Source organism: Myotis myotis, unplaced genomic scaffold, assembly GCF_014108235.1.
Source record: "Myotis myotis isolate mMyoMyo1 unplaced genomic scaffold, mMyoMyo1.p scaffold_m19_p_17, whole genome shotgun sequence".
NCBI lineage: Eukaryota > Metazoa > Chordata > Mammalia > Chiroptera > Vespertilionidae > Myotis > Myotis myotis.
Window position 1 is genome coordinate 10,674,194 of NW_023416321.1, and position 141,066 is coordinate 10,815,259.

Sequence of the window (141,066 nt, forward strand, 5' to 3'; positions counted from 1 at the left end):
GTGGAGAGCATGTTTTATTTATTTATTTTTAAATTGATTTTTAAATTAATTTTTTTTAATTCATTTCAGAGAGGAAGGGAGGAGAGAGAGAGAGAGAGAGAGAGAGAGAGAAATATCAGTGGTGAGAGAGAATCATTGATTGGCTGCCTCCTGCACACCCTCACTGGGGATTGAGCCCACAACCCAGGCATGGGTCCTGACGGGGAATCAAACCACGACCTCCTGGTTCATAGGTCGACACTCAACCACTGAGCCATGCTGGCCAGGCTTATTGATTTTGAGAGAGAGAGGAAGGGTTTTTAGAAAGAGGGGAAGGGAGAGGGAAAGAGAAAGATGGCTGTGAGAGCAGAACATCGAATCGGTAACTTCTCGGTGCATGGGACGACGTGCAACCATCACACCGGCCGGGGTGTTTTATTTATTAATGTCCTCCTAGTCCCTAGCATATAGACCCTGCACACAGTAGGTCTTGGATATTTGTTGAATAATAATAATAAAATAATCTGCTGCTGCTTTCCATTTCATCTTCACACTAATGAGTCACTCCCCGGACCCGTTTTACAACAGGGAAATGAGATTCAGATCAAATGACTTGCCCAGGGTCATCCTCCCCCCCCCCCCCCAACTAGATTCAAATGCTGAGGCTTGGATGCAATTAGCAGCCATTCATTTTCACCTTGTTTCTGATCGGGTGGGGAACGGGTGGGGCCGATGACTTTGTTGCCACCCATGGTGAGTGAGTTCTTACTGCTCAGCTCTGCCTCCAGCGATGGGAACACTGAAGTCCTCAGAAACTGTGGGGAAAGGCTTCTGTGGGAGTACCCCCAGTTCTTCCAGGACACAATCCTATCTGTGCCATGCCAGCACGGCCAAGGGTGAACCTGAGGAGGGGCGGTGAAGGATTAAAGAAGACAGACAAAGAGAATACAGCTGGGGCTCGGTGGATCTCCCATGCCTGGATGAGGACACAGAAGACCCAGCCTGCAAGCAGATGCTTTATTTTATTTTATTTTTTAAAAATATATTTTATTGATTTTTTACAGAGAGGAAGGGAGAGGGATAGAGTTAGAAACATCGATCAGCTTTCTCCTGCACCCCCCCTACTGGGGAGGTGCCTGCAACTAAGGTACATGCCCTTAACCGGAATCGAACCTGGGACCCTTCAGTCCCTAGGCTGACGCTCTATCCACTGAGCCAAACCAGTTAGGGCAGACGCTTTATTTTATAGTCTGATTAAAACAAGGGTAGATTAGCATGTATACAAAGGTTCTTGTTTTGGCAACACTTGCTGCACCTCCCACAGCCCATTAGCTACTTAGGAAGGAATTAGGGAGGGCTACAAGGTCAGGCTTAATTATGCAAGGAGGGCTCTGCCCTCCAGGCTGGGACTGGATTGTGGCCCTGCCACAGGTCAGCCAGGTCAGCCGCTTGACCCTAGCCACTCCCTACCCCTATCTATCTATCTTCACACATCCCCCTTTCACTGTGCCAGTGAGGAAGTTGAATGATCAACCACAAGCCTAAAGATGGAGACAGAAATGGGGTGGGGATCCCACCTACCACCCCATCCCAGCCCCCAGCAGGCGGAGGCCTTTGCCTAGTGCTCAGGCTGCCGATGTCTGCTCCTGTGGGGGTCACTTTAGGACTCAGGTCAGTCACTCTGGCAGGGAGCTGTGACAGGGACAGAAGTTCCTGCCGAACCCTGACTCGGGCAGCCAGGGATGGGGCTCTCCGGCTGGTCTTCACAGAAGGTGTGACTCTGGTTCAAGGTTTGGGTTAGAGCCAGGGAGGCCAGGAACCCAGGAATGTGGTGGCTCTTGCTCTCCAATCAGCTTGGTGGTGATGGGCAGGGCAAGGGTGAGAGGGAGGGGCAGGTCTGCACACATCTGTCCACTGGAGGAAGGACCAACCGGGTGCCCGGCACAGTCCCCACAACAACCCTAGTGGGTGGGTTTTGGTGTTTCTGTTTTTACAAGTGAGAAAGCAGAAGCTTGGGGACATTGAGAAAGCAGCTTGCCCAAGGGTGCTGTGTAGCAAGTGGCAGTCAGCCCAGATGTTGAAGTCTCCACTTCTGTCTGCAGAAGACAAAGGGCCTTCGGTGACCTGGTGGCTGGTGTGGGTAGGCCCAGTGGAGAAGGCCACGGGGTGGGGTGGGGTCCGCTTTTAGGGAGTTCTGCAAGGTCTGCTGTAGGGTGCTCTGGGTGTAAGGCATTGTGTGGAGGCCAAGGCTGAACAAATCCCTTTCCAGGTGTCTGTCTCCTTCCTAGACTGCAGTCACTAACACTGACGGAGCACCTCCTGAGTGCCAGGCAGTGTTCCAAAAGGCTCCGCTCTCTTCATTCTCAGTAATCCTGCGATGGATTAGTTCTCCCATTTTACAGGTGAGAATAATGAGGCACAAGGTGGCAATGTGATTGGTCCAAGATCCCAGAGCTAGGAAGTTGCAGAGCTCCTCCCCCCACCCCTTTTTTCAACATTGTTTTGTTTTTGTTTTTGTTTTTTTAATATATTTTATTGATTTTTTACAGAGAGAAAGGGAGAGAGATAGAGAGTTTAGAAACATCGATGAGAGAGAGAGCGATCAGCTGCCTCCTGCACACCTCCTACTGGGGATGTGCCCGCAACCCAGGTACATGCCCTTGACCGGAATCGAACCTGGGACCTTTCAGTCCGCAGTCCGATGCTCTATCCACTGAGCCAAACCGGTTTCGGCAACATTGTGTTTTTTTTTCACACACCTACAATTTTAATCAGATCATCACATGTCCTGCCTTTGAAATGTCCAGATTTTTTTTTTTAATCCAAAATATGTTTATAGGGATGGTTCCCCACTCATCTGGAGCCAGGGTGCTTTTAGTGCTGCTTTCCCCTGAAGGAGCATCCCCTGTAAGCCTTGCTTTCCCCTGTAGGGCTCACCCAGGACAGTGGGGACAACCTCACCTGCATCTGTCCCTCCCTGCTGTCCCCAGTCCCAGCCCTGTCCCATACAACAGACTTCCGCGGCCATAGCTGTTAAAGAGAAAACCACAGGCCCCAAAATGACCTCATACTGGACCTAATCGCAGTTCCATCCAACCTTTCCCAGAAATGTAATCGTCATCAGCCAGTCTGGAATTTCCTGGACAGGCGCCAGGAAGGTAATCTGTCACCTGAGTCCCCTCCACCCTCCACAGAAAGAAGAGGCAATCCGCAGGACGAAAACCCTTCCCTTTCTCTTCCCTACAAGAAAAAGAGGTTCCAACCAGAAGATAATCCTTTCTCTTCTTTTGCTAAAACAGCGGTTCTCAACCTGTGGGTCGTGACCCCTTTGGGGGTCGAACGACCCTTTCGCAGGAGTCGCCTAAGACCATCAGAAAACACACATATAATTACATATTGTTTTTGTGATTCATCACTATGCTTTAATTATGTTCAATTTGTAACAATGAAAATACATCCTGCATGTCAGATATTTACATGACGATTCATCACAGTAGCAACATGACAGTTACGAAGTAGCCATGAAAATAATTTTATGGTTGGGGGTCACCACCACATGAGGAACTGTATGAGAGGGTCTCGGCATTAGGAAGGTTGAGGACCACTGTGCTAAAAGCTCCCTTGCCCCACCCTTCTTCTTGTAAACCCTCCGTCTGTACAAGCCCTGGGAGTGCCCTTCTAGTTGCTAGGTGGGAAGCTGCCTGCTTCATGAATCAGCTAGAAAGCCAATTAGACGTTCAAAAATGTACGTGGTTGAATTTTGTGTTTGAACAGAGCTGTCCACTGTTCTCCCTCGCCAAGCGGCGGGGATGAGGAGTAACAGGGCAGAGGGGAGGGGACAGAGAAGAGAATGAGCAAACGAACAACCCCCTTTCTGCAGGCACAAGTGAAATGGAGAAGGCAAGCCCGCAGCCTCGCGTCTGGGCCAGCAAGTCCTTTCTCTCTGACTCCAACCCGCTTGCTGGGCTATTTGCTCTCGTTTGGCTCCCGAGTGTCCAAAGAATTAAATAAGAGCCTGGCCCGGCCTGCGTGGCTCGGGGCTTGGGCATCGGCCTGTGAACCAAGAGGTCACTGGTTCGGTTCCGGTCAGGGCACGTGCCTGGGCTGAGGGCTCCATCCCCAGTAGGGGACGTGCAGGGGCAGCCGATCAATGATTCTCTCTCATCATTGCTGTTTCTCTCTCTCCTTCTCCCTTCCTCTCTGAAATCAATAAAAATATATTAAAAACAAAACCAAAACAAAGCCTGGAGGCTTCGTTCCAAAGAAGACAAGAAGGCTGAGTTCTCACAGCAAAAAGCACGTTCTTTGAGGAGAATCAGACTTCACTCTCACCCTCTGGATGGCCAGCGATCTGGGTAACGGGTGCCAGGGGGTCTGGATACCTAAGCCTGCTTTCCCTCGTCCTTCATCGGGGTAACCAGAGGGTCACCTGGAGAGGTGATGCAAATCCAGGCACCGACAGGACTGAAAAGCTAAAAAATTAAAGTTTCCAGTTAAAACAAGAACAGAATCCGGCCCTCGTGCCCCAACGTGCTCGGTGTCAGTAACGCGGCAGCTTGACGGTAGCGACTGCATTTTGTGTCTTCGCCCTGTTCCTCACGAGGCCTCTCCTTCTGCCGAACAGCTGTTCAGAGGTTTGAAATCTGCCACTCCAGTTCCGCCGTCTTTGCAAATGTCACACGAGAGAGAACGGGGCGAGTTAGCCTCTGCCTGCCGCGTATCGTATCCCTGGTTACTTCTCCGACGGCATCTCACAGCCCGCTCCTTCTCACGCTGCTCTGTGCTGGGTCAGACACCGGGACATGCTCTGTCCACAGTGCTTCCCGCTCCACCCGTGGCCTCTCTGAGCTCAGGGTTACGCTCATACCTCACTTCTAAAGGGAATTTGTCCTGTGCTTCCCCTCACCCCCACCCCCACCCCCACCCCCACCCCTGCCCCCGCCCCATATCAGAACCTCCCATGACACATGTGCCTGCACAGTGCCCTATATTTCTTCTGGGTGGCTGACATCTGTTTTCCATCAGACTGTCAGCTCCGAGGGAATAGGGGCCACAGTGGGTTTACTCCCATGGTAACCCCAGCACCTAGCACAGGCCTTGACCTAGAATAGCTGCTCAATTTGCTGCCTGAATGATTGCAGGCTCCTCAGTCTAGTCCACTTGTGTAGGCTGTGGCCTTAGGCCTGGAATGAGCCCGGAGCCAGCCTTCCCAGCCTTGGCTGTATGGTAACTTGGCCAACTGACTGTGGACAGGCTAGCTAAGGAAAGCCCTGGCAGCTCAGCTTGCTCTTACCTTCCTCTGACCACACTGCCCCACCCGGAACCTCCCCGTCCGTCCGTCCGTCCGTCCGTCCGTCTGTAAGGCAGGTCTGTGCTGAGGGAGAGCCTGGGGGGCAGGTGGGTAGGAGGAGTCCATTACTTTTGCCAATCCAGATACTGCACGCACAGAATAAGAGGCCTTCGTGTTTGGAGCACTTCAGTAGGCTTTGTAGCTTGCAAAACACTCTCTGTAATTCACATTCATTTCCCGATGAGGCAAATGAGGCTGAGAGAGGCTGGGTGACAAGTGCAAGGTCATATAGTTAGTAAGGCGGCTAAGGCAAAACTTGAATGCAGTTCTTTTGAATCCAGCCAGTTTTTTGGGAGGCAATTATACAAGTGGAGAAGGTGTGCTGCTAACCAGCAAGAATTCCAGGATTCTGGCTTTTTTGGCAGTTATGTGATTCTTTCATCCTTTTTTAATTCATTCCTTCATGCGTGCATTTACTCATTTGTTCGGGACACATAAGCCCCAGTCATTGCCTTTCAGGAGCCACAGTCCAGTGCTAGCATTTGGAAGCGATGGTCCGTCATGGATGTCCTGAGCTTATTACATGTACTTCTTGTGTGTGTGTGTGTGTGTGTGTGTGTGTGTGTGTGTGTGTGTGTGTGTTTATGTACACATTTGGATTTTTCATGTAAACTTTCAAAAGGTTCCATGACTCCGGCTCCCCTCCCCTCCCAGCCCTGCAAAAAGTTTAAGAAACATTAGCGTAACACCTACTGTTCAGAGTAAAAGGACGCAGCCCCAGTGCCCATCAGTCTCTCCCGCCTGTCTGGGGACCGAGGCCTCAGCACGTGACCATCTCTGGCCCAAGTGATAAGCCGGGTGTCTGGACCACGTGACCGACCTTGGACAGCTCCTCTCAGCCTCGGCTCGTGGAAAATCACACAGAGAAACACGCATCCACACACATTTACACCAGCACCCACACGGCACTGCCCACAGGGACCGCTTTGGAGGGCTTGTGTGTCAACATTGTGACACGTAAACGCTCATCTCTCTCATCCCCACAGCAGGCCTGTGAGTTTGGGAACTTGCCCAAGTTCACACAGCTGGAAAGAGGCGGAGGTGGATTATAAGAGGGCGTCGTGGGGCACGACGGGGGCTGGGGAAAGCTGGCCGTGCTTCTGATCCTTCAGGGATGAGGCAGTGGTCAGGGCTACTAGTTCCTCGTGAGCACTGGAACCCACACCAGACATTCTGCTGAGAGCATTCCTTCTTTCCTCCCACAGCTATTTCGTGAGATCTTCTTTTTTTAAAAAAATGTTTTTATAGATTTTAGAGAGAGGAAGGAAGAGGGAGAGAGAGAGAAACATCGATGTGATAGAGAAATGTCCATCAGCTGCCTCCTTCATGCACCCCAACGGGTACCAAACCCAAAACCTGGGCATGTGCCCTGACTGGGAATCGAATCAGAGACCTTTTGGTGCACAGGAAGATGCTCAACCCATTGAGCCACACCAGCCAGGGCTGGAGCATCTTCTAGGTGTGTGTGGGGGTCGTGGTAGCCAGCCTCCAAGATGGCCTCAGTGTCTGTGCCTGGTGTCTACACCTCCGTGCAGTCCCTCCCCAGTGTGGGTCTGCGTGAGGGTGGCATTGTGCAGAAGCCAAGGTACATCTCCGATGTAGGTGCTAGGACGGCGGCTTCTGCCCTGGGTGCTCTCTCACTCTCCTGCTGCCTCCGTTTTAAATCACTTGCTCTAGTGCAGTGGTTCTCAACCTGCCTAATGCCGCGACCCTTTAATACAGTTCCTCATGTTGTGGTGACCCCCAACCAGAAAATTATTTTCGTTGCTACTTCATCACTGTAATGTTGCTACTGTTATGAATCATAATGTAAGTATCTGATATGCAGGATGGTCTTAGGTGACCTCTGTGAAAGGGTCGTTTGACCCCCAACGGGGTCGCGACCCACAGGTTGAGAACCGCTGCTCTAGGGGGAAGCAAGATGCCATGTTGGGGGCAGCCCTGTAGGGTGGCCCACAGGAAACGGAACTGAACCCCCAGCCAGCAGCCTGCAGACCTGAGGCCCACACCATACCAACAAGCGAGCTTTGATGCAGACCCTCCAGCCCCTGTCAGGCCTTAAGATGACTGCAACTCAGGAGGGTTCCTGGCCCGCAGGAACCCTGGAAGATAACAGGTGCTTGTTTTAAGAAACGTTGCAATACCACTGGCCAGTGTTTAGCTGTTGCTGGGAAGAAGCAAGCTGGAGAGCCCAGGAAGGCTAAGAAAAGGGACTTGAGGCTCCCCAAGGGGCAGCTGTACCCTGGCCTTGCTGCCACACCCCTTGTGCTTTGAAGAGAGGGCTTGGCTAGGTGTGCATCCAAGCCTCTCACATGCATTTCAGGGTCTGCAGAGGGTGCACCGGGAAGAAACAACGGGCCTTCTGCTCCCAGGAATGAGCATTTTCTGCAGCTCCTTGGCTGGCCTACCTCGGGAGGGCTCCAACCCCACCCAGGTACAGGGTGGGGCAAAAGTAGCTTTACAGTTGGTCGTAGGAAAGAGTCATACAATAATTACTACATAATAATACAAGCATGAACTCTGTGTTTCGCACACACCTTCAACTGCAGATCTATGCCATCTGCTTTATCGCGGCTCTTTATTTTTTGAAAGGAAACATCTTTGGTGACCAGCATTCCATGTCAAAATTAAGATTGTGTGACCAAGGGGGCCCGGGACTTGGGGAATTCTGGCCAACATCAGTCTCTGCCAGATTATTTTGCCAGGATCCCAGGTACTAATCCTGCCAGTCATCTTCTCATAAACTCTATGACTTCCAGCTACCAACCAAATAAAGTCCAATGCAGGCGTCTGCAGATCTGGCACTACGATTGGACCCCAATGCAGTGTGACACGAACGGGAATTAGTGCAGACTCCATACGGTCAGAGCACTGTCCCCAGCAAGACTGCCCTCACGTCAGACACCAGCCACAGTTTTTTAAAAATATTTTTTTACTGATTTCAGAGAAGAAGGGAGAGGGAGAGAGAAATAGAAACATCAATGATGCTACCCTAGGGCGCAAAGTCGTGGAGAGCCTAACAGCACAGGATCCTTCTGAGGTGTGGACCATGCTGACCAGTGAAACTGGCGTTGAGATCTGTCCTTCTGATACTACAGTGAAGATTCTCATTACCACAGTGCCACCCAATCTCCGAAAACTGGACCCAGAACTCCATGTGGACATCCAGGTGTTGCAGAGGGCCTTAGCAGCCATCCAACACGCTCACTGGTGTCAAGAAAATGCTTCTCAGTCCACAGTTAATTTCCAAGATTTCTAAAAGTTCCTACACCTGTCCTGTTTTACCCCCCAAATTCCTGTTTTAACAAGAAGGTGGCCATCTGCAAGCCAGGAAGAGAGATCCGCATTATTAACCGGTAAATATTTATTTAAAAATCCACATTAACCGGTAAATATTTATTTTAAATATTTATTTAAAAATCCGCACTATTAACCGGTAAATATTTATTTTAAGAAACCGCACTACTAACCGGTAAATATTTTTTAAAAAATCCGCTTTATTAGCCAGCACGACTATTAGCAGGTGCACCGGTTAATAATATGAATTTTTCCATAATATGTGCCGGTTAATAATGTGGATTTTTTCAGTGAAATATATACTGGTATATATAAAAAGATTCACGTTAATCCTTCCCTAACGTATCTCACATGAAGACGCAGCCCAGAGACTGATTTATTTCTACTCTATGTTGGAAACATCATGACACCAGCTCCTGGGAGCAGTGTGGAAGCCCCACTCTTTTCATCCTGGGAGAAGGCTGTCTCTCCCCCTTTCCACTCCGAGGCATCTTCTCCCTGGTTCCTCGTCTATTTCCAGCCACTGTTCAAAGCCGAGTGCAAAATCTTTCTTAAGCTGCTAAAATTTTAGGGTAATCTATTTTGTGTGTATATATATATATATATATATATATATATATATATTTTTTTTTTTTTTAATATATATATATATTTTAAAAATATATTTTATTGATTTTTTACAGAGAGGAAGGGAGAGGGATAGAGAGTTAGAAACATCGATGAGAGAGAAACATCGATCAGCTGCCTCCTGCACATCTCCTACTGGGGATGTGCCCGCAACCCAGGTACATGCCCTTGACCGGAATCGAACCTGGGACCTTTCAGTCCGCAGGCCGATGCTCTGTCCACTGAGCCAGACCGGTTTCGGCTTAAATATATATTTTATTGATTTTAGAGAGGAAGGGATAGGGAGAGATAGAAACATCAACGATGAGAGATCGACTGCCTCCTGCATGCCCCCTCCCGGGGATCGAGCCTGCAACCTGGGCATGTGCAGGAATCAAACCTGGGACCCTTCAGTCTGCAGGCAGATGCTCTATCCACTGAGCCACACCAGCTAGGGGTAGGCTAATCTATTAGAGAGTAAGAGAGAAGTAAGCCAGAGTTACGTCTGTAAACACAATTGCTGTGGTTCTTCCGGTACATTCTATGGAAAAGAGGCAGACAATGGAAGGAAAAAGTAAGGGAGGGAAGGATGGGGAGGAAGAACCCAGTGTGTCAGATGGCAGTAAGTGCTCTGGAGAAAAACCACACAGGGAAATGGGGTGGGAGTGAGGGAGGTCAATTTAAATGGGTGACCAGGGAAGGTCTGCCTGAGCGGGGGCCGATTACGTGAAGAGCTGAGGGAGTGAGCCTTATAGAAATCCGAGGGGAACAGCGTCCAGGCAGAGGAACAGCAAGTGCAAAGGCCTTGAGATGAGAGTATGTCTGGATCATGTGACCCGTCCAGAGAGTGCACTTTGTATATATTTGCCACTAGATTGGTTGTCCTCACCAGGGCTGGCTCTGGCCACCTCGTGATGGGGCCTCCAGGAGCATGGGGGCAGGGTGCTGAGCCCCCACTGCTCTCGTGTTCCCTCTCTAAAAGGCCTGGGCCTCAGACCCTGGCTTCATGGCTGTATTCCTAGGGGTGGGCCTCATGGTCTCAGGAGGTGGAAACAGACGTAGTGACCATATTCTCCCAGCCTCCAGGTGCTCTGGGATACATTTAAGTGAAACGACAGGGTGACAGAAATGACCTAGGAAGTGCACGCTAGATGCAGAAAGACAAAGTTGCAGAAGCCCTCCACTATTTACAGGGACGACGGGCGGAGGACTCGAACCCCAGCCTCGTTGCTGTGGTTGTAGGTTATTCTTTGCCGTCTCCCCTCTGGAGCCAGCAAAATACACAGCGGATCTCGGTGTCACAGCAGAAAGTGCCCAAACCACCTGCCTGGCCCACTGGGCATGCACACTGACCGCCCTGCCTCTCGGGAACAGATTGGTGGCCCATGAGTGACTCATGGCCTGAGGACTCCCTTTTCCTGTGCTCTCCTCCCTCTCAACGCAGAGATGCCCTGCTGTTTGCAGTTCATCCTCAGAGCTCTTGGGGGGCTCCCGCCAGCAGGCTCAGGGCCATAACGACCCCATTTTCCAGATCAGATGGACGGACAGTGCGACAGACCTGATGTTAGAGGACAAAGGGACAGAACACTGAAGCCAAGGCTTTTTGGGGGAAATGAAGGGCACAGAGTAGCAAACACCCTCCCCCCGCAAGAGACCCACTCATCCCGGAGGGGCAGAGCAGTCATTCATTTATTCCTTCCCGAGTGCTTTCAACAAATCTCTCTTGAACACCTACCATATGTCAGGCCTGGGCTGGGCTGCGTGCTGGAGAAACGACGTGAGCAGAGTTCCTGTCCTGGAACGTTCATAGTCAGCTAGAGAGACGGACAGGTGCACAGGCGAGGGCCTGGTGCCCCCGGTGACCCTGGGAGGGACACTCATCCCAGGCCAAGGGGAGGACCAGGGAGAGCGTGTCTGCGTGGCGATGTCAGGGGAAGGCTCCACGAGAAGTGACTTCTACGCCAGGACCTGCAGGATGAGTAGGAGTTAGACAAAGAGGAGAGCTGTGTCCGGGCACAGGGAAGGCTTGTGCAAAGGTCCTGAGGCAAGAGACGTGTCGGGAGGGCAGAGGAGGAGGGTCTGGTGAGCTTCATCCCTAAGGGCCATGGGGAACCACGGAAAGTTGGGAGCTAGAGAGAGACGCAGTCACATTTGCATCTTAGAAACATCACTTTTGTTGCTGCTGTTGATCCCCCCTCCATGCTTGTCATGGCCCTGTGGCTGAGCACGCCTCGCTGGGCTAGAGGCCTTTGGGGAGACTGTGACCCTGCCTGACCCAGTCCCCAGGGCGCTGCGGGGGTAATGACAGGCTCTCCTCTATCCTGCAGCCCAGCCCACCCCAGCAGGCTCAGGGTCAGGCTCTGAGGGCTGCTATACTGGGTCCGTGGGTGAGGGTTTCACCCCGCCGCTGCCCACATCTGGCCGGCTTTCCCCCCAGGATTGAAGAGTCATTTGTATCTCCAGGGTGGCAGGGCCTCCTCCCCAGAGCCACGGCGCCCAAGATAACAGGGCAGCCTGGGAGCTGTTGATGAAAAGGCCGCCAGGCAGCGGGTGGGCAGGGCCCTCGGACCATGAGTGCTGCCACAGATAGCAACGGGGGCGGGGAAGGCCGGCTAATTACAGCTCCCAGAATAGAGGGGCCAGAGGCGTGGCGGGGCACCCTACCAAGGAGCACTGGCCGCTGGCCAGGCACGTCCCGGCTCCGGTCCCTGCCACAGGCAGAGGCGGGTGACCGCACGCCAGCGGGGCCATGGGGATGCCATTCATCCTTGGCCAAGGCAGCTGGCAGCTGCGAGGTGGGGTCAGGTGGTGGCAGGGAGGCTCCTGGGGGTTGGGAGAGAGAACCAGCCCATTGTGACCTGGCAGGGGTGAGGGTGGTGAGGGGAGGGAAAGGCTGAGCTAAAGTGGGGGGGGGGGGGCATCTTGCCTGACCCCAGAGGAGAAGCTCCCTCCACATGGCTCTGGATATATCGCATGAGGTGTGTGAGATACCGTAAAAATAACAAGAACGAAAGGCAAATATTAGCAGCCATGTGCCAGGCACTGCTCAATGCAACAATATGCATCACTTCAGTGCACCCTCACAGCTCCCCATATTATGCCCACTTTATAGATGAGGAAACCGAGGCCCATAGAGGTCCAGTACATGCCAAGCAGAGCCCATGAGTGGTAAACCTAGCACGACTCCCAAACCTGGGTTCCCGAGTCCGGGAAGCTGTTAGAGGCCCTCGCGGCGCCTGTTTTCTCAGCCACAGCCCAGGCCAGGCTCTTGCTCTGCATCAACCTCCCGGAGCTGTTGCGGGGACCCCACGGGGACAGCGTGCTGTGCAGGGAAAAGCTTCAGATCCGAGGCCGGGCTGAGCTGCGCGCCTCACCCACCCCAGGCCTCTGCTTTCTCATCTGCAGGACGGGGTCATTATGGGCACTTCCTCGTGTCCTCTGAGAACGGGACGTGCCCCATGTCGTGATAATTATGTGGAAGCTGATATCCATCAAGGCTATGTTTGCAGTTGACGAGGGGCGCTCACGTATGCACAGCGCACCCCGGGAGCAGCCTTCTTTAAAACCGGGAATGGTTGCCCTGGCTGGCGTAGCTCCGTTGGTTGGCCATCGTCCTGTGCACCGAAAGGTTGCTGGTTCGACTCTCGGTCAGGGCACATGCCCGTGTTGTGGGCTCGAGCCCCAGGAGGAGGCAGCTGATCGATGCTTCCCGCTCACATTTATGTTTCTTCCTCTCTCTCTAAAAAAATATTTTTAAAATGAGAATGACTCCCCCCTTTTTATCCTCAGTAAATATTTGGTTTTCTTATAAGTAGTGACTTAAAGCAAGCCACACCTGAATCAATTTTCTGTGAGGATTTGCTGCCTTGAAACTGTTTTTTCTTCAGTTGCTTGTACTGAGGTGCTGATTTTCAGCTCAGGATGGGGACCCAGCGCCCCCCAAGTTCCCAGCACCAGCTGTTTCCCAGGCTGGGGCTCTCCACACAGAGCTGCAAGCTTGGATGGCTCTGTGCGACCCTTGCCCCAGGCTGTAGGCTTTTGGAGCCTCCTGCCCTCCTATGGGTGTTTCTTAATGCCGTGCAAGATCCTCTGTCGGACCCAGGGGAAGTGTTGCAATGAACCCCAGGGGCTGGAACTCGCTGACTCATCTGCAGAGCCAAGGGCAGGTTAAGGGCACTGAGGTTGGGGCACTGAGGTCTGACGCTCCCAACATGCATGACCGCCTCCTCCCTGCCTGGTCCCTGGTTCAGTGTCTGTGGTGACCGAGCACATGCAGGGAGCAGGGGACCGCACCTGCCACCTGCTCCGCCCAAACTCTATGTCAGTCCCTCTCCAAGGCCCGTCTTCCCTCTTCCCGTAGGAGCTGGCTCAACTGGGTGCCCGTACCTTCGGTGAGGTTTCTAATGACGCTTTGATGACTGCTCGTGGCACGGTGACATCGCACCACGTGCTGGCTCCCACTGTTGTCCACAATAGTGAAGCTGCTGGCCACCATGAGTACCCCTCTCCGTCCTAGGGAGGAATCGGAGGAGAGGGAGTCTACTAAGAGGGAGCCACTCACCCAGCTGGTGGGGCTCAGTGACTGAGTGTCAACCTATGAACCAGGAGATCATGGTTCGATTCCTGGTCAGGGCGCATGGCCAGGTTGCAGGCTCAGTCCCCAGTGGGAGGTGTGCAGGAAGCAGCCGATTAATGATTCTCTCTCATCATTGATGTTTCTCTCTCTCTCTCCTTCTCCCTTCCTCTCTGAAATCAATAAAAATATATTTAAACAAAAGAAGATTTATGGAGAGGGGATGGAGGTTTTTGCTGCGGAGATCTTCCTAAACTCTAACTCGAGTCCCTCAAGCCAGTCAGTCGAATTAAGCTGGGGGTAGGGTTCAGGTCCCACTTTGCCTGAACCACACCTCCAGGGGCAGTGGCCCAGCGTCCCTGGAAGGTATGTCTCCTGCAGCGTCTTTCTGCCTTCCCTGGCCCTCCACCCCCCGCCTTCTCCGCCCCAGGCATCCGGAGATAACCTACCTGCCTTTACCTGCCTTTACCTGCCTAATGTCCCATCTGTTCTTCTTCTTCTTCTTTTTTTTTTAATATATTGGTTGGAATCGAACCTGGGACCCTTCAGTCCACAGGCCGATGCTCTAGCCACGGAGCTAAACTGGCTAGGGCCTATCTGTTCTTTTTATATCTTCTCTCTCCAGCTATAATGAGCGCCATGGGAGGAAGGGACTACTTTAAAACTGCTTGGAGTTTATTGCGCTGGGCAGTGACTGCCCGAGGTCTCCATAACTGCTCGTGGATTGACAAGACATGGATGCTCAAAGGAGGCCACCTCTCTTCCTGGGGGCACAGGGCTCCAAGCAGCTTTCTCTGTACCACAGCCCTCCGTGGGATTCGAGGAGACCTGGCTTTACGAGGCACGGGGTGAGGTGGGGGTGGGGGTGTGGGTGAGGCAGGGGGTGAGGTGGAGGTGGGGGTGGTGACCCAGGGCTCACATCCAGAGAGCTGAGCAGGAACCTCTGGGTCCCTCCTCCCACCTTGGACTTGGCCATTTGAATACCAGGCTCCTGTTCCCTTAGGATGTCGCCTAAGATGAGACTCCAGTCTTTCCGCCCCAAGTTGGCTCCCTGAGTTCCTAGCCCCCACCCCCACCCCCCACCCCCCAGCACCGCCCTCCCTGCTTCTGCAGGAGGAGGGGCTCTGATTTTATTCCACGTGTGTTTACGGGGGCGATTTCATTTCAAAAATGGATTTGTTTCTAAGGACACACACAGTCTGCAAAATCCTGGTGCAGCGGAAAGTGTTGAAAAGTCTGTTTCTAGACCTGGCATTATTCGGCCGGGCCTGGCCTCAGTCTCCTCATCTAGAAATAGGAACGAATGGAAATAGCTTTCCAACCACAGGGCGAGAGCTGTCAATTCTTCAAAGCTGCGCTCGCCAGCCTTCAGGCAGCCCCTGAGGAGCAGACACTGGTGATCCTGACCCAGGCGGTCTGCAGACCACGACTGGACAAACATCACTTTTTAAAAGTTCCTACAAAAGAAGCTTTGATGTCCGAGAGGAGACACAAGCCGGTAGAGTGGTTACCTCTGGGAAGGTGGGAAGGGAAGCTGGAGGCCTGGGGGCACATGAGGGCAGAGACTTGCCTTTCTGTGTTCTCTTTTATACCTTTTGAATTTTGTACCCCATGCATGTGCATGTACATGTAGATGGATAACATGTATATGCATGTATGTACAAGTTAACCATCTACATAATAAATGTACATTTATTTGAGAAAATAAATTTTAAACGTTTAGAGCATTTTTCAGGTTCAAGGTCGAACACCAAACGCCCCACATAGGACCATTCCTGGTTTCTTTGGGGAGAATCGCAGAGGGTGACCCAGGGACCCCCAGGAGAAGGGGACGGAGAGTCACCCAATAAACCTCTCCCGTAGGCGTGTCACCCAAGCTGGGTGAAGGGTGGCAGGTCCTGAGCTGTGACTGTTTCCCTTAGGGGAGATGCCGGAGGATGCCAGAGATGTTAAAACCAAGCAGAGCAAGACAAATCAACACCCAGTGCACAGGGAGGGGAGGGAGCAGCAGGGCCGCATACCTGACGAAAACGGCCTGGAGGTGTGTGGCAATCCCAGGACTCGGTGTTCCCTGCCTCCAGTGTCAGTTCCTCCCGGCGAAGGCCGTATCTCATTCATCTTGTGTGTCTGGTGCCTATGCCCAGCCCTGTTTATGAGCCAGATGCAAATGCCCAAGGAAAGAACACTTCTCACAGCCCTGCGCCCGGCATCGGCGTCACTGCTGCCACCCCGTCAGGCCCCAGCTCCCAACCCGTCTTCCCTTCTCTTCCAGCGGAGCTTCCCACAGTCCCATGAAACAGGCATGACTATTCTTTTCTTTCTGAAAGATGTAAACTTTAAAAATATATATATATATTTTTATTGATTTCAGAGAGAGATAGGGAGAGGGAGAGAGAGAAACATCAATGATGAGAGAGAATCATTGATCGGCTGCCTCCTGCATGTCGGGGGATCGAGCCCACAACCCCGGCATGTGCCCTTGACCGGAATCGAACCTGGGACCCTTTGGTCTGCAGGCCAACGCTCTATCCACTGAGCAAAACCGGCCAGGGCTCTTATTTCCAATGAACCCATGAGGGAACGGTCTTGCGTGTAGCACCTCGTGTTTTGTGGTGAGCTCTTGGCCAAGTCAGTTCACTTCGTTGGTATTTGTCATCTGTAAAAAGGGAGCCGTTGTTGCTGATATATCCACAGGCCAGGGAACCAGAAGAATGACAAGGTTCAAAAAGGTGACTGGCCAGGGGCAGCACGGGAGGGGCAGAGATCAAATTCAAACGCAGCTTCCCAACAAAAATCTTTTTGCTCCCCCCAGCCTCGGAGGCGGAGGCGGCTCCTCATGGCGCCAGGTGGTGCAGAGCGCCTTGGGAAGGGTGGGTAAGCCCACTTGCTTTTCTCTTCTTGCTTTTGGTCATCATTAAGAATGTGCGAGGAGAAAGGGGTCAGGCAAAGGCATACCTTCATACTTACTTAATAACCTTTTTTGGTTGTTGTTTGCTTAATATATTTTTATTGATTTCAGAGAGGAAAGGGAGAAGGAGAGAGAGAGATGGAAGCATCAATGATGAGAGAGAATCACTGACTGGCTGCCTCCTGCACGCCCCCTAGGGGATTGAGCCCACAACTTGGGCATGTGCCCTTGATCAGAGTGGAACCGGGAACCTTCAGTCCCCAGGCTGAGGACACTCTCCAGGGGTGGGCAAACATTTTGACTGGAGGGCCACAATGGGTTCTTAAACTGGACCGGAGGGCCGGAACAAAAGCATGGATGGAGTGTGTGTGAACTAATATAAATTCAAAGCAAACATCATTACATAAAAGGGTATGATCTTTTTTTTTTTTTTTTTTTAGTTTTATTCATTTCAAGCGGGCGGTAGTTTGCCCACGGCTGCATCCACTGAGCCAAACCAGCAAGGGCTATTATTATTATTTTTTTATTTGTTAGTATATGTGCTACCAAAGCAAGCACAGATTTCTCTTATTGTTGTTAGTTATATCTCTCGATGTGCTTTTGGCCAACTGACTACACCCCTCCGTTTTGCCATCTGTAAAATGGGGCCATTGTCCCTGCCACCTCGCCCGCGCGGGCAGAATTAAAGGCTACAAGGACAGAGAGCAGGGGCTGCTAAGGAAAGAGGTTATTTGTGCCTGGCTTTTCCTACAAACAGACTTCTCCCTCCTCCCCCAGGATCTGTCCCAAAGAGGCATCTGGAAAGTCAACAGAGCCAGCCGGTCTGGGACTAAACAATCAGCAGCCGACGCGGCGTCCGCGGGGACAGAACAGCTATTCAGACGGCGGGGGCGGGAGCGGGGGCCCAGCCGCGAAATGTGGAGAAAGAAGCGCCTCGCACGCGTCCGCTCCGGGCCCACGCGGGTTGCCATGGCCGCCCCGCCCCGGGCCGCGCGCGGAATCCCGGCCTCTGGGGGCCTCGGCCGCCGGGCGTCCCCGGCTTCCTGGTCCGGTCACGTCCAGGAAGGACGAGGGGCACGTGGCGCGGACCGGCGTCCCGCGGGCAGCGGCCCCGCTCCGCGTCTGCCGGCGCCGCGTCCGGGACACGCGACACCCCGCGGGGCTGCGCCGGGCCGCGGCGGGGCGGGCCAGGGGAGCCCCGCGACCGGGACCGGCGCCCAGGTCCCTGCGGCGCCCGCCACACCCGCGTCCCGCCGCGCCCGGGACTCGGAGCTCCGCGTCCCTGCCACGCCCGTGACCCAGTGGCCGCGGGTCCGCCTCGTCCCTGACCCGAGGGTCCGCGTCTGGCTCGCAGTCGGGGTGCACGGCCTCCCACTGACCTCCTTTTCCAGCTCCGGACACTTGCTCAACTGAGAGTTCACCACCTGGGCCCGAAGCAGGGGAGGCGGCCCAAACCACCGGCCGGGGTCCGAGAGCGGTTCCCCTGCGCTCGGCTAGCGCTCCGACCCCAGCCCGGGGAGGAGCCAATGGAGGAGCCATGGGAGGGCAGCCTCTGGGGGAGGAGGGTGCAGAGCACCTAGGAGGCACCTGTGCGTTTTCCTGATGAAGGAACCTTGGCGCAGAGGGAGGGGGAGGGAGAGGGGGCTGACTGGTTCAAGGTCAAGGTCCCACTGTAAGTTACAGCACCGCCGGGCCTGGAGCGCACGTTTCTGTCCGCCCAGCCCAGTGCCCTTTGTCCACACTCCCATCCCCCGCCCGCCTGGAATGAAACCACATCCCCCTGGGGCTAAGGACAGCCAGGCTGTTTGCCAGCAGTGGTTTGGCTAGCGCAGGGACATGCCAGAGAAATGGAAGGTTTCTAATAAAAGCTGTCTCCACAGGCCCGGAGTGTTATAAGGCGCTCGCCCACCGGCTCCACAAACCACCTGCGCAGCCTTCCCCAACACTGGCAGCCTGGCAGCTCCAGGGGGACAGGCCTCCCCGCAGCGCTCCAACCCCACCCTGTGGTGTTTTCCCTTCTGGCACCTGGAAGGGGCAGACGTGTCCGGAGCCCGGTTTGACCTCTACAGCTGGGGGTTTTCCCTCCCTTCTCTACCTGGGTAGCGCTCGGGGCTGGGACAGCAGGATGGGTGGTGGATTTGATTTTCCTGCTATCTTATACCTCTAGGTGAGGTTCTTCCATGCGACCCACAGGCAGTTCTCAAACTGTGTCCCATGGTTATATTTAGACATCCCTTCATTCTCAGTCTTCATGGAGGGCTAATGTAGACGTTATCCAAACACACAATGACAGTGTTTGAAACCACACCGAGGAGGACCCTCTGCTTAAAAGTCCACATCACACGTAGCTTTGCCTAGATGCCGGCCCTGCCCCCCAACAGTCCAGCGAGAACGCGGCCAGCTGCGGCTCCTGTGGTAGATTGCAGACCTCCGCCTGGCCCAGGCTTTCTTCGGTCAGGAGAACCCAGAGGCGGAACCGAGGCCAGCTGAGAAGATGGATCACCGTCCACCTGTGTGTGCTGTAATCGGACTTATTGGTGAGGGAAAATAGGGGTGTTAGTCCTTGCCTCCTCAGCCACCCAGACCCCTCTAGAGATGCTTTGCCTCCGTCCCCAGTCCCTGGGAGAACCACCCCGTCTTCTTACCTGTTGGAGAAGCACCATCTCCAGGGACCACTAGGTTGGGACACGCGTGGTTTGAGGATTTAGAGATCCTGGGACTGTCACTTCTCTGTGCCTCTCAGGCAGTAGGGCCCGATGCTGCAAGTGAGATTGAGGTTATCACAGACTCTTAAGTAAGGAAGCCACCTTCAAGATCAGCCAGCCTGGCCCTCTCACTTTGGTGTGATTCCATAATTACTTATTTGTATACTAGAGGCCTGGTGCATGAAAATTTGTGCACTGGAGGTGGGGGGGGGGCGGGTCCCGGCCCCCTCTCACAGTCTGGGAGCCCTCAGGGGATGTCCTACTGACGGCTTAGGCCCGCTGCTGCCACTGCCGGCCGCCTGCCCTCCTTGGCCCTCGCAGCCGCTTTGGCTTTGTCCGGAAGGATGTCCAGAAGATGTCCGGTCTATGGGTCTAATTAGCATATTATCCTTTTATTAGTGTAGATGGAGTACCCGCCATGTGCTAGAGCTAGAAAGATGAAATGGTCAAGACCATTCTCTTCCCTCGAGGGCCAGAAATAGGACGAAGAGACAAGCAGGTCTGCCAGTAATTAGAAACAATGTGATAAGAACTGTGACTGTTCTGTACAGAGTGCAGGAGGGACCAGCCCTGTGCGGGGAAGAATCACATACACAGAGCAGGTGGTGGCTGAGCTGAGTTGTGAAGAAAGGTGGGTTAGGATAGAGGCTGAATGAGGACTAAAACCGCAATGTCTAGGCTGGTGCCTTTTCCCTACAGGGTCACTGTTTCTATCACCTGGAGATGACTTACTGAGGAGGCTGGAGACCTGAGTTCCCAGCTGCCTGCGGTGAGGCACCCAGAGCAGCATGCCTTGACTCAGCATCCATCAGCAAGACGGGATCTGCCTGGGCAGTAGGGGGAGGGACTGAGAGACAGCCCTCCAGGCAGACAGCAATGAAGATGCAAATCCTTCAAAACCTTAGGTTGACTGGGAGGGACAACAGGGCGCAGTGGTTCCATTTGTCCTAGGCACAATGCCTGGCCCCTGGGATGCTCAGAGGGTGCAAATGTCTTCGCACAACACAAACCCAACTCAGAATGACAACTTGCTGCATGAAGCATGCAGTTAATTACAGAGTGACTATCCAGTAAAGATGAAGTTGGAAAAAAATAAGTGAAGTTGAAACCTATTGCTCTTTTTCTTTATTAATCTCTATATTGGTAATCCCTCCTTTAAAATATGAATGAATCAGCATTTTTATACTCGTCCGGGTGACTGAAATAAGAGAAATAAGAGCATGCAGGCGAAAGGCTGAGAAAGGAGTGCTACAGGGAGGTCCTGGGATTGCTTGAGTTCCGCCGTGACCTTGCCATGGGGCCTTCCGTGGCCCCCTCTCTCCTGGAGTCAGTTTCCTCACCTGTACAATGAAGGCTGGGACACCAAGGCATGTGCACGTCGAGTTTTAACTTGGAGACTTTTGACTCCTGAACCTAACACCTCAGACCATGACTGTGTCCCTGCCGCAGGTGAGGTGGAAAACGGTATCTCCTGGTGATCATCTTGCACATCGCTTGAGGGAAGGAACATAGCCAGGGGTGGAGGAGAAGCATGTGCCCAGGGCTTAGGCCCGGGTGAGCATGCGGGGGGTGGGCTCAGGGGCCGGAGCGGGGTCGTATGGTGGTGAGAGGGCTGGTCTGGAGGAAAACAAGGGAAGCAGAAGGGGCTGTGGCTAGTTTTGCCAGTTACTGGTCAGGTGGCCTTGAGCGAGCCTGCTCTCCTGCTCTCCATTCCCCCAACCTGTGGTTTAATTTGGGGGGAGGGGGACAGCTCTCGGGATTCACTGGGGTGGTCCCTGAGCTGGATGGAGGTTACAGACACTCCACCATTGGTCTCCTAAGCTGAAGTCCCCAGCTGTCTCCTTCACCCCTTCCTAGGGTCTGGAAACTTGGATCATAAAGATGTGGAAAAAAACAAATCCTTTGAAAAGGGCCCTGTTCTTTCATTTGAGACAGCGGGTGTGAGTCTCAATAGGCCCAACCCAAACATGGCCTAATAGCTAATTCTATTTAGTCTCCTTGCGGTAGCAACCTGGGCAGAGAGATGTGGCTCCCCGAGGGCGAGGAAGGTAAATAAAAGAGTCTTAATTTGTAGCTAGCTCATGTTTGAAGTTCTAATTTTGTAGCTTTCCAGGGTGAGCCCTATTTTGTGGTCTAAGATGGTCTGGGGTATTATTTGCTAACCCAAGCCACCCTCATCCACCTCAGCCTGCCTACATTCCTCTTCTTTAAAACTGCTGCTGCTCCCGGCCTGCGCTGGGCTGGCACCTTCCCCTGAGGGGGCTGGGTTTTAACCCACCGAGCTGGCTCAGTAATGACTCTCCTCTCACCGGGGCCCAGCACGGGCCCAAATAAAAACCCAGCTGCGAAACCGACGCAGCAGTCACAGCAGCGCCGCCGTGGCTTCCTACGCTGATTTTTGCCAAGTCACCACCAGAAAGCAAGAAGAGTCATCTCCGCATGCTGAGTACTGACTGTTCTCATTTTCAGTTCAATATTCCTGACTCCAGGGAGGCATCCCTCCTGGCTCCGACTGGCCGGTCTATCCATCCTCTGCTTCTGACCCCTTTCGGGGCTTGGTCTGGCCACCTCACGCTTGAGGGACTGGTAGGGGACTGGGCTTCTGCATCCAACCTACAAGGACCCCCAAATCCCACCCCCCACACCAACATTTGTCCATTTCCTCAAGGGGGAGGCTTCTCAGCAAAAGTCTTCTTTGGATCAGTCTGTGCCCGCCCACGCAGGCTGGCCACACTCTGTAGCTACCATTCCTGTCACCCATTGACAACATTACACAGTGTGATTTACCACCATCTGTGGTTATTAACACGGCCGTGGGCAGCACAGAGGACCAGCCCCAAGAGCTGTGGTCCTGAATAGCTTTCTTACGTCCTGGGATTGTCTTTAACGTCAATTCCAGGTTAATGAATGCCACACACACCACAGGTGCCTAGGACAAGGCGTGGCCTTAAGTGGGGTTCCCTGGAAACTGGTGATTTGGGAGTGGGAGACTTTACTGCCTGTTCCCACTCCTCTTTTTTGAAAATAAGCCCTCAGATAGTGATGCTGGCACAGGCCCTATGTCAGTCAGCACTCCCCCAGAGAAACAGAATCAGTAGGTGATGTGTGTGAGTTTTATATATACTTTTTAATATACAGGTTAGTTTTAGATGTAGATAGACATTCTTTTTTTTTTTTTAAATATATATTTTATTGATTTATTACAGAGAGGAAGGGAGAGAGATAGAGAGCTAGAAACATCGATGAGAGAGAAACATCGATCAGCTGCCTCCTGCACATCTCCTACTGGGGATGTGCCCACAACCCAGGTACATGCCCTTGACCGGAATCGAACCCGGGACCTTTCAGTCCGCAGGCCGACGCTCTATCCACTGAGCCAAACCGGTTTCGGCGACATTCTTTTTTTAAAAAAATATATTTTATTGATATTTTACAGAGAGGAAGGGAGAGGGATAGAGTGTTAGAAACATCAGTGAGAGAGAAACATTGATCAGCTGCCTCCTGCACACTCCCTACTGGGGATATGCCCACAACCAAGGTACATGCCCTTGACCAGAATCGAACCTGGGACCCTTGAATCCATAGGCTGACCCTCTATCCACTGAGCCAAACCGGTTTGGGCTAGCTAGACATTCTTGAGTTATTACAAGGAACTACATAATTGTGGGGGGGCTGGCTAGATGAGTCCAAAATCTATTAGGCAGGTGGCAGGCTGGAACTCTCAGGTAGGAGCTGTGGCTGTGGTCCACCGTGGAACTTCTTCTTTCTCCGTGCTGACTCTGAGGATTTTCAACGGATTAGATGAGGCCCATCCAAATCATCCAGGACAATCTCCTTAAAGTCAAAGGACTATCGATCTTAAATACCATCACCGCAACACCTATATCTGTGTTTGACTGAATAGGGTACTATTGCCTGGCCAAGCTGACACAGAATGAATCATCATAGGCCTTGCAGCAGGAAAAGCGAACCCATCCCCCAAACATGTGTTGATTCCAGTCAAGAGGAATTGTTGCCAGAGTGGAAGGGTCCTAATGCAGTCAACTTTTCTTTAAATGGCTAGTTGTGGCCGGTGTGGTTCAGTGGTTGAGAGTCGACCCATGAACCAAGAGGTCACCAGTTTGATTCCCGGTCAGGACACAGGCCCAGGTTGTGTGGGCTTGATCCCTAGCAGGAGGCAGCCAATGTTTCTCTCTCATTGATGTTTCCATCTCTCGCTCCCTCTCCTTTCCTCACTCAAATCAATTAAATATATAGATTTTAATATATTTTCATTAATTTCAGAGAGAGAAACATCAATGATGAGAGAGAATCATTGATTGGCTGCCTCCTGCACGCCCCCTACTGGGGATCGAGCCTGCAACCCAGATATGTACCCTGACAAGGAATTGAGCTGTGACCTCAACCACTGAGCCACACTGGCTGGGCCCACCTTGGTCTTTATATCTCTGCACCAACCAGTCTGGATGTGGGCTGCCCCTGGGGAGGGCAGGAGGTGTGATTTGGGGAAGGGGCTCTCTCCACCTGAGAGCTGTTGGCACAAACACTCCGGCGTAGCTGGGAGAATGAGTACCTTCACTCTGAAGGGGGAGAATCTGGGGGGCACACCACAGCAGCCACTCGATGACTGTTTTCTGCATCTCCTGTGAGTGCCTATTGGTACTTTGTAGTACTTGTCTACTGCTGCAGGATAAATTACCCCCAAGCTTAGTAGCTTCAAATAACAAACATTTATTATCCCATAACTTCTGTTGGTCGTGAATCTGAGCTCAGCTGAGGCAGTGTCTCTGGCTCAGAGTCGCTCATGAGGTTGTCACAAGCTACTGGCTTGGACTACAGACACCTCAAGACTCTCCTGGGCCGGGAGAGCCCACTGCCAAGCTCATCCACGAGGCTGTTGGCCGGCCCCAGATCCACGTTCAAGTTTACTTACGTGGTTGTTGGCAGGCTTCCGTTCCTGGTCATGCTCGCTTTAGGCTGCCTAAGTGTTCCGGTGACCCGGCGGCTGGTTGATTGGAGAGTGAGAGACCAGGCCCAACTAATCTTGGAAGTGACATCGCATCACTTCTGTCATATTCTATTCCTTGGAAGCAAGTCACGGCATCCAGCCTAAAGAAAGGGGAGAGGATGCACAAGGGGGTGAATACCGGGGGGTGAAGGTCATGGGGCCATCTTGGAGCTGCCTGTCCCAAATACTGACAGACACCGAGCTGCGCATTTCACCGGCATTGCTGTATTTAACTCTCACCGTGACCTTCAGAGAGTTGCTATTAATACCCTCTTTTGCAGATGTAGAAACAGGCTCAGGGTGGTTAAATAACTTGCTCATAGCCTCACTAATTACTGTGTAGGAGAGAGAAGATTGAGCCCAGGTTTGTCTGAACAACCTGTGTGCTTCTAACTCCTTTATTGTGCTGTCTCCCTCAACAACATCTTGGGAAGGCTCAAAGTGGCTGCAGAATACTGAAGCTAACCAGGGCTCTGCCGTGCTTTGGGTGCAGGGACTGAGGGACCTGTCGGAGGCTCTCAAACCAGGCGTTTCCCAGCTCAGGAAGCTCAGGAATAAAGCTACACACAGAAGAGTGAGCAGGCCAGAAGACTGGGTGGAGAGGAATTCTGAAAAGGTTGTGTTATTGGTGAGATCACGAAATCCTCCTTCCTTTCCCGTTCATAGTTGCTAAGTCTGGATTGGAAATCTAGAAACAAATGATCTATAATTATGACTGAGGTATAGTCAAAAAGCTAAGCTTCGTGCATAAGGGACTGTGCAAAGGTATAAGCTCTTAGTAACGGTTAGACTGAAATTCGAGGGCTGTTCCAAGGTGTCTATTGCTGTGTAGCAAACCACCCAGATCTTAGTGGCTTAGAGCAGTAATTGATTTTTCGTGATTCTTTGGGTGGGCTGGGCAGTTGCTCTGCATTTAGCTGGAGGGTTAGCTGAGCTGCAGGGTCTGAGATGCCCTCACCCACATGTCTGGATCCCCGGCAGAACAGTTGGGAGCCCTCCATGCGGTCCCTCATCATTCAGTGGTCGCCTGCCCTTCTCCACTTGGCAGTCATGTGCCAGGAGAATGAAGGCAGACACTGCAAGACATCTTGAGGCACAGGCTCCAGAACTTGACATTATTTTTTGAAACTATTTTTTAAAAATGTTTTTATTGATTTTGAGAGAGAGAGGAAGGGAGAGGGAGAGATAGAAATATCAATAATGAGAGAATCATGGCTCGGCTGCCTCCCACACGCCCCCTACTGGGGATCAAGCCCGAAATCTGGGCATGTGCCCTGACCCGGAATGGAACCAGAGACCTCTTGGGTAATGAGTCAATGGACAACCACTGAGCCACACCAGCTGGGTGGAACTTAAACATTATTTCTGGCCCTAACCGGTTTGGCTCAGTGGATAGAGCGTCGGCCTGCGGACTGAAGGGCCCCAGGTTCGATTCTGGTCAAGGGCATGTACCTTGGTTTCGGGCACATTCCCAGTAGGGGGTGTGCAGGAGGCAGCTGATCGATGTTTCTCTCTCATGGATGTTTCTAACTCTCTGTCCCTCTCCCTTCCTCTCTGTAAAAAATCAATAAATATATTTAAAAAAACACATTATTTCTGCCACCTTCTCTGGTCAGAGAAATCACAAGACCAGCCCAGATTCTAGGGAACTGAGAATGGCCACACCTTTTATTGGGAACTTCATGGAGAAGAGTGGGTGTGGACACGTGGCGGTGTGACTCATTGGGGATCATTGTCATTATCATTTACCAGGGAAATTGTGAAAAGGGAGTTTATGCTTAAGTTGCAAGGAAGCAGCTCTTGTTACCTCGGCACCGGCCGTGGGCTGCAGGCCCATGAGGAAGGGCTGCCATGGGCCTGAGATTCGAAGCGTCGCCTCCGCAGGCCCTCGGCGCAGGCTGGTCTGTGCCGGGCTGGGCGCTGCGGAGCTCGGACCGTCAGCAGCAGAAACACAGGAGACGTCAGATGTTGGAAAGCGCACGTCACATCACCCGATTGGACACAGAACTGCGTTCAGGCCGCTGTTGGAACGCCACGCACCTCTGCCCTGCTTCAATGTTAAGTGTCAACGTGTAGCACAAAGGCATTTTCTTGAATTTTTAATTCACTTCCAGAAATAGGCTCATATATCGGCCTATCGGAGGAACGCCTATCTGACTACGGGTCTTGGTCCAAGTCTGAAAGCCGCTGACTGCGTACGTGCTGGGGTGGGCGGAGTGCCCCTGGATAGCCATGAAGAAGAATGTGTTAACATCAGTATCCAGTCAGAGCTGCACGATAATAAGAGAAGGAGAATGGTAATTCTGCGACTCGGGCAGTTTCCTTCCGTTCTAAGAGGTTCGAAACAAAGGGAACCTTGAACAATATGATTTCCTTTGAATGGCTCAGCGCCCTCGTTGGAATCCTTAGACGGAACCAAACAGGGCGGGTCCGGAGCGGGAAAGACTTGGGACAGAAAGCAGTGGGTCTTCCAGCTGGCTCCAGCAACAGCCCTGACCTCACCACCTGACGCTGGATCCCATCATTATTTGTTTACTGTCAGTTTCTGCCACTGGAACATATGCTCCCTGAGAGCAGGACTCTCTCTGGCTCACTGCCGAGTCCCCGTGGCTCCCTCGGTGCCCTGCACATAGTAGGTGTTCAATAAACATTTGTGGGACAAACGGGGAAGCGGAGGGACGCATGGGGAGGGGTAGGAAGAGGAAGCTCATCCTAACCGCGTGTTTTATAGTCCCTGCTTTTCATGGGGTGGACTTGAAACGCTGTCTCCATCTGTGCTTATTTTTCTTCAAACCGGTTCAGAGCCCAATTATGATCTTTTTTTCCAAGTACTGGTTTTTCCTTTCTTTCTTTTTTTTTTAAAGGTTTTTATAAACATTGATTTTTAGAGAGTGAGGAAGGGAGAGGGAGAGAAACATTGATGTGAGAGTGATACATGGATCGGCTGCCTCCTGCACGCCCCTTAATGGGGATGGAGCCCACAAGTCGGGCATGTGCCCTGACTGGGAATCAAATCGGCAACCTTTTGGTGCCTGGATCGACACCCAACCACCGGAGCCACACTAGCCAGGGCCCAAATACTGTCTTCTAGGATATGTTCGGATTGCTGCTCCGCTGGTCAGAGTAGTGTTACTGAAACCAATCAGCACGGAGCCAGACAGCACGGAGGGAAGAGAACTAATCACTCTAACTTTGGCTGGCAGCCTTGAGGACACATTATCTCTCAAAAGGAGGTCTGCAGGGTGTGTGGGCTGGGCAGCCTATTACCAGGACTAGCGACAACTGATAGTAGCAGATAAGGATTGTTCATTTTACCGAAAAACAAAAACAATTCATTGAGCAAGGAGACCTCAAAATGTTGTCAATGGAGGACGAGGAAGAATTAAGCAAAGACAGACACACAAAGGATATGGCTACTTTTTTTTTACTTTGAACATTAGCATTAGGTTGGTTCCCGTACACATCCAAAGGCCCAGCATCTCGGAGATGTGAAGTGGCACACCTTGTACCAGAGTCTCACAAGAATAAAATAGACAATGCTACATCAAGTGGTTAAAATACACAAAAAGTAGTTTTAACAGTCTATAAATTTTATATACTTAAAATCATGATTGAGTTGAAATAAAAAAGTGCATTTCAATTGCTAAAAAAAATAATATTGGTATAGTTAACACAAGGGGGGGGGGGGGATCAGTACATTGAGGGATCCGACAGGATGCTGGGAGAAGATGGCTCCGGGAAGCTAAGCTAGTTTGGAGACTCAGGAGGAGAGCTCTGTCCACCTCCCTGCGGCCCCCTGGGGCCCACCAGCGCTCCTCCCCCGTGTCTGTCCCGTCTTCAGAGATCCCGTCCTACCTACTGTCACATCCCCAACCGAAACTCTTCTAAACTCCTTTGCAGCATGAGAAGTGCCCGCCCTACACGAGTCACCTTGACCTTCAATGGCATCTTGGCAGAGGTAGGAGGGGACACTGCCCCCTTCTGGACTGGACACAGTACCCCGGCCACATGGCCTTCATCCTTACGACCTCACAGGCAGAACAGGGGCCGAGCAGCTTCTGTTTTGTCAAACTCCTTTGGACAAATGTTCAACATTCAACAACAAGCTTTGTAAACCCAACACTAAACAATTTCTGGCAAGCAAACTGGATTTTCTTTTCTCTAAGAAGTGAGGAAAAGTGCAAGTGATTTCAGTACTGTCAGGGAAAACACAAAACAAACAAGTTACACCTGGCCACCTGTTTTCTAAACCGATCACAGCTTCAGCTTCATTTTTTTTGTCCTCAAGTGTTGGAGTTACGAGTGGACGCCTCTACTGGCCGGGGGTGGGAGGTGGGGAGGGGCAGGGAAGGGGGAAGGAGACAGCTATGCCTGAGGAAGGCCATGCCAGGGGCAGATGCCTCCTGGCCCTCCAGGGAAAATGGCCAGGGTCTCGTGTTTCCCCTCCGCTGATGACCGACCTGCTTACAGTGCAGAGGCTGCTGCAAGGAGCACAATTGACACTCGTGGCCGGAGAGCTGATGAGGGTTCGGAGCCCTAAGACAAGTGGCAGAGAGGGAGCACGCACTGAATTCTAACCGGAGGAGTGGCTGCTGCAGGGGCCTCCCTGGCCCGGGGCGGCTCCTGGTGTGACAGACATCCGTTCGGAGCAGAACAGGTGGGAAGTACTTCCTCACTCACTCCAGAGTTCCCTCCGCCACTCTTGTCCCTCTCAGGGATGTGTTGGTCCTGCACTGGTGGTGGGATTTGGAAGAAGGAGGGTCGCCTTCCTTCTTTAGCCCCGAGCACGTCTCCCTGGCTTTCAATCTTGGGCACCGTTATTTTAAAAGGCTAATGAAGATGCCTGGCCCGCAAGGAACTCTGACCCACACCTCAACCTTTGTTTGCATCATGAAGGCTGAGCAACTACTGGACGCAGTAATAAGGGACAATGTCTTAAGAACCAAGATCTATAAATAAGCATTGAGTCAAGAGAGGATGTTCCCAGGAGAGCTGAAAGCAGGCCCTTTCTTTAGAAGGCTCAGAATAAATAAGCTGAAGTACTCTGCTGCCCCCTTGTGGACAAAGCCGGTACTGCTGATGAAAGAATCATAGTTCATGTCAAGAAATAACACACACATTTGAAGGACTCATCTGGCTTTCAGAGGCCATATATATATATCCTTGGGGGTGCAACTTCAGAAATAAACAGCAAAATTATGCCACATAGTTTTTGTTTTTTACTTTTGAAAAGCCTAACGAGTTGAATAATTAAGCACAGATATTTCTGGGAGGGTTAGAGATTCTAAGAGTATTTCCCACCAACTTGCAAATGCAATTAAACAGAGCCTTTGCCCTCTGCAGGTTATGAGTGGGAATCTCTGTCCTTCTGATCACATGGTCCCCTTCACCTGTAAAAGACAGGTAGGGGGGAAGCTGGGTTCCTTCAGAGAAGCTGGATATTAAGAAACAACTTGATTTTTGGCACATCCGGTACAGACATGGCTCTTTGATCAAAACCAACCATGCAAGTATCAGATTTCCTTCTGACTTGAAGCAAAACTCAGCTCCTGCCCCTTCCTGCCCCATCCCATTCCCCACATGTCCCCTCATCGTTTCTAAGGAACCTGCAGCATCCCCCGTCTCACCAGAGGAAGACCAACTTGTGTAAAGGGGCCTGGAACTGGGAGCGGCGGGGACATGTCTCAGGGCCCAGGGCCCCGTGCTGCCTGCACCAGACGTTTCCCATCACAGACGATGGGAAACGAGCCAACACGGTCTCTGGGATGTGGCCCCTGCACGTGCGAGCCCACCCTGGCTCTCCGCTGGTCCTGCCTGTGCCTCGGGAGGGAAAAGCCACACGTTTCAAAGTGGTTACTTTAGGTAGCCAGTTGTGACCAAAGAGAGGCCAACTTCTAGATCAATAATGGGCTGTCAAGGCAAATTAAAGCGAAAGGAATTTAAAACAACAAGGTACCCTTGCTACCTGTTTCTGTAGAAAGTGACCTCTTGCACTCTGTAAACTCGCCATCCCCTTCCAAACAGCCAGTGCAGACTTCCAATATCTTACCTGAACTCACTATCAAACACAAACCAATTCGCGCCATTGGGCACCGTCCCACCAAAACATACAGTCGCCGGACAAAAAGGACTCTGTTCACTCACAGCTGCCTCAAGTCCCGCTGCAGGTGGCCATCGGTCTGGGAAACCTGACTGAGCATGAGCATCATTAATTTGCAGAAAGGAGGCATGATGCTTTACGTCAAAAGGAAAGATCGTAACTAAGGCCCAACTGCTCAACTGCCTAGCTTTCATCCACTTAAAAAAAACCAACTCACTCCCATTTCCTCATTTGAAGGAGTTGTCAGTTTTGGGGAGAACTGAAAGGGAGCAAGGGCCCCGTGGGCTGCACAGACTCCAGTTCTGACGGACAGATTGGCCAGTTGCTCACATGTTTTATTAATAAGGTGCTCATATCACACGGAGAACACACTGCAACCCCCTTTTTATGACATCCTTCATATATTATCTATCAACCATATTTAAAAAATTAATTAGATGAGAACAAGTAGAACGTTATTGAGGAGGATGAGAGAGGGAGGGCAAAAGCCCATCAAGGACTTAGGATAAACCCACAGAGCACCTTTAAATGATGCGATTAAAATACAAGTATGGGTACAACCTTGCAAAGTATTTCTGGGAGAGAAAGGGCACACGGGAATAGGGCATCGCACAGCAGCATTCAGGATCCCTTAGCAACAGGAGGCCGTCAGGAGGACGAGGAAAAGATGTTCAAAAGAGATACTCAGTGACCTTTCCTCTTAAAAGAACATCTGGTTTCTGGTGAAAGGAAAGAAAGAATAAGAGAGACAAGGATAAAATGTTCCATCATTAGAGATGCGGTATGTGAAGAAATAAGATATAAATAAAAGTTAAAAATGCAATCTAACCATGACGTGGGGGAACAGAACAAATACGTTCAAAATTCTTGTCCACGGTGTTAGCTGTTTTGTAGAGCCAAACCCACTGGAACAGGGTGAATGTCAAATCTCCTGGAGAATGAAATAAGCAGAGGTAGGAGTTAAACCAGGAAAAGAATGTTCCAGGATGCTGGCTGTTTGAAGGCACTCAGGAACAGTGCGAGGATCAGATAATGGAGGGTCAGAGAGACGTGTATAGTCATGTATCTGCCGCATGGAAAGAAAAATTCCAGAAACGTTGCGACAATACATGTATCACCGAGTAATACACAGAGTAACAAGGTAGAAATCCACTTTGTAAGTAGCTCCTTATAATAGTACAGCGTCTACTTAGGGGAAAGAAAAGTTTGCTTTCTGAATAGGCAACTCTGCAAAGTAGTTTTGACTTAAATGAAGAATTTGATAAACGGTACATTATCTGGTTCTTTATTTAAATGTACTGAGCCTCAAGCTTCAAAGCTGGGACAACCAAGGAGTTTTTCTTTTGAATCTTGCAAAACCTATCCACTGAGACAAAAAGATCTCATCATAAAGTCTATACAAAGTCTAGAGTGTTTATATAAAAGCAGAGAAGTAGGAAAGTGGGGATGTTGATGGCGACTCTTATGGCTTCCATGGAAGGTGTAGAGAGGATCCCTGGTTTGCTTTAACGAGGTAGTGCCCAGGGCTGGAAGGTCATCGGTACCGGTTATAAACGCTACCGCTGACAGAAGCAGGTTAGGCAGGCGCTGGTATTGCATAATAATGCCACTATCTCTAATGGCCAATGACCTCTCATTCCTGAAAAAATGACCTTTTGGGAAATTTTTTATCTTGGTTTAGGCAAAGGAAAATGGAAACCCAATATTTACTTGCTCTCAGTAAATTTTACAGTCTGAAGGGTTTTACAGTCTGAAGAGTTCCAAGTGAGTTTATTTTTGTAATGGTGCATAGCTGATAAAATTCTTCAATGTAATCTAACCCCCTTTTCATTAAATACTTCCCACAGTCTAGAACAGCATCGAAATGTTCACCATGTGGATCAGCAATGTAATCAAAGCTGTCTCTTCTATACAGTAGCTCAACAGAAAGGTTTCTCTAACTTTAGTTTCCTCTCATTCTTCTTCTTCTTACAATAAAACCCCACCACCATCTGTGTTTCACTAATGGAAATCGGCAAGATGGGGTAAATATATATACACATCTGCAATGGATTTCTATTTCTGCTTGATCTTCAAAATTTAAAACTTCCAGTGAAATAAAAATTAAACTAACCACATATGTCCACTCACGAACATAAAAACTGAAAAATATTTAAGAAGTAGAAAATTCAAACTTCTCGAGCATCTCTTCAGAGTATTTTGCCTCCAGTTAGTACACTAAAGACAATCAGATTATAAGGAACGTCAGTCATTAATAGAGAACAGTTCATGTAAGTGGTAGACTGGAAAAGCATATGTAACCATAAAGTTTTATGTGGTGACCCCCCTGCTTGCTAAAAATGAGAATCAAATCGGAAATGAAGCCACATACCTTCCAACCGTCCATCTTATATCCTCCAAATTAAAAAATGTAGCTTGGTATGAGCAGACCTGACTTAATATGAGAAAGCAGCAAGCAGCCCTTCAATAGGCTACGAAAGAGTTTATATTTGAATGATAAATCTATGAGAAAAAAATGGAAAAAAAGCAGTATCAACTCAAGAAAGTCCTTGGGACTTTTCCTCAAGTCAGTCTTGACCCTAGCGATGGTACAAGGCTTTAAAGACAATAAAGTTAAGTAGTGAAAAACAGCCTCCATTTGGTATCTGTGTAATGCTGAGATGTGGCCACTGTTACCTTTAAAAAACAGATTTAAGTACAGATAATGGCTGAGAACTCAAACTCCTCCACAGTTCCCCTTTCCATAAACAGAGAGCAAGTAGGAATCAGTTTTTTAAAAATCCCGGGTGCTGTGCTGTATGTGGGAGAGAACACACCTATTGCAACTTTTATCTTCATTAAGGACCCAATCAAGTTTTCAACCCTGAGTCTGCGTCCCAAGCATGTTAAACCTGATGTGCACATATGTTTAAGGCTTAATCCTGCAGTTCTCATGTTCAGAAGCATTCAAGTTGTGACTATTCTTAATGCGTTTCATTACTCCTATGTAATATGCCACTGATGAAGAGTCGTTATATTTTGGGCAATTTTCCTGAAGACCACAAATCCTGCCGGGAAAGGAATACTTACACAGTGGGGGGGAACTGGAAGTTTTCAGATTGTTCCACAATACATCTCACTAAGAACTGTATTGCGTGACGTGCTGATTTAAAAAATCTGCTTCTGTTAAGGGTGGGGGTGATTATTTGCTTAATACCGGCTTTCCTGTGTAGCAGATACTTTCTTATGGCTATATTCACTCGAATAAAGAAATCAAAGATGACTACCTGAATTTTCCAGTGTATACTCGTAGTACACCTCATAAAACAGTTGCTTCAATGGTCTCAAGTATAGAATTCAGAATTGCTGCCCTTTACGTTTATTTAGAATAAAATAAGGTATAGCCAATGAACTAGGCTGCAATTTACATCTCTAGTAAAAAGTGATTTGAATATCGTAGGCTTGGCCATGAGATAATGATGTCTACATAAAGGCGCAGACCCAAAGCCTGCCATGGAATTCCCAGGAGACTGTGGGAGCAACATCAGGTGGCCACCAAAGGTGGAGCAAACAGGGAATTAACTGTCCTTTTTCGGTTGGGTACCTGGGTGTTCAAAGGATGTATACAAATATTTAAAGTAGCATTCTTTAGAAATTAGATCCAAAACCAGGAAGAAAAGTGTGTTTTGAGATACTTTTCTGCCTCGTTCCAAAATCTGCCTATGCTCATTATAGAAGACAAAGGCAACAATCACAATGGGGGGAAAATGGACATATTAAACCAAAAAGCGAATAGAGAATGCAGTATTTTTAAAATAGGACTTAACCTCAATGGAAAAAGTTCAACTTTCCCCTCATCAGAGCTAATCAGCCAGAAAGGTGCTTACAGTATGTCTGCTGATTTACTACTAAAAATAAATAAAAGCCGGGGTTCTGACTCAGGCAATGACTTACCAGCCGGAGGAAAGAAAAACGAAGACATTTCAGGATTAACAAAATCAAGAGTGCGCCCTTCGGCAGCACCTGGGCTGCCAGGACGGGTCCGAGAGGATTCGCTGCCTCCGCACAGGGCCGACACGCAAACTCAGGAAGCGTCTACATATTTTTAAATAAACAAATTTTCAAAAACCAAAAGAGGAGGAGAGAGAAAGTAAGGAGACTCCTGGCTTTGGAACTCAGTTCTCTGAGATGAAAAAGGACAAAAGTTTTAGTTGTACTGAATCTGGATAAATTTGATCCGTAAGTACATTGACAGTTAGCCCTTCCGTGCAGCCTTGCCTACAGTAAGCTGCTGGTTGATTGTGCTTTCAAAGTTCTCCAACTTAAAAAGGAACCTGCCGCAAGGTCTCAGAGAGGCCGCCCCCCGCATCACCCACGCGCGCTGCGACCCCAGGCCTGCAGAGCACAGGCGGGGCCGCAGTTCACGGTGGGCACGGGCTCCCGGCCGTGGATCTGTGCAGTGACACAGGGACGGCAAACTCCAGCTCTGTGTTCCCGCCCACACTGCTCAGCCCTCTGCACCGCCATGCTTGTGATCTGGTGTGCTGTTCTACCTTTTCCTGACGATTCCAGAAAAATAAAGCGACCTCAAAATGAGAAGTGTACTGAGACTTCACGTCACGGTTCCAAGGGAAGTGAGAAACAGACGTGACTGGGATGAGGCCATCCCCACTACTTCCTCCTCTGGACAGTGAGCAGCTTTCCTCGGATTTTCCAAACAGGCCACTTCGGGCGGCTTCCCTGGAAAAGGCCCCACACTCCGCAAACCGCCCACTTAATGCACGAGCTGAACCAAGCGAAGCCTGGAGGGCAGGAGCGTGTCAGGGAGCCCAGAGACACCGCGTATTCAGCAGAGATTAAATCTACCCAGGACTGACGCCAAGTCTGAAAGCAAGACCCCGCTTCTGCAGTGGCGCGGTCTGGAGACCCTCTCACACAACTGGCCTCTGAAGCACCTTGAGTTGTACGGATGTAAGAACAGTAACTTTGAACTATAGAAGTTATATGCATCTTTAAGAATCACATTTGGATGATTATAAATTTTTTTCTATTTTACACCATAGGTCCAGCGACACTGAAAAAATTACACCGCTTATTGAAATACATTTCATTTTAGAAACAGACTACTAGAGAAGTCCATACAAAAACTAAATTAATTTCTGTAGTAAAATAAAGAGTGTGTTAGGAGAGCTACACAAAGAAGAAAATTTCCATCTTTCTCTATAATGCTTGATATACTGTGAAAACGTGGCTAGCTCAACTGGGCAGCCAGCACCAAAAGCTGAAAAGAATTCATTACGATACACAGTGATACAATTAATGCTCTGGATTAACCTCACAGTCTTCCCGATTAGTACAAAGGAAACCAGGCCTGTCCCCTCTTGGAGGAGACGTCCGGGGTAAAAAAGCAAGCATACCTCATCAGCTGATATGAAATTATAAAATTCCACAGTCCGAGTGTCTGACATTTATAAAAGTCACCAGAAAATGCAAGCTCAGTGGGCTTCAGTGTGGTGGCTCCCCTGGTTCGGATGACGGGCCCCTCCAGGACTCCAGGTGCTCCTGTTTGTCCCCTCGATGTGCTGATTCACCAAGACAGTGACGAGCTCCTGGCGGGCTGAGCAGACAGGGCAGCCATGCCCCCCGCTCGCCAGCTGCCTGTGGGCGCCAGCGTGGAGCACGCCCTGGAGACGGTGTTAGTGGTGCTGCGCCGCGCTGTTCTTCTCGGCCAGGTGCCGCAGGAAGGAGTCCTCGCCCTGGCCCTGGCCGCGGTGGTTTAAAGGCTCGCTCTTGAAGAGAGCGGGAGGGGGGGGCAGGTGAGGGACGGGCGGGATGGGGAGGTGGTGCGGGTGGTGCGGGTGGGGGTGGATGTGCAGGTGTGAGAACGGGTGGGGGATGGGCCGCGGGGGGAGAGCGGTGACAGGGTTCATGTTGATGGGAGGGGCTGGGGTTGTGGGTGTGTTCACCACGGAAGGAACGGGGGCGGCGGGGGAAGTCGTCAGTGGGATCTGGACAGCAGGCGGCACGTTCACGGGGCTGGTCACCCGAAAGCACTTCTCCTTGTGGGCCTTCAGCATGTTGGAGAAGCGGAACCGCTGGCCGCACACATCGCACGGGTAGGGCTTCTCGCCTGTGTGAGTTCTGCGGTGCCTCTTCATGTTGGGGCGGCTGGTGAAGCTCTTGCCACAGATTTCACAGATAAAGGGTTTCTCTCCTGAGATGAACAGAGACACAAAAATGATCAGCTACTCGGGGGAATTATGTGCTCGCCATTCCTTAGATTAAGAAAGGAGATTGCCACTCCTCTCCCTTACGGCATATTACATTCTAATAGCAAAACACGAGTCTCCCAAAGCGGGGACTTTAGAACAGATACGAGTAAAACGAACAGACAACCTGCATCTGGGCTTGGCTCACAAACAGGGCACCTACAGTAGCGATCGTTCGCGGCCTACGGGAGAACTGCCCACACAATGCCCGGGGCCCCAGGAACCAACACCACCGACCAATCCCCGCCTCCAATCCGGGCACGCTGGTCTGCAGGCAGGACGGGCATTCCAGCCACAAGTGGGACTTTGCCGAAAAGGTCCCGTGGAGCGAGTCCCTTGGTGGCCACTCGGGCATCACCCTCAGCCTGGGGCTGGCTCACTGGTACTGGACGTGGAAAGGGCTGGACGCAGCCTTCCGTGTGAATTTCACGCTGCGGTGTTTCTGCATAAGAGCTACTGGCGCTTCTGCAGACGGCCCTTCATCACATGGGACTCCGCACGCCTGAAGGGCACGCGGCATTCCTGGTGCCAGCTTCCTAAATGCCCGAGATTTTTATAATAAAAAATGTCCCCACACCATTTCCGAATGTCCATGGGTATGTGGAGAGCTGAGAGGGTGGATGTCTTCCTGAGAAGCAGTGAGTTTTGGTAAAGCAAACCCAATCAAACTTGAAGAGTACTGAGGGTATTCTATTTAAAGCAGTCAGTGTCTTCCAGCTTTTAAAGGTCCAGAACCCTTTCCTTAGAAAAAATACACACCAAACAAGTTTCATACTATTTCAGGGGACCCCACGCCCTGAGTAAAGAATCCATTTTCTTGAAGGAACCTGAAGTTAAAGGGCACTAACAAGTAATCCTTTATAAAACAGAGCCATGAAAGCCTAATCATTCAGTGTTATAAGTCTGTATTTTTATTTAAAGTGAAATTTCCACTCGGCATGAAAATTGGTGTTTACATTTTGAAATAAACAGACTCACAGGTGATCAGCAAGTACTTGAGACCGAGCCGTGCCTTCCCCACGGAGCCCTTACCAGTGTGCGTCTTCATGTGCTCGTCGAAGTACTGCTTCATGTTGAAGTCCTTGCCGCACCACTGGCACATGAACTGCTTGTGCCCGATGTGGATGCTCATGTGGGAGCGCAGCTGGTACTTGTACTGGAACCGCTCGTCGCAGTTCTGCAGGGACACGGGAGACTCTGGACGCCGAGCACAACAGCCTTCCTGGCCCGAGCCCACCCCTACACCTGAGAGGCTTGCTTTTCCTACTCAACACAGAACCTGCTTTTGTCAACTCTTTGGCTCTGCTATAATTCTGCAGCCGAGTTATTCATAAAAGGGGAATTTCTCATATAATGATTACTGATTTACTAAAAGAAAAATAACTCATGTGTCAGTTCAAAATTTAACAATGTGTTAAAAAAAGACATTTCTCATCCTGGCCGGTGTGGCAAAGTGGTTAGAGCATCCGCAGTGCACCAAAGGGTCTTGTGTTTGATTCCAGGTCAAGGGCACGTACCTCGGCTGCAGGTTTGATCCCCAGCCTTGACTGGGGCGTGTGTGGGAGGCAACCAATCCATGTCTCTCTCTCACATTGATGTTTCTCTCTCTTTCTCTCACTCCCCCTCTATCCCTCCCTTCCACTCTCTCTAAAAAGCAATGGAAAAAATATCTTGGGTAAGGATTAACAAAAACAAAAACACACAAAAAGGGTATTTCTCTACTGAGCAGTGAGATAACACGATGCTCAGAGCACCTGTCTGCAGGCTCTGTGGCCTCGCGGCCTGACGCCCCGCACCTCGGAACCACCTCTCGCGGCTGCCCCACACGGACGAACGCTACTCCGGCCCCGAGACCTGCGCCTGGCGGTGGCACCTTCCTTACCTCACATCTGAAGGGCTTCTCTCCAGAATGCTGCAAGGAGTGCACCTTGAGTGACATACTGCGTTTGAACGATTTCCCACAGGTTTCACATGTAAAAGGCATGTCTTTCGTGTGCGCTGCAACACAGAATGCACTTTAATCAAAATAAGTTCTCCCAAAAGCTCCAATTGGAAAAGGTCGGTGTCCTACTGTAAGGCCATCACACCACCTTCATTCCCACACGCTGACACGGGAGGCTTTCATGGCAATGTTCTGAAGAGGAAATAAACAGCAACGGTGAAAAGAAGCCTGGGTGTGGGAGCCGAGCCGGGACCGTCCAATTTGGTGATGCTTCCTGACGACATGTTGCATTTAATTCCAACCAGTCCGAAGGGACTGAAGTGAGGCAGTGCCTCGTATCCTGCCCCATACAGAGCACGAAACACACCAAAGCACAAGGGAAAATTGTAGGTGAGAGAAGAGAAGCCGACAGAACTTACCGACCATGTGTTTCCTCACGTGAGCCATGGTGTAGAATTTCTTCTCACAGATCTCACAGGAGAATTTCTTTTCTGCATATCCATGGACGATCTTGATATGTTCATGAAGGGACCAGAGCTTCTTGAATGACTTGTTACAGGAAACACACTGGGCAGGACAAGCAGAAATCATCTTACTTACAGGGGCTGCAGAAAGCCAGACCTGCCTGCTGGCAGGTGACACGGTGTGCTAGGGTCCTGGCGCAAGGCCAGAATCCAAACACGTGCTATCCGGCCATGCAGTCCAGGTCCAACACCAATATCTGTGTGTCCTATTTTCCAAGATGCATCTTTTAGACACACTTTGGGAGTATGAAAACAATGGCAAAAAATAAGACAGGAAGAAATGGAAAGTCCCACTAATATCAAAGAAGTGACTGCTTTTATCAAATTTGTGTTGTACCTATAAAAAGAACCTGCCAGCTTTTAAAAAATATATGCATTACCAAAAGCGGCTGCCTCCTACATGTGGGTCACATAGGTGTTTACCAGAAAATACAAACTAATTTCAAATTAACATAAATAAAAGAAGAAAAAACAAAATACACATTAATGGTTATAGATCTGCAGAAGTATAACAATATTTCTGTACCTTAGAGAGTGTATTTGGAACCTTCGTTAACACAAATTACTGAGATTTTATTATATTTTTCCAAATCTAATTTGCTCTATTAAACATTTCCCTCTGGCAGAATTTAACATAAGCTCGAACCGGTTAGTATCTCTCTCCCTTTTCCCTTATAGACCAGCTCCAGATGCCTCATGTAAGTCCCCACGGCAGCGATTTTCAGTGGGTGTGTCAGAGTTTTTAAAACATGCAATATCTGACTATTCAGTTAGGGGCACTGACCCCTTAGATCAGTGGTTCTCAACCTTGTGGCCCTTTCAATACAGTTCCTCATGTTGTGACCCAACCATAAAATTATTTTCGTTGCTACTTCATAACTGTCATGTTGCTACTGTTATGAATCGTCATATAAATATCTGTTATGCAGGATGGTCTTACGCTACTCCTGTGAAATGATCGTTCGACCGCCAAAGGGGTTGCGACCCACAGGTTGAGAACCGCTGCCTTAGATTGTCAAATAAAATATTACAACAGCCAATATGATAGCCATCCAGTGTGAATGAACAAAAATTATGCCTATATTTTTGTCAGATAGGCAGGAAATGTATTTCTTGATGTGCCGCAGAATTTTATAATTAGTTTATGTGCCACGAGATGAAAAAGGTTGAACATCGCCGACCTATAGAATGCAACACTGCTTAGCTCCTTGTGTTATGAATCATTAATGGTCTAGACCAGCGGTTCTCAACTTGTGGGTTGTAACCCCTTCTGGGGTCGAACGACCCTTTCACAGGGGTCGCCTAAGACCATCGGAAAACACATATATAATTACATATTGTTTTGTGATTAATCACTATGCTTTAATTATGTTCAATTTGTAACGATGAAATTGGGGGTCACCACAACATGAGGAACTGTATTAAAGGGTCGCGGCATTAGGAAGGTTGAGAACCACTGGTCTAGACGATCAGGCATAAAGTGTATGAAAATAAAGTGCTTCTGGTTAAATCAAAACAATACTAGAAAGTTCTAGGTAACAATCAGACTCTGAGATACTTAAGGAAACACGATGGAATTCACTGTAAATAAAGATCTCTTAACATCACTGTCACTTCAGGAAACAAAGACTCTGGGAAGGGTTAAAAAGATAAGCTGCTGACGAATACGGCGTGAGAGAAGGACAGACAACGCCTATAAGCCATTTTGTGGGACAGGCTTTAATTTCTACTTGTTGCTAGGTCGTCATGATCACGAGGATCCATACTGAGGAACAAAGCAGTGTTCCTGAGGAATGCAAAGAGTTCATTCAGCAGCACCCAAGAACCTACACGCATGCTTACACGCGTGACGGTGAGAAACAGTGAGGAAAGGCATCAAATGCTTCCTTTTCTGTAACTTAATAAAGTAAATTTAAGTTTAAAAAAACCGTATAAAGGTCTTCAAGTTCAAGATACACCTTTTTAGCAACGAACGCACAGACCTAGTGAAACCCCTAGGGTGCAGCACCACTTCACTCCCTGTGGCCTGAACCCTGGCAACCAATTCATCCCCCAGCCACGACTCTGTTTTCTCTTATTTACCCAGCATTTGGGAGATCAAATCACAACTGATGAATCAAAAAGCAGCGAAATTTTAGCAAATATAATTTATATATATATATATATATATATATATATATATATAAAAAATTGATTTCAGAGAGAGGGATAGAAACATCAATGATGAGAGAGAATCATTGATTGGCTGCCTCCTACATGCCCCCCACTGGGGATAATGCCAGCAACCCCAGCAAGTGCCCTGACCAGGAATCAAACCCTGACCTCCTGGTTCATGGGTCGACACTCAACCACTGAGCCACACTGGCCGGGCTATACTCGATATATTTAAAACTCTCTTTAAAGTAAAGCAATGATCTCAGGTGTTGATTAAAAGCAAGAGGAAATGTGAAAAATAAGGAGCACTTCAGGAAACAAACTAAAACAAAACAATTGCATCTTTTAAAAGAAATTTAGCGTAAATATGGTACAAAATATGTCTATTTTACATATTTTATGTAGGCATTAATAGACTTACCTTCAAAGTATTCACTGATATGCATTCGCATGTGTTAACCAATATAGCTCAGCACAGTAATATTATTCACTTGACAAAACATAATTAGCACAACTTTTACCCTATGGCAACACAGTCCTCTCAAGGCACCAGCCTGGTTTGAGTACCATGTTTTGTTACCTTAACCATATGGTACAGGAGCATTACATAGCCCTACTGCCAGGCGGGCAACATTTGCAACCAGCTCAGCCTCTGTTTAAAGTTTGCATATTCCCATGGGCTCAGCCTCTTGACAAATTTAGTGTTGTCCTCTCTCCACTGGTGAACGCAAACTCACTCCTGGAGATCTTCCATTTCCACGGGTCTGAGTCATTACGGTTTTGTCCCCATCGGCTGCACTAGAACCTGGCACCCTTTCAAGCCTAGAAAGGGACCGCTCTCTATTCCCGCACTTTGCCCAGTATTTCCCACCTCGACAGAGAAGATGCCAGAATGAATGGTAACGACTCTGAATCTCAGTGCAAAGTCGGCGTTGACTTCACCTACGGGGCAATCCCCTACAACAGATCCCCCTTCCAAGTACCTGGGTTCCCGCTAGTCCAGCGTCAGTTAAATTTAATGCTTTTGAAATAAAACGTTAAGCCTGGGTTTGGCTGTTAAAGAGCTAAACTGGCGAAATCTGTCCCTTCAGCCTCTATTGTACTTATTCTCTTGGGCAGATACCAGGTGAGTCTGAACAGCCAGGCTCTATGCTGGGGAGCGTGCCCTCTCGGTGATGAGACAGACCTACCTGGATATTTTTCTCACAGTCTGTTTGCTGGTGAAGGGACAGCTCACTTTCCAGGACAAACTTCTTGCCACACTTATCACAAATCTGCATGCGCCTGTGAGTAACGTTCATGTGCTTCTCCAGGTACCAGCGCGTATTAAACACCCTGGGGCACTTCTCACAGGTCAGAGTCTCCTTCTCGTCACACTTAGCTTTCTGGGCCGAGGCTCTGGGCTCCTTGGCGGCCCGCTTCTTCCGCTTCGGCGGCTCTACACTCTTCCTGCGACCGCGGGTAGCTCTGGGAGCAGGGGAAGCGGGCGCTGCGGCCACAGAGGCAGCCCTCCTCGTCCTCCTCTGCGCGACGCCGACGTTCTCCGCGGCCTTCTCCTTTTTCTTCTGCCTCGCGTTCTCCCCATAGTCACTGCTGTTGTCCGTGGCCTCCTCCTCACTCTCGTCGTCGTCCTCCTCGCTGCTCGTCTTAACGACAGGAGTCTCTTTGGACTGAGAAGAGACACCCTTCTCCCCTTTAGACACATTTAACGTTTGATTATTAAGGTTTACCTCCACGATGATCTGCTCCCTTTTGTAGGAGACCTCCTCCTCCTCCTCCATGTCATCAGAATTCTCCCGGTCTTCTTTGACAGCATGCACGTCGGAGCCGGCTCTGGTCTCCCTGAAATACGGCTGTTCCTCTGTCTCGTGGAGATGCGGTTTGCTCGCCTTGGTGTCCACTAACACGGAGTAAGGACTTCCCGACTCCCTCTTGTACACTTTGGTGGACAGGTCCAGTTCTTGGTTGGCACCATGATAGAAGGTAGACGGCACCTGCGCACGACGGCCGTCTTCCTGCGCCATCCCTGCCACATGCGCAGCACAGTTTTCAACCAGCTCCTGACAGGAGCCGGCTGTGTGGCTCATTGGTAAGTGGCCCGATTTATGAAAGAGTTCAGACTATAAAGAAATAGCTTTAAAACAGCATAATTATCAAGACTCAAATCTTTTTCCATCCACAAAGAATCACTCAAATTTAAAAAAAAAAAAAAAAAAAGGTCTTCCTGGAACCCGTGAGCAATTCTCCCAGTGATGCAGCACCAAAGCGTAAGTCAAAGGTTTGGTGTTATGGCAAGAGCAGAGCTAGTGATTTTTCGTTTGAAGATCAGCTGCAAGTGACTTGGAGCATCTTATCTACAAAGAAAAGCAAAGAAGAAAAAAGTCAGATACCACTATTTCCTTTGTATAACATGCACGTACACCATACAGCAAACACAGCCTAAAACGATCAAACTCTATATATACAATTCTTTCTTCTGCTTTTAAATGGTTCAGTGTGGGCCATTATTTTACTGGGTTACATGAATTCAACAAACATTTTGTTAGAATTGGATTCTAAGTAAATTCTAAGGTAGCAGGAGTCACTGTCCCTTCACTGAGATATCTTAGAGCTTAGCACAATGCCTAGCACTTCGTAGGTGTTCAGTATACGTTTGAGGACTAAATGAATAGCTGCTACTGCATAGCACTCATTATCCTAGATGCTGTGAGGCACACTGATACGGCAAAATATATCTGTCTACAATTTAGCCTGGTTATATAAATGCGTCGGACATGGAACACACAAGAGCATTCTGCTTCTGGCTTTCGTTTCAATGTCAGACACCACTGTCCACCACCGTGAGGGCTCACGGACAAAGGTGGCAGTGGGCTAGGCACTGCAGGCCAGGAAATAAACCTGCTACTTGACATAACTACTGAAAAGAGAAAATGTCCCTGGCTTTAGACAATTTAAATCTAGATATAGATTATTACTTTAGGTACTATTGTTTTTAGGTTTATCAGAATAACTTCAAAATTGCCAAGTATTTTTAAATTTGTTCTATGCATAGCTCACTAGATCCACTCAGTAACTGGGTGATTCTTCACGTGTCAGTTGCAGAAATCTAAATTCTAAGAAACAGTAACCATCAGGTTGATATGGTTCCAAGAAAAATAAAACCATCACTTAAAAAAAAAAAAAAAAAAAGATCAGAGAGGCATGTAATTTGCTTTGTGACATACCTCACATTGCTGTTTAGCCAACCACCTAACCTCTGAGTCATATGAAATGACTGCAAACACATACTCTGTCTAGTTGACAAAAGAAGAAAACCAGTATTTACTGAATGCCTGCTATGTGCACAGGCACTGTGAGGGTGCTTATTATCTATTATTTCTATTTAATAACCACTGCAAAACTTTGGGGTTGATTTTTACATTATTCTTCTCTTCCATTTTCTTTCTCTGTATGGATTTGTTCTTTAAAAATTATTTTACTTTCATTTTAGTGGAATTTCAGAAAGGAGTGGTGATAAATGCTACTATATTTTACTTGACATCTGCATAGATATATTTACTTTTTTGTATTTATTAATGAGAAAAATTATGCCTCTGAGAGGCTAACTAATTTGTCTAAGATCACATATCTATTCAATGACAAAAGCAGTGTTTGATCCTAGGTCTGCCCGACTCCAAAGCTCATAGTCTATCTCTACTATGACAAGTGACACTCCAAAAAATAACTTAAAATTAATTATTCCTGTAATCACAGACCTTTTTGCAATAAACAGTTTCACACTTCATATTTTAAGTAGGAAAATCCCAGTAACTTTATTTCACATGTACCAAAACTTCTGACCCTAGAAATAATGTAAACTACTACAAGTACTGTTATATAAACTTACATTGATCTCAAATTAAGCAAGGGAAGAGAAACAATAAAATTCATCTAACCAGCAAACGCTAAGAGTTAAATAAAAGTCAGGAAGACAAAAAATAAGTAACGGAAGGAAGGAAGGAGGGAGGGAGGGAGGGAAGGAAGAAAAAGCCCCTGTAGTCGGCCATTAATACTTTCTTCGCAAATACTCTGGGCACAGGGTAGGACTGCACTTTCCAGCCCTGCCCCTGCCCTGCAGCACATCGGGAGTGGATGTGACACACAGAAGGCCAGGGCATCTTCTAACCAAGATAAGAGCCTCCAGACCTCATTCCCTCTGCCACAGGGGCCAGCGATCTTCACGGTGATGACGGCTATCTTTGCTATCGGCTGGGGTCCCTGAGGGACTAAAAGGACTTACAGGATATATGCACAGTGCAGTGGATTTTTTTAAATATACTTTTACACAGAGTGTGTTTTTCAAGCCACTGGGATTTTGTGTTGTTTATGCCTACAGCATAACCTGGCCTATCCCAGCATATACAAGTGGAATCTGGAAGTGGGGTGCTGCTTCATCAAAATACCCAAAATACATAAGAAAGGTTTAGGAAGCTGGTAGGAGGCAAGGAAACTGCTACTGGAGGCTAAAAGGATATGATGCAGTGCTGAAATGATTGGTGGAACTCACCTAATTACCTCATGAGATAGATAGCATGCCACAGAGCCGAAAGCTCTAGTGGGGAAATGGGACTACAGGACTATTAAGAGAGAGTGCTGGTTACTGTTGGTTGTATTTGAGATATTACTTCATGCAAAGGGTAAATTCACATTTCCATATCTAGAATAATAAGAGCACAATATGCTAATTAGACCGGACAGCCGAACGACCTTCCGGACATCATTCCAGATGTCTGTCCGGATGAAGCTGCGGTGGAAGGGAGGCAGAGGCGGTTAGGGGCGATCAGGCAGGCAGGTGAGCGGTTAGGGGCGATCAGGCAGGCAGGTAAGCAGTTAGGGGCAATCAGGCAGGCAGGCAGAGTGGTTAGGGGCAATCATGCAGGCAGGCAGAGTGGTTAGGGGAGATCAGGCAGGCAGGCAGGCAGGCGAGCGATTAAGGAGCAAGCAGTCCCGAATTTCGAGAGGGATGTCCAACTGCCAGTTTAGGCCATATCCCGCAGGGGTATGGCCTAAACTGGCAGTTGGATATCCCCCAGGGGTCCCGGATTAGGAGAGGGTGCAGGCCGGGCTGAGCCCCTCTCTCCTCCCATGCACGAATTTCATGCACTGGGCCTCTAGTAAGACAATAAAAACCAATGTGCATTATTCATTGCACAGTTGCTGAAGCTACCTTAACTTTCACCAATAACCCCTAGGGCCAAACAAGAAGTTAAATACTAAGGAGGCTACACTTCAGGACCCGATGATCACAATGCATATTTACAACATCTTTCCTGTTCAATTCCATTCACAAACACCATCGAAAGGAGAATATAATTTCACCAAAGAGTTTTGTGTTTGTTTTTTTTTTACTTTTTAAAAATATGTTTTTATTGATTTGAGAGAGAGGAAGGCAGAGGGAGAAACATCAATTGGCTGCCTCCTGCACTCCCATTCCTGGGGATTGAACCCACAACCCGGGCAGGTGTCCTGACAGGAATCGAACCACAGACCTCTGGTGCATGCGCTCAACCAACTAAGCAACACAGGTCAAGGAATTATTTTTAAAAGAAGGGTAAGAGTTTTATTTTTATTTTATTTATTTTTTAAATATTTTTATTGATTTCAGAGAGAACGGGAGAGGGAGGATGAGATAGAAACATCAATGATGAGAGGGAACCATTGATTGGCTGCCTCCTGCATGCCCCCCAATGGGGATCAAGTCCGCAACCCTAGCATGTGCTCTTGACTAGAATTGAACCCGGGACCCTTCAGTCCACAGGCCGTCGCTCTATCCATTGAGCCAAACCAGCTAGGGCAGGTAAGAATTTTATTTTACTGTTAGCTTTTCCATTAAAATCTGACCAAGTCCTGGCTACATGAACATGCAAATAAAATCCAGTGCCCTTGCCCTAAAAACAACCAGGAGAACATATCCACAATATACATAATCTCGGAAGGTCTCAGTTTAGCCTGACCAAATGTTGTTTTATGGAACACAATTATTTTAATGCACTAGTCCATTTTTAAAATGCTGTCAAGATATCTTGATAATTATTAACTGAAACCCCGCCTCTTAGCTTTCTTAAGGAAAGTAAGAGACTTAAAAGGCCTGTGAATCTTCCTTTTCTTAAACTCCTACAAGTAACGCCTCAGGTTAGACGGAGATATACTTAGCAGGATGTTCACACTATGGCTACCTACAATGTGAGCCATTATGAGAGGCCTATGTACGTGTCAATTTGACTAGATCATTGTGAACTTGAATTAAAAACTCATTAAGAAAATGAAAATAAGTGAAGTGCCTTTATTACATTACATTCCTATATTTTACAAAAATTTAAATCACAAACATTTTAGATGCTTAACAACATCAGGAAATTATGGAATTTAATGTATATACTTGACCTACCAAAAGGAATGTTATTGTTTTTTCATTAACAAAAATTAACACTTAGAAAAAAAGCTTAAATGAACTAATCTTTTTTTTTTTTTTCAATATATTTTATTGATTTTTTACAGAGAGGAGGGGAGAGGGATAGAGAGTTAGAAACATCGATCAGCTGCCTCCTGCACACCCCCTACTGGGGATGTGCCCGCAACCAAGGTACATGCCCTTGACTGGAATCGAACCCGGGACCCTTCAGTCCGCAGGCTGACGCTCTATCCACTGAGCCAAACCAGTTAGGGCAAAATGAACTAATCTTAAACCAAGGGGTATATACAAATAGTCTAAGGCAAAAATATTTGAAAGCAGATGGGAAGGTTTAACTCAAACCCTAACATACCCGGAACATGGCCAATGGAAAAAGACAAATGCTAATATATCACCTGCCTTGCCTTCCCATAAGTCTGTATGTTCCTCTCCTTAGCAGCAACTCTTAAACTTTGGAGAATCTTTAGAAAAGCACAAATCTTCTCTTTCATAAAAATGAACAGACAAAATTTTGCATGTAATATCAAGGAGTTTGCCCTTTTCTAGAACCCCATCCATGGATCTCCTAGGGACCCAAAACCCCCAATCTAAGAACTCCTGCTAAAGAGCAGATTTAACTTTTTCATATTTGAAATGTACATTTAGATTATGTTTGTAAATTAAATTCTTTGCCTCCTTCGCTCTTCTCCCTACCTTTTTCTTCTAATCTCGCCAGCATAACTATCATCATTAATGAATTAAATGAAAAAAATCTTAAAAAATAGAAATAAGAGATCTTAGTATGAACCCCAATATGCCACTTCACCAGGTATATCACCTTGGACAAGCCAACTAATCTTACTCAATCTCAATGTGTTCCTTGTAAAGCTAGAACAACAATACCCACACCTATTTAATCTGATGACACAGGCAAACTTCCCAGTACATGTGGATTTCAGTACTGGCTCCTTTCTCATTTCTATTTGAGAAGATCTTTCTTTCTTTTTTAAAATATATTTTTATTGATTTCAGAGAGGGGAAGGGAGAGAAAGAGAAACATCAATGATGAGAATCAGATGGAGCCCACAGCCCTGACCACTTGGTTCATGGGTGGATGCTCAACCTCTGAGCCCCACGGGCTGGGCGAGAAGACCTTTCTTAAAGAAGCTGTAGATTACAGATGGCAGAGCAGAGATTTATGTAATTTTAGAGTTGGGTACGTGCATTTTTCCATAGTGAACATGAGGTAGTGAAGATGAGAAAAAGGAAAAGATTGTGAAGAGAAATTAAGCTTAAAAAATGAAACAGGCTACAAGCAAAGAAAGAATAAAACTGAAGTTTATAAAATTAAAAACTTTTGTGTGTCAAAGGACACGATCAAGAAAGTAAAGAGATGGCCCAGCCAGTGTGTTCAGTGATTAGAGCATCAGTCTGCGCACTGAAGGGTCCTGGGTTCAGTTCCTGGTCAAGGGCACATGCCTGGGTTGCGGGTTTGCTTGTGGGAGGCAATCTATTGATGTGTCTCTCTCACATCAATGTTTCTCTCTCTCTCTCTCTCTCTCTCTCTCTCTCTCTCTCTCTCTCTCTCTCTCTCTCCTCTTCCTCCTCCTCCTCCTCCTCCCTACCTTCCTACCATTCCTTCTGAAAAGCAATGGAAAAAATATCCTCATGTGAGGATTAATAACAACAACAACAAAAAACAGTAGACAACCCAGAGAATGGGAAAAAATATTTGTAAAACTAGATCTGATAAGGGTCTAGTATCCAGAATATAGGGAAAAAACTCCTACAATTCAACAAGAAGAAGACAAATGCCCAGTTTTAAAATGGGCAAAGCATTTGAATAAACTTAAAAACATATACAAATGGCCAATATGTACAGGAAAATAATGCTCATAATCTTTTGTCATTAGAAAAATGCAAATCAAAACCACAATAAGATACTACTCTATACCTAGGAGGCTGGTTATCAGAAGCTGGGAAAGAGCTAGTGTTGGCTGGGACGTGGGAAACTGAAGCCTCACACGTTACTGATGGAATATCAACAGGTACAGCCACTTCTGAAAACAGTTTGGCAGTTCCTCAAACTGTTTAACAGAGAGTTACCATATGACCCAGCAATCCCACTCCCAGGCATATACTCAAGAGAACTGAAAACATACAGTCAAACAAAAACTTGTGTATAAATGTTCACAGCAGCATTGTTCATAACCACCAAAAAGTGGAAACAATCCAAATATACACCAACTGATGAATCCATAAATAAAATACATATCCACACAGTGGAATATTACTGGTCATAAAAAGGAATGAAGCACTGATAGATGAGTCCTGAAAACGTTGTGCTAAGTGAAAGAAGCCACACACAAAAGGCTATGCATTGTATGATCCCATTTACACGAAATAATCAGAGTAAGCCAATCTATGGGAAGTAAATTAGTGACTGTTAAGAGTTAGGGGTAGGAAGGTTCCAGGTTTCTTCTTGGGATGATGAAAATATGTTGGAAATAGATATTGGTAATGGTTGCACAGCCTTCTGAAAATACTAAAAACCAACGGATTGAACACTTACAAATGGTAAATTATATGGTAAATGAATTATACCTCAATTAAAAATAATTAAAAAATGAAATAGGCTATCTGGATGCTAACAGCCCAAAGGTGGTAGAACAATTAATTTCTGAAAACAATGATATTTTATCTAAAATGACTTTACTGACTTACAAACGGGGCTCAAACAGCCGTGATGCAATGAGACTGAGTGGACAACCAGAACTTCCGGGGGGATGCCTGGGCTAAGGGGCTGTATTATCTACCGTCTTGAAATAGGTATGACACTCAATGGGACTGAACCACAACCTAAACCTGGTGTAAGGAAGTTTCTCCAAAGGTGGAAAGAGACATCACCACATTCAACACTGTTCCCTGGGTGATTCCTTTCAATCCTCTGCCTTCATCAGGAAGCACTGAGGCCTGGCCGGTGTGACTCCGCTGGCTGGGTGCTGTCCCACGCATGGAAAGGTTGCCGGTTTGATTCCCGGTCAGGGTACATGCGTGGGTTGCAGGCTTGATCCCCAGTAGAGGGCGTGATTGATGTTGAGAGAGAGAGAGAGAGAGAGAGAAACATTGTTGTGAGAGAGACATCAATCGGTTGCCTCCTGCACTCACCCGGACCAGGGCTGGGGATCGAACCTGCAACCCTTCAGTGTGCAGGCCGACACTCTAACCACTTACCAACACTGGCCGGGGCAAGAAATAGTATTTTTTTTAAAGGTGCCATATAATTATTTAAAAGGACAAGAAAGATGTAGAATGGATAGGCTGTGGAAGGTCCTGTGCAGAGCATGAGATGTGACCTAGGTGCTGAGGGGTGGGGGGGATCTGAAAAGGCAGAGAGGAAATTAAAAGACAGGTTGAGGAGAAGGCTAGTGAGTAAAGCTTCACCATGAATAAGTGCAATATATCCAGGGGGTGATGAAGACACAGCCTCGCCCAAGGCATCTTACAGGCGATTCAGTTAGAATGTAAAGAGCAGGGACAGGAAACAGGGGGCTGAGGAATACAGGCATCACCGAAGGTGGCAGAGAGCCAAAAAGGGGGGAGGTCAACAACATCTGCTCATTAGATGCAAAGGATAAAGAAAGAAAACGATCAGAGATGATTTCGACAATTTAAATTCCCATTCCTACTTGATAAAGCCACAGGCTTAAGCTCCACATTTCAGAACATATCAACCACAAGAAAAAAGATCCCTAACGAAAGATAGCAATAGTAATGAAAAATGCCTAATTTTCTCTTCGTTATACTATAAAGATGATTCTAATATAAAAACACAAACTCAAAGTACTAAACCACAAAAGCCCAGATACTTTAAAAGACAAGGAAATCTATAACATAGCTACCTAAAACCATTTGGAATACCTTCCCAAAGCACTTTTCGTCACCCATATGTTCTCAAACCTGAAGTATTGTTTCCCTTTTGTCTTACTGAAGAAATAGGTTTTAAAGAGATAAGTAGGTTTTGGGAGATAAAGCTTTCTATAAACTCGTGTATAACCACCACATAAGAAAATATTAAAATATGTTCACGTTCACTTCAGGAAACTCTAAAATTTAAAACCACTCCAAAATATGACCACTTCAAAGAAAAGGGGATAATTTCAAAGTCAAGACCAAAACAGCTTCTGATACAAACGGCATGTTTCAGAAACCCAGTTTCATTTTGAGTCTTGTGTGTTTGTTGCCCTCAAGGGATCTGCAACTTTCGAGCAAGATTTTTTCATTAAATGGCAGGTAACAGGTAAAGCAAAGGGGGAAAATCAATACATTTTCACGCTACAACACACCTCAGCTCTCCAGTTTAATGAAAGAAAACCACAGTCCTTATGAACACACACACACACACACACACACACACACACACACAGATACATGTACCATATGGACAGCATCTGTTAGTTACTGTGACAGCACACTAAAATATTAGCTCAAAGCTAAACTAAAGGCATGCAGGAGGCAGCCAATCAATGTTTTTCTCTCATCGATGTTTCTATCGCTCTCCCTCTCCCTCTCTTTCTAAAATCAATAAGACCATTTTTTTAAAAGAAAAAAAGCGGAAGGACATGTGGTGGCCATGTAACACTCTGCTTGTGAGGAGAGAAAACCCCTCAGTGTCACAGAAAATCATTTTGGCTATTTGTTCTCGGGCATAACAACTGGTCAGTACTAACCTCAGCAGGCGAAGCTGATGTTCAAATATGCCATTTTTCCCCACATAGAATTCTTAATCACCCTTTTCCAAATCATGGTTCTCTATACTGAACTGTGAACGACAGTGCTTATTTCAGTAAGACAAAAATACCAAACCACCGTATTTCTGAATGAGCCTGAGGCAAAACACTACCTCCTCATAAACTCCAGAGAAGTTGCTTTTAGGGTAACAATACACACTTTAGACATTTTTTACCCGCACTGGAATGCCTAAAAAATGAGCCTATGAACAGCAAAGGCATCGAGCCCAAGGGAAGTGAACAGACTCCTGGCTTGCAGACAAATGAGTAGGTGGAGAAAACATTTACGTGGGGAGATAAATTTCATTTAATGCCCCCCCCCCTTTTTTTAGTGCTGGGAAAGGGACGGGGAAGAGGGAGAGGGGTGGGCAGCTGGGAGGGGGAGGCCAGGAAGGCAGGAGAGAGGGCGAGTGTGGGGGAGAAGGGAGCTGAGGCGGAAGTCCTATATAATTCTTTTAAAAAATTTTATTGAATTTATTGGGGTGACACTGGTTAATAAAATTATATAGATTTTAGATGTACAATTCTGTAACACATCGTCTCTATGGGCATCTGGGCTGCCTTAGAATCTTGGCTATTGTAAATAATGTTGCGATGAACATATATTCCTTCGAATCAATGTCTCAGGTTTCTTCAGATATATTTCCGGAAGTGGAATTGCTGGGTCATAAGGCAGTTCCATGCCGGGAGCCGATCCATCCTTGCTGTTTCAAGGGACCTGGCATATATGGCATACTGTTCTTAATATGTTTGCTCACCTTCTTGGCACTATGTGTTTCAACCAAGGTCACCTCTCTGAGAAAGGTTGTTTCCCCAGGTAGGGATTTTCCCCTGAAGTTAGGGAGGGAATAAAACCCCTTAACTAAGTGCCAGGCGGGTAGTTAATCACTTTAACTACGAACAATCATGCTTAAGCTACATAATCTTTACTCCCTGGAATGGAGATAAGAAACGTCCTAACCTTTGGAATAGAGATTGATAGGATTGGAATCAACTGGTATAAATACAGATGTAACAAGACAACAGGACACAGAACCTAGACACAGAACCTACACAGAACCTAGAGACAGAAGAACTTCGCTGGAGAGAACATGGCAAAAGATCCTGGACAGAAACTGGCCATAGAACCTAGAGACAGAACCTAGCGAGAGAACCTGGCTACAGAACCTGGATAGAACATGGCAAGAGAACCTGACTAGAACCTGGTGACTGAACCTGGCTGGAGAACCTGGACAGAACCTGGCTGGAGAACCTAGCGAGGGAACATGGCTACAGAACCTGGTTGGAGAACCTATAGAACCAGGCAAGAGAACCCAACCATGCTGATCAACTGAACACTGCCTCTGTGTCATTCCTTCTTCGCCGACTCCGTCCACACCTTTGGGGACCCCTGGACCTGCTGGTGTTGGACCCCGGCAATTCCATTTTTAATTTTTTGAGACACTCCATACTGTTTCCCAAAGTGGCTACACCAGTCTGTAGTCCCACTGACTGCACGAGGGTTCCCTTTCCTACGCATCCTTGGCAACACTTGTTTGCTGACTCATCGCTGATAGCCATTCTGGCAGGTATGAGGTGACATCTCATTGTGGCTGTAATTTGTATTTCTCTGATTGGTGAAGTAGAGCATCTTTTCATATGTCTATTGGCCATCTGCATGTCCTCTATGGAAAAGTGTCTTTTCAGGCCCTTTACCCATTTTTTAATTGGATTGTTTTTTACGTGTTGAGTTATACTAGTTCTTTATAAATTTTAGATATTAACCCCTTGTCAGATGTATCATTAGTGATTATGTTCTCCCATTCTGTGGGTTTTCATTTTGTTGTTTTTTTGTTGTGCAAAAACTTTTTAGTTTGATGTAGTCCCATTTGTGTTTCCCTTGCCTGAGAAGACATATCAGAAAAAAGATTGCTATAAGCAGTGTCTGAGATTTTACTGCTTATGTTTTTTCCTACGATTTTTATAGTTTTGAGTCTTACATTTAAGTCTGTACCCATTTTGAGTTTATTCTTGTGCGTGGGGTAAGAAAGTGGTCTGATTCCTTTTTTTTTGCACGTATCTGTCCCATTCTCCCAATGCCGCTTATCGAACAGACTGTGTTTACTCCACTGCATGCTCTTGCCTTTGTCAAATATTAACTGACCATAAAAATGTGAGCTTATTTCTGGCCTCTATTCTGGTTCCGTTGATTTGTATGTCTGTTTTTATGCCAGTACCATGCTGTTTTGATTACTATGGCCTTGTGGTATAGTTTGATATCAGGTAGCGTGATTCTCCAACTTTGTTCTTTTTCAAGATTGCTGTGGCTATCCAGTGTCTTTTGTGGTTCCATATAAATTTTTGGAACATTTGTTCTAGTTCTGTAAAATATGCCTTTGGTATCTTGAAAAAAATCGCATTCAATCTATATATTGCTTTGCGTAGTATGAACATTTTAATTATGTTAATTCTCCCTACCCATGAATACAGTATATGCTTCCATTTATTTGTATCTTCTTCAATGTCTTATGATTTTCTGAGTATAGGTCTTTTACACATTCTTGAGTAAATTTATTCCAAGGTATTTTTTAATGCAATTTTAAATGGGATTATTTTCTTAGTTTCCCTTTCTGATAGTTCATTATTGGTGTATAAAAATGTAACTGATTTCTAGAAATTTATTTTGTATCTTGCTACTTCATTGAATTCATTTATAAACAGTTCTAGTGTTTTGGGGGAATCTTTAGGGTACTCTATATACAGTATCATGTCATCTGCAAATAATGACAGTTTTACTTCTTTTCAATTTGGGTGCCTTTTACAATGCTTTTCTTAATCTAAAAAAACAACAACACAGCTCTTCACAACATATATGCTATAAACAGTAAAAAATCCCGAATAAATACTAGTTTGCTTGCTTGTTATTTGGTTTTGTAAATAATTTCTGTCATAGCCCAAATCCAATGAGTGGTCAAGATAACCAAGCCAACATGACCAAACAGATTTCCCAGACCAGTCAGTAGCCTGGGAATCTATGACTAAGTCTAATTTCCCTTCATCTATGTATGTCGAAGAAAAGATTTTAATTAGGAATGTGGGTTTTTATTGTAATATCTTTAAATGTACTTCCCTTACCAAAGTCAAAGAATTTTCACACTTTTTCTTTTCTTTTTTTTTAAAAAAAAATATATACTTTTTATTGATTTCAGAAAGGAAGGGAGAGGGAGAGAGAGATAGAAACATCAAGGATAAGAGAGAATCATCGATTGGCTGCCTACTGCACATCCCACACTGGGGTTCCAGCCCGCAACCTGGGCATGTGTCTGACCAGGAATCAAACCGTGACCTCCTGGTTCATAGGTTGACAATCAACCACTGAGCCATGCTGGCCGGGCTACACTTTTTCTATCAGCACTTTGGCAATGTCTTTAAGAAATGTGGATAGAAAAACCACAGATAGTTTTGACCACAGAAACATTGTTCAAGTAATCACTCCGCCCCTCCCAGCTCCTCCCCGACAAAAAAGACCAACAGAAACAAAATACTACATTTATCTAAGCATCACAAAGTTCCTATCAAATAAGTATTTGTCTCTTTCATAAAGGGAGGAAATTAGGGCCCACTGACTAAAAGGTGAGTCACAGGGACTCTCGAGAGCAAAAGCTAGATGAGAATATAATCACAATTCCCTTTTCTTCCTTAAAATGAAATCCAACCAGAGAACAGATGACGTTGAGGGGGGGAGGGAGAGGGTAAGGAAGACTATCTAGATTTTCTAATGTGCCTACAATGAACATCAATAATTTCTGTAATAAACAAAACCACTGATCCTAAACTTGAAAAAATGAATGAATTCATCAAACCCATTCAAATTCACATTTAAGATCATTTAGATGCAAGTGTGGATGAAAGAAAAATTTTTAAAAGTACAAACATAATGTAACCAAGCATGAAAACACTTAAAATGTACACTAAACCTCAAAATATCATTAGACTTTTATAAATGTCAACACATTTATTTATTTATTTATTTATTTATTTATTTATTTTGAGAGAGAGGTGTTGAGAAAGAGAGAGGCACCGACTGGTTGCTTCCTGATCGCACCCTGATTGGGGCTTGGGGATCAAACCTGAAAGCCAGGTATGTGCCCTTAACTGGGATTCGAACCCACAATCCCCTGGTTTGCGATTGAGGGCAGATGCTCTAACCACTGAGCCACTGGCCAGCGCTCAACACATTTATTGATCATCTATTACGTGTGAGATCTTCTAAACCAGCAGTGGCCAACCTTTCGGGCCTCGCGGACCACCGGTTGGCGACCGCTGTTAAACTGTATTTTCCTAAAGAATTTGGATCATGTAACTCCCTAGCTACAAACTCTTTATTGGTTTCTACAGCCTTGGAATAAAGTACAAACTGCTAGCAAAGCATTACAAACCCTGCACCATCTGAGCCCAACTGACTTTTCAGTCCTTGCTCCCAAAGTCCTCCTCTCCCACCAACATCCTCATGCTATTTCTCAAATGCACCTTGAACTTTCTCCACCACTGACCCTGTGATTATGCCATTCTTTCCTTCTGCCTAGAACACTCCACCACCCATGGTAAAATCCTAGCCATCTTTCAACATCTAACTCAAATGCAACTCCTTGAAGCTTTTCTTGACCACTATTTTTCTTTTCCTAGAATGCTTCAGAGAATTTTTTTCTAAGAAAAACGTGGTATGCCAATGGAAGAAACACTCAAGAGTTCCACTGAAGCTGGGAGGAAAGTGATTTTTAAAAATTCATATCTACTTGGTGTTGCCAATTTCGTTCTCCTCTCCCTAAACTGTTTCAAGGAATGGTTCAAATTAATACAGCGAGTTTGGACAGCAAGGTTTCAGAAGGAATTCTTTGCATTAGCAAATGTAGAGTAAAAGACACCCAAGTACTACCCTACCTATAATGGTATTTTGCTTCAAGGCCAGCACCTTTTTCTTCTTCAAGAATCACTTAATACTTACATTCTTTCAGAGCAAGACATTACAGACAGAGAAACCATCTGGCAAAGTACACTCCTGACGATTACTTTCAATTAACAGACAAGTTAATTTCCTAGTAAACGAAAGGTGGCTATTTCCTACATGCTCCTGGCGACAGGGACTTGTAACTGCATGGGCCAGAGCTACACTCATCCATGTCATAAATCATGTTTCTGCAAGTTTTCCACGCTGCCCTAAAATGGCCTTGGGCAGAACTGTCTGTAAACATCAAAAGATAACTTTCAAAGATATCAATGTCAAAGGTAACTGTTTAAATAAATACAGAGATCCAGATACATTATGTACATACATATGACTAAAAAAAAATCTATGAGCAGAGAGTCAAGCTTATTGAAGTAGAGTTTAAGTAGAGTTTATTGTAAACTATAATCCCAGAAAGCTAAGATATAGCTATATTATAAAACATCAACATTAGACTATAGATTGTTAACTACAATATTACCTATGTAATTTTAACTTATAGATATGATACAGACCATCACTGTATTATTATGTTTAGTTCCAAAGGACAAACTGTAGCTGTAAATCAAGTTATTTCATATGGATTCGATATATAATTATGAAACAGTTCTAGATCTGGAACTGTCCAAGCCTGCAACAGTTGGTGTTTGTGGACATGTCTTTCAGCACTCAGTGTACCACCTGGCCCAAAAGACATAAATCATCTTTAAAGAAAAGAAAAAACCTAACTTTCAATTTGAGGTGACGAAAAGGTTGAGGAAAGACTGGAAGGCAGAACAGACTATCTTTTGGATTTTGTGATAATACCAGACAAGTTAGAATAGATGCAGAAATGTATATATATTCTTTACCTGAACGAAACAGGAAGAAATTGCCATTTGAAATTAGATCTTTTTCTACTATGTATGTATTTTCCAAATTTAAGTTAAACATCTTCGCACTTAGCAATATTAAGTGTTTTTAAGGTTACCATATGATGTGAGCTTCAAAAATATTTTATGTCAAACAGCTATAAAAGTAAAAATGTATCTGCTTTTGAAAAAACCTATACCTCTAAAAGTTTTTGCTGTGTAGTATATATAAAGATTATTCTTTTTCTCTTTGTGAATAACCTTTTAGATAACAGCTATATTCTAAGATAATCTGGCTTTACCCACTAAGAAACTACAAATAGCCTATTAAGAAAAAGATGACTTGTCCACTAAAACTTATATTAAGATCAGTCTTCATATTTAAAACTCTATTATTATTTAGAAAATTATCTAGCTTATTTTCTTCTCTAGACTAGATAAACTAAATGTGAGTTTCATATGCTAAGTCTAACGAAGTGCTCAAATCCTACCTGCCTAATAGCATCAGTTTAATTAGCTGCTTCACAGAAGGGTCTCTCAACCCTCAACCTCAGCACAGTTGACATTTTAGACCAGAGAATTCTTTGCTAGAATATTTAACAACATCACTGGCCTCTACCCACTAGATGCCAATAGCACACGCCTGGTCCCACTCGTGACAAAGATGTGTCCAAACATTGTCAAATGTCCCCTGGAGGCAAAACTGGCTTTGGATGAGAACCACGGCTTTACATGTTTATACTTTAATTATTATTCCCATGTTTGGGCAAAAAGAAGGGGAAATGGCATTACTGCAATTAAAGCAAAAAATCTGATCAAATGCAGTCTTTAATAGAAATGATGAGGCCTCAGCCGTTATTAAAGTGCAGTGTACATATAATTATATGCCACCACCGAGTCATTGATAGGTCTACCTAATTTCTAAATATTCAAAACTAGGTTACCTATACTTAAGTTTTTCATGTTGCTATTTGTTTAAAACCCTGGGTTTCCAAAGAGTTTAAATATTTGGCAGTTATTAAAATTACATTAAGTAAAAATATTTTTAATAATTAGCAATTCACAAAGGATTGTGATTTCAATATTATGAAATGAGATAGTAAAATAAATATTTAGCAGTTACAAAAACAAATCCTGCAAGAGCTATAATTATTTTTAAGACATTTTTCCATCATACTTAACTCCTTTAAGGATAAAAGAATACAGAGTTTTCTCCCAAGTTTGGCTTGGGAACTCTCTTAATATTGTGAAAATACAAGCCAGGTCTTTGAGAATGTAAAAAGAAATGGCTTGAAATTACTTTGCCCCTCTAAGTATCTTAATATTTAATTTTAAATAGGACATTACAATTTTCCTATGGATCAATTAGGGGACACTTTTATTTTTTAAAAATCTTCATCTGAGGACATGTTAACTGATGTTTAGAGAGTGGGAGGGAGGGGAGAGAGAGAGAGAAACATAGATGTGAGAGAGAAACATTGATTGGCTGCCTCCCACATGTGCCTGGACAGAGATTGAACCACAACCTAGGTATGTGTCCTGACGAGGAATCGAACAGACAACTAACTTTTTGGTGTGGAGGAAGACGCTCCAACTGACTGAGCTACTTGGCTAGGGAGGGGGCACTTAAAAAAAAAATAGCCCTAGCTGGTTTGACTCAGTGGATAGAGCACTGGCCTGTGAGCTGAAGGGTCCTGGGTTTGAGTCCCGGTCAAGGACACGTACCAGCTGGGGGCATGTAGGAGGAAACCAATCGATGTATCTCTTTCACATCGATGTTTCTCTCTCTGTCTCTCCCCCTCACTTCCACTCTCAAAAAATCAATGGAAAAAATATCCTCAGGTGAGGATTAAAAATATATACATATATATTTAATAGGTATACATTCGCATGAATCAAAAGTCTTAAGAACAGAAGAACATGTAGTAAATTGAGCATCATTACTCATGCTAGCCAAAACCAGAAACAACCTGAATGTTCATCAATGGTAGTATGAACAAATAAATGATAATATACTAGAGGCCCGATGCATGAAATTCGTGCAAGGGGCTCAGCGCTTCCCTCCCTCCCCCCCTTCATCCAGAAGGATGTCTGGTCTAATTAGCATATTACCCTTTTATTATTATAGCTAGCATATAATGGAGTATTACATGAGAATAAACTATTGTTATATACAATATGGGTAGGCGATTCTCATTTCCTTCCTTCAGTACATAGTACAAATGAGTCCATATTGTATTCCACTTATAAGAAGCTCAAAAACAACAAAAACAAGCAAAACTAACCTATGATGATAGAACTCAGAATAGGGGCAACCTTTGGGAGAGCAGTCACTGGGAGGGATAGGAGAGGCTGCTTCTGGTTCTATAAATAACCTATGTAATCTGCTGACTATACAGAAGATTCTATGATTCTTCTGTGTATACCTATGAATTCCCTACTTTTCTATGTTACTGTCTACTTTAATTAAAATTTTACTTAAAAAAAAATACAGCGAAGCATCTCCCTCCAACCCAGTTGCCTCAGTCATCCAGTTCACTCTTCCAACTGACAACCAATACAAGTTTCTGATAAACAGATTATTTGTTTCTTAGAGTTATTCTGTAATATGTAGGGAAATCCCCACCCAACTTTTTTACAATCAGTAACACATTCTATGCACGTTATATGCCTTGTTATTTTCATTAACAATACAGCTTAAAGATTTCCACAGCAATATACAGTTTCTTCATTCTTTTTGCAGCTATATAAAACCTGTTCTATTTCATGACTATACCCTAATTTATTTAACCAATTCTACACTGATGGGCATTTAGTTTTTTCTAAACTTTTGCTGAGTTAATTTAACTGATTTTACATGCAAAGGAAGGAAGGAACAAAGGAAGGAAGAAAAGAAAAAAAAAGGAAGGAAGGAGGGAAGGAAGGAAAGAAGAAAGGAAGAGAAAATTGTAAGGCTCTCTAATAGTACATGAATACAGGAAAGTCCCTGGGCATCGGGGTTACAGTCTTAAGAGGAACTGAAAAGAATACAGATTTGTCCATATAATTGAGATCACCAACACTCTACTTGCCACCTCCTCAAACAAACACACTTTACTATGTGTTTCAATGTTCACAGGCCACTGATATTACTCTAGATATATTAAAATGACACATTCAAAAGGGTGAAAACAATTCATAAGGGTCTAGTTATAAATCTCATTTTATAAGTAACAGAGTGACTTAAGAAGTTATGTCCCATTGATTAATTAGAAGTTATGTCCCATTGAATCCCCCAAATTGAATAAAATATTTAAAGCTGAAAAGTATAAATATAATAAAGACTATATTCTTCCCTAGCATTAAAGACAAACGGAGCTACCCAATGCTGATACTCTGTGAAATCCAAGTAAGAGTCATAACCCTCTGATGCCACATGCATAGTAAAGAGCAAAAAATTCAGCTACAGTCATTCTTTGCATCATTCCTATTTGTTCTCTTCCAACAATCCCTTCTCACCACACACTGACTGGTTTATCTAGAAACTGACAGAAGCATCTTGTTATCTACTAGGCCATTTTACTCTAGGTAAACCAGAAAAAACAATAGTTAAAAAAATAGCACCCCTCCTTCCCAAGAAAAAGTTTACTTAAAAAATATAGTATAGCCCTGCCAAAACCGGTTTGGCTCAGTGGATAGAGCGTTGGCCTGCGGACTGAAAGGTCCCGGGTTCGATTCCGGTCAAGGGCATGTACCTGGGTTGCGGGCACATCCCCAGTAGGAGATGTGCAGGAGGCAGCTGATCGATGTTTCTCTCTCATCGATGTTTCTAGCTCTCTCCCTTCCTCTCTGTAAAAAATCAATAAAATATATTTTAAAAAAATATATATAAATAAATATATATATATATATATATATATATATATATATATATATATAGTATAGCCCTAGCTGGTTTGGCTCAGTGGATAGCGCGTCCACCCACAGACTGAAGGGTCCGGGGTTCGATTCCAGTCAAGGGCATGTACCTCAATTGCAGGCTCAATCCCAGGTCCTGGTCAGATGCGTGAGGGAGACACCAATTGATGTGTCTCTCTTACATCGATAGTTCTTTGTGTCTCTCCTCCTCACTTCTACACTCTCTAAAAATCAATGGAAAAATATCTTCAGGTAAGGATTAACTAAAAAAAAAAAAAGGTATTATAATTGAGAAAAAGATACATAACTCAATCATCTAAATTGTATTTGTTTAGTCAGTCTGGGTTCACATAGCATAAGTGCTATTATTAAACATTCTGGCCAAGATTAAGTTTTTTCAAGTGTCCTGCAAAATCAAGGTGAGCGAGGCTAAGATCATTGTTTACCAATCCGTCTTTATCATCAATCCAATACCAGTGACTGATTCCACTGATGGGCAAGCCCCTAGAGCTGGCTCAAAAATAAATGAAAATAAAGATTAGCAGATTCCCTTGAGGTAATCCTGATGTGTCTACCTTATGTGAAAAGTCTCTAGGTAACTCGTGGGCTCACAGACTTATCACAATAATATCCTGCAAAAGTGACAGACTAAGAAATCCTATTTTAAAAGCTCTATGCACTGAATAAAACTCTAATCATGCCCTTGAATCTACTTTTCAAAGTAATCAATCTCTTAAATTGTTTTTAAAAAAGTCATAGTTTACCATAAAACTCCCTTTTTGGTTAAAAACAAGGCTGGGAACTACACACAATCTGTAGGAATAGGCCTGAAGTGGAGAGTTGGTCAAATCAGATAGGTAAAGGAACCTTACCTTTGTTTCCTTCTCCCACCAAAGCAAAAATGCCGAAGGCACTCAAACCTCTAGCTAGCTCTAATAACAGTTTATAACTGAACCTCGGAAGAGCAAGAGGAATCTTTAAGAGAAAATGTTCCTAAATGTTTGTAAAAATCAAAGATACCTGCTATATAAATAAACAGATTAACTGAAAAAGCATCTGATGTCGTCACTGATTCTAGCAAGCACTCTGTGGCTTTCATTAACCATGAAAATGTACACGAGGCTTTGCACATGATTCAACTGTGGACACAGAACTCATTGAGATACATTAATGTCTTAAAACACCCCTTTTACCGTATAAACTTGAATAGGCTTAAAACAAGCACAGCCTGTGGGGAACACTAGAACTAGGAGCCAAGTTTTATTGTCTACCAAGTTCAGCCAGCCATACAGCAACATATCAAAGTTCCAATAAGCACGCTGCACCTGCAAGACTGAGGTACGCTCCAAGACAAATATTTGCAACTTTTCATCCCAAATCTGCACAGATGAAAGTATGCAGATTGCAGCACCAGACTTCTACATCTTGGAAGCCAAAACAATCTGTAGTTACACTCCACACCAACGGTGCCTTACCATTTACTGAGTCCTTAATACTCCCTCAATACTAGCGCTAGGAACCGTGCTAGAGGTTTCATGTATTATCTCCAGTCCTCACAGCAAATTCCAATCCGCTGACGAGGAAACTGAGACCAGCGAGGTCAGGGTGACTTGCCCAAGGCCATGAAGCCAGTAAGTGGTGGAGCCGGGACTCAAACCCAGTCCTGCCCGGCTCCAAAGAAGCAGCTCCCTGCTCCCCCTCCAGCAGCAGCTAGAGCCTAGCTGCTGGAGTCACTCACTGCAGAACCAGGGCACCTCTATCAGAGTAGATTCACGTGCTAACTGCTGGACACGAGGGCAAACAGCTGAGAAAAATATCAAACCGAAGCACAAGACCCAAGAGTTCCCAGCAAGGAAATGCAGTCACCTCCTTGAGGATAACTAGCTCCAAAGGCTACGGTTCAAAATGCAAGAGAATCCACAGGCCTTGCAAACTGTGCTGTTGGCTGTCTCTCAACTGACTTTTTAGAACAAGGGAAATGAAACTCGAGAGTATTTCTGGTCAAATTATCTAAAACCCTTTAGAAAAGGGCTTTTTTAAAAACAGTTTGTTTTTACAATTCACTTCAATAGGCTTCAGACAAGCAAGGACAAAATCACATCAGGAGCATTACTAATCAACTTTTTCTCTACAGACTTGAAAAGTATTTTCTTACCACACTACAAGGTGGCTTCCCATACTGAGAGCAGAAATGGAAACAGCTCTGGGCGTCACGCATCAGATCTTGAGGCCACAGTTGCAGACAGTAGGTGCTGTCTCCCTCGAGTAGGGGCTGCTGATCTGAAACCTCCTACGGGAAGGGTGTCGAAGAAGAGTGTTGAAGAAACTACAGCGGGCTGTTTGCATTAACGAGGGAGCTGCTGGCACCACTACTCCTGGTGTTTCACTGCCATGCAATTGTTTTCCAGCTTCCAAGCCCTGAATCTGGCAGAGAGCGTGCTGTTCTCACAGCCGCATGTGCTATATGATCAGCTGCTCTGTGGTATGTGGGTGTTTAACTAGGTAAGCGACTGGTCAGAAGAGGTTCTGCAATATTAAAAACCAAGGGAAGCACCCTGTCCCAAGATCTTAATGATCTGTCACTATACTATGCTGACAAAGCAAAGTGACATACTAATATTTGCAACTTTGAAATGGTTTGGGTTCAGGACAGGCAAATAATTTCCGACAGTAAAATTTCAGGCATGACACGAACAAAAAACATAACCTGTAATATAAACCACTTCAAGCATGTTTATTAGACAATAAAAAATGTGATATTTGCAATCTCAGCATTCTTCCAAACTTCTTAGGGTACACTACATAATTTATTAGAATAAATGCTACTCTTCAGCTATGTGGAACAGATTCTATGCAAGATTCCAAGGCTCCCTTGCCTTCCCCAAAGCTGTTAAGACAATGAATTCCCTAGCCCCGTGGTTGGCAAACTGCGGCTCGCGAGCCACATGCGGCTCTTTGGCCCCTTGAGTGTGGCTCTTCCTAAGCCTTAGGAGTACCCTAATTAAGTTAATAACAATGTACCTACCTATCTAGTTTAAAAAATTTGGCTCTCAAAAAAAAAAAAAATTGGCTCTCAAAAGAAATTTCAATCGTTGTGCTGTTGATAGTTGGCTCTGTTGACTAATGAGTTTGCCGACCACTGCCCTAGCCTCTCAAACCCCCAAAATGCAAAAAAATTTAAGGTCTCAAAGGATTCTTTAAGTGGAAAATATTGTCAGAATTGGAAGCTCCTGGAGAGCTGGAGACTGTGCTTCTTTAATGTCACTGCCCATCACGACACTTTCGCGAAGCTGGAATGAAATATGATCAAAATGCAGAATGATTTAAAGACTAGCTGACGGCTGCCCCCTACTTATTGACAGGCTGGTGCAATGTTCATCCCCGGTTCTAGATTTTAAAACATGGAGCCTAAACTCCCTAACTACAATTAAAATCCTTCCATTATAACAAAATTTAAAAATGGATGCTTTTGATGGCAACTTGTCACCTGGAATAAAGATATGCAATAATATTTAATAAAGTTGAAAAAAATCTTCCTCATGGAGCAGGTGCTCTACTAGGGGAACGATAAAGTCTTGTAAGAGATCAGGTCAACCTCAACCAACAAATAAAGGTTCTGGACAGGCATCATAAAACAGACCACTGACTTTGCGGCTGAAATTAGAATTCAGTGCAAGGAACATACATTACCAAGTGGTCAAATGTAGACAAATTATTCTGACTCCTGTTTTAACTTTGTGAAACTCTCACATACATGCTTTTTATAGGAAGACAGGGAAATGCTACCTTACAAATATCTAACTCACGGCAATAAAAATAACAAAACACAAGGAAGAACACATGTACAATCTGTTTTGTTGCTTATTGCTTAGGAGCAAAGTCATGTCAAGCCTTAAGAAAAACAAAAACAAATCCCCTCCACCCCACGCAAAACTTAAGTTCCTTTCACTTTTTCATAATATAGATCTTATCCTGAGGTCCCCAAACCAGCTTCAAGATGACTGTAATTACACACAAAACCATGTCTATTTCACCAAGAGCACCCAAAAAGGCTTCAGTGACCTCAAAGAAAGGTTAAGAACCCCTCAAGTAGGCATTTCCAGATACACTGAAACTCAGCAGTGAACATTGTAAACAAAATTATACCAACGGCAGCGTCTACCAGTGGTTCTCCACCTTCTGGCCCTTTAAATACAGTTCTTCATGTTGTGACCCAACCATAAAATTATTTTCGTTGCTACTTCATCACTGTAATGTTGCTACTGTTATGAATCGTCATGTAAATATCTGATATGCAGGACGGTCTTAGGCAAACCCTGTGAAAGGGTCGTTCGACCGCCAAAGGGGTCGCGACCCACAGGTTGAGAACGGCTGGCTCTAGCTAAACACATGTGCACAGTCCTCATGCCAACAACCAAGCTTTGCCTGCCGGCTCCCGGGATCACAGGGCAGCTCGCCACTCTCCACGCAGCTTCACATGGGAACATCACCTGCATTCTGCACACACACACACACATGCCAGCCACAGCAGCTCTGCACTCCCTAGGCACACACATGTTGTCAACAAAGCATGTGTGTGCTTGTGGCCATTTCCAGAACAATACCGGCCTGACCATCTGGGGGTGAGCCCACACCATCTTCCCAAAATATTGCCTTATTTACTACTCCTTGAGGATAGATGTTAAACATGACAGCCAAAGAAGAAGAAATTTCCCCTACACCATAGGTGTCTAAATAACCGGGCAAAAGCATCACTCAGGCTATTACTGAGGGTCCCCTGGAGACGCACAGAAGGGAAACACTGTAATAACGCTGCTTGAGCAGGGGGACAATCAAAGACAGGCTCAGGGAGACACATCCCGAGAACATGGTGTGGCAAGCACCCTTCTCCCAAGGCAAAAGCACATTCCTGTGATTGGGACAAGCCATTCCTGACAATGGATCGCGATGACAGTGGCCGCTCAGCAATCAGGAAGTGTGTGTGTGTGTGTGTGTGTGTGTGGTGGGGGAGGGAGGAACTAGATGTGATCAGAGATTGGCCCTCTTCAAAGAAGAGCATATGGGATCTTAAATTGTGAAGGCAGACTTGGAGGGTGAGGCAGGGGCGGTTAGCTTTTCTAGGGGAGACATCCTTCGACAATGAACACGTTATGCGCCCAGGGAACAGGGGTGTCACTGCCTCCAGTGTCTCCCATCTAGGAGTCTTCAGCAGAGCTGGGTTGGAGGGGAGGCGGAGGGGGGTGGAGAAAGGTCGGCATTGCCCCCCGGGGTGAGTGTGGGGAGGCTGCACACGAGATGCATTTGATCTCGGGCGGCACAATACTCCGGGGGTGGGAGGTCCGGGCGCCACCGCTGGGCGGGGGAGGCAGCGGGTGCAAGCCGCCAGCTGCAGGGCAGCACGTTCGTCGGGGACGGATGCAAACCTCCCCTCGGCCCGCGAACCCGTGCAGACCCAGCCCCCTCAGCCTCGGGGCCAGCGGACTCTGCACAACTGAAGCCCAGCCCGGATCCGGGAGCTGAGGCGGGCGCCCCCGGCCCAAGCGCGGGGCCAGAGGAGCACAGCGCCCGGGGCCTCCCAGCCGGATGGGGGCTGCTCCGGCCTAGTGCACGCAGCTGCCTCGGCGAAGGGTTACCCCGGCGCCCGGAGCCCCGGCCGGCCAGGCGGACGGCTGCACGGGGCGCAGCCGCGTCGGCGGCGTGTGCGTGGAGGGGGGGGCTGGGGTCCCTACTCACCCGGGCCGGCCGCCTCCGCCTCCGCCGCCCCGACCGCCGCCTCGGCGGTCCATCCTGCGGCGGGGCCCTGTAGCCGCGGTGCTCGAGTAACAACCGCCGGCCGGGCCGGCCCCTCCCCCCTGCCCAACGTCCGTCCTCAGGGCCGCTCCGCAAACCCGGCCTCGGCCGCCGCCGCCGCCGCCGCCGCAGCGCTACGTGGCCGCCGCTCCGACGTCTCGCGACTCCCTTCCGAGCGCGCGAGGGCGAGCGGGGCCGGCGGGGCGGGCGGCGCGCGGGGAGGGAGGCAGGGGAGGGGGTGTGCGCGTGTGGATGTGTGTGCGGAGCGGGGGGCGGGGAGGAGGGGAGCGCGGCGGCGAGAGCGCGCGCGCGCCCGCGGCCCCGTCCCTCGCCGGCCCCCCCCACCCCCCGCCCAACAGGGATCCCGACACCTCCCTCCGCCCGGCCCCCTGGCATCCCGGCCGCTGGGCGCGGCGGCGCGCATGCGCAGGCCTGGGGCCGGCCCGAGTGCACCTTTTCTCCCTCCCGCCACCGCGTGAGCGCTCCGCCGACCAGATAACCGCCGGCCCCCGCTCCACCCCCGCCCGCGCCCACTCCGCCCACTCCCGGGCGCCCAGGTAAAGGCGCGCACTGCGCGTGCGCAGCGCCCTCCCGGGGGCTGGGGGCGTGGCTGCAGAAAGGAAGCCCAGACGCCGAGGGGGCGGGAGCTGGGGGCGGGGGGTGCGGGACCGCACGAGACAGGACAGGGGGCGGGTGAGGATTAGGCGGAGGCGAAGTGAAGAAAGCGGGGGCCAAAGTTGAAAAGTGAGCCCAAATGAGACTTAGAAGTAGAAGAGCCTTTGGCTTATGAGATAAAGTGAAAAAAGAGGAAAAAATCTTGACCGTGGCCTCCTTGTGACAGGAAGGGCGATGTGAGTGACAGAAGACAGACATAAAGGAGGCAAGCTAATACGCAGTGTGATCACTGGCCAGATGAGTGAGAAAAACCAGTAAAAAGTGGAGACATTTAGAGATTGCCAGAATGGTGTGAAAAACAGTTTGAGAGCGGCGCTCGCCCGTTCCATGGCCAGGAATAGGGAAGGGGATGTGTGTGGGCTTGAGACATAGAGCTGCTGCAAGAAAGGAAGCCTCCATTGTAAGCATTACAGCATTATGACTAATTAGCTATTAATCATTAATATAATTAATGCTACTATTAGCTAACAAGTTAGCACTTATCCCAGTTGAGAGCCAAGAGAGGGTATCCATAATGGAAGGTGCTTGGAGTACAGAGAAGGGAAATGAAGGAGGCAAGAGAAGCCCTGAGACAGCAACTTGAAGGATCTTGACCTTTTCTCACCATAATCCAAACTTCCTTGATGTTTTTCTTTTTAAAATACTTTTTATTTATTTTTATTGATTTCAGAGAAGAAGGAAGAGGGGGAGAGAGATAGAAATATCAATGATGAAAATCATTGATTGGCTGCCTCCTGCACGCCCCCTACTGGGGATCGAGCCCGAAACCCAGGCATGTGCCCTTGACCGGAATGGAACCCGGGACCCTTCAGTCCTCAGGCCAGTGCTCTATCCACTGAGCCAAAACGGCTGGGGCTTGATGTTTTTCAAATCTTATCCTAATTACGTAATTCTCCTATTATTTTTTAAATATATATTTTTTTATTTTGGAGGGAGAAGTGCGAGGGAGAGAGAAACATTGATCAGTTGCCTTCCATACACGCCCCAACCAGGGATGGAACCTGCAACCCAGGCAAGTGCCCTGACCGGGAATTGAACCGGCAGCCTTTCAGTGCACAGGACAACACTCAACCGACTCAGCCGTTCTGGCTGGGCCTCCTATTATTAAAAGCACACTTAATAAATTTTCTTGCACTAAGGCTGACATCTCCACACAGTTTTAATACAGATGCAGCCACTTCTCCCCAAAATAGCATCATATATATATATATATATATATATATATATATATATATATATCTCCTGAATCTGGGATAAGGTTAGGGAAGACATTGAAACTTTATAAATAAAGGGGTTCTTCAAGGTCCCTTCCAAAAGCAGATGCTTGGTGTTTATTACACTTTGACTCGAGACCCCAGGAATGGTAATTTGGCAACTTTGGGTCATGTTCTTCAATAGTGGATAAACACTAACAATGATGTCCTGTTTCAGCAGGTAGAGAAATCTGTGGGTAGAACAGGGAGAAATAAGCTTGAAGAAGTAAAAGGAAAGACTTAGATCCAATGCGAGAAAGGACTTGGCATGTGTGGGGGCTGGTGAGCCCAGAACATCTCGCTTTGCCTTCTGGGACACTTGATCCCTTCCCCACCCTCTCCCTGTCAGGGCTGTCCTGCCTGGAAGAGATGGGGTGCAGAGTGACAGCTAAAGAAACAAGGTGACCTTCCATTCTCTAGAACTCTCCGCCCACAGGCCAACGCTCTGACGGGCTCCTGGTAATTAGAACAGTAAGTAATATTCTTCCCTTCTGTGTGAGGAGTGCTTTATGGTGTTTTTTCAGGGAGGTTGGGTTCATTATCTCATCAGATCTTCCAGAAACCCTGTGAGGCAGGCAGGGCAGGTATTGTTCCCAATGAAGGATGTTCAAGCCAAGGAATGTTTAATAGTGCAGCCGAAGCCACCCAGCCCAGTACACAATGGAGCCAGAACAAGACCCAGGTTCATCACTTTCTGTTCTTTCAGAGGGTTTAACAGGCCCGTTCTGAAAAACGGCTACGTATTCCTCTGTAGTAAAAACAGGCAGCCTTGGCATTTGGTGGAGAGTAATTCTAATATTCCGTTCAACATCCACATCTCCCTTATCCAATGCCCGCCTCCCCCTTCTTTCTCTCTCTAGGACCCTGGGACTTGCCTCCGTGTATCTGAACCCTTGGTGATTGGTGCTTTGGAAGGCCTTGGGCCTCAGGGCTAGCAAGGAGATTCTATTTCCTTTGCTCTCTCTTAACTCCTCCCCTTCACACACCTACCAAGAGAAGGGGGCTGCCAACCAGTGTCATCACTTGACATGTCACAAGAAGAGGGCATTTGCTCTTAGTCAGACTACTAATTTCAGTGCCTCCCTTCTTCAGCGCTGGCACTGCAGCTTAGCAGTCATGGCAGACAACAGTTAGCACCCACCCCTGGCACTGTTGGGAGATCAAACTTCTGTCAGCTGGTTTTCTGGCCATGGGTAGAATTCTCCATTAACATTCTCATGAAGGCAGTGGTCAGAAACCAGCAGAACCCATTTTTTTTTTTTTTAATTAAAAAGTTTTAGGAAAAAGTTCTGTACACGTTGACAGTCCTAAAAACCTTCAGAAATTTCATTTAAAGCGTAACAGAGCTGCCTGGCCAGTGTGGCTCAGTGGTTGAGTGTCGACCTATGAACCAGGAGGTCACAGTTCGATTCCTGGTCAGGGCACATGCCTGGATTTCGGGCTCGATCCGCAGTGTGGGGTGTGCAGGAGGCAGCCGATCAATGATTCTGTCTCATCATTGATGTTTCTATCTCTCTCTCACTCTCCCTTCCTCTCTGAAATCACTAAAAATATATTTTAAAATAAAATAAAGAGCAACAGAGCTATCTGGTCTCTGTGACGTGAACTGGATGGCTTGGTACAAGTCCCCTGTTCACTGTATTTCTTTGCTCCTCAAGTTTCCAGGGATGTTCCCTTAGTCAGTTATAGTTCTTACCACCTGTACTTATAGAGGGGCCAGTGCGAGCCTGCCCACGCATTAACTACATGGCCCCATCCTACCGCACCCAGACTTGGAGCCAGACCAGAGCCCTGGCCATGGTCTCCTAGGCTCGCATACTTGAGTGTTGTGACCTTTGCTCAATCACTTTACTTTTAAGCTTTGTGAAAAGAGGGGATTGCATGGTTCTTAGAGTCTGCCAGATTGGGTACCTAGGGTTCTACTCTAGAAAGCTGACCGTGTTCATTAATACCTTGTAATTCCTTTCCTAAGAATTACTACTCGATTCTCATCTCTGAGCCTTTCTCACAGGGAACTGCTCCTTTTACACAATGGAGAAAGCCGTCCTGGACTCCCCTTTTCATTCACCTTTTCCCAGGGCTCTGAGGGACAGTGTGGAGAGACAGCGCCACAAGCTGGGCTTTTGGCTTTTCTGTCGTGGGGTTTGGATGCATACGCACACGCATGTACTCATATGCATGCAAACTAGAGGGGTATGGGCCCTGGGCCTCTGTGTTGTTCCCACTATTTGTTTTGAACAGATGAGATCTGGATTTGAAGGGTCACATGACCAGAACTATAAAACCTGGGTCTTCAGGTTGCAGGTTCCCCACCCGGGGTCAGGGTCAGGGTTAGGGTTAGGGTTAGGGCTACCATTCGATGTGTCCCTCTCACCTCACCTCACTCTGTGCCCCTCACCGCCCACCACCCCTACTTGAATTCTAGTGAAAAGTTAAATGCCAGAATGCCCTAGAAGAAAAAGGAAGGATGCACTAAAAGGCCGGCTGTGTTCCGCCCTGGGGATAGACATGAGCGGGGCTATTGGGACAGCCAGTGTCGCCTGGGCCTCAAGCTTGTTTTAACTGCAACATGCATGGCCGGGGCTGTCATGGGGTTCACAGCTACAGTTTCTTTTATCAGCTTCTCCGTTTGAAGCATCCCAGAGTTTGGATTTTGATTACTCTGGTGAACTTATCATCAAAATGCTTTTTTTTTTCTTTTAGAGAAAATTTTTATGAGTTTATTTGAGCCAAACTGACAACATGTGCTGGGGAATGAGCTCTCAAATGTTCCTCAAAATGCATTTGATAATTTTTTAAAAACCATATTTATATGACAATTTCTACAAATCTTCCTTTTGCATTACCCCATTTAATCCTTCCCTCCACAGGAAGGAGGAAGGGCAGAAAAATGTTGTTCCCCCTATTTTTTTTTTCAACAGATGGGGTCTGGATTTGAAGGGTCACATGAAAGGAACTAAACCCTGGGTCTCCAGGTTGCAGGTTCCGCACCCCAGGTCAGGGTTAGGATTAGAGCTAGGGCTACCAGTTGATGTGTCTCTCTCACATTGATGTTTTTTTCTCTCTCTCCCCACTCCTCTCTCTCTTCCATCTCTCTCTTCCCCTCCTCCCTCCCTTCTACTCTCTCCAGAAATCAATGGGAAAAAATGCCCTAGGGTGAGGATTAAAAAAAAAAAGAAAAGAAACATCTTCAACCATTTTCCTAATTCAAACCACTGCAAAACCATCAGGTAACCCTGCATATACCATCTTTACTGATAGAAAGAAAGATCAACTCAGTCCCTGTCTTATTGTTCCAGGGCCTGGATTCATCTTTATTCATGCAAGATGGCCAGTGAGGACAGTGGGGAGGTGGGCTTTGGAATCTGAGGGACATTGGTACTAGTGAAGTGAGGCCACCACCCCACTTGCAACAGCTTAGCTTTCTGGGTTAGGGTGTGGGCAGCTGAGGGCAGGGGCCTAGCAGAGCATCCTCTCTAAGTGTACCGCTGCAGCCCAATTCCTGGGGTGTGTGGGAGTGTGTGTGAGGGGGTAGAAGAGGGGGTAGATCCTGCCTCAGGCTCTGTCTGCACCACACTGCTCTAAGGTAGTCAGGCCCTAATTGTGTTTGAGTCTTTAAAGAGGCTCACCGATTCTTTACAGCAGCACGCTTAATTGTTGTCTGTAATTGAGGTGACATATGCCCCAGAGGCATGTACTGAGGTCCAATGGAAGAGATGGTTTTGTAAAAATTGGTGTTAATTAATTAAAGAAGGCAGTTGCACGGGGCTGTGAGTTAGTGCCAGACTTCGTAACCCTAAACCAGCCAACCCACCCAACCGGCCTCACCACCTAAGGAACAATCCCCAAGTTCACCAAGGTGGGGTGGGAGACCTGGGAAGCGGGGACTGAAAGGGAGAAAGGTGGGGCGCAGGGAACCCTCTCTTAGTTTTCATGACCCCCCCAAAGGCTTGGCTCCTGAGAACTGTTTGGCCACCACCCTAAGACGTGTTGCGGGGGCTAGGAAACTGCAGGAAAGAGAAGGCAAAATCAAAGGAGGGAGGTGAGATTGTGGGCGAGGGGCAGAGAAGGGAGGAGAAAGGTGCAGAGCTGGGGTCTGGGCTGGGAGGGGGAGCTGTTGGCAGGAGTGAAGCATGATGGAGCCACTCAGGTAGAAACTGGGCAGATTCCAGGGTGGAAAGGACCCTGTGGGCGGGGCTCAGGGGAGATAGGACGTGGATGTGGGGGCGGCAACATGGTGCCTGGGGCCTCTGGCATTCAGTGGAGGTATTAATTAAACCCCTGACCTGAGGTCTGTAGCGGAGCTGTGGCAGCCTTTCATAGGAGCTGGGCTGAGAACAATCACAACAATAATAATAACAATTAACCATAATGAGACCTTATCTGCAGTAAGTTGTTTCTAGGGCTTTGTAGGCATTAAGTCATTAGTTCCCCAGGCCCCGGAGGGCCACCTTTTTTCTAGAAGTCTTGGAGGTGCAAGAGGATTCAGTTCGGCCTGCTGCCATTGGCTGGGCGGGTGAGTTCACTGACAGAGCCGTACAAACCAGGGTTTCTTAGGGCTTCATGAACTGTTATAATCTTTTGCATTTAGAAAATAGTGCGTAAAAGGGATAAGTTCAGAAATGTGGAAATCGGCCACCACCAGTATCTACACAACTTTGATGTGAACACTCAGGTCCTGCCTGAGAGCACCAGACGGAGCCACGTGCTGCATCAGAGAGTGGCCCGGAGATGACCATGAAGTGACCGTGTTTGTGAAGCTCTAGCTGGGAGGATTGAGCCCTGGCCTGAAGATAGGGTACATGGAAGGATCTCAGGTCTCCATCCCCACCTCCTACCCCCTCCTCACCCCCCGACCAAGAAGGGAAATTTCGAAGGAGGGGTTCAGGGAAGTAAAAAGAGGAGGGTCATTCTAGAATGGGAGTCACATGGGATGGAGCCTGGGAGCCAAAGTCTTCCTCGAACCCCAGTGCCAACAGTTACTAGCCTTCAGATTTCAACTGTTCTTGCGTTTGTGTTTCCTGTAACAGTGGTTACTGCAAACTTTACACATTCGATTCAAAATCACACTGTCACCTGCATCTCAAAGATGATGAAAGTCTTCATCATCATCCCTAGTCAAGATCAAAGACAGCATTGTATAGCACCTTTAAAAAAAGAAAAAGAAAAAGATTTCAGTGTGCTTAAACAGATGGGCAGGCGAGATCCAGAGCAAGAACTGAGCTGGAACGAATCGTAGAGCTGGGCAGCAGAAAGATCTCTGTCAGGGCTGAAGAGCCATCACCATTCATGACAGTGAAATAAGAGGGACCAGTCCTCATCGTTCTGAAACCCGCCATCTCTCTAGAGCCAAAGCCTGCCTTCCTTCCCTGGGTTACTACTGTGCAAAGAAAGTTACCTGTAAGAAGGCACTGGGATTTTCAGGGCTTGAATACCAGTCAACCTTGTAGATTGCATCAAAGAGTAATCTGGTTAACAAAGTAGTACTAAAAATATCGTAACATTTGAGACAGACTCAAGTTATTCATGGTTGATCTGAAATTCTAATTTAACTGGATGTCTTCTATTTTATCTGGCAACGCTACCTGCAGGTAAAACCACCAGGAGATTCACCCTAACTCCTCTGGAGTTTCTTAGATAAAGATGCAATAGGAAGGAGAGAAATACTTTGATTGCTTCACATTCCTTGGTACTGGGAATGGGAGACAGAGAAGATGGCCAACGATGTATTAGGGAAGCGGGAGACCCAGACCCAGGTGCCCACCGACGCTGGTAGGCGCACTCATGCCCACCCTGGGTGCGTGGGTCACCAGGTCTTTAACTGGCTCCCTGGCGGACCGCATAGCTGCTTCAGAGCCTCCGGAGAGAACACCACCTGCCCACACCTTGATTTGAAACTTCTGACCCCCAGAACTGTTAGAGAAGAAATCCGTGTTGCTTTAAGCCACTAAATTGGTGGTAATTTGTTACAGCAGCATCGGGAAACGAAATCCTTATTGCCTAAAGGGAAATCTGAACTGCTTTACAAGGCATTCAAGGGCCTTCTGTTATCTGCCTAACTGCCCCCTCCCCTCTCCCCCACCCCAGTCTTTACCCACAGAACTTCTCCAGGATCCTCAACAGGTCACGCCCTCTCTTATTCCCATGCCTTTGTATGTGCTGTTTCTTCCACCTGAACACCCTCTGCTCACGTGTTTGTCTGGCAAATTCCTCATCCTTTCTACAGCTCAGCTCAAATAACACCTCCTCTGTGAAGTCTTTCCTGCTTTTCCCTCGAGGAACTTAGGGCTCCTTTCCTGCTCCTCTGCGGCACTTCAATTGCACTCCTGTTAAAGCAGGTCCATGTGATAAGGGCCCAACTGTTCCTTCCTGGGACAATAAGCCATTTGAGGGCATGGAGCCTCTCTTTAGACCTTGCGTCTCCCTTAGCACTAGCACAGTCCCTGGCACATCAAATAAAGGTCCCCAGCCCTGACTGGTTTGGCTCGGTAAATGGAGCGTCGGCCTGTGTACTGAGGGGCCCCAGGTTCGATTCCGGTCAAGGGCATGTGCCTTGGTTGCAGGCACATCCCCAGTGGGGAGTGTGCAGGAGGCAACTGATCGATGTTTCTCTCTCATCGATGTTTCTGACTCTCTGTCCCTCTCCCTTCCTCTCTGTAGAAAATCAAATATATATAATAAATAAAGGTCCCCAGAGACTACAGCTCTTATCCCGACTGTCAGCGGGCCCTGGACCAGTGACACAGCCTCTCCAGCCCAATTCTCCGTCCATAACAAGCACTGGGGAAACCATCCCTTCCTTTCCCCAGGGAGAGATGATGACAAAGGCAATCCGACATGGAAGTGTTTCAAGGCCAAAAAAAGAAAAAGGCGCCAGTCAGAGTTTGGTAATGTTCCAGTTGTACCCACGGTACGTCACACTTCCTCTCCAAGTCTCAGTTCTTCCCCGGGGCAGGCGCCACGTCCGCCTCCCACCCCATTGCACCCCCACGTCTACACTGCTTTTTAGGGTGAATCCTCTGGTGGACGAAGGTCTTGGGGGAGGCTTTCCCACATCCTTCAGACTCGTGGGTTCCCTCTCACGTGCACACACCGATGTGGAGATCATCTTGACGGGAGGCTCCCCCACAGCCACTGCACTCACGTAATCGAGTTCCATGACACTGAGTCAGGTGTACCTTCCCAGCTTCCAACTCGCCCCGAGGGCTCTCCCATGGACACCTCAGGTGCAGGCACAGGGTTCTTTCCAGTAGGAATTATTATCTGATGTTGTATAAGGTGGTTACTCCACCCAAATGAAGGCTTATTCACGTTTATTACACTTATGAATTTTGTTTTCTGTGTGAATTCTCTGATGTCTCATGGGAAGTGAAAGGCAATGAAGGTCTCTATAAAGGCCCCTGATGTTCCCAGTTCTGTGTCCAGTGTGCGGAGGGACTCCGGCCTCTGGCCTCTGAAAGTTCACAACCTGGTTGAGGAGACAACACGCATGCACACAGAACCGCTGGGGAACACGAGACATTGCGTAATCACACGGAGCCCCAGAGTTTAATGGAATTCAGAGATTGACTAGATGGGAAGGGCTGCATGAAAGGCGTTAGACGGTAGCTCAGCTTGGAAAAGAGGGTGGAATTGAGGCTGAAAAAGAGAAGAGAAAGGCGTTCAGGAGGTGGCTTTAGAGCAGGGACAAGACATCCTTCTGTAGGGACTCGCTGTTTTAGGTTCTGGAGAGAGAAACGGGTGGGAGGGGTAGGTATGGAGAGGAAGGAAGGAAGGAAAGGAAGAAAGGAGGTTGGAGGGAGGAAGAGACAGAGAGAGAGACAGAAAGAAAAAGAGAGAGAAATTCTGTCTGGCGTAATGATTTGTCCCTTGATTTAGGAAACCCCCACAAACCTAGGGCAGCAGCCTTTGAAAATTTTATGTCTCTAATGCTGCTCCCATTTTACAGCTCAAGCCACGTTCTCTTTTACCTAAAAAGGAACCTAAGAAGGCACCTACGAAGGAACGTTTTCCCCCTGCACTTCGGGAGCACAGGCCAGTTCCAGGGCCCATTCCAGGCCCAGGACGATGAGTGGCACCCCAGGTGACAGAGGCCCCTGGTGGGAGAGAAGCCCACCCAGGAGAGGGCCCAGGAGGCCGCGTTCAGGCACGCTGGAGCGCTCTCTCCCTCTCTCCCTTGTATCACATGCTCTAAAAAATTTCCACCCGGGATGTTGACATTTAGAGAGAATGAGGGGCATCCGATCCAAAGGCCTTTCCATTTCCGTTTTGTGGAGTCTTTCAGGAGCATTCGGAGTAGGGAATATTGGTAACGTTCCCGCAGAGGGCGGCGGGCGAGCAGGAGGGTGGGATGTGCAGATCCCGGCTCGTCAGACAGTGGGGAGACGTTTCTACCAATTATAGTGGTTAAATGCTGACTCAACATCCAGCAGCGGCCTGAGGTGTCAGAACCTTCATCCACGGACAAGTTTCAAAGTGAGACACGGGAGGACACATGATCTGCCCTGGGCAATGTCGTCAGAGGACAGAGGAGTATTAACGCCCAACAGGGCGGCTGCTGCTGGCGAGATTGCGAGCCCTGTCATTTCCAACGTGGGGAAACGGGGAGGCGCCTTTTCTCCATGTCATTGTCCAAAGCGTTTGTTTGCATGTGGAATTCTTAGGTTCCTTTAAATATGATTTAAAATTTTTTTTTTTTAATTTTAAAGAGAGAGGAATGGAGAAGGAAAGGGAGGTAGAAACATTGATGAGAGAGAAACATCCCTTGGCTGCCTCCTGCACACCCCCTACTGGGGATTGAGCCCACAACTGGAGCATGTGCCCTGACTGGGAATCAAACCGTGACCTGCTGGTTCATGGGTCCACGCTCCACCGCTGAGCCATGCCGGCCCGGCTGGGTGGACTTCCGAGGCTCTTCGTCCTGTGCCACTTCCCTAGGAGGCTGAGTTTGGGGAGGGAGGGGCCTCGCCCAGGGAGAACAGATTGGGGGCTGGTGCCTTTTGGGGGGACATCCTGTTGGAACGTTCTCTGTTCCTCCCAGCGAGGCATGCTTGGCTCTGTGAAGAATGCAGGCAGGAAGTGAAAGAGGTCTATGTAGCTTTCATGGGAGTGCCCAGCCTCTCAGGGACCCCGATGGTCATCCAGTCTTACCACGCACCCCATTCCATTTTCATTATTAGTGTGTTTCCCGCCTGCTGGTGCACGGGCTCCCCCGGGGCAGGCGGCACGTCTGTTCTCGTCGCCATCAGAGATGTCTTAGTACCTGTCACGGCGCCTGGGACGCAGCAGCTGTTCATGAAATATTGGTGGAATAAGTCAGCTGTAAATGTGGAAGTGATCCCCTTAACAGAGCTCTTCCCCTTGGTCAGATGTACAGTTACGTTATGAATGCTGGGATCCCAGGGATGGGGAGGGACACTGTGGGGTAGTCATAACAATCAGAGCTAGAAACGTGCTGGGAGGGCCCTGGAAAATAGGCCAAAAGTTCAAATGGCATCTGATCAGCAACAGGGAGCCACACGGCAGGCTCTCGGGGTCACCAGTAAGAGAAGGCAGACGGGCGGAGTCACTGAGGACCAGTGCGTCTTGGCGTGGCCTAATCGCAGGGGTAAGCTCCAGAGATGCCTTTGGGGGCTGAACATCAAGATAGCAGCAGGAATTCTAGTGAGTGTTGCTTCTGGGAGAATTCAGAGAGCCGGCGGCGGGAACAGAGGCAGGGGCCAGTGCAGTCAGGGACGGACACGTCCAGGGAGGGAGGAGATGCCTCGGGAGGTGGTATGCTGTGTGGAGCCAGGCGAAACCGAAAGGGAAAGTTGGCTTTTCTCCAGGGAGTGCCCCCCGAGGGCAGAGACCATGTCTTATGCACCTACACCCACAGCTCCAGGCAGACTGCCTTGCAGATAGTAGCTGCTTCGTAAAAGCTTCATGAACGAATGCTCGGCTGGCGGGCAGGCTCTGGGAGGCACTGAGGATGTGAGAGCTTACAGAGGCCTCTGAGAAGCTCTGTTTACTGTTTTGTCTGCTCCGGCTTCCTCAGCCTACCCTTCCGTGTTGTCCCACCTCTGTTTCCTGCCGGAAGACGTTCCTGAAGATTGCTGCTCTCTGGGTGGACAGCAATAGTGGGGAAGGTGACTCGGGCAATCACAGGCTGGGTCTCAGCCTGCAGCCTGTCGGGCCACCGCCCCCCACCCTTTCTCCTTGGGCTTCCCACTGCCAGAGAGGAGTATGTTTTGCAGGATTCCACTGAGCCCCCCACCCAGCCACCAGGTTGTTGTTCACCTTTCCTTCTGGTCTTTGATCTCATCTCGGCAAGCATGGACATGTCACCGCTGGAAGCCTGGAGTTAGCAATTGCACGCACACAGAAACACACGCACACACCATTCCCTGCCTCTGAGCCATTGCCTGGCCCGCTGTCCCTGGGCCTGGCCCATCTCTGCAAGACCCGGTCTGTGGCCTCTGATGCGAGAGAGCTTTGCACTTTGCATGTCTGCAGCGTTGGCCTCCCTCGGGGGCTGGAGGAAGCCCACCCAGAAGGCAGGACCTTCCAGAGAGACGCGCAACCAAGAGACTGACCTCATGATGCCCACAGCGGCTGGTAGGAAAGGAGGGTACCAGCTCTGCTGTCCTGGCTCCAGCCCAGTTCTCTCTTCTAGATTCTACCCCTTCCCTGGCTCCCCTCCAGGCTGACAAGATCTGCCCCAGTTGGGAAGGATAGGCATGGTATGGCGAATAGAGGAGGGAGGGGTCTCTCCCAGGACCCTGCTTAGATCATTCCCTGGCTCGGTGCCTCCGTTTGCCCCTTGAGAAATTATGCCCATGCTTCCAGGGTTAGGAAGGTGCTCAGCTTCTGGAAGTTTCCTGAGCAAACTAGGGAAGCAACCCAGTCGCGTTGAGTTCCTTGTGGCCAGAAGCTGTCGGCCCCGCCCCACCCCAGGAGGCCTTGCTCGTAGGTAAAGCCGGGCCAGCAAGGCAGGGTCCTGCAGGATGAAAGCTCAGCGAAGCCGGAGCAGGAATAATAATGATAATCATCAGCCTCGGCGTCCTAACCATCCAGGAATGCGAGGCCCCACGCCCTGCGCCTCACACCCCAGGACACTCCACAGGCTCCTCTCCCTTCCTTTTATTGCTTCGATCCCACACTCTGCCATTCCCAGCCCAACCCATCTGGGTTCCCAAGCACCGCAGCCCGTCCACCACCCAGTTCCATGGGAAGATTCAGCCCAACCAGGCCCAAGCCGGCCGCAGGGCAGGACGTCCTCGGACTTGGAAACTCGGGCTGCGGGCTTTCCCAGAAAAGCCGTCTGCCCGCCCCTGGCCTGGGGCGCCTTCCCAGGACCCGTCTCTGCCTGGCCAGTGTGCGGTCCAGGAGCCTGCCTGTGCCAGTACAAATCCGAATTCAGGTCCTGGCTGGGCCACAGACTAACGCATCACCGGGCCCTGAGTGAGTTTTGTTTTGATTTGCTCGGGGTTCACTGCCTCACCTGCCCCACACTTTCCAAGGCTCCTCATCCCTCGCTGAAGATAAACTCTGGACCCTGTAGATTCTTTTCTTTCTTTTTAAAAAAATGTCTATGTTTTCATTGATTTGGGAGAGGGAGAGAGAAAGAGAGAGAAACATCAACAATGAGAGAGAATCATTGATTGGCAACCCCGGGCATGTGCCCCAACGGGGAATCGAGCCGTGACCTCCTGATTCATAGGTTGACACTCAACCACTGAGCCACGCTGGCCGGGCAAGTCGGTTTCTAGCCCACCTTTCCATGCCCACTCCTCTTCTTCGCCTTCTGGATGCCAGCTGGGAGTGTTTCTCCCTGATGGTCATACACCTCCCATGCTTTTCCAGGCTGGGGCTTTGATCCTTCTCTGGGAGGCCATTGCCTCCCTCTCCACCTGGCCAGGCTCTCCCGCCCTCAGGGCCCAGGCCAGAGGTCAGCACCTCCATGACTGTGCCTGACCCTCGTCCTCGGAATGTCGGCATCTCTTTGTCTGGATCTCTCAAGCCCACATGCGGTGCCTATGTGCGTAGTTCACCTGGCCCACGGCACCGCCAGCGTGCCGCCAGGTCTGTCCACGGCTGTCTCCGTGGTGACTCGTATAGCACCTGTACACAGGGCACATGCTCAATAAGTTCGTGTTGGGCCTCCTATTAACTTCTCCACATACATGTGCTTTGACAAAGTAAAAATAATAATAATAATTTTTTAATTATTTCCAATTCTTTTTTTTTTTTGGTTAATCCTCACCTGAGGATATTTTTTCCATTGATTTTTTTTTTTTTTTAGAGAGAGAGTAGAAGAGAGAGGGAAAGACAGAGAGAAACATCGATGTGAGAGAAACACATCAATTGGTTGCCTCCTGCACCCACCTGGGCCAGGGAGGAGCCTGCAACCAAGGTACTTATCCTTGACCAGAACTGAACCTGGGACCTGTTGGTCCGCAGGCCCATGTAGAGCATGGATAGATCCATTGAGCCAAACCGGCTAGGCCAAAAAATAATTATTTTAATGTAAAATGTTATGTGTGTGTGTTCTCCCCAGCTTCTGCGGTAGCGGGTGAAGGTGGCAAAGTCTCCGGTGAGGCGTTGGCTCCTGGGCTGACACGTGGAATGCTCTCACTAGTCACTGGTCCAGTCCGATCTTGGGCTCTGAATAGCAGGAGCTGCGCTCTGTCCTCCTCAGAGCATGGCAGTCCCACTCTTGGGGGCTTCAGTTTGTTTAAGCTCCGGCAGCCTCCATGCCCCATAGGACGCATCCCCCAGAAGGCCCTTGGGTTCCTGTGGTAGCAGGGATGAGTGGTGGATGTGTTTAGAACCTCTCACCTGGCTCCTTGTGAGAACCCCATGGAGTGGCATTCTCCACCGCTGCCTTATAGTGTTTGTAATAATCGTAACAATAACGTTGGCAACACCTTGTATTTACTTAATACTTTTCTCCAGGGAGCTCAGCTTGCCATTCCCTCATTCCAGGAGGAAGAGAAGGACCAAGGCGATGAAAGAGCGCCATTGCGGCCACGCTCTAGAATACAAGCACCCTTTGTTCTAGGAGGTAACTGCAATGCATGGCATTTCAGATGCAGAGGCCTGATAAAGTAGGAAACCAGTTCCTTCCCTGGGACCCAAAGCCTGTGACTAAAGAATTTTTGCCCAAATCAAATCCTGTGGGAGATGAGAGCTCCCACACTGAGCAGTTACATCGCATCAGTGATAAAAGTTGAGCAGGCCCCCTTAATATATGCTCAATTATTTACAAACTGTCTGCATGGGCTACTGTCATTAGTATCTCAAGCACAGGGTACACTCTGGGTGAGGTTTGCTTTTTAAGAATGATGGGAGTGCAAGTTCACGTTTCAGATAGCCGCCTTGGCCATTACAAATGACAAAAAAAAAAAAAAAAAGGTTGTGGTCATCATCATGTGAGACCTGATCAGATGGCCACTGTTTAGACCTCAGGGTGGGGCTGATGAAGAGCTCGTGTGAGAAGCTAGAGCCGGAATTGCCCTTTTCTCATGAACTAATGCTTGCTGAATTTGGGTGACCTTTAATCTGCAGTTTTCTATGCAGGAATTTTCATACATATATATATATATATACATACACACACACACACATACCAGTACATCTATATATATAAAAGCCAAGCGACCGGAATGACAGAACGACCAGAATGACTGGTCACTATGACACACACTGCAGCAGCCAACCAGCCCAATTGGCCCCCCCAACCTCCTGCAGCAACTCTCCCCGGCCAGCCTGGCCCCCTGATTGCCCCCACCCCACAATTGGGGGTGGGGCTGGCCAGCCAACCTCCCATGGCCCCTTCCCACAGCCAACCCGGCCCCTGATCACCTCCCATCAGGGCAGGCCAGCTGGCCCCCACCCGTGCATGAATTCGTGCATCATTGGTCAACTGCCTCCTGCACGCCCCCTACCAGGGATCAAGCCCACAACCTGGAATGTGCCCTTGACTGGAATCGAACCTAGAACCCTTCAGTCTGCAGGCTGACGCTCTATCTACTGAGCCAAACCAGGTAGGGCATGCAGGAATATTCTTAACCCCATTATGCATTTTGTGAAGGTGAATTTAGGTCAAGTTAGATAATATCCTCTATAATAAAAGTGTAGTATGCAAATTGACCCCTCAACTGACAGTTGTCTGGGAGTTCAACCAGGGGTGGGGCCGTCCGGGAGAAGGGAGGGAGGCCCTGGCTGGCAGCAGCGGCAGGCGGCTGAGGGAAGGGAGGGAGGCCCTGGCCAGCACTGCTAGGGACCCTTCCAGTGCATGAATTTCATGCACTGGGCCTCTAGTCTACACTAATAAAAGAGAAAAATGGTAATTGGCATACGGCGCTACCCTTTTCATTGGCTAATCAGGGCTATATGCAAATTAACTGCCAACTAAGATGGCAGCTAATTTGCATATGTAGGCACAATGCAGGAAGGTGAAAGGGAAAGCAGGAAGAAGCCCCCTGCCACTGACAGTGATCGGAAACCCAGGGGGGAGCTAAGAGGTGGGGGGCAGGGCAAAGGCGGTCCTGGGCTGCCTTTGCCCTGCCCCCCAGCCATGATCAGAGAATCAGGCGCCTTTGCCACCCTGGCCAGTGATAGCAGGAAGTAGGGGTGGAGCCAGCGATGGGAGCTGGACACGGTCGAAGCTGGCAGTCCCGGGAGCTAGGGGTCCCTTGCCTGGGCCTAAAGCGGACCCTACGATCGCGGGGCCGCTGCAGCTGTGGGTCCCCGCTGCCCGGGCCAGACGCCTAGGCCAGAGGCGTTAGGCCTGGGCAGGGGCGGAGCCTGCAACTGCGGGGAGCTGGGGGGTCCCCTGCCCAGGCTTAATGCTTCGGCCAGAGGTGTTAGGCCTGGGCAGAGGCGGAGCCTGCAACCGCGGGGAGCTGGGGATCCCCTGCCCAGGCCTGACACCTCTGCTGGAGGCCTCAGGCCTGGTCAAGGGGCCGATCCGGTGATTGGTGATCGGAGGGTGATGAGGGTCAACTCCTCTGGCCGAGGCATCAGGCCTGGGCGGGGGGCGGAGCCGGGGATTGGAGGGATATGATGGTCCCCTTGCCCAGGCCTGAAGCCTGGGTCAGAGGCGTCAGGCTTGGGCGGGGGTGGAGCAAGCGATCAGAGGGAGATGGGGGTCCCCTGCCCAGGCACGATTCCTGGGCCAGAGGCCTCAGGCCTGGGTGGGGGTCAGAGCCAGTGATCGGGGGGAGATGGGGAGTCCCCTGTCCAAGCCTGACACCTCTGGCGGAGGCATCAGGCCTGGGCAAGGGGCCGATTAGGTGATCGGAGGGTGATGGGGGTCTACGCCTCTGGCCGAGGCATCAGGCCTGGGCAAGGGGCAGAGCCAGCAATCGGAGGGGTCTGGGGGTCCCCTGCCCAGGCCTGACACCTGGGCCAGAGGCATCAGGCCTGGGCTGGGGGCAGAACCAGTGATGGGGGGAAATGAGGGTCCCCTGCCCAGGCCTGACGCCTCTGTCAGAGGCGTCAGGCCTGGGCAAGGGGCCGATCCTGCGATTGGAGGGTGATGGGGGTCAACGCCTGAGGGCTCCCAGTATGTGAGAGGGGGCAGGCTGGGCTGAGGGACACTCCTCCCCCCTCACACACACCCAGTGCACGAATTTCGTGTACCGGGCCCCTAGTCCTATATAATAGAAGGCTAATATGCAAATCAACTGGACAGCGGAACAATCGTTTGCTATGAAGCACACTGACCACCAGGGGGCAGATGCTCAATGCAGGAGCTGCCCTCTGGTGGTTAGTGTGCTCCACAGGGGGAGCACTGCTCAGCCAGAAGCAGGGCTCACGGCTGGCGAGTGCAGCGGAGGTGGTGAGAACCTCTCCCGCCTCCGTGGCAGGCAAACATCCCCCAAGTGGTCCCGGACTGTGAGAGGGCACAGGCTGGGCTGAGGGACCCCTCCTCCCAGTGCATGAATGTCGTGCACCGGGCCTCTGGTAGTCCATAATGTCATTGTACCAGGCAATGTACATTGTGACACTGCGATTTTCTAGCCATAAACAGAAGAGTGACGGAGCCCTGTCCACCCCTCTGGGGCACATCCAGGGGTCCCTCTGGAACATTCCATGTCACACATGGCCCCCATCTCAGTGTCTATCCACAGGTTAAAATGAGAGGAAGCTTTCTTGACTCATCCAAAGGGAGTCCTCATTTCTGTCACTGTACCTACCATTTCTAACATCTTCAGGGCCCTCCTGGCTCTCTCAGCCAGCTCACCTCTCCTCTAAAACCCTCTTTATAAAGTCCACTTACCTCCCTCCGTTCTCTGTTTCCATGAAAGACACCACTAAACGCTCCATTACTCAGACTGGAAGCCACAGAGTCGGTCTCGCTCCTTCCTCCTCGTCATTTTCCCAAATGAGTCCACTTTCTAAGGGTCCCCCCTGGCCCTGACCACTGCCGGGCCATTGGCTCCCTGCCGCCAAGCTCTTCCGATCTCATTTCCTCTCCACATTTTGCCAGAGAAAACTTCCAAGTACACAAGTCTGATTGGGTTTCCCATTCCTAGTCTCTCCGTTGGCCTCCTGCCTACAGGACAGAGCGAGAACTGTTGGCAGTGCTTGCAAGGCCGGCCGACTCGCCTTTCCCAAGGGTCACCCTCAGCCAACCCCCCAGAGCCACCACCTCGGGTACCATGCTCCCTCATGCTAGGACAGCCCTCTTCTGTGGTTTCTCTTCTCGGCCTGCTGAATCCGTGACAACCTCTAAGCCCAGTTTCCCTGGCGCCTTCCAAGCTCTGAGGACAGAGAAAGTGGCTCCATCCCTCTGTACCCTAGCGCTGGGTAGGGAACTCTCCCCCCTTACGCTGACATGGGATTGTTTAGTTGTTGGGATCCTCCTTAAGATACTGGTCCCTGAACACTTGAGCCAGTGTTTTATTTCCCTCTATACCCTCCTTCCTCCGTGCCCTCCTAACCTGGGGGGGAGGGGGGAGGGGAGGGGTGCAGGGGAGGGGGGCAGGCTCTCTGTGAAGGGCTGTTGGTTGACATGAGGTGTTAGGAACTTCTTTTCCACCCACCACCTGCCCTGCGCCCTACTCCATCCCCATAGCTAACACTTAGAAAGCTACGAACTAACCGCTACTGGATATAGTCACTCACTTAATCTTCACCACAGGGCCGTGAGCTCAGCGCTACTGGCATCTCCTCCGCTTTACAGATGAGGAAACTGAGGCACAGGGGAGTCACGTGATGGTCCAAGGTCGTGCAGCTAGTAAGGGACAGAGTTGGGAGTCAAACTCGGCATCTTGGGCCCAGAGCTCGGACCCTAACCTCCACGACAGGGACAGTGCTGTGCCCCCTCATTCAGCCTTCCCGCTGCTCTCCCTTCCACCCCGAGGTGGCTGCTGTTCCCAAGACCAGCTGAAACCTGCCACCCGGCCCAGGGCTGAGGGTCTGCTGGCTTAGGAACCCCTCCTCCCCCCATTTCCCCCATCTCCCCCACAAGAGAGAATGACAGGCACGCAGGCTCCCTTCCGGTCACCCGCACCCTACCTCCTAGAGCAGCGGTTCTCAACCTGTGGGTCGGACCCCTTTGTCGGTCGAACGGCCCTTTCACAGGGGTCGCCTAAGACCATCCTGCATATCAGATGTTTACATGATGATTCCAGTAGCAACGAAAATAATTTTATGGTTGGGTCACCACATGAGGAACTGTATTTCAAGGGCCAGAAGGTTGAGAACCACTGTCCTAGAGGGAAGCCCTCTGACGGCCCACTTCATTCCAAGAGGCATCGAGGGGATGGGACTCCTGGTCTCAGTGGCCCGAGTCATTTCTCTGGGAGGGGCCGCCTGAACCATGCCCATGACCCCACTCCCTGCCCGGCAGCCCCCAGGCACCTGGAGGCCGCTCCCTACCTGGTCTACCTGCGCAGCTTCCGGCCATGGCTAACATCTCCCTCTCAGAGACTCTTTGTCTAGTCTGCCTTGCCTCCCCACACTTCCTTCCTGTTCTTTCTCTTTACACCCAACTGGGTATTTTTAACCTGAGGTTTCCACTCCTCTCGCTGTCCAGTTGGTCCTGGGTGGGGCTGCTTGTGCGCTGGAAGGGCTGGGAGCGTTTGGCCAGCCTTGGAGGCCACAATTTGTGTCTCTCGCTGCCGGGCCCAGCCTGGCCCTCATCCTTACCCGTCTCTGTTAAGCTGTCCCTTCTCTGCTTCTGGAATAAATGCCCTAAAGCAGCTGTGGGCTGACGCTTTAGAAACTGCACGTAGGGAGCCGAAGTCCCCCCCCCCCCCAACCCTCACCTTCACCCCCAACAGGTGATGCGGCGGAGATTGGACCTGGAACCAGGTGAAAATCAAGGAGTCCCTGGACCAGCCCCAGGGCCATCTCTCCGTCCACCGTGCGGCCCGCATCACTGATGCCCTTCGGACATTAGGGGGCGTCCAGGGCTGCTGCTTCCTGGTCTGCAGTCTGCTCTCGGCTTCGGAGCTGGGCGCTGCCTCCCGCCCTCCTTACCTTCCCGGAGGTCTCTGCTGCCAGGGCCTCCTCTGCAGCGGCCTCCTCCCCGAGCCTGGCCCACCGGCTGCACTCCACCCTCACCTGCTGCTCTCACCTCCGCGAGTCCCGCAGCCCCGGTGCTTAACGGAGAAACCTGTGTTTGAAGCTGCAGACGGGCTTTTACAGCTTCGGGGTTCTGGTGGTTTGTGTTTAAGTTTGTTTGTTTTGTGCCCAGCTTTCTGAACAGTAGCAACTAAACAAGTTGATATCAGAGATTTTTCTTTTTCCAGCAACTGGCAGTGACTCACGGCGGCTGCTGGGCCCAGGGCTCATGTTCCCTAAAGTCATTGATGATCCTAATGACCGCCCCAGGCAGGGAGGGCGGGCCTGCCGCGCTGAGTCACCGCAGAGGATTAAATATGCTCAGCGCTGTTTTTTATGTTGACTGTGTTTTAAAAAAATTTAATTCCTTAAAAAACAGGCGCCTGTGAATAATGTATTTAGTAACTAACTGATCGGAAAGCAGGGACCTTCGGACGTGTTCACCAGACAGAATATTGGCAGCTCTCACCTCCAGCCTCCGCCCCGGCTGCACCTCGGCCTCACACCTGGAACTGTGCCCACCACTGCCTCCTGGTTCAGCTGCCCCTGGTCCCAAGTAGCAAGCCTTCTGGCCCCACCGTGAGCTGTGACTGCAGCCCTGTCCGTCTCCCGTGCCCCCTGGCACTCCTGGTAGAGTTGGTCAGCCCTTCAGTCGACAGACATGTATTGGGTGTTCCCAGGAGCAGAGAGCAGCCTGCGGGGTGGGTACTGGCTCAGGGAGAAACGTCTCCCACCACAGACCCCCAGAGAGCGGCTCCTACAGCGTCAGAGCTCCGTCTTAGAACCGAAGGAGGAAGGGACCCACCCAGGGTGAGGTTTATCAGAACACATCCCCCCCCCCCCCCCCCCGGAGAGACCTGAGCCTCCCTTTGCTTGCCCAGCTGGGCACATAGGGGCAGAGAGCTGGGGAGTCTGCCCTGGGTGGGGCCCCAGAATTCCCCCGCCACCTCTGCCAGGAAGCTGCCTTGTGAATCCTGGGCTAACTGGGCGCCAAGGCGGGGGGACCAGCCCCAGCAAGGAGGAAGTGGACTGGCTTCCTGTTTGTTTGTAAATCTCAGAGCAGCATCGTGTGGCCATGAACACCAGCTAATCAGAGCAGCCTTGGTCTGAGGCAAGAGCCTCAGAGAGCCCGTCCTCCCGCCAACCCAGTGAGCCCTCAACCAGCTGGGCGGTACAGGGACTCCAGCCCAGGGCAGCCACGGCGGGGTGGCTAGCCTGGGGGAAGCCATGCCAGTGTGGCAGGGACAGGAGGTGGAGTAATGACTTCCGCAAAGAAGTCAGAGTCACACATTCACCGTAGGGAGCCTCCGGGCAGCTCTGGGGGCTCAGGCATTGCCATCTCCCCACCCCGAGGGCTGTTTCCTAGGCCCCTGGGTTCCGCTGGTTGGCCTGGGAGGGAAATCTGGTGCAGAGATCGCTGGGCCCCTTTAACCATCGGGCAGCAGGCATTGTGGTTTTGTTTGCAACAGCGAAGCACATGAAAACCACCAAGAGGTTTGCAGAAGCCTACTGGTGACAACAAAACATGATCGAGCCATCCCAGGGAAAGGGTGTAACCATAAAAAGGATGGGGTGGGCCCGCTGGCGTGGCTCAGTGGTTGAACCAGGAGGTCACGGTTAGATTCCTGGTCAGGGCACATGTGCGGGTTGCAGGCTCGATCCCCAATATGGGGCGTGAAGGAGGCAGCCAATCAATGATTCTCTCTCATCATTGATGTTTCTACCTCTTTCCCTCTCCCTTCCTCGCTGAAATCAATAACAATATAGTTATAAAAAAAGTGGGTGGCCCTGGCCGGTACGGCTCAGTTGGTGGAGTGTTGTCCCACGCACCAAGAGGTTGTCGGTTTGATTCCTAGTCACGGCGCATGCCCGGTTGCAGGCTCCATCCCCAGTAGGGGGCGCATTCATGTTTCTCTCTCTATATCCTTCTCCCTTCCTCTCTCACTAAAACTCAATAAAAACATTTTTAAAGAAGGGGGTGGATTTGTATGTGCTATTGTGGTGACATGACCAAGATACTGTGATCAGTGAAAACAGCAAGGTGCAGAACAGTGCAATCCCTTTTGTGTCAATAATCAGGAGAGCGGAGGAATGTTCTCTGAGGTGGAGAGATGCACGTACTGCGGAATGCCTCACTTTTTTCTGGAAGGAAATTTATGCAACCGAACAGTAGCTCCTCTGGGGGAGAGGAACTGTGGGAGAAAATCGTGAGAAGGCTTTCACTTTTCATTGTTTTTTTTTTTTTTAAATTTTTTTTTTTTAATATATTTTATTGATTTTTTATAGAGAGGAAGGGAGAGAGATAGAGAGCTAGAAACATCGATGAGAGAGAAACATCGATCAGCTGCCTCCTGCACACCCCCCACTGGGGATGTGCCCGCAACCCAGGTACATGCCCTTGGCCGGAATCGAACCCGGGACCCTTCAGTCCGCAGGCCGACGCTCTATCCACTGAGCCAAACCGGTTTCGGCTCACTTTTCATTGTTTATCTTTCTGCACTATTTGCATTTTTTAGTGATGTTTACATACTTAAAAAATATTACCTGGGGGCAATGGCATTATGATTCACTCTGTTCTATTCTTCACATGTCCCTATTATTTACAAGAGAGAGGTATTAGATCACTGGGTGTTATTTTTAAGGCTTAAAGAATCAGGCAGCGTGCATTTGCAGAATGAAAAGGGGTAGAGAGAGGCTCACACCTTCTCCAGGAAAACTGAGGGGAGGAGACGGGGAAAAGGCTTGGCTTTGAGGTCTGTACACATCGGTAACAGACAGAATAGCCAGTTCTACACTCCACTTTGCGGACTCCTGATGGCAAGCGTTTGCGCTGTCTCTGGCTTCCTTCCAACCACGCCTTTCTCTGTCTCTCTCCCCACTTCATAGTCTCGTCATTTACGTTTACACTTGAACCAAAGAATGAGGAACAGAAATCTGAAGGAAGAAGGAAAACATAATGCACCTCAATGCACAGGACCTGATCCCCTGGCCTTTGGACTACGTTGTTTTGGCCTCTTTATAAAGGACCTGCGTCGGGTTCATCTTCTAATCGCCTGAAGTACATAGCCCAGGACTGCACACAGTAGGGACTCAGTCATCAACCGCTGGGTGAATGAATGGACCAACTTGCTTACACAACACTTGTCTTTTTAGGTCTGTTCATTCATCGAGAATGTCCACAAGATCCCCGGCCGGCGTTGCTCGGTGGTTGAGCATCAACCTTTGAACCAGGAAGTTGAGGTGCGGTTCCCAGTCAGGACACATGCCTGGCTTGCAGGCTCCATCCCCAGTGGGGGGCATGTAGGAAGCAGCTGGTCAGTGATTCTTCTCATCATTGACGTTTCTATCTCTCTCTCTCCTTCTTCCTTCCTCCCTGAAATCAATTTAAAAAAAAAAAAAAAAGATGTTTCTTTCTCTCCCTCTCCCTTCCTTTCTGAAATCAATATATATATACTTTTTTAAAAAAGAGCATTCACAAGATGCAAGGTCAAGCCTCCCCCAACTGCCTGGCAGCCTCTTACATTTAATTTTGCTCCTCCTAAATGTTTTAAATAAATTAGAAGAAAACTCATGGGGCTTTAGAAAGAGAATCTGAAGTCCCCTCTGCGTCTTATTAATTCATTAACAAATGGGTGAGCTCCACAAACTGACCTCAGGTCTGCCAAAGCCAAGCACCCAGCGCCCTGGGTTAAGGAGGCGTTAAAGCTACACTGGGGGGCACTCCCCCTGGCAAAGCGAGGGGGAGCACCAGTTTGGCTGGTGCTTGGGACAGGACAGCGGTGTGTTTACAGCCACGGGTGCCCAAGGGGTTCTACATCAGGAAGTCACCCGGACCCGTGATCCGCACACTGGCTGCCAACCTCCCCCAGTCCCTTCTCTGGGATCTTGTTCTGAACATCCTGTGCTTGTTGACGGGCCTGGCACCGCAGCGGCAGGCAGGCTGCTGCCACCTGGTGGAGAAGCGAGGCACAGCCTTGCGGGGCTCAGTCTGAGACTCGAGAGAGAACAGGAACCTTTGAGCACAGCTCCCAGGACAGCGGATTTTCAAACGTTTGCAGCCATGCAACCCTTGCTTCCAATGACAGCTGTGACCCAGGTCCTCATGTAAGATGGATTCACTCCCCGCTGCTCTGGCTGTAGCAGGGGAGGGAGGGACTCTCCGCTGGACCTGTTCCCCGGTCATTACTCCTCCGAGATCAACTGGCAAATAGCTGATAGGCCTACCCCCTCCATGTAAGGATGGGGAACTGGGGAGCTGGAGAGGTAAAGGAACTCGTGTAAACAGTGACCTAACAAAGGCTAATGCACAAACCCCTTGTACAAAAAGTCACTCTGGAGTTTGCGCGGCCAATCGGCACCCTCGACCTCAAATAATGACTGAACACAGCTTACGGAATGCCAGGTCAAGCTACCTCCCTCGAGACATCGGGGCTCCTGGGAAGGGGACACCAGAGCACAATCCCTCCTGCATCTTCTCGTATGAATCAGACCAGGTTCAGACCCTTGGCGGTCCTTATGTCCCTTCTCAATCGCTGGCATGTTGTCAGGGGCACACAGATGCCCTCTGCCATCTCAGGATTCCCGAGGACTTTCCTGGTCCCTGACGCTGGGGAGAGGCAGGCCGCTCCCGGGACATAATAGGGAAGAGAGTGAGAATATTGGAGCATCTACGTGCTAAGCCCCGTGCTAAGCATTTTCACCTCTGTCCTCTCATTCACTCCTCAGCCACACTGCGGTGTGGGTATTCACATCCTTAGTTTTTTTGAGAAGAAGAAAAAAAAGATGTTTGAAGTATTCAAGGAATTTACCCAAGATCTCCCAAGCAGGGTCAGAATCCAAACCCAAATCTTTCTAACTCTAGGACCCATATTCTGTCTACTAAATCATCGGTTCTCAACCTGTGGGTCGCGACCCCTATGGGGGTCGAACGACCCTTTCACAGGGGTCGCCTAAGACCATCGGAAAACACAGATATAATTACATATTGTTTTTGTGATGAATCACGATGCTTCAATTATGTCCAATTTGTAACAATGAAATCGGGGGTCACCACAACATGAGGAACTGTATTAAAGGGTCGCGGCATTAGGAAGGTTGAGAACCACTGCACTAAACGGAATTGCTTTATAGAGCGAGAAATACTGGACGTCCTTCCCAACTCGGTGCTGCACAAGGTCAGCAAGGAGTGCTGTTGTCCTGGTTCATAGGTCGATGCCCAACCTCTGAGCCATGCCGGCCGGGCTTATTCTTCTTCTGATATTTTCCCAACCATTTAAAAGGGTGAAAACCATTGTCAGCTTGTGAGCTGTATGGAAACGAGTGGAGGGATGTGCTTGGCCTACAGCTCACGTAGCTGGCCAATCCCTGACCTAAGTGTTTGCAGCTCATTCAGCCAAACGCAGACAGCTCTCTCCCAACTGTGGACTGGTTTCCCCAGGCCCAGTACGTTTCCGTCCTTTCTCTCTCCAGCTCCGTGCATCTGGGCCTTGCCAAAGCTCCCAGCCTCCACCGTCCCGGGCAGGCCTCATCCCTCCTTTTCTGTTCAGTTCTCAGGCCCCGTGTTGCCAGAGTTCCAGCGCCAATGTCCTTTTACAAAGGGAGACTTACAGGCACAGAAAGCTAGCAAGAGGTCAGCCAGAGGTAATTCCTGGAGAAGAGGGATTCTAAGTGGGGCCTGGGACAGGGATGGAAAAGGGGAGGAGAGATTCTAACAACGATGATGGTGCCAGGTGGGTACTAGACTTATCGGGGTGATCACCTTGTAAGGTAGACAGATGTCCAATCATGATGCTGTATACCTGAAACTAACACAATGTTGGATGTCAACTATAACTGAAAACAATTTTTTAAAGACGGGGAGGAGAGCCCTGGCCTGGGTGGCTCAGTTGGTTGGAGCGTTGTCCCGTGCCCTGCAAGGTCTCCGGTTCGATTCCTGGTCAGGAACACGCACAGGCTGCGGGTTTGATCCTCGGGGAAGGTGCATGCCAGAGGCAAGCGATCGATGTTTCTCTCTCACATTGATGTCTCCCCCCTACCCCCTTACTCTCTCTCTCAAATCAGTAAAAATATATGTATTTTAAAAGTGTGTGTGTGGGTGGGCGAGTGGTGTTTCAGGCAGAAGCAGGAGAGACTGAGCTGTGGGCAGGTGACCGTGAGGGGACAGTACACGCAGAGCCCATATGAAGGGAGAGAGTGATGAGACTGGGGTCAGGGTGGGGCTTTAGTGGAGGGTTGGCCTGCCAGACCCTGAGAACCCAGATTCTGAGTAGGTTGCGGTAACTTCATGCGATGGTGTGACAGGGGAACGCCAGGGCCTTAACTTGCAGCCCTCATTTGTAACCTCCGTCCTGTACTCTCTGTTCCTTCATCTCTGCATTCGCCAAACATTCAGTAATTTCCATCAAGAGCCAGGCGAGTTTGGCTTGTTAAGGGAAAGCAGAGAAAAGGGGAATGAGTGCACTCCGGAAATGTAGAGCAGGAGAGAGAACACACACATACCTACCACCCAAAGAAGATAGCGCCGACTGCCTTGTGGGACTTGGTCATGGAGTTCGGGCATGGGAGAAGCAATGGACGGGGAGCAGGGGACACCAGGGGAAGTTCTGTGGAAGAGAAAGGACTTGAGCTAGGGCTGCAAGGGGAGGGGACATCTGAGTCTGTGCAACCTGGGGGAAGGGCTGTCCGGGATGAAGTGACAATGAGCAAAGGGGGTGCAGACAAGGGCAAGGCACTCATTTTGGTGCTTGCTTTCAATGGGGGTGTTATTGGCATTATTGGGGGGCGATTTTTCATTGTATGAGTCTGCCCCGTACAAAGGAGGTCTTTCAGCATCCCCGCCACCTCCCGACCCTCACCTAATGCCGGTAGCCCCGGCCCCTTTCCACTTGCATTTTCCAGCAACGCTCCCCACTCCGCGGGAAACGCTAGATAGGTTTGTGAAGACACGCAGTGGGATGGAAAGCTGGACTGGGAAATTAGCAGCCGAGCACGGAGGGCCTCACGTGCCAGGACAAGACACTTGCACTTTGTTAAGCGAGGAGTGTCCGCAGGAGGGAGGGAGCGCGATCTGCTTTAGAAAACGAAGTTTGGAGCAGGATGAACGAGGAGTTTGGAGCGAGGCCTCCAGCAGCCTCCCACCCAGGTCGCTTTCAGTCAGGGAGGGCTGCTGGCGGATGGCAAAGGTCAAGGGAGGTGCTATCTGCATAGCCCTGCGGATTGCTGGAATGTCCTATTAGAACTGTATTTGCTACATTGGGATTTGACTAATGTTTCCTTGTCTCTTCCTGTCTTTCGGATCAAGCCACTTGGCAGTGACCACAATACAACTCCCTCCCCCATCCCCCCCCCATCCCCGCCGTGAGTCCACATGGGGAGAATTTATGTAAAACAAGAAGGAAAAGGGCAACCCTTTGAGGGTTTTCTCTTCCTCCCTGTCCAGGGTCCATCGCCTGCTTAGGAAGAGCCCCTTGGTGCCTGAACAAGGGGACTATTCAGCCTGACCCCAGGAGAGAGGAGACCTCCCTGCCTGCCCCTCCCCTGGCCAGGGCAGGACATGGATTGTGATCCGCGGCCCAGAGGATCCCAAGCTGATAAAGGCTCATTGTGGCAGCTTCTGGAGAAACCCAGAGGCCATCAGGGGACTCTGGGGCTGAGCAGCCAGTTAACCGCCCTTGAACATTTGTGAAAAGAATTACTACTTGGCGGAAGTCGAAGCAGAATGAGGCCCCTGGGCTGCCGCTGGCACCACCCATGGCAAGGAGACTAACAGCAAAAGCAGCAGGAGCCGGGCCTGACCCTGCCTGACAGCGAAGAGGCCGCCAGAGGCAGAAGGAACCCAGAAGCTGCGGAGGGCTCCCTTGCCGACACCTGCGGCCTGAAACCTGATCGCCCCTGTCAAATGCAAGAAACACAACTGCTCTCTAAAAACGGTCCCGGGGAGGAGAGGAGCCTCCTGCCCGCCCCTCCCTCCCTCCCAGAGCATCCGAAGCCATAAACGGCAGGAAAGGAGGACAGCTGTGGATGGGAGTCGGCCTGGATCCGCTAGAGGCATTATGCTCTCTCTGCTCCAGTCTTGAATGTGTTTTCGAGTCCAGGCACCTTATCATTCGCAGGCCTCGCTGTTCTTACAGCAAAAACACGCAAGTAAGAAGGAAGATCCTGAGATAAATGACGCCGGGGAGGTGGCAGGGAGGTGGGTCGGATGGGAGGCTGGTGGGAGTATCAGCAGAATGCGGCTTTGGTGGGAGGTGTGAGGTTCAGCCGAGGGTCAGCAGCCCAGAGCACACTTGTCATTGGGGGGTGCCTGGCAAGGGTTTCAATCCCTGCTGAGAGGCCCAGGGAGGGGAGCGGGGTGCAAGGATGGGAACACTCGGTCCCTAGAGCTACCTCTGTGCATTGTCTCCGCCTTCCTCAGCTGACAGCTGGCCCTGTCCCGTGGGAGGGAAATGCAGAATTGAGGTCAGAGACCCTCGCCTTGGCCAGGTGCAGGACCTGGGGTTAAAGTGAGAGCAGAGGTTCAAGCAGTCAGTGCGCGCGTCCACAGCACGTCCTCGCTTCCGCTTTATTCCTGAAAGGATTGGCACGGCTCATCTCTCAGTCTAGCTCTGCTTTCCCTCCCCGCCACCCCCAATGCAAAGACGTGGCCTCGTAAATGCCATTTCTACATCAAAGCACAGCAGAACAAGCCATCTCCACTCACAGCAGAGCCCCCGAAGCCACCTCGTGTACATAGAAACCAAACCAGGGCAGAGGGCTCACACTCATGGATTTTATGTCCCGTCAGGGGACTGATGCTGACAGTGCCGGGCGGGCCCACAACTCCCAGTTCACAGTGGTTCCAAAGCCTCAGAGTCAATGGCCCTGCACTCACCGGTACCTGAGAGCCCATCTCATGACAAGCCTCACCTAACACCAGACGTTCACTTCCGGTTGAGGATGGATCTAGAACACGGCAGTTTTCTGAAACTTGAGCATTTTCTGCCTTGCTGGAGATTTCGTCCCCGCTGGCCATGCAAACATGTGCACACAGAAACTGCGGGAACATTCTGTTCAGATCCCACGGCTCCCAGACAGAAAAACAAGCAGAAGACGGAGCTGCGAGGTCTGGGTGCCATTTATTGACGGCAGTTTACACACATTGGCTTTCTCCCCAAGGCCGTTCCTTCAGTCTCCCCGGAGCAGAGCCAGGAGCGCAGAGCGCACGTCCCTGGCAGGCACGCCCAGCCCGCAGGATGCAATCCTTCACGATGGAATTCCGCCGGGCATTTGAGACCGAGGTGGGGGTGGAGAGGAAGTCTCCCACGGACTCACATCTCAGTCCAGGCCTCCTCTCCCACTAGCCAAGTCCATCTCAGCTCAGGAGCCCCGGGGGGCAGCAAATCCAGCCCACCCACCTGCACAGGGCAGATCCTTCCATCCATGCCGTGTGCACACACCTGCTTCCGCTGGCCCCAGAGAGAATCAGCCTGATGGTAGAGACAGACCGCTTCCTCTCTGACCCACCCGGCACCTCTTCAGCTGGGTCTGCGCAGGAACTGCTGGAAAACGGAGGCCTGCGTGCTTGGTCCAGCTGTGCGGCGTCTTCAAATCCTGGTAGACGGAGGGCTGCAGGCTACTGGTTTACTCAGGCTGACCACTGCGCTTCCCCAGCCCATCACACACGCGACCCGCCTTTCTTCTGCCAACTGCCTCGGCCTAGGCTGGAGCTCCCGCGGGCCTCCAACCGGGACAGGAGTCAAGCTGGTCTGCATAGGCACTTGGCAGTTTTGGGTAGGGAGGTGGGTAGAGAAAGTGGGTGGAAATGAGAACAAAAGAGTTTCATCTGATAAGAGTGATTAGAGAGCTGAAGTGATTTTACTTTTATTTCCTTCACGTTAAGCCAATCATGAAATTTCACAGTGATTCTGGGGCAGAAGGAAGGTGATGCTCAGAGTCCTCGGGGCTGTGGCCCCGGGCCCGAGCGGTGCGGGCAGGGCAGGCCTCACTGGGGGAGCTGCAGGAGCACCGACTGCCCGGCCGGCAGGTAGGTGATGTTCCGAGAGCGGGAGAGCTGGTAGGCGATGTCCTCGGCCGCTTCCAGCTTGCGCAGCTCGATCAGCCCGTCGCCCGCAGTAGCCAGTGAGTTTGCGATCAGCTCGGCGGCTTTGGAGTCGCCCTCAGCGGAGATGATGGCTGCCTTCTTCTGCTGCTCGGCCTAAGACGGGGAGGTGGGGAGAGACTGAGGCCACACCTCAGGGCGCTGGAGGGCAGGCCATAGCCTCGCACCCTCACTGCTTCCCCAAGGAACTCTGGGTATCTGCCGCCGCCTCCTCCTCCGGGTGGGGTCCCCAAGCACTGTGTGCCACCAATCCTCTCATTCCGGGACCACCCACTTCTCATCACGTTAGGGACACATTCTGTCGGCTGCATAAACAGCTGTCTTGTTCTAAAGTCTTAATAGTAACAGCAATCTAGTCCGGCCACACTACTCTGAGCCAGAGCATCCCAGGCCAAGGAAAACAGACCGAGAAAAGCAGAATCACTGCTCAGGCTCCTCTTTCCCTCCAGTCCCAGGTCAAAGTGACTTTCACCAAAGCCAGCGTCGCTAAGCCAGAGAAACAGGCATGTGTAGCGCTCCCTGGAGCTGCCAGGAGCCCAGGCACCCAGGATGAGGTCTCCTGGGCTTGCCATACTCCTACCAATAGGACCTCTATCTACAATGCATGACCAATAAAATGAACACAACTTGGAAATCCTTAGGCTCTGTGACTATTCACTCAACAAATGTTTACCGAGCACCTAGTTGCTCCAGGCACATGTCTAAGGCTCTGGAGATAGGCAGTTTATATAAAGAGAAAAAAAAAAGTTCCTGCTCAGAGAGTTTACATTCTCTAACATTAAATGCTCGCCACCCACGTCCCTCTTTTCCCTCATTTCAAGGACTAAGGGTGTTGGATTAGAACAACGATTTTCAGCCTTTTTCATCTCATGACACACATAAACTAACCACTAAAATTCTACGGCACACCTTACTGTTTGGTGATCTGACAAAAAAAAAAAAAAATAGGTATAATTCTGATTCATTCACACCAGGTGGCTACTGTGCTGGCTGTCGTCATTTTCTTATTTGACACTCTAAGGGAAAAGAGGTCAGGGCCCTGACTGAATAGCCAGGCATTGCGTGCGTTGGGCTCTGCGGTACACCGCTCAGAAATCGCTGGATTACAATGCCAATGCCAACGCCAATGCCAGAGAACGAGCGGTGGGAAGGAATAAACACACCTTTGCAGAGACCGGGAAGACCGGACTGCTATGCAAATACACTGTGTCCCTCACACGCTGACACATCTGGATGGGCTTAGCGTTTGAACAAACCCAGTGACGACAGAGCATCTGGTGCAACATTTGATCCCTTTCGCTGTCAGCTTTCACTGTGTAACTACGGTTAAAAATGACCTCTCAGCGAAGCTGAAAATATGCCAGGAGAAAAACATTTTTATTTGTTGAAAGTGTTTTTGATCTTAGGGAAGTGGAGGGAAAAAAACGGCCCTTCAGTGATTTGGGAACGTAACTTCACATAATCCCTGACTAGCCCCCAAAGACTCTGGAACCAGTTGCAGGAGTACGGTCCCTTCCATCCCCTTCCAATGATCCCGGAAGGAGAGATGACAGATGATGAATTTCCAGGCCACCCAGCAAACGGGGAGGCCGAGCGCAGGAGAAAGGGGAGAGGGGCTCTGCCATCTGGCCGAACGCTCACCTTTTCCACCACAAATCTGGCCCTTTCCGCTTCCTGCTGGGCCACCTGCTTGGCTTCTACTGCTTCTGTGAACTCCTTCCCGAAGGTCAGATGCGTCTGAAGGGAGAGAGCGAGCACAAGATGAGGCGGTGTAATTGCTCAGGCAGCGTGGCTGCAAGGCCCCGGCGGCCGCTGGAGGGAAAGGCCAGGAATGGCTCTAGCAGCTGGAGGCTTCGGGAGGCTGGATCCCCCTTCCACCTCCATAGCTGTGTCCAAACTAGGTTACACCCAGAGCCCTCGGCTGCCCCTCTGCTCCCGTACATCATGCTGTCACCCTCAGTGCGACCATCTCAGATGGAAAACTGCCCACAGGCACTGAAGGTATCTACTCAACTGACCACCTCCCTAGAGAAGGAGACCTGTGGGTCCCAGCGCCCCCACCATGACCAGCGCTCTTAGAAGGCCCTCTGATGCCCCTGGAGAGGCCAGGTGGAGACCCCGAGAGGGAGGGATGCAGCTGGTTCTCAGGGGTTCGAGAGCCTGCTCTGCGCTTACGGGCTAACCAGCCCCCTTCCTTCCCACAGCACCTCCACCACCAAACAGGAAGAGGACGGGAGAACGTGGGATGCACATCAGGGTGTTCCCTGTGTGAGCGCTTCTGGTAAAGGGTTTAAAAGAGAGAGAAGGCAGCTAAAGCTATTGCTTAGGAAGAAGGTTTAAAATTCGGATTACCCAGACATCCCCTAAGAGCATAAATAACTGAGACTTGGCCGAAGTGACTGCCTCTACTGATCGTGCAAACAAAGGGAACAGATCTCAGAATGCCTAATGGCGAGTCTAGAAAGGATTTACTTATTTATCAACTTTTTTTTTATGAAAAAGGAGGAAATAAAGGGAAAAGGAGCTTTGGTTTTGCTATCAAATTCTACTGTTTTTTATTTCCTCCTCCACTCTCCCAACCTCTGCTTTTTTTAAAAAGCATCAGTAACTCAAGTTTCCTCCTGGAGAGTCAATCCTAGTCTCACTGCCTTCCAGAATTGTGAACACTCCTGACGCGTACGTTGCGGCTGTTCTACTTTGCCTGCTCCGTTTCTGGACTCTTGGTCAACATTTGGGGGAGAAAACGCAATCCTGAGAGATGAGAAATGAAATGTGCAATTAAGGAATACGTTTTCTTTCTATAAGGGCCAGCTGAGGGCAGCAAATTCCCCATGAAATCTAATTTTCTTCTCACACCTCTTAGATATGGTTTCTTGTGGTCAGCCCACATCTCCCCAGAATGGAGCATGTGGTTAAAGCCTCACAAAAGGCCAAGCTTCTCCTTAGGTTTTTACTTAGCACTTTCCCACAGCCGAGGTGCGCGGGCTAACAGTGAGAACCTGAGGAATTACCACTAGTCAGAGCCAAATGGCTGCAGCCTGGAATCTCGCCAGTAGAGGGAGCCCACAGGCCCTTCCATGGCGGGCAATGGATGCAAGGTGGAGCGGGTGGAGCCATGCCCTGCGGCGAGCTCTGGGTGTTGGACTGTGATGTTTAAACAGCTGCACAGATGCTGAGGGGGAAACGGTGCCTTTGCCTAGCGATGCACAGGAGAACCGAACAGGAAACACCACCTCACTACCTGAGCAAATCACTCCAAATGGTTTTTCCCACGAATCTAGAAACATGAACCTCCCCCTCGCCCCCTCCATCTGAAATGCTACTCCGCCTGTGCTGCTTTCCGTCTGACTTACGGCGTTTAGCGTATATAAATACACAGATATGCAGTCTCAGTCCTCGGCGTTGGGGAGCAGAACCCTTCACTTACACGCTATCACCTTTCACTGGGGGTTCCCACAGCTCAGGTCACTGAGCTTCAGACCCTCAGACCCTAGTGCTGGGAAATGCCCACGGGTCAGGCTGGGAGGTCTGCGCTGGGGAGAAAGACTATCCGCGTGTTCTCGGTCTCACCCGGCAGCTTCCTCCTGTGTCAGACGGCCAACAAGGCACCACTTCCCGGGGAGCTCTGGGGAGCAGGCACAGCCAGTCACGGTTTGGGATGGTGAAAACACTCGTGGTTAGGTCACCCCCCAGGGCAGCGCCAGAAGTCAAGAGTGAGTGGCCGGGGTGAGGGAAAGAGGCCTTGCTGAAAACAAGCCTGAGGAGAGGGCCTCACACGGCAAGAAGTTCCCACGCTTTCAAGTCTCACGTCTAGGAACGTGGAAGGCAGGACCCAACAGCGTCTCCCCAGGCACGGAGCCAGGCACCCCAGCACGCACCGGGCCCCTCCCTGCAGGCTCCGCAAGGATCTTACCAAGGACACGTCATCCAGGATGAGCCCGAAGGTCGCGGCTCGCTCCGTCAGGTCGTCGCTCACCTGCCTGGAGACCAGCTCTCTCTGGGTGATGAGCTCTCCAGCGTCAAAGCGAGCCTGGTTCCAGGGGAGGGCAGAGCAGCCGCTCAGGGCAGTGAGGGAGCGGAAAAGGGACCAGAAAACCCCCGGCCACATCCCCACCGCCCCCTGCCACGCTCTCCCCGCCCCTCAGTGACCCTCGGGGCCACCCTCGCAGCTCGGGGCGCAGGCCGTCCACTCACCACCACCGACTTGAGGATCTCCGTGGTGATGGAGGGCAGCACCCGCTCGTCGTAGTCCTCGCCGATGCTGGTGAAGATGCGGGGGAGCTGGCTGGCGACCGGGCGGAAGAGGATGCGCAGCGTGATGTTGACATTCTGCAAGTCTTCGGGCAGGAAGGGGGGGAGGGGGAGAGGCTGGAGTTAAAATAAAACTCACAGTGGCCTCCGAGGGGACCTCCTACCCCCGATTTGCTACAATTTGTAAGTAGAGTTGCTGATCCGAGAGGGCATGGAGCAAAGATGTCTGGGGTCTTTGGTAGAGAACCCAGCAGAGCACCAGTGAGGAGCCTCTTAAAGGCGTCCGGTGACCACGGCTTTTCCGTGCACCCTGAATGCTCCCCGATATAAGCAACAGGTGCTATGGGTCTGGAACATGGATGTTTTAAGGAAACGGCAATGCTAAGAATTCTAGGGCGAGGCCTGTCCAAGGCCTGGTGCACGTGACCCAGGTCAGAAGCATGCTTTGGAGGGGTTACCGTGGGCCCAGCAGAAATAGTCCACTTTGGACAGAACCAATAGTCCAAAGGCCTGGGCCGCAGTCCTACTCTGCTGGTTACTAATTATCCGACTCTGCTAAGCTTTAGCCAACCTCAACTTAGTTCTCTAAGAACAGGGATGATTTCATCTGACTTCCAGGCACATTGAAGGAAACAAACAGAGAAGACAAAAAACACGGTCAAACGCAACAGATGTAAGAGGCCAGGGTCACCTACTGCAGCGGTTCTCAACCTGTGGGTCGCGACCCCGTTGGCGGCCGAACGACCCTTTCACAGGAGTCGCCTGAGACCATCCTGCATATCACATATTTACATTGTGATTCATAACAGTAGCAACATTACAGTTAGGAAGTAGCAACGAAAATAATTTTATGGTTGGGTCACCACATGAGGAACTGTATTTCCAGGGCCAGAAGGTTGAGAACCACTGACCCACTGGTACAGCTCACCTCTCATTACCCAGGCAAAGGACCAAGGAGGGAAACACAATTTCCTCTAACAAGCCAGGCCTGCTCGGAGCTGACGCACGGTCACAGCTGGCTCGCAGTCAACAAGCATATGGACCAAGCATCCCTGGGACAGCTGAACCAGGCAAGGGAAGTGGGAAATGCACAGGCCCCTGGTCTCTGGATCCCCTCCCCACAGCTCTGAAGCTAGGCACAGGAAGTATCCTTAGCACAACTGCAGGACAGCAGAGCAGAAACCCCCAGGAGCTGGGAAGTTGAGACCGAGGCTCTTAGGTTACAGTTCTGTTTCTCGATGAACCCCACCCCACCTCGGATTTCCTCTGGGGTAGCAGGCAAGCCAGGCCCTCACAGGAGGCCCCTTCCCCTCCCTGGCCAGGGGCTACGGGACAGATGATGCCCTACCGACTTACCCTCCGGCCTCTGCCCGACACGCCGCTCACTCGAAAGTCCCCGTTCAGATAGAAGCTCCTCACGGGAGCCTGCCCAACCCCTGGTGGGCTAGCCGCCCTCCTCTCTGCCCCCGACGCGCCCGCCGTCTAACCTCGGCTCTGGTGCTCACTACACTATGCCTGTCCGTGCACATCTCTGTCTCCCTAGCTGGACAGAGCTCCTTAAGGCCCCTGCTTTAGTCATCTCTGAACTGGCCCCAGCCCCTGCCCAGCAAAAATCCAGGCACAGTCACAGGAAGTGCGTATCAGTGGAGGAAGGCATCGAGGGCGACCCTCTCCTCTCGCTGTGCGGACGTGTGGCTGCTGAGCTGGCACCTGCTACTCCACTTACTGCCTGAGCACCTCTATGAGGATGGGGGGGAACAAGGACAACAACTCGTTTTAGGCTCCCACTGCATAGCCAGTGGCGTGTCGGACACCAGGACACAGCTCCCAGGGAAGTGGGCCTCCGCCTGTGAGAGGACGGGAGGTCAGGCAAAGGGCGAGTCAGCTGCGAGGCAAACAGAGCCGCCAGATGGGTCTACCCAGGGATCCTGGGCAAGAAGAGCCAACGGGAGGGAGCAGGGCATCCTCAGATTTCTTTCCAATTGGGTCACAATGTGACTCTTGAACAGACCTTTGTGTTTCTTTAAATGTGCGCAGTTGTCTGTGTGCGCACCTTAAGTACGTATCTCTTGCTATGAATCCAGGTACCACTCTCCAGGGAAAAGATGCCAGGAATTCTTATGTGAAGTTCAACCTCTTGTGGACCCCACAGCACCCCTTCCACCCTCTCCCGAACCCACGGGCGAGACTCACCTTTGCTACCCGTGATGACGGGCACGTTACGAGGTCGAGAGCGGCAATCAAAGATAATCGGTTTCTGTACCCAAGGGATGAGGAAGTGAGTCCCTTCCCCCACCACGATGTCCTGCACGCCACGGAAGCGGTCGAAGATGACAGCTCTGTGCCCAGCATCCACTAGGAGTGAGGACAGCGATGGGTCAGGAAATTCCTCTCACCTGTTCACCGAAAGAATCACGCCCTGGAAAGGGTCTTGGAGCTTTCTGTTCATGTATTAAGTCTCCCCTCTCCTGCTCCATCTTCCCGCACTTCTGGTCTCCAGGGGCTTCTAATAGCTACGAATCTAAGCAATCACTTCCTGTCCCATGTGTCTCCCCAAGGACCTTGCTAATAGGTCCTCAGCATCCTCTCTCCTTGAAACAGTTGGCTGCTGATTTTCTGATTAACCACCCCATCCCCAAACTCCCATCAACACATATCCAGAAATCACCTCCTGAAACTTCTTTCTAAATTTCCCCGAAGTCTTCACTGTTATCACAGTTCAACCTGGTTCCAATTTTACCTCGTGTTTCCAGAAGCAGCACCCCCACTATGAGAACCCTAAAATCCAGGTGTCCCTCTTTCTTTCCAAAAGCTTTTTTTTTTCCCCTAAGGTTTTGAGGGGTTGTAGAGTTGTCTTGTTGAGAAATTGGTGATGGTAATTACTGTATAATTATGCAGGGATGCATGGCCACAAAGATCAGAGTGGCCCTAGCTGGCGGCTCAGTGGTTAGAGCATCAGGCCACGGACTGAATGGTTGCGGGTGCAATTCTGGTCAAGGGCACCTACCTCAGTTGCAGGATCAACCCCCAGTGCCCCAGGGGCACATGCAGGAGGCAACCAATCGATGTGTCTCTCTGTCTGTCTCCCTCCCTTCCACTCGCTCTAAAGATCAATGGAGAAAATATCCTCAGGGGAGGATCAATAAAACACGGACACTGCCCAAACAACACACCAAAAAGGTCAGAGTGTAAAGCTATGCCATGTAAGCCAAGCAGGCTTTTCTGATCCGCTGCTTTACGGACATTATCGTTGGTCCAAACAGCTCCACTCTGAAATGAATCCTCCTGTCGGACATCACCTATGACACACACGAGGCGAGTCCATCTACTGCTGCTTGCCAACAGTGGAAGCTAGAGAATTTCACAGCTGGAGGGGGGCTTAGAGATAACTAGTTCAATCCCACCGCTGGACCAGGTCTCCCAGCAAAGTGGAAGAACAGCCAGCTCAACCCCCTGCCACCCTGTTCAAAGCCGGGCAGTGCACCTCAAAGGTATTTTCTCTGCAGTGACCCAGCTGCAGCAGAGCAAAGCTCCTGCTCAGCACAAGGTCACCGCGGGCCTACAGCTCCTGCTGAGTCTTCCCACGGGCAGAAGAGAACAAATGAGATCTCCATTTCAGCGCGACAGCGATATCCTGGCCGCCCGCTGCAGCCTCCGGGGGTGCAGCGTCCCTTCAAATGAACCGGCGCAGCTGGAAACATCCAACCAGCAGCCAGACTGGGACGCTCCCTGTGAAGAACGGCTCCGAGAGAACCTCTGGCTAAAAGGACAGGGGCTCTGACGACAATGTAACCGTATGGTGTGAGACGGCAGTGAGCCGGCTCGGTCACAAACACATTCACATTCGGTGGCGCTGCCGCCTGGAGCGTCCCATGGGCTGTGCCGACGAAGAGAAGCCCTCCAGCAAAGGAGCCTCACCGTTATACAAGGCCGAGTTCACCACGCCTCCCGCAACGGCTAAGGCCAGGCCAAACTTGCCAATGGATTCAAACACTTTGGCAGCCATGTCTCCTTCTGCTGGACCCACTCACACCTAAGAGGGTAAAAACAAAACAGATAAAACAACTTGCTCCCCAAATCCTCAGAGAGCGCGCTCTGCCACACAATATTCACTTCTCCAGCTGGCTGTTTGCTCCCCATTCCTGGAAAACTGGCGCTTCAACCCCTCTGCCTCTTTCTTTTTCCACCGCTTAAGAAGAGGGGTCTGGAGCACTTGGTTAACACACGGGACTGGGGCATGTGCTCGATACCCACAGGGAACTTAGCACCACAATAAACCACCCTCCCATCTTCCGGACAGACCCTGAGAGAGGCTGTGAGGCTGGCTCTGTGCAATTTTGGTTTAGAAAATAACTCAAAGTGAGCCAGGCCAGTAAGCCAGGACAAGTGAAATAGGGAAACTGAGGTAGGTAGCTAAACAAACTGACAGAGCAATTTGCAAGATATAGAAGGCCACCTCCCTAGAAATAACATCTAGGCCTCAGTTGTATTTCGGCTCCAGACCCGGAAAAGCAGCAAAACCAGGTGGGTGATACCAAGACCAGCCGCACTGATTAAGCCCTGACACTGACCCATAAGTGAACACCACGACCCTGACGAAGCGCACCTAGAAAACTGGTGAATATTCTGTTAAAACCCTCCCCTGATACTTCCCCGAAGATACTTGCCTGCAAGAGAGAAATAAAAGCCTCAAGACGAAGGACCCAGCGCATGCTCTCCTTCTGGGGAGCAGCCCCACCATTCCCTTTCTACTCTTCTTCCCCCACAGGCACGCATCTTCTAAACCAGTGGTTCTCAACCTTCTGGCCCTTGAAATACAGTTCCTCATGTTGTGACCCAACCATAAAGTTATTTTCGTTGCTACTTCATAACTGTCATGTTGCTACTGTTATGAATCTTCATGTAAATATCTGATAGGCAGGATGGTCTTAGGCGACCCCTGTGAAAGGGTCGTTCAACCGCCAAAGGGGTCGCGACCCACAGGTTGAGAACCGCTGTAATCTAAACCCTAGAGGACCACAGGAGGCTTGCAACCAGGGGAGCAATGGGTAGCAGCCCCTCATCCCAGGACAACCCCCGAACCTGCTCCCTAGACCCCCTTTTCCCTGCCTTCCCAGAGGGCTAGGGCAGCCCAGCCTTGGCTCTCCTTTTGCTTCTTCTAAGCTCAGCCCTTTCTCGTTCTACTGTCCCCAGCTTTACTAAATGTTCCCTCACAGTCACCTGGACTCATGCTGGGAAATTTTTTCTGCACCAAGTCAAACCCACACAGTAGGGGCTGGTCCTAGGCAGACTGGCCCAGGGTCAGGTCCTCTTTCCGGTAACAAAAGTGTGTGCTCCACAGTGATTCCCACAGCAAAAACAGCGAATCGCTAACCTTTCTATCAGGCCTTCTAACGGCAATTTATTTAACCCTCACACCAGCCCCTATGCCGTAGATTACTACAGGTGAGGAAACCGAGGCACACCGTGAGGTTACATGGGGAGCCCAGGAGCACACAGCTATTAGGTGGCAGAACCAGGATGAAGACCTACAGGTCGAATTCTAGGAGGCACAGCTTAGCTCCTCATCATACGGCTTCTCAACTGCAGGTATTAAGAATGACCTGGTATGGGAGCGACAGCTGGATGACATTCTGGAACCACATAACGAAGAGTAAGTGGGCAGGTGGGCTGAGCGGGGTGGGCGGGAGCGCGCCGACCGAATAGAAGCCGCTCCAGCACGTAACTTCTCAACGCTCCGCACCGTGGTCGCCATCCGCTTCAGCCGCAAAGCCTCCCTCGTTCCCTCCGGGCCAGAGCTCCTGAGCCTCCCCCGATCGCTCCTCGGGCATTGAAACATCCCTTTCCCAATGCCAGGACGCCCAGCCCTGACCACTCAGCCTTTCCACTGCTCACTGCTTCTGGATCATTCCTCACCCTGCCCCCATACACACCTCCCTTACTCTACGCAACTCCTGGCTCGTCCTGGGCTCGCCTCGTACCCGCTTCCCGCGAGGCGGACCCGCGCATACACGCCGCTCTCCCCAAGTGCAGATGGGAGTGCAGAGAGGGACTGCGGAGTTGCCCAAAACGGACCACAGCCGTACCCCTCCATTCTCACCTGCTTCTACTCTGACCTCCACAAGGCTTCCCCAGCCACACGTACTGCGCAGGCGCCAGGCGGCTCCTCCTCTTCCCCGCCTTCTTTCCAAGATCCGCGCCTCCGATTGGTCGGGAATAGCGCTGTGCATTCTGGGAAGGGTGGCTTTCCGTCTTGTCCTGGTTTCAGGGCTCTTGGCAGATGAACTACAATTCCCAAAAAGCCATGCAACGGCTTACCCGCGCTGAAAAGCTTTTTCTCTTTCGTGTTTAACGCCATGAGGCTGCCGCTAAGCCTTTTGGGGGCTGTAGTTTCTTAGGGGATAAATGCACGTGCCTATTGATGCTAGAACCTCCTGGAAGATGAGCCTTGTAAAAAGTAGCTAGGTGTGCAGCTAGTGGCAGAGCTGGGCTGGGAAAATAGAAAGCTGATGGAAGCATGGGTGGGCACCTTCGTGAAACTTGTGGTGAAATAACTGTTGGGGTAAGAGACCCTGAAGGAAAACAAGAGGTGATCTTCATTCCACAGCCCTGCCTGGAAACGTCCTGAGAGTCCTGGAACATTGATTACCAGAACCATAAAGGACCTTAGGCCCTGACGGGTGTGGCTCAGTTGGTTGAGCGTCATCTGGTGCACGAAAAGGTCCCCAGCTGGCTTCCTAGTCAGGGCACATACCCAGGCTGCAGGCTCCATCCCCGGTCAGGGCTTGTACAGGAGGCAACTGATAGATGTTTCTCTCTCTCTCTCTCTCTTTCTCTCTCTCTCTCTCTCTCTCTCTTTCTCTCTCTCTCTCTCCTGCTCCCCCTTCCTCTCTCTCTGAAGTCAATAAAAACATATTTAAAAGGCGCTCAGGAAGCATCTGGACTAGAAAAGGAGGCCCAGAGAGAGGGATATATTCAAGGTCAACCATGGATTTAGCAAAGGGGCTTGGCTTAGAGTCCAGATCTTCTCACGGACAGAATGTTTTTAAAACTCATTTGGAAAAGTTGAAAGAATAGTACAAAGAACTCATGTATCCTTTACTCAAAATCATCAACTGCTAAAAATCTGCTCCATTTGCTTTATCATCTGCTCCTTCCCTCTCTACTTCCCTCCCTCCTCATCCTCTCTGTCTCTCTCTCATCTACCTTCTGCATTCTATTTTTGCCCATTGACCCAATAATGAACATTATAGTAACCCTCCCACACACAGGATACAATCTAAGATTAGGTACTGCATTCATTTCTCATGTCTCTTTAGTCTCCTTTAATGCAAAAAATTTCCTTAGTCTTCCTGTCTTTTATTACATTAAAAAGAAGAAGAAGAAGAAAGATCTTGTTCATTTGGGGTTTGTCTGATGGTTCCTCATGATTAGATTCAGGTTTGGCATTCTTAGCTGGGATACTAACTAAGTGGTGTATGGATATTAAATTTTTATGAAACCTGGTCCATTTCTGGATTCTAGTAGGATTGGATTCTTTCAGCTTCTTTTTCCTGTATTTCTCTCCTCTTCTCTTTGTCCCCATTTGGCACAATCAAATAATCAGAGATATCAAAGGCAGCATTCTTCAGGTGATATGGGTTTGCCCTAACCAACCACGTTTTTTCCTCTCACTACTAGAATGCAAACTATGAGAGCTGAAAGTTTATTCTATTCTCAGAACATAGACTACTGCTCGACACACAGTGTCAAGTTTTGGGGTTTTGGTTAATTTAGTGTCTCAACAAGGCCATCAATGATGCAGAGTCTTTCCATCTTTAACTCTGCCATCTTCAGGTATTGACTTTTGTCCTCATAATTGTCCCCTAAAGGTCACAGGATGACTGCAGAAGGTCCAGGCTTCATGTTCTCACACCACATTAACCAAAGGCCAGAAGGCAGGAAAAGGGCACGTTACATTTTGGGTCCCCTTATAAGAGCTATATGTACAGTTTCCCAGAAACACCCACCAGACATCCCCTTATGTGCTGTTGAGCAGGGTTTTATCACCTGCCCACTTCTGACCATTGCCAAAAGAATGACATTGCCTTGTTGGGACTTAACAAATCAAGAGTCAACCTTTGGGATTGGGGAGGGCTTGGCTTCCCCTAAACCACATGACTGCCCAAACCATAACAAATTAAAATGGTGTTTTGTTAGCAAGGGACAGGATGGAAAGAAGGGATGTTGGAATTGCAACCAACGACGTCTGCCACCAGGGCTCTATTTGGGACCAGCTGGTCAATGAGGCCTCTTTGAGGAGATGATGTTTAAGGTAAGATCTAAAGAAGTGAGACATGGAGCCGAAACCAGTTTGGCTCAGTGGATAGAGTGTCGGCCTGTGGACTGAGGGGTCCCAGGTTCGATTCCGGTCAAGGGCATGTACCTGGGTTGCGGGCACATCCCCAATGGGAGATGTGCAGGAGGCAGCTGATCAATGTTTCTCTCTCATCGATGTTCCTAACTCTCTATCTCTCTCCCTTCTTCTCTGTAAAAAATCAATAAAATATATTTAAAAAAAAGAAAAAAAGAAGTGAGACATGGAAAAGTTTGGGTGGGGTGGGAGGAGAGCATTCAAGAGGGAACAGCACATGCATTTCTTTCTTTTCTTTTCTTTTTTTTGTCAAGTCAATATTTTATTAAAAAAAAAACCCCACACACACCCACACAAGCACACACACGCACACACACGCACACACACACACACACAGCTCATCAAGGCAGAGCCAGTAAAGGAGACTGAGATCTCGTCTTTGGGGCCAGGCTGACCACTGGGTGCTTCTCTTCCACAGCCGGCCGCACGTGAAGAAAGAGCAGATGCCCAAGCTGATAAATTGGGAGAGGGCTTGGTTTTTACGGGGAGGCTTAAGGCAGCGCCACTCCCGCGAGGGGTGGGATTTGTGCAGGAGCACCCAGAGACCTCTCCGTTGTGTTAGGTCCGGCCACCAGTCCCGGAGGCCGTTTGAAAAGCAGGAGGCAGGCAGAGACCAGATTTCCCTGGAGGCTGCTTTTCTTTCCCGGACGAGGAGAGTGTTCTCCCAGGAGAATAGGCCGGAGAGAGAGGTCCGGGGCAGCTCGGGAGCCCAGGAGGGAGGAGAAGGCCCTCCGTGCCTGCCAGCCGGGCAGGGCTTTGGCACAGGAACACAGGTTCGGAAGTCTCTCCTGAGGTCACCCCTAGTGCAATGGTTACTACATTTTTTGATCTTAGGACTCCTTTATATTATTAAAAGCTATTAAGTACCCCCAAAGAGCTTTTAAAACATGGAATATATATATATATATATATATATACAGTTAAAGTGAGAAATTTAAAATATTTAAAATATTTACTTATTTAAAAATAACAATAAGAAACTCATTATGTGTTGATATAGTTTTATGAAAAAGAACTACGGCTTCCTCAACATAAATATTTAGTGAGAAGAGTGGCCTCGTTTCATGCCTTTGCAAATCTCGGGTTCGTCATTATCCTGTCACGGGGCATGCAGCCTGTGGAGAACCCTACTGCGCACTCAGGAGAGAATGAGAGTGAAAAACGAAAGTAACGGTTTAGTAGTACCATCAAAATAATTTCTTAAAATATATTTTTATGGATTTCATAGATGAAAGGGGAGGGAGAGGGAGAGAGAAACAGCAGCGAATCATTGATTGGCTGCCTCCTGCATGCCCCACACTGGGGATCGAGCCCATAATCCGAGCATGTGCCCTAACCGGGAATCAAACTGTGACCTCCTGGTTCATAGGTCAATGCTCAACCACTGAGCCACACTAGCCAGGCCCATCAAAATAATGTTGACTTTCAATGGGGGGGGGGGGGGCGGGGAAGGAGACATATGTACTACTGTCTGTAATGCTTTAAACAATAAAAAAAATAATAATAATGTTGACTTTAAGTACCCCCTGGAAGGGTCTCAAGGACCCTCAGGGTTACCTGGACCACGTGTGGAGAGCCATTACCTTAGAGTCAAAGCCACCACAGGACAAGAACTCATGCACTCGCGAACACAGAGCTCCCGACCAGCTTCTCAGTGCTTGTATTGCTTGGGATACTAATTAGAGCAAAGTTAAGCTGCGGTACCAAGATCCCAAAATACAGACAGAAAAGAAGATAGAAATGAACTTCTCTGTGTTCCACGGGTCATTTGTAGACCACTTTCCTTCCGTTTCATTGGCTTGCCATCCCTTAAAAGATTGTCTTCATCTACCCAGGGGCCATCTGGGTTCCAGCTTGCAGGAAGGGAAAACGGAAGAAATCCAGGGCAGCGATTTTGTTTTAAGCAAACAAGGCAGAAGCAGCACATAAATTCCACTCGATTTTATTGGTTAAAACTTGGTTACATGACCTCATCTAATCACAGAAGAGGCTGGAGAATGTATTCTTTAGCTGGGCAGCCAAGTAGGCAGAAACAGAGGGTTTGGGGCTAAACCGCCTGCAGCGCCTCACTCTCACATAAGGACAACCAGAGGAGGGACAGGAGTCTGTGGTGTGCAACGGAACACTGTTCAGCAATGAGAAGAAATTGCTGACGCAAGTCGCACTATGAAGGCATCTCAAAGCCATTCTTCTGAATGAAAGAAGCCAGACACAAAGAGGAAAAATTATATGGTTATATGATTATTTGATTTTATTTAAATGAAACCCAAGAAAAGACAAATTTAACCCATAGTGTCAGAAGGCAGATTGGTGGGTGCTTGGGACCAGGATAAGGTGGAGACTGATGGCAAAGGGGCTCAAAAAGATTTTTTTTTTGAGGGGGTAAGAATTTTCTATACCTTGGCTATTGTGGTGATTACACGGGTATAATGATTTATTAAGTTTTATCTAAATACACACCTAAGTAGGTTCATTTTGCTGCATGTAAACTATACCTAAGTAATGTTTAAAAAAACAAAACAAGCCGAACCGGTTTGGCTCAGTGGATAGAGGTCAGCCTGCGGACTCAAGGGTCCCGGGTTCGATTCCGGTCAAGGGCATGTACCGTGGTTGCAGGCACGTCCCCACTGGGGGGTGTGCAGGAGGCAGCTGATGTTTCTCTCTCATCGATGTTTTTGACTTTCTATCCCTCTCCCTTCTTCTCTGTAAAAAATCAATAAAATATAAAAAAACAAAAACAAAAACAAAAACAAAAAAACAAAACAAAACACGAAGTAGAGGAATAGCTCTAAGAGCAGAGGCTATAGCTTTATTCACTGCTATATCCCTATCACCTAGAACAGTGTGTGGCATACAGTAGATTCTGCATAAATATCTGCTGAATGAATTGTTGAAAACTTAAAAATAAAACTCTTGGAGATTAAAATTGAGATAAACTTTAAAATAAAAATGCAACAGAGGGACTGGGAGATAAAATTGCTCCCAGAAAAATAAAAGGAGAAAGAGATGGGGATCATAGGAGAGAAAAGATTAGAGAATCAATTCAGTTCTGACATCCTGTGAATAGGAGTTGCAGAAAATAAGAACAGAGGAGGAAGATATGATCACATAGATAGCAATGAACTGAAGGACATGGCTTTCAAATGAAAAGATGGCCCCAACTAGGACATAATGAATGAACAAGACTGACACCAAGAACCATCATCACGAACCTTCAGGACAACGAGGACAAAAAGAAGATTCTAAACTCTCTAGAGAGAAAAGAACTGGGATCAGATGGCATGGACATCTCACCAGCCCCAACTGCCACTTAGAATACAATGCGCCATACTTGCAAATTCTTGGAGAAGCTGGTTTGCTACCTAGTATTCTGTACCCAGCCAATTGATCAAGTGAGATGCTAGAATAAAGACATTTAGCTACTTAAGGATAAGCTGCAGAAAAAAAAAGAGGGGAAAAAATTAAAGAGAAGACATATATTCAGGAAATAGAAGGTCCGACTGTGAGAGGCAAAAGGGATCTCTAGAATGATGGTGGAGGGAGCTTGTAGGAGCGCAGAAGGCACTCAGACCAGATGGGAGCAGGAGAAAGCAAGGACTCAGGAAGGATGTTGTAAAGGGAAAAAAAAAAAAAATTATGGTTTGAAAAGACTGAGAGAAGATTTTAATTTCTGTCAGAGATATGTGGAATTAATTAGCAATAAGTAGATAGAAAACTAAGCAAACGTTGAAAAGAGAGAGAGAGACAAGTTTAATTCCAGGGGAAATGATGTTATTCAAGATAGGAAATAGTATCATAGCGTACAATGTGTCTCAGCTGTGAACAATGGTTCCATAGGCATAATAATATAAGCACTTAATGAGCTCATAAATATGTTCGCAGCTCTATTGGGCAGATGAGGGAAGAGAGCGATGATGTGTTTGTGTCTGAGCTAAATCTCCATCTTCCATAACAGGAAGAAAATAAATAATATTTACAGCTATTCGGTGTGAATAGTTGCAGAAGCATATGATTTAGAAACCTGATGGGAGATGCTAAAATAAATAGATAGAAGAATTGAAAGTGTTGGTCTCTGGGGCCAGGGATTGGAGTGAGGAGAGGAGGGGCAGGGACTTCAGTTTGTCTTTAAAGGCCTTCTGGAACTCTTCAAGGTCTTTATGTACATATATATTTTAGACCAAAATAAAAATTAACGGGTGGAGAAAGGAGGGTACAAAGGAGAAGGCATACACAAGACTATTCGACAAAAGCTGTCTCCCCTCAGCCCACCACCCAACACACATGGAGTGGGGGAGGCACTGTTCTGAGCATCTCAGGGCCTCATGCCTGTGCTTAAGTCCCCAGGGGCCCCTTGGCAGGGGCCTAGGTAGACCAGTCACTCATGTGTTGGCTCCCTTCCTTCAACACGGCTACTGCCGAGTTGCTCTGTGCCCAGCACGGTGCTGGTGAAATGCTCAGAGAGACGTGACAAAGGCATGGTTCTTGCTTCCAGGGTCTCCTGGACTTCAGGGTCGAATGGGTGACACATAGAGGGCAGGATCTGTTGGGAGGGAGGGAGGGAGGGAGGGAGGATGGATGTTGTGTCTGAGTCAGTCCCATGAATCCATTCTCTCAAGGTCACCAAGCCTGAGTCCTATCCAAACCTGTCTCTGAAATGTCACAGATGGTGTACAGGGGGCACCTCTGTGGTAGGGAAAACCCCCAAACCTGAGAGTCAGGAGGCCTGGGTGCAGCCCCAACGTTGTCATTCTTGCCAATTCTGTGACCTTGAGCGACGCCTTTATTTCAGTTTTCTCTGCTGCTCAGTGGGGGTGTGGGAACACACCTCTCCTGCTCAGAGTGATACACAAAAGCCCCTCCAGGCTCAGGCAAGCTTGGGTTGCTGTTATAATGACACCAGCCCCGCCCTGGCCCCAGGCAGGGTGCCTTCCTCACACAGGAGCCTTGTCATCTTGCTTCCTCAGAAGTGCAGTCCCAGCCAGGAGTGAGGGAGATATTTCAGCCTAATTGGATGCCACACACAACTAACTCTTCACACGGAAAAGAAAGGAAAGGGAGGAAAAGGCATGACAACCGCACCACCTCCCCCGCCCCAGGATTGATGAATAAGCAAAAATCTTCAGCTTCTAAAAGGCCACGTGGAAGAAGAAACAGATGGTGTCTGGGATGTGCTGAGGGAGCCCCGAGGAGGGCTCTGACTCACCTCTGCCCTCCAAGAAGGGGTGGAGGGGCAGAGAAGGGATGGGGAGGAGGCTGGGGGCAGGGGGGATGGGGGCTAGGTAGAGACCCCAATGGAAATCTGGTTCTGGGAGGTGCTCCTCCATCCCAGCAGAAGCCTGGAAGCACCTGGCACTGGCCACACAGACTTCCTGATGAGCTGAAAGCGAGAGGTCCAAGGAGTATAGACTCCCCGTCCTGTGAGCGTGGGGGAGGGGGAGGGGATCATTAAGCTCCCAGGATGGCAGCGTGGTGATGGGCAGACATTTGTTGAGAACCCGGTACACACACGCCAGGCGCTGTACCAGACCCCGAGGAAACCAAGGTGAAGTTAGCATGGCTCCGGCCCTCAAGGAGCTCTCTGCTTGACAACCGAGCATTTGGAGGTAACGGGGTGGGATGTGGATCCCACCTCATCATAAGCCATGGAAACACATCAGTCGTGGCCCAGGAGTTGGGCCTGGAGAAGAGGGCGTCTTGCTGGGGTCAGGCTTCAGCGATGGTGAGAGCATGTACCTCCTACAGGTGGAGTATCTGTCTGGGAGGCTCTCGGCCTCACAGCTGACCTGGGAGCAAGAGTAATGCTCCTTCCGGCCGCTAGGAGGAGCTAGTGTCCTCGAGTGGACTGCAGGGTGGTGCTCTCTAGGGAGAGGCAGGGAGCATTCAGTAGGTGGGAAGGGTAAGTGTCAGAGGGCATCCGGGTCTCCTCCCCCGCCCCCCAACTACTCCCCTTTGACTCTGGCCTGTTTCTTTGTCACACACATGGTGGTGGTGGGGAGTGGGTTACAGGTTCCATGGAAATAGGCAGATTGTGCAGAAAACAAATGTATACTCACCTGCCCAGCCCAGAGCATGAGCAATGGAGGCAGGTAGTTGTGCCAGGTCATCCTACTCAGCTGACCCTCCGTTTCCCCATCTGTACGATGATTTCCGAGGCCCTCTGCTACGGTTAAAGCAAGGATTCCACGACCATGAGGACCCTGCGGTCCCCCGGTTCCCAGCACTGCCCTTTCCCCTCTCCCCTGGCTTTTCCTGCGGGTGCACTCCAGCCCCTACCCCCAATTCAGAAACATTCCTCTGGGATGGGGGAGGTTGTAAGAGGCAGATTCTCTGGGAGACCCAGGCCTCTCTCTCATTCCACAATTCATTCCCCAGCACAGACTGCGTGCGTTCCCAGCTCTCAACCAGACTCTCCACCTGCATATCTCTAAGGCACCGCACCTCACCCCCCCCCCCCCCCCCGCCCGCAACCACCGACTCCAGGCTGCTCTTCTTCTTGGGCTGCCCATCTGAGGGGTGGCCCCACCACCCTCCCCACCACCCAAGCCTGAATCTAGGCATCAACATCAACCCCTCTCTTCTCACACGTCCCTTTTTCAAAAAGTCCAGACAGGCATACCTCTCCCTCTCCCTCCACCGCTGCCCTGGTTCAGGCCTGCATTATTTCTTTCCGGAACCGGTTGGTCTCTCTGACTCCAGTCTGTCCTCTCTCTAATCTATCATCTATCTGTGCTGCTGCCAAAGAGCTCTTTCTAAAACACAAATCCGATTATGCACATCTCTGCTTTAAAATCTTGGCCGTAGCCTTGTGGCCTAAAGATAAATCCAAAGTCCTAATGAGGCTTCCAAGTCCATTCATGATCCAACCCTTGCTTCCTAGCCCAAGCTCATTTCCCAGCATGCTCCTTGATCCATCCATACCACACTTCTCCCGACCCCCTGATAAGCCCAGGTGCTTTGGGGGTTATTGCCTTTGCAAACATGGTCCCCTCAGCCAAGAATTTCCACCCTGACTTTTGGTTGGTGAACTTGGACTCTTCCTTGAGCTCAAAGCAGTGAAGCCTTTCTCGAGAACCCCAGGCAGGGTTCCCATCCCACTTATGTTTCTGTTATCTGTCTGCCTCCCTCACTAGGCTGTAAGCCCCTGCTTAGTGCTGAATCTCCATATCTCATCAATGCTTAATATGTGCATGAATTCAGTACACAAATTTGAATGAATGAATGAATGAATGAATATATGAATGGCCTGGGAAATTGCATGCTGCTTCCCTCTTTCTCTGCTGGAGCCCATTGAGCAAAGGAAAGACAAGAGTGGTAGGAGATCCGGCGGGGGAGGACAGGTGGGGGAGGCCAGACCAGCCAGGGTCTTGAGGACCAAAATAAGAAATCTGGATTTTAATTTTCTTTTACTGGATCTCATGTACACCAGTTTAATCAATTAGCTCATACTCCTCAGAGAGAGTGATGCAGTATCATCATCCTTGTTGTCATCATCTGATTTGTTTTTGTGTCTTGTTTTTTTGTGTGTTTTTTGTTTTTTGTGTGTTTTTTTTTTTGGTCTCTCTCTTCACACGCAATGAGAACCCACAGATATTTATCTCATGTGAATCTTCTGCCCTCTCTGCTTTTACTTACAGAGAAGAATTTGAGTTTCCTTCTGAAAGCAATGAGACGTCTTCAGAGGCTTTTAAGCCAGGGAGTGACATGACGTGATTTTCATTTTATGAAGATTGCTGTGTCTTCTCGGTGGAGAATGCACTGTAGGGGACAAAGTCGAGCGGGGAGACCAGACAGAGGCTGCTGAAGTGGCACAAATGAGAGATGGCATCAGCTGGAGCGGTGGCCGTGGAGACAGAGAAAGTGGACAGGTGGGCCTCGTTTAGGAGGGAGAGTGGACCAGATTGGCTGGTGTCTACGAGGTGAGGAGCGAGAGAGAAAGAGACCTCAGTGTAAGGTTCGCTGCGCAGGAGACAAGGCCAGAGAGCCAGGCAAGTCAACAAGGAGGAGCTTTAATCTGCACTCCCGGTTGAGGTTCATGGGCCCAAGGGGGAGCCAGTGAAGTCACCCCAAAAGGGAGTGGAGGCACTTTTTTTATACAGCTGGTCAGTGAGGGCGGGGAGCAGGAGCTGTGGGAGTTTCCACCGCGGGCAGGTCTGTTACGGGCTCCAGGAAGGAACCAGTATCTGCGTCACCATCTGCCTCCTGGACCTCCCTCCCACCTAACACTGATCAGCAGTGGCAGTTCCAGAATTTCTATAGAGAAGGGTTTGGGGGCGGTCATTTGATGGAAGTGGGGCCAGGGAACTTGCCTAAAAGCTGTGTGCATAGCAAGCACACTGTTATTTAGACTGTATTCCTCTTTTTGTTTTTTTAAATGTTTTTTAAATTGATTTTTAGAGAAAGAGGAAGGGAGAGGAAGAGAGAGAGAGAAACATCAACGATGAGACACAATCATTGATCAGCTGCCTCCTGCAACCCCCCACTGGGGATCGAGCCCACAACCCAGGCATGTGCCCTTGATCGGAATCAAACCCAGGGCCCTTCAGTCCCCAGGCCAACGCTCTATCCACTGAGCCAAACCGGCCAGGGCTCTGCCATACTCTTGCTTTCTTTGTGGCACTTATCAAAGCGTTGGCGAGGTTCTCTATGGGCTTTGGGTGCACTTCCCAGCTCTTCCCCAGCTCTCCTGCTTCCGGGGCCCTGGCAGGTTTTGAGGGAGAGAGAGGGTCTAAGAACTGCCCAGAGGCCCAGGCCTTTGTGAGAGGCTGGTGCCGGGGCTGCACCCCTGGGAGGAGGAAAAAACGAATGCCCTGGACTTCCAGCTGGAAGAAGTCTCAGCCCCGAAGGTGGTCACTGTCCCCCAGCCCCCCTCTGACCCCTCCCCCAGCCCCGCCAGCTGCCGGCGAGGGAAGCCGGGAGGAGGAAGGCCGGGTGATTAAGAGCTGTGCTTGTCAGGGCCGGGGCCAAGGGGCGCGCCCCCTGGGTGACATTTTCTCGCATTGTGTCTTCAGAACAAAAACGAGTCTTATTTGAGGAGTTGGAGGGGGCGGGGGCTGGGGGCCGAGGCAGCCGAATGGAATCGTGGCTCCAGGGAACAGCGATTACTCATCAAAGGCCAGGGCAGCCCGCGTCTTTGTGTGCCCTCCACGGCCCGCCCGTGCCTGGCCACAGGCCCCGGCCCTAGAGCAGGGCTCCGACAGGGGAAGGGCAGGGGATCGTGTGTGGGCAGAGAGCGGCTGCAGGACCCTGCGGGGAGGGGTGACCAGGGCAGGCTTCCTGGAGGAAGGGAACGTGGAGAGGAGCTGGACAGAGGGGAGGCTGGAGGAGGAGAATGGCTTCGGGCTAAGCAAGGGGAGGGAAAATGGAGTGGGTCTCGGGAGACCAGGGGGTGAGTGGGGGTGAGTGGGGGGAAGGGGGGAGGGGGGAAGGGGAGGGGACAGAACCTAAGGTGTCAATTCAGCCCCGGGAGGAGAGCCCTGGAGGGACTGGGGGAGGGGGCCGCTTCCTGCTACGAAGGCTATTTTGGGGCCAGAATCAAATCAAATCCGCTGCAGCCCCCAGAGCCCCCAGCAGCTGCGCAGAACAGCTGTCTGGGCCTGTGGGCCCAGGATGCTGAGTGCTGGAACCTCGCTTCCTGCCCCCTCACCCCCCACTAATCTCTCGGGGGCGCCCCGGGGAGTGGGCTGTAAGGGAAAGGGGAAGGGGATGTGAAAAGGCTTTGGGCCAGAGAGTCGGAAACTTGGGCTTCAACCTGTGCCTTTCCTCCTGCTGTGCTGTGCTCCTGGGAGCTGAGGCTGGCCTCTCTGTGCCAGTCTTTGGGGTGCTCCTGGTACCGGGAAGGGATCACCCCAGAAGCTCTTCCTTGCCTCCTCACCCTCCTTTGAGCCCCTTACCAGGTATCTCAACAGGCCCAGGCAGTCCCTGCCTGAGTTCCCTGCCCAGCTCCACGACCACCCCCACCCCCGGCCACACACACCTCTTCCAGGAAGCCCTCCGTGTCTTCTCTTGATGGGATGGGCCCTTTCCTCATGTGCCCCTCCTGCTCTCAAAGGCTCTTCATCCACACTTATCTCCTTAGGTTGCCTTTGTCAGTTCTGGGTGTGTGTGTGTGTGTGTGTGTGTGTGCAAACTCCCCCATCAGACTGACCCTTGGCTCAGTGAGGGGTGGGGGGCTCTGAGAGCAGGAGGGGACTCAGCAAGGGAGTGGGGGGGGGTGGGGGGCTGAGTCTCTCATGAGATTAGCTGCCTGGCTGGGGTCACAACTCCTTTCTCTGGACTAGGGCTCCCTAAGGGCGGGCAGCCTCTCTCCCACCAGGACTGGATTTGCGTCTTCCCTCCACTTGGTGCTGACTCACAGCACTTGTGTATTGGCCCTCGGAGCCAGGTCAGCTCAAGTGCAGGCTCCTAATGGCACCGATGGGAGGCCCATGCATGCCCACCAGGACCCCATATAGGGGTGTATCGGGGAGGTTGGAGGAGCAGCGAGCCCTCCTCCAGGGAGCCTTCCCAAGACAGGCCAGAAGGAGGGCCTGTCCTCTTTGGTCTACCCTGGCTCAAGGCCAGATAATGTCCACCAGTGTGACCAAGGCTGGGATGCTCTCACCCCCTCCCCCCCCCGGGCAGCCCTGTCCCTCAGGTCACAAGTCCATGACAGGGTCCCTCATGCCCATCGTGTGCAGAAAGGGCCCCATTGTCTGGGGGGCATAGCTGAGGGGTGAGTTCAGAGCCCAGAGATGTCGACCACTGGGCTGGTCACCAGCTTTCTGACCACAGCAGCGGGGCCTCGGGGAAAATCGCCCGGCTGCTTGTTGGAGAACGGGGCTGGTGCACATAACAACACACAGACCCACAGCCCAGACACAGCCACCCTCCTGGGGCCAGCCCTCCCAGTGCTCCCCAACACACACCGCCTCAGGGCTGAGGACAGCCCCCTCCTCCTTCCGAATTCCTGCTGGCAGATGCTCCATTCTTTCCTTCCTGGAGCCCCTGAGGCAGAATCTCCCCACCTTCCTTCCGGGGCTCCGGACATAGAGACAGCCAGCCAGGGAAGCGGGGATGTGGCACCTGTCCCCGGGCAGGGCCAGCCCCTGGAGCCCCGCCCACACTGGGAAGAGAGCCCAGGATGCTTTGATCTGAGCAGCCTGTGCTATGGCGGGGCTGCCAAGAGGGACGGAGATGTGCAAACCAGGTGTTTGGCCAGGTCTGCATTCCTAAGCTAGTTTCCAGACCTGGGCCCTCGTCTTCCTCCAGCGCCCTCCCCCCTAATGAAATCCTCTCCCCCTACTGAGCGCTTAGCCTGATGGCAATTCTCTTCTCACCGAATTCTCTTTCCTCCCCTCTTCCTCCCTCTCCACCCCTCTCTGGGAGAACAGCATCCTTTCCTTCTCATCTCTTTGGGCCCAGAGGGTGTGCCCTACAACACAGACCCCCATAATGCTTGCTGAGACAGGTGGTATGGTCTCCCCACGCCCAACTCCCAAGCACACATACATGCACACGGGCGTGCCCTCGCGCACACACAGAGCACCCACCGCCACCTCAGGAGCCCGGCCTGGGAAGGCTCATCTGAGCAGACCAGGTGGGCAGGTTTGGTCCCCAGCCATTTCAGCAGGTTGGCCGACAGCTCTTGGCCAGCAGCGTCTGCCAGGCTGCAGGCAGGCCACGGACTGGAGAGAAGCAGATGGCCAGGAGGGAGTCTCATAACCAAACTCTGGGTGGAACTTGGTTTGGGCCCTGAATCTGTATGATGTGGGGACAGCCTCCTTGCAGGACCAGTCGCACAAACCACTACTCCCAGGCCACCCACCCCCAAGCTGTGTAAAGTGAGAGGCCCAGGCTCCATCCCCACTCTCTCCCACCAGGGACAGCTCCCCCTGGAGTGGCCTGGCCTCGGTTGTCAGGAAGTCATTGTATCTGTCCCACCTCAATTCTTCCTGCGGTGGTGGTGGTGGTGGTGGCGGTGGTGGCCCCACCTTCAGTGAAGCAGGGGGTGGGGGGTGGAGCTCAGGGAGGGAGGGAGAGACCCTCAGACACAGACACAGAGCAAGAAAGCCCAAGAGGTGGGCGATGGAGAGAGAGGGGGTGAGAGGGAGGGGGAAAGAAAGAGAAAGAGCAAATGAGCAAAGGGAGGGGGAGCGGGAGGGAGATAGAGGAGACAGAGAGTGAAGAACTGCTGAGCCAAGAGCTGGGAGGAAGGAAGCTATCAGCCCCCTTCCCCGCCCTCCCTCCTTCAGCCGGGCCAGCCAGGCAAAGCTCCAGACACACATGCATCCCGTTGGGTGGAGGCTCCCAGGTCCTCTGGGCTCACCTGGCCAAGGGGGGCGAAGCACTCATCACCGGCCGCCCTGACACCACCTGGAAACCAGCCGGGAGCCCCTCTCTGAAGGTGATCCTGGGAATCAAAGAGAAGAAGGCAAACCTGCCCAAGTCCCCCTAGGACAGTGGTTCTCAACTGCCCAAGTCCCCCTAGGTCAGTGGTTCTCAACCTTCCTAATGCCGCGACCCTTTAATACAGTTCCTCGTGTTGTGGTGACCCCCAACCATAAAATTATTCTCGTTGCTACTTCATCACTGTAATGTTGCTGCTGTGATGAATCGTCATGTAAATATCTGATATGCAGGATGTATTTTCGTTGTTACAAATTGAACATAATTAAAGCATAGTGATTAATCACAAAAACAATATGTAATTATATATTCAATATGTGTTTTCCGATGGTCTTAGGCCGGAGAGAGACCGGAACAGGGAGAATCCTTAGGAGGCTGCTGCTTTGGTGTTGGAGGTAGAGAGAGAGGAAGGGGTGGGGGGGGTGAATTGTTTTAGAAGAATCCACAGGATTTGTGGACTGATTAGGAGCCATCCATGGGGACCATGTGCTAAGGATGGAGTCCCTGTGAAAGGGTCGTTCGACCCCCAAAGGGGTCACGACCCACAGGTTGAGAACCGCTGCCCTAGGAGGTCAGCCCCTCCATTGCTGCCAAGCCGTTCCCCCTAACAGGACTGCGCTAACCATTAGGAGGCCAGGCCTCTTAGCAGAAGCAGACCCCCCTCCCTCCCTTACCCCCCACCTTCCACTTTGCCTAGCAAGTGACTATTTGCTGACTGTCTCTTTCATGTCGCTAATCGCCCAGCCCCATCTAATTGGTAATTAGCCCTGAGAGCCCAGCCTGTGCCTGGCTAATTGCTGTTTGTCTCACTCTCATCTCCGGCAGAGGAGCGGTGCCAACACCGCTGCCTGGGCTCTATCCGGGCGCTGGCATCCATGCCAGGCTCTGTGGAGGTTTCTGGAGCCCCACCCTGCTTCTTTCCGGGGGCTGTGGGGCAGAGCCTCTCTCGGCAGCAATCTCTGCCCCCCGGGTGGTCCTCAACCGTCTGAGGAGTGTGGCCCCGGCTTTCAACCCTGTTCCCACCAGTTATAGAAGGAGACAGCCACAAGCACGCCATGGTCCCTGATGGGGAATAGAGTCTGGGAGGGCTCCAGGGAGGAGATGTCTGAGCTGGACCTTGAAGCATGTCTCGGATTTAACATCAGAGAAGGGAGAAAGGATGTTCTAGGAAGAGGGAAAGGCAGGGCTGCTTGGAAAGAGAAGGTTCTGAGGCAGGGCTGTCCGTACAAAGCTGTCCAGGGACCTGGAGGGTTTGACACGTGCGTGATGGGAGAGGAGGCTGGAAAAGCAGGCGGGGGCTGGACTGTGGAGGACTGGCTATGGGTGCTGGGCTAAGGAGCTGGGCTTCATTCTCCAGGCAGTGGGAGCCATGGAAGGTTATGGAGCTGGGCAGAGATATCATCTGATCTGCTGTAGGGGCTGTGGGAGGATGAGGTTTGGTAAGCAGAGAGACTGGAACAGGGAGAATCCTTAGGAGGCTGCTGCTTTGGTGTTGGAGGTAGAGAGAGAGGAAGGGGTGGGGGGTGAATTGTTTTAGAAGAATCCATAGGATTTGTTGACTGATTAGGAGCCATCCATGGGGACCATGTGCTAAGGATGGAGTCCACACAGGCTCATCCCCTTTCTCAGGAGCCCTGTTGGGGGGCAGGGCAAGGAGCATGTCACATGGTTCCCATGACTCACAGTAATTTGGGGACTCCTTTTGGAGAACGAATCCTTCTAGTCCCTTTAGGTGTCTCCTAAGAAGATGGTACTGTTGTCACAAGAACAGACAATAGTGGCTGGGCCCTTACCACGGGCCAATCACGGAGTGCCTGCTCCTCAGAACTTAACTTGTTTCATGCTCGAATAATCTTAGGAAGAAGCCACTATTATTACCTTCATTTTTTAGATGACAAAGCAGAGGTTGGGGGAGATGCGGTCTCTTGCCCACGGTCACACAGCTAGTGAGTGACGGAGGCTGGATGCAAACTCAGGTCTAACTTCTCAGCCAGAGCTTTCAACGTAACTGTGGAGCACCTCCCACCTTCCTGTGACAATTATTCTAGGCTGGAGCTTGTTTTATTTTATTTATTTATATTACTTTTATTAATTTTTTTTGTTTTAATTTAATCAAAACAGCACCAATGAGCTTGTCCCCTCTACTCGAAATCCCCTTCTTATTTAACTATTCAAATCCTATTCACTTTTAAAAATATATATATTTCTTTATTGATTTCAGAGAAGAAGGGGGAGGGAGAGAGATAGAAATATCAACGATAAGAGAGATTCATTGATTGGCTGCTTCCTGCACATCCCCGACCTCTACTGGGGATCGAGCCGCAACCCAGGCATGTGCCCTTGGCTGGAATCAAACCTGGGACCCTTCAGTCCGCAGGCCAACGCTCTATCCACTGAGCCAAACCGGCTAGGGCCCTACTCACCTTTTGAAGCCCGGGCAAAGCGTGCCTGCTCCAGGAAGCCATCCTGGGTTCTGTAAGGCCCTCCCCACACCCTGGAGGTCATCTCTGGGGTGAACTTGATTTTGAACCTCATGGTTGTTCTTCTACTCTTCCTGTCCTAGAGCCCCTAAACAGAGAAGGCCTGCCCTGCGGGAGGGCCCACATGTGTAGTCCACATGGCCCTGGACTCCTCAGGGATGGGTTTTTCCCTCCCCACCCATTGACGAGTGTCCTGGACCCCTTGTTCATCTTTGGGCCACCCCCACTGCCACCCAGCCTGGTACTGCACCCGGATAAATGCTTGCTCCACGGCTGTGTGCTGAGCGATGCTCGCCTGCCCAAATAGAGGAGGCATCTCTCGCTCCCCACACACTCAGGTGGCTCCTGGCCGTCCCCTAAATGCAGGTTTGCCCCTCGCAGCAGGAGGCTTTGGCTTGGTCCAGGAGGGCTGAAGGCCTGAGCTGCTGGGTCTAAGGCAGGCCCATGGTAGGAGTTTCCCAAAATGTGTGTGTGGGGGGGTGGGGGGTGGGGGGGCTCTTGGGAAGATTGCTTTGAAAAGGGCCACACATGGTTCCATGAGCAAGTCCTGGTGCTTTTATCAAAACCATCAGTGACATCTTGTGCTTTCTTTCAGGGCCTTTGTTTCCTCTGGCAGAGCTGGCTTCATGCCCCGGGGGAAGAATGCACCAGCACTTTGCACCCAGCTTGGAGGAGCCTTTGGTGGGATGGGTGGGCAGATGACCCCATTGTCCTGTGACCCCAGTGGACCCCAGGCCAAAGCAATCGAAGCCATGGGTTGGAGACCCCACCGAGGGCAGGATCCCGGGAGCAGGTTTAAAACCGTGCTTTCAGCTGTGATGGGAAGACCTGTGGGGGCCTGGGAGGTGCCTGGGGAATGGGCTCTGGGTACCATGGGCGTCATCCACCTTCCCCTGTAAGTGTTCCTCCGACCCTGGTCCCCACAGCCATTGCAGACATGAGCTGGCTCTGCCCCTTCCTGCCTGTGCCACCTTGGGCAGGTCTCCTAGCGTTTCTGCGCCTCACTGCCTCCGCCGTGGCGTAGGGACGATGCTAGCGATCACATCTACTTCAAGGTGGTGTGACGCTGGTAAAACCCACAGCACAATGGCTGCCCCTTGGTAAGGCTTTACAAAATTAGCTTGTAGTATTTTATCCACCTGCTTTTTTAAAAAAGATATTTTTTATTGATTTCAGAGAGGAAGGGAGAGGGAGAGGGAGAGATAGAAACATCAATGATGAGAGAGAATCATTGATCGGCTGCCTCCTGCACGCCCCCCCTACTGGGGTTCAAGCCTGCAACCTGGGCATGTGCCCTTGACCAGAATTGAACTCGGGACCCTCAGTCCGCAGGCCGACGCTCTATCCACTGAGCCACACCAGCTGGGGCTGTTTGCTGATTTTTATTCCTCTCTAGCCTATCTGCCGGGCAAAGGGAACAGCTCAGCACAAGGCGGGCAAATGCGGAAGGTGCCCTGATAACTGTCCCACTTCCTGGGCCTCGGACAGGGAGGTAGAGGAGAGCCAGGTGTCCCCTGGCCTGGTCCTTCCGGCAGCCCCTCAGCCTCCCCACCTCTGAGAACATTAGGCCTTTGAGACATGCCCCCAGCCTGCCCCGACCCCCCACCCCCAGCCTGACAATGGGGGCTTCAGAGGGGATGGGTGGCAGGACACAGCCCCCTCTGTGAACAGAAGCCGATCACCAAGCTGGTGAGCCTCAGAAGACACATTCCTCATGGGGCAGGGAAGGACGAAGGGAGGGGGCTGTGCGCTGGCCCCTCGGCCTTGCCCTGACCCCAGGAGGTTGTCACTGGGGGCCTGGACAAAGGTCCCCTCTTCCCGCTCTCTGTCTTCTTGTCTCTCCCCCCAGCCCCCTGCCCTGGGAATGGTGCCAACAAGGCTCTGTCCCAGGGCCAAGGAGGAAGGCATGAGGCTGAGATGTAGGGGTCTCCTCCAGGTTTTCATAGAGCACCCGTGGGGGTAGGTAGGGATCGGGGCAGGCAGCCATCCAGGGGAGAGTCTGCCGGAGCTTGTGAGGGTCCCACAGCCCCGGGGACCCTTGCCTCCTTCCTCAGCCCTCTGGACCATCTCTTGGGCACCATCTCCATGTTCTCCAAGTTCTCCTCTCCCCCTCAGGGGGTCTTCTCGGAGTAATCTGGGAGAGGGGAATCAGCTTGAGTGAAAGAATTCCACACCTTGTCACAACTCTCCCCTCCTCAAGGCCAGTGACCCAACAGCCACGGCTCTTGCTCTGGCAGGATGAAGAGAGGTCTGAATCAGGAGCCCACCTTCCCCTAATAACTCTCTCCCCTTGAGCTTGAGCTCACTAGCTAACGTGACCTGGGCTGTTACTGGGGCCAGGTCTTTACACACAGACACCCCCCCGCCCCCATTAAACCCTCCAACAGCCCTGGGTAACAGGCACCATTCCCAGCCCCAAGGTGTAGAGAGATTAAACAACCGGCTTAAGACTCCCAGAGGTGAATGACATGCCCAAGGCGACACAGGCAGGAAGTGGCAGAGCCAGGACTGGACCCAGCATTTGACCCCAACATTCATTCAAATGAAGCAGAAGCCTGGGAATGACGGCCTCATGCCTCTGTCAGGCCAACTGCGCCAGGACAATAGTCACTGGACTCCTGCAAAGGAGGCTGCGGATGAAGGTAACGAGGAGGACAGGAAGGTGAGGCTGACACCGAGGAAGAAGAAGGCGTTGAGGAAGAGGCAGGCGAATCTAGGCAACTGCCACTGAGGACTCATTACGTCGTTCAGCCATTAATCCCACCATCCATCTAAGGGCTCTACCGAGGGCGGTGGTAAAGACCATGAGCTCTGGAGCCTGACAGAGTCCAAATCCCATCTGCTGTGGTTCACTGTGTGCCTTGAGCAAGTTGCTTCACCTCTCTGAGCCTGAGATTCCGCATCAATAAAATGGGGGTGGCAGAAGTATCTGTCTTGTAGGGTTGTTGTGAATAATACACAGAAAGTGGTTTGTATGGTGCGTAACATGGAACGAACACTCAATAAATGTTAGCTGTTGTTCTTCTACTCCTTGCCAGGGGCTGGCTAAGGTGCCAGCGTTACAGACATGCATGGGACTGCCTCTCCCCTTGAGGGGACTAGTGGGAAAGATAGACATGGACAGGCAATGTAATAGGTGTTGGGAGAGGGGCCTGTATAAACAGCCACAGGAACACTTGCTCTGCCTGGAGGGTTAAGGAGAGCTTCCTGGAGGAGGTGATCTGATCTGGGACTTGAAGGATAAATAGGAGCCTGCCAGGGAGATGGGCAAAGAAGGGATGAAAGCCATTCCAGCTCGGAACAGCATACGCAAAGCGCTCTACTGCGAAGGGAGAAACCCAGGGAGCAGTGTGCGCCCTGCGGCCAGCAGGAGCGGGGTGTGGCTCTAGTGCTGGGTGTGGAGTGGGGGACAGAGGCAAGAGGTGAGGCTCTGTACAGGTGAGGCCAAGGTTTTTGAGGTCCTGCAGGGCCCTGATGCTCCTTTAAGGACTTGATATTTTGTCTTATAGCTGAGGGGTGTGTGTGTGTAGGGTGGGCAGTGAAGGGTTTTAAGCAAAGGCAAGACATGAATTACATATAAGACACTCAGTGAAATGGATTCTGAGAATTTGGGTTGGATGTGAGACAGAATTTTTGATGACTGGGGACCCTGGGGATTTCTTAGAGGGGAAAATGGGGAGCCTTTTGTTGATGTTGAAGGAGCAAGTGGACAGTTCTTTGGTGGATATGAGCGCTGAGCACGAAAAGTTGGGAGTTTAGTCATAGGACTCAAGACACATTCTTGAACCTCCCTTAGCATGGCCTGTGGGTAATGGAGAGCCTGCCTGCCTTGGGGTGTGGGGTGTGTGTGTACATGTGTGAGTGTGAAGACGCATGGAGGAGAGAAGGAAGAACCTGTATACCACGGTGAGGCCATTGTGTGGACCTGGGAGTGGTGCACCCTCTCAAGAATCCTCTCCTAAGAAGAAAGCAGACAGGGAGGGTGAGCCTCTTGCTGCTCTAACCTGGCTGAAACCCTCTGCTACCCAGACAACTTGGAAGCACAGATCTGGAGTCTTAGCCAGTTCGGTGGAAGGTTCTAGAATAGTGACTCTCAAATTTCAGCCTGATTTGGAACCCCCTGGGGATCTTGTTAAAAAAGCAGATTCTGACCAGCAGGCTGGGGCGGGGCCCAATACTTGGAATTTCTAACGGACCTTTCTTCCTCCTCCAAGGGGCTGGTGTAGGAACCACACTTTGAGTGACAAGGATCTAGAACAGTGGTTGGCCATCCTGGCTGCACATTACAGTCGCCTTGGGGAGGTTTTTAAAAGGAAATAAAGGATGCCAGGGGCTCACCCCAGACCAATGAAATCAGGGTGTTAGGATAGGGCCTGGGCATCCATGGTTTTAAAGCTCCCTAGATGATTCCGATGCATGAAAGAAAAACTGGTCCAGAATGTCCCCATTCAGACTGGGGCAGGGGGCTCAGAACTCACTTCCCAGAGGATAACCTAGAAATAGACTGCAAGTCCCCCGGAGTCCTAGCCTATGGCCCTGTGAACAGTATTCCTGGTAACCCCAAAAGGGCAACTGAGGGGTATCCATATCAGGAAGAGGAAGGGGCAGGAAGGGCAGCTGCCTCTCAACTCCGTCCCCACCAGCTCCTTGCAAAGTGGCTTTGTCCAGTGTTTGAGGCACGAGGCTAAATATAGCCGGGGCTGGGGGCTGAATTCAGGCTATTGAGGGGCCAGGCTCTTGGCTGCTCTGCCCTAGGCCCCGGCCACAGAGAGGAGGAGGAGGAGGAGAGGAGGCTCAGAAAGAAGGCACTAGGGTAGGGATCAGGTGTGTGGGCCCTCGCTGGGTTGGGGGAGGCACAACCCAAAAACCTGTATCCATAACCCATGGACACAGACAGTAGGGTGGTGAAGGCCTTGGGTGATGGGAGGGGGTGGGCCAGAGGAGGTCAATGGGGAGGAAAGGGGCCATATGTAATACTTTCAACAAGAAAGATTTTTTTTAAAAATGGGGGTGCAATGTGGGGAAAAGGGAGAGCTCATCCTCACTCTGTGCTATGGATTGAATTGCATCCCCTTGGAAATTCATATGTTGAAGCCCTAACCCCCGATGTGACTGTCTTTGGAGATACGTATATCGGCTTATAAAAAGGTCATCAAGGTGAAGTGAGGTCGTCAGGGTGGGGTCCTGACCCTATAGGATTAGTGTCTTTATTTTTAAAAGGCACGAGACAGTGCATCCCCTCTCTGCCCCCCTGCACACACGCACCAAAGGAAAGGCCACCTGCAAGCCAGGAAGAGAGGTCCTGCCAGAAACCAAAACGGTTGTTGGAAACCTGAATTTGGACGCCTGGGCCCCAGAACTGTGAGAAATAAATTTCTGCTGTTTAAGCCACCCAGTCTGTGCTGCCTTGTTATACCGGCAGCCCGAGCTGACTAAGGCATCTTGAAAGCATAACCCCGCTGCTCATCCCCTCACTGTGCTTTCATCCACGTCTCCCAGAATTAACTTCCCTTCCAGCAATTTTCAAAGGATCGTCCTTCCCTTCTCTAAAGGACGCTCCCTCTGGCCTTCCATTCGATGCGCATGAGGAAGTGCTTGCAATTTAGCCACCGTCCCTAGAGCTGCAGCTAGAGACATGGGGAAGCAGAGTGGTGCTCAGACCTCCAGCCCACAAAAACACAATTCTCCTCCTCTCATACAAAGCCACTCAGGCAGCCAGCATCCCTGCAGCACACCCAGCATCGCCGGTGCTCAGCCTGCCCTGGTACCAAACCCCACCCCGAGGAGTGTGGGCTCTGTGGCTCGTCCCCACCGGCGTGGAGTGTTTAAGCGGTGAGTTTGCACAGCAGTGAGGCCAGAGACACATTAAGGATTAACTTCCTGGCTGCAGCCAGCCTGGCTCAGCCTTCCTGTTAGAAGATTCTGTGGGCAGCCTCTGCCCAGAGACACGGCTCTGCAAAACCACAGCCCCCTCCCAGGCCTGGCCGCCCCGCCCTCGCCCCCCAAAGCCCCCTCTGGCGCCCAGGCAGGAGCTGTTCCTGCACCTCTTGCCAAGGCCCTTCCAGATGTCTTCAAACAGCTGGCCAGAGCCTAGAGGGGTCTCAGCTTGTGGGGAGGTTTCAGCTCTTAGTGCTGAGCTTAGCAAAGTCTATTGGCCTGATTATCTTACAGAGAACACACCCCACCCTATGCAGTTTGCAGTCTGGATTTGGGGGTTTGGGGAGACAGCTCAGGATTTCCAGAGCCCCCAAGTCTAAAGAAGACTATCCCTACCACTCTGGGGCCCCAGGCTGATGGCGGAGACACAGCCCCTGCATTCAGGCCTCCCAATCTGACGAGGGAGTGTAGACACCCCAGAGATGGGTGAAGTGAAGGCAGACCTGAAGGCGGATCGCCAGGGTTGGGAGAGACAGGCAGGGGGTTGCTTGGCTGGGCTGGGACAGGTGCTGTGGGGGTGCTGAGCGATCCCAGCGGAGGAGAGGGTGTGATGACAGGGTCACCGCTGTCTTTTAAGTCACCAGGAGAGCCCCACAGGCAGGAGTTGTGCTGTCCCCCTCGTCAAGGGCAGGGCCCTCTGCCTTCTGTGTGCCCACCAGGGCCGCTCCTGTCCTCGCTACCCCCAACTGACAGAGGGGCACCCAGGCCATCTTGGGGTCCAGCCTGCCTCCAAGTGGTGACCCCTCCGACTGGGCCCTGGCGGGTGCCTGTATCACCTCACTCTGCTCTTCAGAAGCATTTGCCTTGTGGCCCCAAGTCCGCAAGAAAAGCAGCCCCGGGTGGGGTGGGGGTGGGCAGTCAGTGCGGGGCGGGGGGAGGGAGCCATTAGGGAGCTGAGTTGCTGCAGGACTAGAGGATTCTAATCGATGGGCTCATGTTATATTTATCAGCCACAGTACTTAGGCGCTGCCCTGAGCAGGACTAATGGCCTCCCCATTGGAGACGCCATTACAGGAAGTGGAGGGGGAGGGCCGGGTGCTGAGAGGAGATGGGGACCTGGCAAGATCTACCTCTCCTGGTGACTGCCTCCCCCCAGTCCCTTCCACAGGCCCCTGTCCTGCAGGCTGCAGTCATGGAATGTGCTCCAGACTCCTGGCTTCCTCACTGAATGGGGGGATCACCCAGAATCCTCATCCAGATGTCACCCAGTCACCCCTCTGCCTCCCCTCCGCAGCAGTCGCTCTTCTTGACTGAAGCCACACCCTTTCCACCTTCTGCTGCCTGAATGACAGCCACGTGAGCCAACCAAGTGGCTCAGCCTTTCCAGAGCCAGCAGTGGTTGCCATGGTGATCTTTCAGGGTGGTGGGTGGAGGGGGGTCCGGATACATCCTGTAACAGCCTTAATTGCTCATTTATTTAGGGCAATTAGTCCCTGGTGACCCTCCATTCCTTGACCCCACCAATGACTATTCTCAGCTCACACAGCATTCCACCAAGATGGGGTTGGGGCTGGTCCAGAATTCATGGGGTTGGGGGAGGCAGGCTGCTCCCAAAGTCTGAGAAGCTCCCAAAGTCGGGGGATCCATATTTAGAGGTCGAGGATCCATATTTAGAGTTTGGGTGTCCTGTCGCTGGCCCCGGCTCCCAGCATGCTCTGGGTGCTCTCTGGCTGTCCATTCATCCCTGCGGGTGAACACGCCCCTCCTCTCTCCCAACGTTGGTGGCCTCTGGATAGCTGCACTCCACCAATGGCACCACTGTCCTCAGCAGCCCGCATCATGGCTGGCTCCTGCATAGCTTTGCCCCCCCACCCCCTCCCCACAGGCAGCTGCTCCCAGAGCTGAAGGTCTCAGGGGGGCCTTCCTGTCCTGCCATGTCCCACCCTGTCTCATCAGGGGACCACGAGGCCCCCTCACCCTGTGCCTCAGATTGTCCTCCTGCACCCTGCTGCCCAGGACTGCTCAGTCCAGACAACTGGAAGACTCTCATTGCACAGATGGAGGAAGCTGAGGCCCAGGGAGAGGAGAACAAGCCAGGGTTCCCAGGGGGGTAAGAGGCAGAGCCCCCAAGTCTAGAGAAGACTATCCCTAGCGCCCTCATTCCAGCCCAGTGTTCAGTGACATCTCCTCCAAACTCCACGGAGACCACCCGCCCTGGCCTGCCCCTGCGGTCCCTCTTACCCACCGCAGTCCACTCTGCCTGCAGCGCCTCCTGAAGGCCTCCTGTCTCAGCTCCTCGGAAACTCTGGTTCAGACTTGGCTCTGTTGCTCTTCCAGGCCATGGCCACTGTCCCAGCTTTCCCTTTGTGCTCCAGATTCCCCTCCGAGGCGGGGGTGCTGCTGGGACCAGGTGAGTCCCTATGACTGTACATGTGGGTACTTTCAGTTCACCCCTCTTTCCCAAAGGCTTCTTTAAAAAAAAAAATATATATATATATATATATATATATATATATATATATATATATATATATATATATATAATTGATTTCAGAGAGGTGCGGAGAGGGAGAGAAAGATAGAAACATCAATGATGAGAGAGAATCATTGATTGACTGCCTCCTGCACACCTCCCATTGGGGATGGAGCCTGCAACCCGGGCATGTGCCCTTGACTGGGAATTGAACCATGACCTCCTGGTTCACAGGTCGATGCTCAACCACTGAGCCACACCAGTCGGGCTCCCAGAGGCTTCTTGGTTGAAAGTGGAGGCAAGCTTCTGGGGCCTCTAGGATCAGACCCCTTAGTTCTCCTTTGGGGTTTGGAACCGTCTCCGTAGGCCGAGCCGCATAGAGCCTGGAGGTCCTTATGAGGAAGGGTTGCCCTCTGAGCTGGGAACTTTTCTTCGGCCCCTTCCCCTGAGCGTACCCATCTGGAACCTTCCTCACCTCCGCAAGGGCAGCTACACCAGCCTCCCTCCTGTCAGCACTCCTTCCTGGGGAAGTCTTTCATGGGGGAGGGGGTGTCCAGGGGTTTGTGGACAGGGGGTGGGGGGAGGGTGCCTAGACTCAGCCTTGGTGTCTCCCTGGCTCTGGGACAAAGAGGGCCATGTTGGGGGTGACCTCACCCTTTGGGCATTCTCCTGCTGGACAAAGGTCCTAATTGTTTCCCAGCTTGGAAGCAGGAGGTGGGAGGATGACACTCCGATTCTGGGACCCTCTTTAGAGACCCTATGCTTGTGGCCGATGCAGCCTCGGTGTGAGGGTGGGTGAGGCAGGCCCCGACGAGGGAGGCTGACCGGATGGCAGGGCAAAAGCTCGGAAAGTGCGTTAAGTCCTTCCTAGGGTCTGACCGCAGCCTGGGGGCGCGGAAGCCTGCTGCTCTGCATTTAAGGAGCAGGCGCTCTCTGCTTCTCCTGTTTCGAGGGCGGGCGGGCAAGGGGAGTACTGTCTTCTCGGCCTTAGGAAAGCGTGATTTTCAAATTTTGTTCCCAACAGTCAGGGAGCCTTCAAGTGAAATCGTCCTAGAAGGCCGATCAGTAAAGGCGGAAGCGGACTCGGTTGAGGTGGTAGGAATGGTGGGCTGGCTGGCAGAGACTTCCTCAAGCCCCTTCCCCACCCCTCATCCCCACCCCGTGGCAGCATCATTTGAAAACCACTGCTTTATGCTGTCCTCCAAGCATCCAGGGACCAGTCCCCTGTAGGTGCTTAAAGTCTAGTTGGTGAATGCATGAATGAATGAATGTCTCCACCCCTCACTTCTGTGCTATGAGGTTCTCTCAAGGGCCTGGGCTGGGCCTTCTCCTACTCCCCCTCTAGACACAGTCAGGGTCCTGGGATGTCCATGCCCAGTTCAGGGGCTCCCTCTCAGTTATGCCAGAGCGACCCAATGTCCCCTGGTGGGAAGGGCCACAGCAAAGGACATCAGCGATGTGTGCTGACGTAGCAAGCAGAGTGGGGGCGTGCGTGCGGGGGGGGGGGGGGGCTGGACATTGGTTGTTTCATGTAATCTCCCGACAGCCCAGAAAGCATCGATTGAGTCCCCAAGGCAGAGCCTGGAGCAGTGCAGAGCAGTGAGGGCTCTCCACCCACCCCCACTTTCTCCTACGGGAGTCAGGGACCCTGGATTCTAGCCGTGGCTCTACCAGCGAGTGCCGCCCCTGGACCCGGGGGCAGGTCACTTCCCTTCTCTGGGCCTTTGTTTCCTCCCCTATAACCCGATGGAGTGGGGCTCATGAGACATCCAGGCTCCCACATTCTGCGCTGTGCTCCCTGGGTGGGCAGGGGCTGAAGGGGGAGCTACAGAGAAAGGAAGAGACAAAATCCCTGCCCAGGAAAAGGTTCATCAGGAAGTTATGGAAGAGAAGGATGGTGAGACGGAGCCTGGCCCATCCTACCGTGTCCCCTCTCGTGTCCTTGGCTGCATAGTTGGGCTCTTGGTTTAGATTTTCTCCCGGGGCTAGGCAAAGCTTCAATCCTCTCCGGCTCCCTGCTTCATGGTCCTTCATTACCCTGCCCATCAATGTTCCACACTCCTGCTTCTCCCTGAAACACACTCATTCTTTTCTCATCCATCACTCCCTGTGCTTTCAGAACCCCCTCCTCCTCCAGGAAGCCCTCCCTGATCTCCACTTCACGCCACTACCCCCTGGCCTGGGTGTGTAGCCCCCTGAGCTGACTTCAGTCAAGGTCCCCCTCAAGTGTGGTCATCATCCTCTCGCTTAGAAGCTCCTTGAAGATAGGGACACTGTCCTTGCACCCCAGAATGGCCACCACCTGGCTCATAGCAGGGTCTTATGGAAGGAAGGACGCTAGCGACTCAGAGGGAAGCACTCCATTTGGGACTGGGTGAGGCTGACCTTGTGTGCACTTGGCCAAGCAAGCACTCCAGGCCGTCAGATTCCTCCCCAGGCACATGTGCATCTAGACAGCCGGGTGCAGACACATACACACACACACACACACCCCACACGCCCGCCAGCCAGCACCCTCTCTCCCACTGCAAGCCCCTAAAGGGGTGGGATGGAATGTGGGGGAGGCGGTGGAGGCGACTGCCCTCCAGATGTTGTTGGAAATCCAACACGTCCCCTCCACCCCTCCCTCTCCCACTTCCTGCTCCATTTCCCCTAAATATTTACTGATTTTTATTTACATTCTTTGCCCGAGGTGCCCAGCCCCTGTCAGGTCCCATTTACTTGCCCCGTTCCCTCCTGCCAGCTCCCCTCCTCCTCTCTCAAATCTGGAGCCAGGAGTTGTGTGTGGTTGGCAGCAACCTCCTCCAGGCCCATGGGGCGTTGGGGGCAGTGAAGCCAGTGGGCTGGTAGCTCTGGGCAGGGCTGTGGTGGTGGTGGTGGGGGGGCTCGGGGACAGGGCAGCTTGCCCACACACTCCCGCCTGCCCCCAATCTGGGAACACTTTACCACCCCCCTCCTTGTTTCACAGGGACTTCTGGAAGGGACTGATGGATGCCAGATGCCAGGAGCACCATCACCCAGAGAGGACTCAAGAGGGAAGAAGGAGGGAGAGCTGGGGCAGACTTGACAACAAGTGGGACACTTCTGCTCCTGGCATGCTGGGTTGCTACTCATGAGCTGGACACCCCCACCTCCTCATCCTCTTTACCCCCAGGTGGCCAAGGAGCCTGGAAAAATGATTTTTCCACTCCATTCTCTGCCCCACTTACACCCTCTGCTGCTCTTAGTTGTTCAACCAGTGTTTACTGAGCACCTACTATGTGCCAGACACTGTCCCTGGTGCTGATGACATATCAGTAAACCAACAGACAAATTATTCTTGTCCTGGGGAGCTTGCGTTCTCATGAGAGAGAATAAGTACATTTTGGAGTATATTAGAAATTTTTAAGAGCTATGGGGGGGGGGGAGCAAGGTAGAGAATGGGGAGTGCCAAGGGTGGGGCTGGGGAAGGAGTGTGATTTCATTATTATTTGTTTAAATATTTTTATTGATTTCAGAGAGGAAGGGAGAGGGAGAGAGAGATAGAAACATCAGCTATGAGAGAGAATCATTGATTGGCTGCCTCCAGTACACCCCCCAACTGGGGATCGAGCCCACAACTGGGCATGTGCCCTGACTGGGAATCGAACCGTGACCTCCTGGTTCATAGGTCGATGCTCAACCGCTGAGCCACGCTGGCCAGGCATGAGATTTTAAATGACATCATCAGGGCAGGTTTCATTGACAAAGCGGCACTTGAGTGAAGCCGTGCAGGAGGTGTGGGGTGAGCCATGGGACCCTGTAAGGAAACGGTTCCAGGAGGGACCAGCCTCAGGAACGCGTGTTCGAGGACCGGGGAGGAGGCAAGGGTGGCTGAACAGCGGGAGTCAGGGTGAGTGGAGATGGGAGAGGAGGGCAGGTCTCTGGATTTTCTCTGCGTGAGATGAGGAGCCTCTGGAAGGTTCTGAGTAGAGAGTAACGTGCAAACACGTTAATGCCCCAGGGTGAGTCCTGCCTCCCTCGCACTCTCCCTTCGCCTGGTCACACCACCTTTCTTTGCCTGCTGCCTCCTACTTCCCAGCTACCCTCCCAGCTGCTTGTGGCTTCTATGAAGCTCCTCTCCTCCAGGAAGCCCTCCAGGATTGCACAGAGGAGCCTGCCTGGCTCTGTCCGGACAGTAGACGTCCTTTGTTTTCTTTCTTCCCTTCCCCTAGGAGAGATGCTATAAAGGGGGAGACTGTATGCTTCCTGGGTCACCCCAAGGACCAGAGAGGGCGAATCACGTTTAGAGGGTGTCTCCCCAAACGGCCAGCATTCTGCCTCCCACAGGCCTTTCTCCTGCCACCCTGAGTGTTCCCTGGATGCTTGGTCTTCCCTTTCCTTCCTCTGCATCCTTCCCCTTCCTCCCAGGTCTCTCTGCTTGCAGGAATGACCGAAGCCTCCCGCGTCTCTGTTTGGGGATGGGGCTAGGGTGGTCCATTTGAAAGGTAGAGATAGATATACAGGCACTGGGCTCCCCCGGCCAAGAACTAGACCGCTGAGAGGGAGCGGCAGAGGTGGGGGCTGTGCCGGGATTCAGCGCTCTAACTGGCATCCTCCCCTGCACCCGGTCCCTGGAGGGCCGCTTGTTATGTAGCTGACTCTGTTGTCAAGTAGCGAGTAATTGCTGGCCAAGGAGAGCGATGGAGGTGTCCTCACGCAGTAGGGCATGGGATGGTGGTTCTCCCAACTGCCCTTGGGGGTTAACCCTAGGGCGCTAAGGCCCGGGTCCCGGCGTGGTTAAGGCCTCACGGGGTGACTTTCCCTCAGGGGCAGCGCTCCTTTGGGCCTCATTCATTCAAGCAGAGAGTATTTATTGAGAGTGTACTATGTGCCAGGCACTGTGCTGGCCCTGGGCTACAGAGAGGGCAGAGCCGACGTGGCCCTGCCCTCAGGGAGCCTGCCGTCTAGTGGGGAGTAAACATCAGTTTAACGTCCGCGGTCAGTGCAGAGAAAAGGTAGAACACGCTGCTCTGAGAGCATACAGCAGCACCTCACCAGCCAGGGAAGCCAGGTGGCTTCCTTAAGGAGGTGAGGCTCGAGCTGAAACCTGAGGAGGTGGAAGAACGTAACATATGCAAAGGCCCCGCGGGAGCATGTGCGAGGGGCTCCGAGGAGGCAGGTGTGGCTGGAGGGCAAAGAGCAGGGGAACGAGTAGAGTGAGAGGTGGGCAGCGACTGGCCATAGGGGGTCCTCTAGGTCATTTTTATTTTTATTTATTTTTAATTATACTTTGATTGATCTCAGAGAGGAAGGGAGAGGGAGAGAGAGGGGGAGAGAGAAATATCAATGATGAGAGAGAATCGTTGATCGGCTGCCTCCTGCACGCCCCCTACTGGGGATCGAGTCCACAACCTGGGCATGTGCCCTGACCAGGAATCGAACCTTAACCTCCTGGTGCACAGGTCAACGTTCAACCGCTGGGCCCCTCTGGCTGGGCTGGGTCATTTTAAAAACCCTGATCGACGGGCAGAGGCAGAGTTAAGCGTTTTTGGGTTGTGCCGGGGTGGCGGTGACGTGATCATCTGAGGTTGGCTGCAGACCAGGGGTGACGAGAGGGGCGGTGGGAAACCTGTGAGGAGGTGATGGCAGTGGTCCAGGTGAAAGTGGATGCGGCCTAGAACTAGGACTTGGCAGGGGATTCGTAAGGGGAGGAGGATGGTGTCAAGGACGACGCCTGGATTCCTGCCTGCAGGGTTTCCCACCTGTAAAGAAGGAAAAAGCAGCTCTCCTTTCCCGGGCAATAAGCTCCTGGAGACAGACATCCTCCTCCGGGGAGGGACTGGGGTGAACTGCGAGGAGAGCGCAGAGCACTCCCCACCGCATAGCTGCACCTCGGCCCTACCCCAAATCCTCGAGGCTGTCCGAACCCGCAAAGTAAGAATAGGCTGAAGCTGTGGTGCGCTCACTGCCAACGGGGCTAGAGGGGTAACGGTAAGAAGCAGGGGCTGGGGATGAAAGGGGAGACGGGGTCCAGGTGGAGGGCCATGTGCCACGAGCTGGGGAGAGAGGCCGTAAACACTGCGGAACAGCCAGGATCTGGCGGAGCCGAGGGGTGGTCTCTGACGCTGGTGCTGGCCCCGGAGGCAGGACAGCGCAGGTGGAGGGGGCTTCAAAGGAGATTCCGTGCTCCATACCTGCAGAGGGGATGCTTTCCAGAAACCTCCACCGTCTCCTGGGCATCGGCCTGGCTCCTGGAGCCCCTGTGTGTGAAGGAGATGGAGCATGCCCGGGACACGAAGACAGAGGGTGCAGGTACAGGAGCTGGGCAGACACCCAGGGAGCGTGCTGCTGGGTGCAGATGATGTGGGAAGTGTTTCTGGGGGCGGGGGGCAGAGGGAGGGGGGAGGGAGAAGAAGGAGGGGCAGGGGAGCATTCAGAAGGCGTTTGGGAACGGCAGGGTTTGTCGGTCCTCTCGCTGGCCCAGCTGGGATGTGCTCATTGAAGCTGAC

The 141,066-nt window shown here is 50.3% G+C and overlaps 3 protein-coding genes and 3 long non-coding RNA genes across 18 annotated transcripts; 2 read left to right on the forward strand and 4 right to left on the reverse strand.

Annotated features, from left to right (window-relative positions):
* Positions 1-10,205: 10,205 nt before the first annotated feature.
* LOC118671274 lies at positions 10,206-18,231 on the reverse strand. Its single transcript, XR_004972709.1, has 4 exons — positions 18,093-18,231; positions 15,827-15,951; positions 13,619-13,744; positions 10,206-11,200 (listed from the first exon to the last, which is right to left on the reverse strand). It is a non-coding gene; the product is annotated as an uncharacterized LOC118671274 (long non-coding RNA).
* On the forward strand, positions 16,253-20,553 carry LOC118671271 (transcription initiation factor TFIID subunit 4-like). Of its 4 annotated transcripts, XR_004972704.1 has the most exons (4): positions 16,253-16,534; positions 16,618-16,675; positions 17,491-19,250; positions 20,118-20,553. XR_004972704.1 is itself a non-coding variant. In XM_036339271.1 (3 exons), exons 1-3 carry the CDS (start codon positions 16,517-16,519, stop codon positions 18,008-18,010), a joined length of 600 nt encoding a protein of 199 aa, XP_036195164.1. In that variant the 5' UTR covers positions 16,253-16,516; the 3' UTR covers positions 18,011-18,593. The 4 variants fall into 4 exon arrangements, 2 of the variants coding, with proteins under 2 accessions (XP_036195164.1, XP_036195163.1); XR_004972705.1 differs by having other exon boundaries at positions 16,253-16,679; XM_036339271.1 differs by lacking the exon at positions 20,118-20,553 and having other exon boundaries at positions 16,618-16,679; positions 17,491-18,593.
* Positions 20,554-27,834: 7,281 nt separating this feature from the next.
* Positions 27,835-68,379, reverse strand: ZNF652 (zinc finger protein 652). Of its 7 annotated transcripts, none has more exons than XR_004972703.1 (7): positions 42,585-43,481; positions 39,136-39,283; positions 38,657-38,772; positions 37,807-37,951; positions 35,923-36,719; positions 31,356-31,457; positions 27,835-31,245 (listed from the first exon to the last, which is right to left on the reverse strand). XR_004972703.1 is itself a non-coding variant. In XM_036339266.1 (7 exons), exons 3-7 carry the CDS (start codon positions 43,479-43,481, stop codon positions 36,202-36,204), a joined length of 1,824 nt encoding a protein of 607 aa, XP_036195159.1. In that variant the 5' UTR covers positions 43,482-43,748; positions 64,502-64,636; positions 68,080-68,375; the 3' UTR covers positions 27,835-36,201. The 7 variants fall into 7 exon arrangements, 4 of the variants coding, with proteins under 4 accessions (XP_036195159.1, XP_036195158.1, XP_036195160.1 ...); XM_036339266.1 differs by adding exons at positions 64,502-64,636; positions 68,080-68,375 and having other exon boundaries at positions 27,835-36,719; positions 42,585-43,748; XR_004972702.1 differs by having other exon boundaries at positions 27,835-31,457.
* Positions 68,380-68,574: 195 nt separating this feature from the next.
* LOC118671273 lies at positions 68,575-76,596 on the forward strand. The gene is made up of 4 exons (XR_004972708.1): positions 68,575-68,693; positions 70,414-70,535; positions 73,195-73,294; positions 74,656-76,596. It is a non-coding gene; the product is annotated as an uncharacterized LOC118671273 (long non-coding RNA).
* A 5,950-nt stretch (positions 76,597-82,546) lies between these two features.
* On the reverse strand, positions 82,547-88,673 carry LOC118671272. 2 transcript variants are annotated; one of them, XR_004972707.1, is made up of 3 exons: positions 88,539-88,673; positions 87,180-87,288; positions 82,547-82,838 (listed from the first exon to the last, which is right to left on the reverse strand). It is a non-coding gene; the product is annotated as an uncharacterized LOC118671272 (long non-coding RNA). The 2 variants fall into 2 exon arrangements; XR_004972706.1 differs by having other exon boundaries at positions 88,325-88,651.
* A 9,043-nt stretch (positions 88,674-97,716) lies between these two features.
* Positions 97,717-109,165, reverse strand: PHB (prohibitin). Of its 3 annotated transcripts, none has more exons than XM_036340615.1 (7): positions 109,070-109,165; positions 106,888-107,002; positions 105,163-105,324; positions 102,913-103,055; positions 102,632-102,748; positions 100,360-100,455; positions 97,717-98,814 (listed from the first exon to the last, which is right to left on the reverse strand). In XM_036340615.1, the coding sequence occupies exons 2-7, from the start codon at positions 106,973-106,975 to the stop codon at positions 98,602-98,604; spliced, it is 819 nt and encodes a 272-aa protein (XP_036196508.1). In that variant the 5' UTR covers positions 106,976-107,002; positions 109,070-109,165; the 3' UTR covers positions 97,717-98,601. The 3 variants fall into 3 exon arrangements, with proteins under 3 accessions (XP_036196508.1, XP_036196509.1, XP_036196510.1); XM_036340616.1 differs by lacking the exon at positions 109,070-109,165 and adding an exon at positions 108,903-109,054; XM_036340617.1 differs by lacking the exon at positions 109,070-109,165 and adding an exon at positions 107,637-107,658.
* Between the last annotated feature and the right edge of the window lie 31,901 nt (positions 109,166-141,066).

What these genes read in the sequence shown, in the direction of transcription:
- LOC118671271 (XM_036339270.1), top strand. Translation starts at nt 16,517, where the DNA reads ATGACAAGGTTCAAAAAGGTGACTGGCCAGGGGCAGCACGGGAGGGGC. An exon ending in TGCAGAGCGCCTTGGGAAGG is followed by an intron (nt 16,676 to 17,490) that starts GTGGGTAAGCCC and finishes CTCCTCCCCCAG; the next exon opens with GATCTGTCCCAAAGAGGCAT.
- PHB (XM_036340615.1), bottom strand. Translation starts at nt 106,975, where the DNA reads ATGGCTGCCAAAGTGTTTGAATCCATTGGCAAGTTTGGCCTGGCCTTA. An exon ending in GAACTCGGCCTTGTATAACG is followed by an intron (nt 105,325 to 106,887) that starts GTGAGGCTCCTT and finishes CCTCACTCCTAG; the next exon opens with TGGATGCTGGGCACAGAGCT. An exon ending in TCCTGGATGACGTGTCCTTG is followed by an intron (nt 100,456 to 102,631) that starts GTAAGATCCTTG and finishes CTCTCCCTTCAG; the next exon opens with ACGCATCTGACCTTCGGGAA.
- ZNF652 (XM_036339265.1), bottom strand. Translation starts at nt 43,481, where the DNA reads ATGAGCCACACAGCCGGCTCCTGTCAGGAGCTGGTTGAAAACTGTGCT. An exon ending in ACTGTGAGAAAAATATCCAG is followed by an intron (nt 39,284 to 42,584) that starts GTAGGTCTGTCT and finishes TGTCCTGCCCAG; the next exon opens with TGTGTTTCCTGTAACAAGTC. An exon ending in AGAAGCCCTTCAGATGTGAG is followed by an intron (nt 37,952 to 38,656) that starts GTAAGGAAGGTG and finishes GTGTCCCTGCAG; the next exon opens with AACTGCGACGAGCGGTTCCA.